This window comes from Taudactylus pleione, unplaced genomic scaffold (genome assembly GCF_031769625.1).
Source record: "Taudactylus pleione unplaced genomic scaffold, aTauple2 ptg000969l, whole genome shotgun sequence".
Taxonomy (NCBI): Eukaryota; Metazoa; Chordata; class Amphibia; order Anura; family Myobatrachidae; genus Taudactylus; species Taudactylus pleione.
The window spans coordinates 1,600,510-1,708,567 of NW_028285370.1; the positions used below are offsets into that span (position 1 = coordinate 1,600,510).

A 108,058-nucleotide genomic window follows, 5' to 3' on the forward strand; every position below is an offset into this window, starting at 1 on the left:
TACATGTTATGGGCACTGAGCTGTTATATAAGAGGCTAAATGTGGTGGGTGTGGGGTTGTTAAATGTTTAAGGGGCTACATTTTATGGGCATGGGGCTGTTATACGATAAGAGGCTATATGTGGTGGACATGGGGCTGTTATATGGGTAAAATGATACATGTGAAGGGCACGGGGCTGTTGTATGGGTAAGAGACTATATGTGGTGGGAATGGAGCAGTTATATGGGTAAGAGGCTATATGTGGTGGACATGGGGCTGTTATATGGGTAAAATGCTACATGTGAAGGGCATGGGGCTGTTGTATGGGTAAGAGACATGTGGTGGGCATGGGGCTGTTACATGGGTAAGAAGCTATATGTGATGGGCTGTTATATGGGTAAGAGGCTATGTGATGGGCATGGAGCCATTATATGGGTAAAAGACTATATGTGGTGGGCATGGGGCTGTTGTATGGGTAAGAGGCTATATGTGATGGGCATGGGACTGTTATATGGGTAAGAGGCTTTATGTGATGGGCATGGAGCCGTTATATGGGTAAGAGGCTATATGTGGTGGGCATGGAGCCATTATATGGGTAAAATGCTGCATGTGAAGGGCATGGGGCTGTTGTATGGGTAAGAGACTATATGTGGTGGGCATGGGGCTGTTATATGGGTAAGAGGCTATATGTGATGGGCTGTTATATGGGTAAGAGGCTATGTGATGGGCATGGAGCCGTTATATGGGTAAGAGGCTATATGTGGTGGGCATGGAGCCGTTATATGGGTAAGAGACTATATGTGATGGGCATGGAGCTGTTATATGGGTAAGAGGCTACATGTGAAGGGCATGGGGCTGTTATAAGGGTAAGAGGCTATATATGGTGGGCATGGGGCTGTTATATGGGTAAATAGCTAATGTGATTGCATAAGACAGGGCTACATGTGATGGGGCTGTAATATGGATAAGAGGCTATGGACCTCATTCAGAGTCGGTCGTTGCGGCCGCTCGGTCGTACGCCACCGATGTTCGCTGAACTGCGCATGCGTAAAATTCTCAATGCGCGTGCGCAAACTAGCAATTACGATCAGAAATTGCTATCTCCTTGAACACAGCCAGGTTGTTAGTTTGAGTGACAGGATGAGGCTTTTGTGGGTGGTAACAGGGGAAGGTGCTTGTGAACGGGGGAGTGGAGATCCGAACGCAGGCGTGCCTGACTATGCAAACGGCGTTTAATGGGAGTGCATAATTAACTAAGTAGTGTCATGGCACATGTGACATGGGAGGTTTTGACACTGACTTGATCGTAGTGCTTAAGAGAGGGTATGGTCAACCGTAAGCTCTACGAACAGCTCCGATGGTTCCCGACGGTCTCGATTAATCCTTATATGCCCGGAGATGACGTGTAATGGGAACGAGAAGGGGGCGTATTTTTAGTCTTACGGCCGCATCCTCCCCTCGCTCGTCCAGCTAACGATCCCATCTTAACGACGCAACTTGCGAGCGCCTCATTTGCATATCCGGCCCCTTTTACCTTACGACCGAGCGGCCGCAACGACCGACTCTGAATGAGGTCCTATATGTGGTGGGCAATGAGCGGTTATATGGGTAAGGAGTCTGTATGTGATAGTCATGGCACTGTTATACAGGATAAAGGGCTGCATGAAATAGTCAAGGCACTGGTATAAAGGGTAAGAGGCTACATGATCGTCTAGGACGGTTAGAAAGGTATGGGGATGTATGTAGTGGGCATGGGGGCAGTTTTATGGTGGACATGGCACTGTTACACAGGGTAAGGAAGCTCTATGTGATGGGCTGGGTGGTTATAAGGGTATGGGACTGTATATAGTGAGCATTGGGACTGATTTATGAGGAAGGGGCTATATGTGGTGGGCATGTGGCAGTTATATGGATATGGTGGTCATGGCACCGCTACACAGGGTAAGGAAGCTCTATGTGATTGGCTGATTGGTTATAAGGGTATGGGGCTGTATGTAGTGGGCATGTTATATGAGGAAGGGGTTATATGTGGTGGGCATGGGGCAGTTATACGGATATGGTGGACATGGCACTGCTATACAGGGTAAGGAAGCTATATGTGATTGGATGGGGGGGTTATAAGGGCATGGAGCTGTATGTAGCAGGCATGGGGACAGTTATATCAGGAAGGGGCTAAATGTGGTGGGCATGGGGCAGTTATATGAATATGGTGGACATGCCGCTGCAACACAGGGTAAGGAAGCTCTGTGATGGGCTGGGGTGGTTATAAGGGTACGGGGCTGTATGTAGTAGGCATGGGAATGCAATGTACTGGTTTTTACTGGTCCTATTCCTTGTCATGATATGTGGCCCAGTGTCTCTTAGGTCTACTAGCCTTTTGCTTTTACAGTTTTTAACCCATTCATGCAGCAGCTTAGTATTGACTGTGCAGCATTTCTGCTTCTTTAAAGGTAAAAGGTAATACTCCATCCCCGTTTCATTCCTATCATAACTGACAAAGCCAAATTCATTGCTTTTATGGCCACATGGCCAGGTGGATGTAAGTGAGGACTGGAATAGAAAAACCCTGTCCTGTAATCCTCTACTGGGACGCTGCACCACATGTAACAAACAGTAACGGTGTCCTTGGTTTCCTATGGTATATGCTTAGCACAACGTACGCTATATGGGATTGGAGGCCACTGCGGGGTTTGTGACCAGAGGCCGCTGTGGAGACATGGAAATGGCCGAGTACTGAGGAGGATGTGTCAGTTTGTTATGCACAAAATTGCTGCTCATTATAGATCAAAGGTCAGAGGAGTTTTGACGTCTGACGCGAGTTATAATTAAGAAAAGGGAAAAAAAATGGAAAAATGAGTTACATGTCCGGTGACCTTTAGCCGGCAGGTCAGTGGGCGCCTCGCACCAGGTGTCAGCTGGTATTGACGAGCGGCTGTTAATGAGCCTCATGAAAAGTATGTTCCTGCATGCAAATGAGCCCTAAGTCATATTTACATCATGAAACTCAATGAACTGAGAATTATATTATTGTATGTTTCAACAGAAATTAAAACATTGGTTCATAATAAAGTGGCAGGTGGCAGTCTAGGCTTTATTTCACAGTATTAAATGTGATAGCATTTATATCACGGGAACGATTGTTTCTCTGGTCTCTTATCCTAATCAGTAAGGAGCTGTACACTAGATTGGGCCCCTTCCCATGATGTTCCTTCGTAGCACTTCAATGAGCTTACAGGATATCCTAGGTGCCATAGGTGCGGGTTTCTTACAGAAAGCGGGCAAGAAAATTCACCCAGGAGACCAGTGAGCCAAGCCCCGGGAGACTGGTAAGCGGAGTCCTCAGGGAGACGGTTAATCACTGGGGAACAAATGTGTCCCCCAAGGATAAAAATATCTGTTTTTTTTATTGTATGTTTGTGCTGAATTAATATATGTACATGACATTTCTCTATCAGGTGAGGTTTTGGAGTCACAGGCAATTTATTTATTACACCCCCATATATTTACATACTGATCAAATGGGCAAAGTTGTAGATGATACAGTGGCTTTATTTTTCTGTGCTGTGCCTCAGGAACGTCTCCCTTGGTCCAGCAGCAGTCAGCCAGCACATTGGGGCTCCACCGGTCTGTGTGTCGCTTTTCAATGTTAGAAGTGTCCTGAGGAAGACATTCACCGTGTCCATCGCTCACTGCACACCATGTTTTCCAAATGTAAGTCCAATAAGTGAACTTTTAATGATATATTGCGCCCCATTGCTCTGTAAGACGTAGAAGGTGACCAACTATTTCAGATTAGTCTTCGGCCTTGTGGCTCCCCAAAATGTTTGTGCAGACGCTCGGCTTTCTCAGATGCATTATACTCGCCTTCAATCCAATCTCGTAAAACAATTCTCTGAACTGAGTGCCTGCAAAAGCACTTTCTTTAAACTTGGAGTCACTGATCCGGGGAACCTTATTTCTCACGTACATATATCCAGTTTGCGTTTTATCCAGCGCTGTAACAAAGTTGATCATAAGTCCAAGCTTGCTGCGCACAGTCGGGAGGTGCACTGTATCAGGGTCATCATGTGATTAATTCACAAAATTATTTCTGCCTTGAACGAGTGAGTTATGTTTTGGTTAATCCTGAGCCTACTGTCCCCCTCACATAAACATCAGCAGTACTAACCTAGCTGCAACCCTACCAGACCAATCCTTCTGAGCCTGTCCCCCTCACATAAACATCAGCAGTACCCGGTGTAACCTAGCTGCAACCCCACCAGACCAATCCTTCTGAGCCTACTGTCCCCATCACATAAACATCAGCAGTACCCGGTGTAACCTAGCTGCAACCCCAGCAGACCAATCCTTCTGAGCCTACTGTCCCCCTCACATAAACATCAGCAGTACCCGGTGTAACCTAGCTGCAACCCCACCAGACCAATCCTTCTGAGCCTACTGTCCCCCTCACATAAACATCAGCAGTACCCGGTGTAACCTAGCTGCAACCCCACCAGACCAATCCTTCTGAGCCTACTGTCCCCCTCACATAAACATCAGCAGTACCTGGTGTAACCTAGCTGTAACCCCACCAGACCAAGCCTTCTGAGCCTACTGTTCCCCTCACATAAACATCAGCAGTACTAACCTAGCTGCAGCCCCAGCAGACCTGGTGTAACCTAGCTGTAACCCCACCAGACCAAGCCTTCTGAGCCTACTGTTCCCCTCACATAAACATCAGAAGTACTAACCTAGCTGCAGCCCCAGCAGACCTGGTGTAACCTAGCTGCAACCCCACCAAACCAATCCTTCTGAGCCTACTGTTCCCCTCACATAAACATCAGCAGTACCTGGTGTATCCTAGCTGCAGCCCCAGCAGTCCTGGTGTAACCTAGCTGCAACCCCACCAGACCAAGCCTTCTGAGCCTACTGTTCCCCTCACATAAACATCAGCAGTACCTGGTGTATCCTAGCTGCAGCCCCAGCAGTCCTGGTGTAACCTAGCTGCAACGCCACCAGACCAAGCCTTCTGAGCCTACTGTTCCCCTCAGATAAACATCAGCAGTACCTGGTGTATCCTAGCTGCAGCCCCAGCAGTCCTGGTGTAACCTAGCTGCAACCCCACCAGACCAATCCTTTTGAGCCTACTGGCCCCCTCACATAACCATCAGCAGTACCCGGTGTAACCTAGCTGCAGCCCCAGCAGACCAATCCTTCTGAGCCTACTGTTCCCCTCACATAAACATCAGCAGTACCCGGTGTAACCTAGCTGCAGCCCCAGCAGACCAATCCTTCTGAGCCTACTGTTCCCCTCACATAAACATCAGCAGTACCTGGTGTAACCTAGTTGCAGCCCCACCAGACCAATCCTTCTGAGCCTACTGTTCCCCTCACATAAACATCAGCAGTACCTGGTGTAACCTAGCTGTAACCCCACCAGACCAAGCCTTCTGAGTCTACTGTTCCCCTCACATAAACATCAGCAGTACCTGGTGTATCCTAGCTGCAGCCCCAGCAGTCCTGGTGTAACCTAGCTGCAACGCCACCAGACCAAGCCTTCTGAGCCTACTGTTCCCCTCAGATAAACATCAGCAGTACCTGGTGTATCCTAGCTGCAGCCCCAGCAGTCCTGGTGTAACCTAGCTGCAACCCCACCAGACCAATCCTTCTGAGCCTACTGTTCCCCTCACATAAACATCAGCAGTACCCGGTGTAACCTAGCTGCAGCCCCAGCAGACCAATCCTTCTGAGCCTACTGTTCCCCTCACATAAACATCAGCAGTACCTGGTGTAACCTAGTTGCAGCCCCACCAGACCAATCCTTCTGAGCCTACTGTTCCCCTCACATAAACAGTGTAACCTAGCTGTAACCCCACCAGACCAAGCCTTCTGAGTCTACTGTTCCCCTCACATAAACATCAGCAGTACCTGGTGTATCCTAGCTGCAGCCCCAGCAGTCCTGGTGTAACCTAGCTGCAACGCCACCAGACCAATCCTTCTGAGCCTACTGTTCCCCTCACATAAACATCAGCAGTACCTGGTGTAACCTAGTTGCAGCCCCTACAGACCTCTAGATCTCCACAGATATTACACTTATATTTCTGATACTGAACCTTTTCTAGTAGCAGCTTCATGTTGTCGTACGGCTCTGTCATGTCTGTAGCATGTGCAATAGGTACAGAGGGTAGTCTAGTTCAGTTATGAAGGACGTCTTTTATGCTGACTTTTGATGAGTCAATGAACAAACACCACTCGCCCATGTTGTGTTCATGACCAAGAGCCCCCATGACCGAATTGGCATCCTATCCTGCCAGCATTATCAGTTCTGCTAATTCTGCTCATTATTAATAAAGTAATAATATATTTCTTTTTTTTTTTTTGCTGTGATTATTGTAAATGAGGAAAATAAACATGGGGCCACAGGAAAACTAAGCCTGATCGTAAAACTGTAATTGCTTATTTGGATTAGAGCACCCATCAAAACCCTTGGGACAAAAGTGTCATTTGACCAGTGTTATTATTGGAACTTTCCTTGCCAGGTTTCATGTGAAAGATACATGCAAACTGCATAAGTGAGCAGGCAGCACTACCGATCATTATCTCCAGGCACGGTACCACTTACTGACACATTCCTATTTACAGACATTAAGCTCCCGCGCAGCACTAACGCCCTGTGTAAGCTGGTTGTACAGGCTGGGAGTTTTGTTAAATGCTCCACAGTTCTCTGCTGACTGATTAGCCATTGGCAATGGTATACTCTCTGGACATTATATTACTTCTTTCACATCTATAATATTCTTGGTGTAATATATATATATATGGATAAATCTTGCTTTTCAGTACTCTCCTTCCACAAGTGATGACAGCAGAAAGACGCGGATAACTCCGGGGTGTCCGGGTGCCAGGGTACCGCAGGCCCATTGCTGCCGCTTACAACTAAACTCAAAAAAACATAATACACAGTAATCAGTCCTATTCTGACTTTGCATTGTCTCTTAGGAAAGGATTAATAAACTGATAATACAGGTCACCTTTATAAATGACAGATGATCAACCTCCAATTTGCTTTAGAATACAATTTTTTTCTATATATATTATATCTGCTTACTAAGTCAGCAAAATATATGCAAGAAGAGGGTCATAGGTTTGGGTTGGATATGGCAGTCGGCATCCCGTCAGGGTTAGGATACCGACCACTGTCGGCAGTCGGGACGTGCAGTCAGGGGAGACTCCCTCTCCTATCATATTCCCTGTGATGATCCAGAGCTTTCATATAAAAACTGTGTTACTCCCCAGCCATTGACCTCACCGCACGTCACTGGTCGGTAGGTATCCTAACTCTTCCCTTCTCCCTACCCCTTCCTCCCCAGTGACTAAACCTAACCTCCCCTCTAGAGCCTAAACATAACCTCTCCCTCCCCGCAACCTAAACCTAACCCTCCTAGTGCCTATCTCCTAACCCTTCGTTCCCATTGTTAAACCTGACCTCCCCCCTAGTTCCTAAACATAACCTCCCCCTCCCTCAGAGGGGAGGGTTAAACCTAACCCTCCTCTTAGTGCCCCTAACCCTTCCTCCCCGGTGCCTAAATCTAACCTCCCCCCAGTACCTAAACATAACCTCTCCCTCCCCACATCCTAAACCTAAACCTCCCCTCTTAGTGCCTAACCCCTAACCCTTCCTCCCCGGTGCCTAAACCTAACCTTCCCCCCCAGTACCTAAACATTACCTCCCCCTCCCCGCAACCTAAACCTCACCCCTTTGTGCTTAACTCTCCCCCTAGTGTCTAACCCCTAACCCTTCCTCCCCGGTGCCTAAACCTAACCTCCCCCCCAAGTACCTAAACACAACCGCCCCTCCCCTGACCCTAAACCTAACCCTCTTCCTAGAGCCGAACCCTAACGCTACCCCCCCCTTCCCCTAACCCCACTACTTACTTTTGGGATGCCGGAGTCGGGATTCTGACAGGTTTTCGGGATTCCGGCACCAGTATTCTAAGCACCGGCATCCCATGTTCCTGGGATATTGACCATATCCCATAGGTCTGTGTGTTATGAAAAAGATTTAAATAAAGGGAACAAACAGTCCATTGAGTGAAAGGACACTATAAAACTCATACAACGTTAGCAAACAAGCATGAATATTACATATATTTGAGTAGGGCTAAAAACATTTACCTCCTTGAGATCGTAGCTTAACCAATCGTATGACACCACGTTGACTTTAGAGAATTGCAGAGATAGACTCTTATTTTAAGACTCCCTTCAGTACATACTATTAGGCTTAGAGTCCATTCCAACAATCAAGTATGACGGTGACTTTATGCTGACTGAAGTGTCGCTGATACGCCCCTGAGCCTCTGTGAAATAAAGCTTCATAAAAGGTAAAGTTTTCTCAGTCCCTATAGTTTCTGTACAGAACTTAGATTGGTAGATCTACATACAGTGCATGACACTGCGGATCTATTGTGTGCTCTGTTATCAGCCATCCCAGGTAAATAGAGGGTGGATGCTGAGCCCTCTAACAGGATTATTGAAAAGAAATAGCTGTGTACAAGGAAAAATATCCCCGACAAAAAATAAAATAAAATTCTGCAGTTCTTTGAAATATAAGCAGTTCATATAAAGCTCCCAAAAGCTTAACATACATTTTTAGAACATCGGCTTTTTTATGGAAGGTTAAAAATATTTTAGGTCTAATTGTGCTTGGTGCAAATAGAAAGGACACATTATATACAACTTGGAGAGTGAGCTGAGTGAAACATAAATCATCTCTTTAAAACTTACTGTGACATTGTGTGTGAATACACCAATATGTGCATTTATGTTACCTAGGAGACTACAAATCCACCTTTTGTTTTAGTACTGCTCTAGTGATGCATAGCTATACGGTATCTTAAGTAGCTTTGTTATTGTTTTAGGTTTTCAGCAAGGGCTGGCACAGGCATCATGCTGGTATTACATTTAGCTGTATTGCTGTACATTAGCACACAGCTGTTTTATGCACAGATAATGAAAAGTGCAGGTTTTTAATGCACCACTTAGGGCCATATTCAATATGGGGCGAAAAGTCAGTTATCGGTGATAATTTACCGGCGATGACGTCATTTTCGCCTGTTTCAATGATCCCTATATTCAATTTCAAAGACTTTTTCGCCGGTGTGAAAAGTCTTTGTTAAAAAACGGGGGAAGTTTTCACCATTTAATACATGGCGAAAAAAAAGGGCAGAATTGGGGTTTTGGGGTGCAGAAAAAAAAAAAAAATAGCCTACAGCCTTTGTAATGTCCCCTTAAAGTATTCTGTGTCAATTTTTTTTTTTAAAGTTTCTTAGGACACCCCAAAAAAGGTACTTTAATTATTTGGGAAAAAAAAATATATTGGGGGATGAACTTCTAAACTAGCTAAATCGATCCTTGGGGGGGTTCCCATGTGTGCGGCAGGTGTTTTCTACAATGCGGCTGGTAGCGGCAGGTGCATTTTTTTTAAGAATTTAAAAATATGTTTGCATCCATTTTCATGTATCCCAAATTTGATGGGCATAGTTATTTCCCCCCCTAAAATTAATAGATAAATGCTTTTCTTCAACACTTCTTCACAGGCGCATTTATGCACCTGCCGCGGTTATTTAAAAACCCTGACTACCTTCAGCAGGCCAAATCGGGGGTACCCAAAGAGATCCCCCACGTCAGGACATCTTTAGGGGGGTGCCAGGATGATTTCCCGAAAATCGCCAGGACTTTTTGATACTTACCTTTCCGCTGGGTCCTGTTGTCGTCGGATCCTAATTTAATATTGGGATAAGCGGACACGCGCCCAATACTTTATCCCAGTACAAAACGGCGATGATGGCGAAAAGTCCGAACTCGGACTTTTCGCCTCTAATTGAATACGGCCCTTAACCGCAAAAGCGGAGACTGAAACTTCAGCTTATAAAAAGGCTGACTCTACTGGGTGAACAGTTCAGTACATTTATAAAGTAACGATTTCAATCAACAACACTTAATAGTTCATCACAAAAACCACTTTCAATATGAATGTGGATCCCATTGATGGGAGTAACCACACTTTATTGAGAAACAAAAAACAGAGAACATCTATCATACAAAAAAAAAAATGTGTCATTGTATCAAGAGTTCAGCAGCTAAAACCAGATTTGTGTGAGGGGAGAAGAATACTTATGTGCAATATTCACCAGGATTACCCACAGCACCAGCAACAAAAAGATCTTCAACAGGAGTTAATACTGTACATTGTATAACATTTACCTGCACATTTATTTTATAAATATCTTTTCATTCATTGTTACTGTGGATTATGAAGAGCTTTAGGCCCCCATTTACCAACAAAGCATAACCCCTTTAACGCTCGCTAAAGGGGTTATGTCCTCGTTTCTGCATTTAACAAACAGCAGTGATCTAAGATTACCGCTGTTTGCCGTAGCATCGCTCTCGCCATCTTTTAGATGGCGAGAGCGATGTGGTCCCCATTGCCGGCAATGGAGACCCGGCGGTGCCTCTCCGGCTTCGGCGAAGCCTTCCAGGCACTGCCGTGTCCTCGTGTCATGCACATGCACAGACGGACCTTCGGACATGCGCATAACACCGGAGCCCCATCGCTGGCAGCGTTAGCCTGCCAGCGGCCCAGCGGAAGACTTTGCCGAGGGATAAGTATTGCTAAATACCAGTGAATTTTTCATAAGTATCATAGTGATACTAAATGAAAAATTCCACTGGTATTTGCCTTCATTGGTAAATGGGGGCCTTAGTCTGTGACTGGTCAATCTTCACAGATAATGTAGATAACAGGAGGAACATGAATAAATAGGATCATATGGAGCAATTTTTCTATTGAAACCAATGACAAATATTAGCTTTTATTTCAAGTAACAGTGAACATCCCTCCTGTATTACCTGTGGTAGTGGTAACACAATTCCTGCTGAGTACACCAAATATAAAATCCTACTCCAAATATGTGGCAAATTAAATATGTTGGGAAACGGTCTCTGACCAAGGATGGAACTAAATTCCTAATTATTACAACAAGCCCCAACCCAACGCTCACCCATCACACATGGTTTCACCAGTTTCATACGCTGTGACTTCCACGCCGCCAAACACAAACCCAATTATTGCGCAACTTCATTGTAAAATGCACAGAATAAAACTCTCTTCCTAAATGCTGAGTTGTGTGTCAATAATGTGTCACATCCTTTAATACAGGTACAGGAACCAGCCCCTACGTGAGTCCGTACAGCAGGCAACATCTGTTATTTGGTGGTATATGAATTCCTAATCACAAACATAAAATGTAGATATAACTAAAAACACGGAGAATGCAGAATGTCAGTGGCTCCCCCTGGCCTTCACCCACCAGATACTGGAGCCGACCCAATGTTTCTCGCTGGCCACTGTGCCAAGGACCTCAAGGCTTCTTCATCTTCTTCACGGACGAACAGCTGGAGGCGGATTCCCTGCGCTTTCGCTGTGTGCAGAATACACAGAAAAATTAATACGGAGATGATTAAAAAGAAATAAAAAAAACACACATGGAAGGCTTCAGTCAGTACATAAATTATTGGACAGGTGTAAATAAAACTCATCTTTCTTCCAATACAAATTTATGTTTTTATACTTAATTAAGACGCTGTTTGCTCTACGGACAACATATACAATACCGCAGTTTGAATTCTTTCCTAAAGCGGAATGGTCACTGTAATCAGCCAGCAAACCTTAGGTTATTTCCTGGATTAATCTGCATTCAATATATATCTGTAGACCCCCTTTATTATTACATGGATATTTTCAGTTGATACCACAGGACTCTTACACTGAACCCTCCCACTCAGTCAGGAACAGCCAATGGGGTGACTGCACACTGCAAAAATCAGTTATATGCCACAGATTGCTCAAGTCCATTCACAGATTAGTCCCTATAAATCACACATCTGCTCAGACACAAGGGGGTGAGTGGATGGGTCTCCCCCGCTATCATACAAGTACAAATGCAGTTGGATCCTGCAGGTATCTGTAAACCGCGCAAAGTGACTGCAGACTGCACATATGCCGCAGAAGGCCTGCGCACACAGACGGAGGTAGAAAGAACGGGTGGCCCTATCGCCCGATGACAGATAGTTCCTTCTGTGAAACTTTTTTGGGGCGGCGACCCTGCGATCGCAAGGAACTGATCCGTCGCATGGAAGTGTCATGGCATGTAGGCTGACTTCCATGCACATTTGGAGAGTGTGGACGGATATGAGCCCAATATTTCTGCCAGATTTTTTGCACCCAGCATGGGGCTGGTGTAAAGCTGGGTACACACTTACCGATGTGTGTACCCAGCAATGTGCTGGGTGACAGGTTGACATATTGGGCGGCCGGTACACATTACACGATCAGGTGCCTGACCACCCGATATGTTGGGCATCAGTACCTTTCCCCTGCCTGGTGTCGGCAGCTGGGTCGTTCTTTCGGCCCTACATGCAGGCCGACGTAACGACCCCGATGGACGACCTGTGGGAGCGCGCATGGTCCCGATACTGCTCGGGACAGTTTTGGCTGCGGATGGAAGAACAGCGGGCGACACGGCCTTCCGCAGGAAGAAGGACAGATCATAAGCAAACAAGGACGGAAGCTCTCATTAGCCTCATATGCATCAGAATCGGGACCATTTTGTGTACAAGCTACGCCCCGTACTTACCCGGTGATCATACACATGTATGCAGTTCGTTTGCAAATAACATAACAATGAGCAAAACATTACTACAATGGCCTCGATCTTTCTTCTCATCCGATATTTTCCATGTCATTCATGCTTGTCACACACAAATGTTAAACTACTGTAACATATACAAACACCAAACTACTGTAACATATACAAACACAAAACTACTGTACCATATACAAATACAAAACTACTGTACCATATACAAACACAAAACTACTGTACCATATACAAACACAAAACTACTGTAAGCTATACAAACACAAAACTACTGTAACCTATACACACACAAAACTACTGTAACCTATACACACACAAAACTACTGTAACCTATACAAACACAAAACTACTGTAACATATACAAACACAAAACTACTGTACCATATACAAACACAAAACTACTGTAACATATACAAACACAAAACTACTGTAACATATACAAACACAAAACTACTGTAACATATACAAACACAAAACTACTGTAACATAAACAAACACAAAACTACTGTAACATATACAAACACAAAACTATTGTAACATATACAAACACAAAACTATTGTAACACATACAAACACAAAACTATTGTAACACATACAAACAACAAGAGATATGGTAAGAACTTACCTTTGTTATCTCTGTTTCTACGAAGTCCATAGGGTCCACAGGGTGACCTTGGGGTATAGCTGGATCCTGGATCCTCGGGCACCACAGAGTTAAAGCTTTCAGCTGCTCCCAGGATGCACTTGGGTCCAACCTCCCCTATACCCCGCCCCCGAGCCACAGGCACCTCAGTTGGTAAGCAGCCCAGGCCGGAGGAGGAGACGAAACAGAGAGAAGGAAGACTGGAACACACAAGAACCATACTCACAGAAATGGGAGACGGAAAACCGGTGACCAGTCACAGAGCCCATATGAAGCCAGGTGCGTCAGGGCGGGTGCCCTGTGGACCCTATGGACTTCGTAGAAACAGAGATAACAAAGGTAAGTTCTTACCATATCTCTTGTTTTCTACTTCAGGGTCCATAGGGGTCCACAGGGTGACCTTGGGGATGTCCCAAAGCAGTCCAACTAAGGGCGGGGACGCTCCTGTGCTGATAGGAGAACCCGGCGCCCAAAGGATGCATCCTGAGAGGCAAAGGTGTCAAACGCATAGAACCTCAAAAAGGTCTGAATGGAAGACCAGGTGGCTGCCTTACAGAGCTGAACAGCAGAGGCGCCACGGCTAGCAGCCCAAGAAGGGCCCACGGACCGAGTGGAATGAGCCTTAACAGAGGCTGGAACAGGTAAACCCTCCTGCATATAAGCCTCAATAATAACAGAACGAAGCCAACGGGCTAGAGTCTGTTTGTTGGCAGGCCAACCCCTCTTGTGAAAACCAAAGAGGATAAACAAAGAATCCGACTTCCTCACAGAACTAGTCCGGTCCACATAAACCTGGAGTGCCCTTACAACGTCTAAGGAAGTCTCCCCAGCCGAAAGATCAGGTGACTGAAAGGCTGGTACAACAATTTCTTGATTAATGTGGAACCTGGAAACCACCTTAGGCAGGAAATCAGGACGAGTGCGAAGCACCGCTCTGTCCTGATGAAAAATCAGAAAAGGGGGACGACAAGAAAGCGCCCCCAAATCTGAAACCCTCCTGGCAGAAGCAATTGCCAAGAGGAAAACAGTTTTAAAAGTTAGCCACTTGAGCTCCACTGACTCCAAGGGCTCAAAAGGAGGACCCTGTAAGGCCCTAAGAACCACCGCCAAATCCCACGGGGCCACAGGTGGCACAAAGGGAGGCTGGATTCTCAAAGCACCCTGGAAAAAGGTGTGTACGTCCGGCATAGCAGCGATCCTGCGCTGGAACCACACCGACAGACCAGACACGTGTACCTTCAGTGAAGAAAGACGTAATCCTAAGTCCAAACCGGACTGAAGGAAAGCCAGAATACGCGAAACTCGGAACACCTGGGGATCATAGTTTCTGGCCTCGCACCACTGAAAGTAAGTGTGCCACACTCTGTGATAGATCCTCGCGGAAGCAGGCTTGCGCGCCCTCAGCATGGTGGTAATAACGGAGCTAGAAAAGCCCCGAGACCTCAGGACGGCTGTCTCAAGAGCCACGCCGTCAAAGATAGTCGACCCAGATCCGGGTGAAGACAGGGCCCGAGACAACAGGTCCCGCCGTTGAGGTAGGAGGTACGGAGCGTCGATGGACAGGCTCCGCAGATCGGAGTACCACGGCCTTCTGGGCCACGCTGGGGCCACCAGGATCAGTGTGCCTCCGTCCTGTTTGAACTTGCGCAGGACCCGAGGCAGCAGAGATATCGGAGGGAACAAGTAAGCCAGTTGAAACAGCCATTTCACCGACAGCGCGTCTATCAGACTTGCGCCTGCGTCCCTTGTCCTTGACCCGTACACAGGCAGCTTGTGATTGTAACGGGACGCCATCAGGTCCAGCTCTGGCAGCCCCCACTTGTCCACGAGTAGTTGGAATACCTCTGGATGAAGCGACCATTCCCAGGGATGCACATCGTAACGGCTGAGGAAGTCTGCCTCCCAATTGAGGACTCCTGGGATGAAAACTGCCGAGAGAGCTGGAAGATAGCGCTCCGCCCAAGCCAGGACGCGGGACACCTCCGACATCGCAGCTCGACTGCGAGTCCCTCCCTGGTGATTGATGTACGCCACCGTGGTGGCGTTGTCCGACTGCACCTGAACGGCCTTTCCGTGAAGAGCGGTGCCGGACGACTGCAGGGCTCTGTATACTGCCCGCAGTTCCAGGATGTTGATGGGAAGAATCGCTTCCTCCGCCGACCAACGACCCTGAAGTGACAAGGAGCCTGTCACCGCCCCCCAACCCCGGAGACTGGCATCTGTCGTGAGCAGAACCCATTCCGGGATCCAAAAGGGGCGCCCCTCCAGGAGATGCGCTGTCTGCAGCCACCAGGCTAGGGACAGACGCACCTCCGAGGACAACACCAGCATCTGAGAGCGGATCCTGTGTGGCAATCCGTTCCATTCTGAAAGAATCAGCCCCTGCAGGGGCCTGGAATGGAACTGGGCAAACTCCACCATGTCGAATGCCGACACCATGGACCCCAAAACTCTCATCGCTGAGTGCACCGACACTCTGCCACTGCTCAGACAACTGTGAATCCGCAGCTGTAAGGAGGAGACCTTCTCTGGAGTCAGAAAAGTCCGTTGCTGACGAGAGTCCAGCAGGGCCCCCAAATGAACCATCCGTTGTGATGGGATGAGGGAGGATTTCTTCCAGTTGATCAACCAGCCGTGCGCCTGTAGACAAGCGACCGTCAGGTGGAGATGCTGGATCAGTACCTCCGGGGAGCTTGCCAGCAAGAGGAGGTCGTCTAGATACGGTAGCAACCGTATCCCCTGGCTCCGAAGGTGAGCCGCCATGACCGCCATCACCTTGGTAAATACCCTTGGTGCCGTGGAGAGACCAAAGGGTAGAGCCCTGAATTGGTAGTGGTTGTGGAGAATAGCAAACCGCAGAAACCGTTGGTGCGATGTTGCTATAGGCACATGGAGGTAGGCGTCCTGGATATCCAGGGAGACCATATAATCCCCCGGTTCCATCGCCAGTATGATGGAACGCAAAGTTTCCATCCTGAATTTGGGAACCCTGAGAAACCTGTTCAGGGACTTCAAATTGAGGATGGGGCGATGAGAGCCATTGGGTTTCTGCACCAGAAACAGCGTAGAGTAATACCCCATCCCACGTTGAGACTGTGGTACGGGTATAATGACCCCCGCCGTCAGCAAGGCCTCTATGGCTTCCTGAACCTGCAAGGCCTTGGTTTTGTCCTGAGAAGGACTTGTGCAAAAAAACTGGCAAGGCGGCCTGTGCCGAAAAGACAGGGCGTACCCCTGGGAGACCACTTCTCGCACCCAGGCATCCGTGGCGGTATTGTGCCAGCACTGGGCGAATTGAAGAAGTCGGCCTCCCACTCTGGGGTCCCCCAGAGGGAGGCCCGTCCCATCACGCAGAAGGCTTATCTTCTGGCTTGGAAGAAGGGCGCCTAGCACTCCAGGCTTGCTTCTTTGGCTTTGAGGCGGTCTTGGGTGCGGACTGCCTCGGGAAGGACTGACCCTTTGCCTTGCCCTGAACCCGAAAGGAACGAAACGCCGAGCTCCGGACCTTAGCAGGTGTAGTAGCTGAAGGGAGGAAGGCTGACTTGGATTTTGCCAGGGTATCTACTATTTTGTCCAGGTCCGGACCAAATAGTAATTCCCCATTAAAAGGTAAGGCCTCCAAGCCTTTCTTTGAATCCGCGTCTGCTCTCCAAGACCGCAACCACAAGGATCTACGAGCAGACACTGCTGCCGCCGAAACCCTAGAGGTCAACAGGCTAGCATCCAAAGATGCTTCTCCAATGTAGGAGGCGGCATCTCTCATCTGTCCTAACAACGCCCTCTGGACGTCCGGAGATTCATGCGTAAACGTGTCCTCCAAGGCGTTGGCCCACCCCTCAATGGCCTTGGCCACCCAGGAGATGGCCATGGACGGCCGGGCTACAGCCCCTGAGAGAGAATAAATAGACTTTAGACAAGTCTCCACCTTCCTGTCCGTAGGATCCTTCAGCGAGGATATAGACGGCAATGGCAAAGTAGCACTCCTGATGAGGCGTGTTACATGGGAATCGACTGCAGGCGGAGATTCCCATTTCTTACAATGCGCTTCCGGGAATGGATAATTGGACGCCAAGCGTTTCTGTGGCAGGAAACGCTTACTGGGCGTCTGCCAGGCCACCGCCATGTGATCAGTCAACTGATCAGACAAAAGGAACGCTGTAGAAGTAACCATAGCTTTTTTAAAACTAGGATACCTTGACTTGGGAGCGGGTGCCTCATCCTCAATCAGAAGAATAGCCCGCACCGCCTTAACCAGAGCCCGCACATTGATGGAAGACTTAGTGTCTACCTCCTGGACTGAGGCATCTGAGGCTGAGTCATCCTGTACCTCACCATCATCCGAGAACCCCTCAGAATCCGAAAGATGCGCAGCCTGTGCCATGACTGAGCGTTTAGACGCCCTGGAGGGCACGTCACTGCGCAACATCGACTGAAAAGCCGAAGATGCTGCCGCCAAATCTTGGACAGTGTGGGAAAGCGCATCCACCCAGGGTGGAGGAGCTGTCACAGGAGCCTGAAACGGCACCACAGCCGGCTGTGCCACAGGGGTGGACTGAATATACATTGGCAACCCCGCATAGGGACCAACAGGCTGAGACCCCGGGGGAGTCTGCAATAATTGTGGGACACCCGGGGAATGGGGGATGGCAGGCTGGGGCAACGCCCTAGTAGGGGCGGCAGTCGGGACCGACAGACGGTCCGCGATGGACACCAGCACCTGGGAAAACATCGCCCATGGTGGCTCCTGCGAAATGGGAGGTTTAGACGTACCAGGGACCGCCTGGCACCGTCCGCACAGGCCGTCCTGTGACAAATCCTCCCTATCCACTCCTGCAGAACAGCGCCTGCAGGAGAATAATGCTGGAGCCCCGGAGTGCTCAATCTCCTCCTCAGACATGACTTAGGAAGAAAACGTGCGCACAACTGTATGTGACGGACCTCACAAATACGTGATCTATATAGGTGAGGTCAGTAGAAACACCCTTCCCCCGCACACCTGTAGGGCTTGTAGGAGAAGGAAAGGGATAGGTACAGGCTGACAGTAAGTAGAAAAAAGACACAGACAGGCAGCACTAGCAAAAGTCACATACCATGCAGGAAGATATACTCACTGCACCTTTCCACTACAATCAACCTGCCCAGATTCAGTGTCTGGGAGGGCTATAGTGCTGTGTACACTGTCCTTCTGCAGGGGAGAGGTGCACAGGGGGACCGGTCCGCGTGCTCCCTGAGAGTATCCACACTGCCACAGAGAAAATGGCCGCTGGAGACCTCAGAGGAGGAGTGGCCGTGTAGCTGCAGCTCAGCGACGCCAGACTACGAGCTGAAAGGCGCGCTGAGCTGAGGGGAGGAGCCGCTAGACAGGGAAGGCTTCCTCCCCTGGCTAGCATATTAACCCCAGGGCTTGCCGGCATCCCGCTTGCCGCTTAATTTACCCTGGTGGTCTAGTTGTCTGGCGGGGTATGCCTCCGCTGGAGGGGGGGGCCCGCCGCCACCGCTAGCGCCCCCGGTCTGTCCCCTAGAACCGGGGGCATGGGACTGCATTTGAAAGGAACCCGCGCACCGCCGCTAATCACCGGTGCGCGGCTTACCTGATCTCCCCGGCGTCTTCCGGCAGCAGTCCCGGGGGAAACCAGAGTCCGGCTAGTACAGACTCTGGCTTCCCCCGCCGCGATCCCCAGTTCAGTGCTGGCGTCGCGGCGCCAGCAGGGAGAAGGAGCGGCAGCGTGGGCGTCTGTACAGACAGCCCAGCGCTGCCGCTCTGTAGAAAAACTGTAGTAAAAAATAAATAAATAAATTTAACTAAGTTAAATAAAAAATTAAAAGCTTTAGGGGGCTGCTCCTGCAGCCCACCCCGCAGGGTGACCCGACTCCGGCCGGGCACCATCTAAAACTGAGGTGCCTGTGGCTCGGGGGCGGGGTATAGGGGAGGTTGGACCCAAGTGCATCCTGGGAGCAGCTGAAAGCTTTAACTCCGTGGTGCCCGAGGATCCAGGATCCAGCTATACCCCAAGGTCACCCTGTGGGCCCCTATGGACCCTGAAGTAGAAACAAAACTATTGTAACTCATACAAACACAAAACTACTGTAACATAAACAAACACAAAACTACTGTAACATATACAAACACAAAACTTTTGTAACAGATACGACCACAAAATTGATAGAAGTACGATTAAATATAGGACAAATGTTTGCTAAAACTTGTAATGGAAACATAATTAAAATATTAGACATTGAGAGGAGGCACCAGTATGTTCAACACCCTCTATCCTAGAGGTAGAAGGGAATAGTATGCAATAAACCAGGAACACACCCTCAATCACTAGTTGAGAGAGAAATCTGGTCACATGACATTATGTAGGTCCTACCATCTCACGGGGTATCACCCAGGCGTGTGCTGGATTAACCACTCCACCCACAGTGATGTCAAAGCAGCTCAAATAACTGCAGTCTCAAACTTTTGATCATTGAGAGATCCAATCACGACACTGTGCTAATGATGTGGGAGTGGTTTAGCTGTCTGTAATGGAGTGTGTGTGTTTAGGTAGGGATCGGGGGTGTTTAGGGGTATCAGGGGTGTATATGGGTAATATGTTACTTTTGTGCAGAAGAATATCCAGGCCACAATGTATTTTCTCTTACCGATTCATACCTGTAAATGTTGGCCAGCTGCATTAACACTGACCTGTTAAAATAAATACTTTCTCCATAGGTGGACTTATATGTTCCGGACAGGGGCGGGAGACATCTTCCCAAATTCCATAAAGTCGCTGGAGAACGATAACCTCATTAGTAGACGTCAGGAAATGGTTTGCACTGGCCCAGGCGCCGGGGCAACTGGCCTAATATAATGTATGTAAATATGATCTTCATCTCCCTCTGCTCATTAACAGCAAAATATGAAGAAATTATGTTCCTCATTCCTACCCGAACACGAGTCTTCCGTCATATTCATAAGACATAAAAGAAAATCACATTCATTTTTCAAATGTGTCATCTGATCAAATTTATCTTGTGTATGAGCCCCCTCGGCTAAATGTTTATATGACGGTTAGCTCCCCCCCACCACCGCTCGTACAGTAGCCCCCAGCAGGGATTTAACCCATTATCGAATACGGAAGCTGTAAACTCAGAACCAATAGACTTCTTAGAACATCTTCATTTATGTATATTCACGAAGGCTCTACTTAAATACAAAGATGACTGTAGTCATCGCTACAGCGCCCCATGCTGGCCGCTTTGGCAAGCAGAGAGGGGCACATTAGTCCATCACGGCTGCAGTGTTTGAACCTGGCATCCATATTACTAATTGGAGGTCTATTCCCTGATCAATACGAAATTAATACTCTCTGTATATCTGCATCCATCAAAGCGATCACAGGGTTGTGTTGTTATCACCGTCTTCATGCCTTGGTAAAGTTATTAATACAGCAGGTTCCTACAAGCCACGAATCATCCTATATATTTATATATTTATTATACAGACAGGTTTTTTTTTTTTTTGTCCCTTTTTTATTCGTACATTCTACCTCCATCTAGAATGAAAGCAGTTCCATTGATCTTAACAATGTAACTTCTAGGTTTCAAATCAGCTCAACAAAACAAGAAGCCGACGTGAGTGCAGCTGGGGAAAGCTTAAAAGTCATCTAATTCTGACTCACAGCCGCAGACTTCACAGAACGGGGGTCTTTTTCTTTTGCCCATTAGTGGGCCGACTTCTAAGAGCGGGAACAAAGGCCTGCGTTGTGAGGCATTCTGGGACAGCCAACTCATTAGGAACGGATGACTGGAGTGAGAGTTTACGGAATCAAACGCTGTTCTAATCTAGAGTAGCTGGCCGAACTTCAGCATGGAACTAATCTGCTCCAAGTTGGGCTTTGTCTGTACAAGACCTTCAGTCTCCCTCAAGGGGTCACTTAGGCTCGGGGGAAGCTAGTGAAAGTGAGGCAGAGCCATGAGGGACAGGATTAATGTATTACCCCCGCTCCCTTTACATGATGTGCTCAACGCAATGCATTGTGGGATGAAACAAACGCCTTAATGTTGTGTCCTGTTCTCTCCTGTAAATTCTGTGCAATCCTTATTATATGCACAGACTTTGACAGGCAGGTAATACCCCGGCAGTCTGCGGATTGTACGGGCAGCGAATGAATCCAATCTTATGAGGCTAATATGTGGATTTGGAGCAGAAAACCCGAAGTTTTTATGGTTTGACGGACCCTAAAAAGCAGAAATGAACATTACTGGGAGATGTACCAGTGGCCTCAGGGGCAATGAGTGTTTTGCCATATTGTGCAGACCAATGTCACAAAGCGCCACCTACAGGTCAGAACACGTTTAACGGTTGGTCCATGTTTCAGAACCTCTCCTCTGGGGGTCAGCGGCCATTGTTTTCACTCTTTGCTGCTTTATGGTGAAAATAATTAGAATGATCATATTAAAGCTGTTTCTACCTATCTTCTTGTGAGTTGGAAATTACAGTCAAGATGTGAAGTCCGAGCTGCTCCCTCATTATAATAGGACTTGGCAGACAGCCAGGACCACGGATTGTTGTTACTGCATTGTGACAATGTTGCTGTGCTCCGCAGAGGCGTTAACCCCTTATGCGGCACAGCAGCCGACGAGCTGAAATGTTCTCTCTCATCCTCCCATAAAAGGTATCCAGAAACGAATACAAAATATTTGTAAATCATCTCATCAACAGAGCGAGGAAACAGAATGAGCGGGTATCCCCTTTATGCTTTCTCCTAGTAAGGTCATATTTTATTATTTGTGTATAGTTAATATATCCTATAGAGATGTTCAATGGATACAGAAAATTGGCCAGTATAATGAATAAGATGTTATAGGAAGAGAGAACTGCAATGAAGGCCATTAAAGGTTGCAGGTGACACCATCAATACATGAATAACAGGGATAAATACATTTTCCTGCATTCAAATAAAATAAAAATCTCTTTGCTAAAGCCTGAGAGGAATGCGTGACGTGATCATCACACAATGCAGGGACGCACTATGGAGGGCCAGGCAGCAGAAAGCCAGACTCTTGGATGAAAGGACAGATGAGAATGGGAGGAGGGGGGGTTGATTCCAGTTCCGGCCCCTATTCTCCCTACGGGCCCCTGTGCGATTTCTGTTCCAAGGTAGTGTAAAATGGCCACAGTGTGAATGCGTCTGACCTTTTGTCTTGGACTAATCTAATTGTGTCGTCTTTGTGTAATCAGCCGGTAAAGGTCAGTGCTGTATTTAACATGGGCCTCCTTTAGGTAATGAATTTGCCTTGCAGTAAATTAACTTGATTATACTTCTCTGAAATATGTCAAAGACCAGGTCATATTAACCATGAACAGACTGCGCTGCGCGGCTCAGACAGGTAACAACGCTCGCTCCTGTCACTTTACATGCAGCATCTCATGCACCCGTTTTAGGAGTTAGTGCACATATATACTGTGTGTCCCTACACAGATAACACCTCTGCTACACATTCAGCAACTCAGTACACTGTATCATGTCATCTGCATGTTCTAGGAGTCAGCCCACAGTAACGTGCCTGCGTGTTCTATGAGCCCACCACAAGCTACTTATACCGTGCTTTCTACAGGCCAGCAACAGGTAACGCGTCTCCTGTGTATTATTAGATACAGTCACAGGTAACACGTCTCCTGTGTATTATTAGATACAGTCACAGGTAACACATCTTCTGTGTATTATTAGATACAGTCACAGGTAACGCGTCTCCTGTGTATTATTAGATACAGTCACAGGTAACACGTCTCCTGTGTATTATTAGATACAGTCACAGGTAACACATCTTCTGTGTATTATTAGATACAGTCACAGGTAACACGTCTCCTGTGCATTATTAGATACAGTCACAGGTAACATCTACTGTGTATTATTAGATACAGTCACAGGTAACGAGTCTCCTGTGTATTATTAGATACAGTCACAGGTAACATCTTCTGTGTATTATTAGATACAGTCACAGGTAACATCTACTGTGTATTATTAGATACAGTCACAGGTAACACGTCTCCTGTGTATTATTAGATACAGTCACAGGTAACATCTCCTGTGTATTATTAGATACAGTCACAGGTAACACATCTCCTGTGTATTATTAGATACAATCACAGGTAACATATTCTGTGTATTATTAGATACAGTCACAGGTAACGTGTCTCCTGTGTATTATTAGATACAGTCACAGGTAACATCTCCTGTGTATTATTAGATACAGTCACAGGTAACACATCTCCTGTGTATTATTAGATACAGTCACAGGTAACAAATCTCCTGTGTATTATTAGATACAATCACAGGTAACATCTCCTGTGTATTATTAGATACAGTCACAGGTAACATATTCTGTGTATTATTAGATACAGTCACCGGTAACATATTCTGTGTATTATTAGATACAATCACAGGTAACATATTCTGTGTATTATTAGATACAGTCACAGGTAACACATCTCCTGTGTATTATTAGATACAGTCACAGGTAACAAATCTCCTGTGTATTATTAGATACAATCACAGGTAACATTTCCTGTGTATTATTAGATACAGTCACAGGTAACATCTCCTGTGTATTATTAGATACAGTCACAGGTAACATCTTCTGTGTATTATTAGATACAATCACAGGTAACATATTCTGTGTATTATTAGATACAGTCACAGGTAACATATTCTGTGTATTATTAGATACAATCACAGGTAACACATCTCCTGTGTATTATTAGATACAGTCACAGGTAACATCTCCTGTGTATTATTAGATACAATCACAGGTAACATCTCCTGTGTATTATTAGATACAGTCACAGGTAACACGTCTCCTGTGTATTATTAGATACAGTCACAGGTAACACATCTTCTGTGTATTATTAGATACAGTCACAGGTAACACGTCTCCTGTGTATTATTAGATACAGTCACAGGTAACATCTCCTGTGTATTATTAGATACAGTCACAGGTAACACATCTCCTGTGTATTATTAGATACAGTCACAGGTGACATCTCCTGTGTATTATTAGATACAGTCACAGGTAACATCTCCTGTGTATTATTAGATACAATCACAGGTAACATCTCCTGTGTATTATTAGATACAGTCACAGGTAACACGTCTCCTGTGTATTATTAGATACAGTCACAGGTAACACATCTTCTGTGTATTATTAGATACAGTCACAGGTAACACATCTTCTGTGTATTATTAGATACAGTCACAGGTAACATCTCCTGTGTATTATTAGATACAGTCACAGGTAACATCTCCTGTGTATTATTAGATACAGTCACAGGTAACATATTCTGTGTATTATTAGATACAATCACCGGTAACATATTCTGTGTATTATTAGATACAGTCACAGGTAACATATTCTGTGTATTATTAGATACAGTCACCGGTAACATATTCTGTGTATTATTAGATACAGTCACAGGTAACATATTCTGTGCATTATTAGATACAATCACAGGTAACATATTCTGTGTATTATTAGATACAGTCACAGGTAACACGTCTCCTGTGTATTATTAGATACAGTCACAGGTAACAAATCTCCTGTGTATTATTAGATACAGTCACAGGTAACATCTCCTGTGTATTATTAGATACAGTCACAGGTAACATCTTCTGTGTATTATTAGATACAATCACAGGTAACACATCTCCTGTGTATTATTAGATACAGTCACAGGTAACGCGTCTCCTGTGTATTATTAGATACAGTCACAGGTAACACATCTCCTGTGTATTATTAGATACAGTCACAGGTAACATCTTCTGTGTATTATTAGATACAGTCACAGGTAACATCTTCTGTGTATTATTAGATACAGTCACAGGTAACATCTTCTGTGTATTATTAGATACAGTCACAGGTAACATCTTCTGTGTATTATTAGATACAGTCACAGGTAACATATTCTGTGTATTATTAGATACAGTCACAGGTAACACATCTCCTGTGTATTATTAGATACAGTCACAGGTAACACATCTCCTGTGTATTATGCGATACAGTCACAGGTAACATATTCTGTGTATTATTAGATACAATCACAGGTAACACATCTCCTGTGTATTATTAGATACAGTCACAGGTAACATATTCTGTGTATTATTAGATACAGTCACCGGTAACATATTCTGTGTATTATTAGATACAGTCACAGGTAACATATTCTGTGTATTATTAGATACAGTCACCGGTAACATATTCTGTGTATTATTAGATACAGTCACAGGTAACAAATCTCCTGTGTATTATTAGATACAGTCACAGGTAACATATTCTGTGTATTATTAGATACAGTCACAGGTAACACGTCTCCTGTGTATTATTAGATACAGTCACAGGTAACATCTCCTGTGTATTATTAGATACAGTCACAGGTAACACATCTCCTGTGTATTATTAGATACAATCACAGGTAACATATTCTGTGTATTATTAGATACAGTCACAGGTAACGTGTCTCCTGTGTATTATTAGATACAGTCACAGGTAACATCTCCTGTGTATTATTAGATACAGTCACAGGTAACACATCTCCTGTGTATTATTAGATACAGTCACAGGTAACAAATCTCCTGTGTATTATTAGATACAATCACAGGTAACATCTCCTGTGTATTATTAGATACAGTCACAGGTAACATATTCTGTGTATTATTAGATACAGTCACCGGTAACATATTCTGTGTATTATTAGATACAATCACAGGTAACATATTCTGTGTATTATTAGATACAGTCACAGGTAACACATCTCCTGTGTATTATTAGATACAGTCACAGGTAACAAATCTCCTGTGTATTATTAGATACAATCACAGGTAACATCTCCTGTGTATTATTAGATACAGTCACAGGTAACATCTCCTGTGTATTATTTGATACAGTCACAGGTAACATCTTCTGTGTATTATTAGATACAATCACAGGTAACATATTCTGTGTATTATTAGATACAGTCACAGGTAACATATTCTGTGTATTATTAGATACAATCACAGGTAACACATCTCCTGTGTATTATTAGATACAGTCACAGGTAACATCTCCTGTGTATTATTAGATACAATCACAGGTAACATCTCCTGTGTATTATTAGATACAGTCACAGGTAACACGTCTCCTGTGTATTATTAGATACAGTCACAGGTAACACATCTTCTGTGTATTATTAGATACAGTCACAGGTAACACGTCTCCTGTGTATTATTAGATACAGTCACAGGTAACATCTCCTGTGTATTATTAGATACAGTCACAGGTAACACATCTCCTGTGTATTATTAGATACAGTCACAGGTGACATCTCCTGTGTATTATTAGATACAGTCACAGGTAACATCTCCTGTGTATTATTAGATACAATCACAGGTAACATCTCCTGTGTATTATTAGATACAGTCACAGGTAACACGTCTCCTGTGTATTATTAGATACAGTCACAGGTAACACATCTTCTGTGTATTATTAGATACAGTCACAGGTAACACATCTTCTGTGTATTATTAGATACAGTCACAGGTAACATCTCCTGTGTATTATTAGATACAGTCACAGGTAACATCTCCTGTGTATTATTAGATACAGTCACAGGTAACATATTCTGTGTATTATTAGATACAATCACCGGTAACATATTCTGTGTATTATTAGATACAGTCACAGGTAACATATTCTGTGTATTATTAGATACAGTCACCGGTAACATATTCTGTGTATTATTAGATACAGTCACAGGTAACATATTCTGTGCATTATTAGATACAATCACAGGTAACATATTCTGTGTATTATTAGATACAGTCACAGGTAACACGTCTCCTGTGTATTATTAGATACAGTCACAGGTAACAAATCTCCTGTGTATTATTAGATACAGTCACAGGTAACATCTCCTGTGTATTATTAGATACAGTCACAGGTAACATCTTCTGTGTATTATTAGATACAATCACAGGTAACACATCTCCTGTGTATTATTAGATACAGTCACAGGTAACGCGTCTCCTGTGTATTATTAGATACAGTCACAGGTAACACATCTCCTGTGTATTATTAGATACAGTCACAGGTAACATCTTCTGTGTATTATTAGATACAGTCACAGGTAACATCTTCTGTGTATTATTAGATACAGTCACAGGTAACATCTTCTGTGTATTATTAGATACAGTCACAGGTAACATCTTCTGTGTATTATTAGATACAGTCACAGGTAACACATCTCCTGTGTATTATTAGATACAGTCACAGGTAACACATCTCCTGTGTATTATGCGATACAGTCACAGGTAACATATTCTGTGTATTATTAGATACAATCACAGGTAACACATCTCCTGTGTATTATTAGATACAGTCACAGGTAACATATTCTGTGTATTATTAGATACAGTCACCGGTAACATATTCTGTGTATTATTAGATACAGTCACAGGTAACATATTCTGTGTATTATTAGATACAGTCACCGGTAACATATTCTGTGTATTATTAGATACAGTCACAGGTAACAAATCTCCTGTGTATTATTAGATACAGTCACAGGTAACATATTCTGTGTATTATTAGATACAGTCACCGGTAACATATTCTGTGTATTATTAGATACAGTCACAGGTAACAAATCTCCTGTGTATTAGATACAGTCACAGGTAACATCTCCTGTGTATTATTAGATACAGTCACAGGTAACATCTTCTGTGTATTATTAGATACAGTCACAGGTAACACATCTCCTGTGTATTATTAGATACAGTCACAGGTAACAAATCTCCTGTGTATTAGATACAGTCACAGGTAACATCTCCTGTGTATTATTAGATACAGTCACAGGTAACATCTTCTGTGTATTATTAGATACAGTCACAGGTAACATCTTCTGTGTATTATTAGATACAGTCACAGGTAACAAATCTCCTGTGTATTAGATACAGTCACAGGTAACATCTCCTGTGTATTATTAGATACAATATGAGATATGGTAAGAACTTACCCTTGTTATCTCTATTTCTACGAAGTCCATAGGGTTCCACAGGATACCTTGGGGTATAGGTGTGACGTCAGTCGCAGGGCACCAAAGAGTTAAGCTTTCAGCCTCCCAGGATGCACTAGGTCCCCCTCCTATACCCCGCCCCCGGGCCAAGGCACCTCAGTTAGTTACCAAGCCATAGGCCGGAGGAGGAGAAGGAAGAGAGAGAAAAAAGATCTGGACACACACAAGAATCACATTCTCACCAGAGGGAGACGGAAAAACCAGTGACCAGAGCAAAGCCCATCTGCAGCACAGGTGCGACAGGGCGGGAGTCCTGTGGAACCCTATGGACTTCGTAGAAATAGAGATAACAAGGGTAAGTTCTTACCATATCTCATATTTTCTACTTCAGGGTCCATAGGGTATCCACAGGATACCTTGGGGATGTCCCAAAGCAGTATCCTTTAAGGGTGGGGACGCTCCTGTGCAGAAAGGAGAATCCGCCGCCCGAAGGAAGCATCCTGAGAGGCGAAGGTGTCAAACCTGTAATACCTCACGAAGGTATGGACAGAAGACCACGTAGCAGCCTTGCAGTTCTGAACTGCCGAGGCACCACGTCGAGCTGCCCACGAAGGACCCACAGACCTAGTGGAATGAGCCTTCAGAGAAGGAGGGACCGGTAGGCCTTCATGAAGATAAGCTTCAGAAATAGCCATACGGATCCAGGCTGCCAAAGTTTGCTTTGAAGCAGGCCAACCCTTTTTACAGAAGCCATAGAGGACAACAAAGCGTCCGACTTCCTAAACAAAGAAGTGCGGTCAACATAAGTCCTTAAGGCCCGCACAACATCCAAAGAGGCCTCACCCACGGAAAGACCCGGTGAGTTAAAGGCCGGAACAACTATTTCCTCGTTAACATGAAACTGGGAAACAACTTTGGGAAGAAACTCGGGCCGAGTGCGGAGCACTGCCCTGTTCCCATGAAAAACTAAGAAAGGGGGTCTACAAGAAAGAGCCCCTAACTCAGAAACACGTCTGGCTGAAACAACGGCCAGAAGGAAAACAGTCTTAGCTGTTAGCCATTTAATATCCACTGAGCCCAGTGGTTCAAACGGCGGTCCTTGGAGAGCCCTCAGGACCACAGCCAAATCCCAAGGCGCCACAGGTGGAACAAAGGGCGGCTGAATACGGAGAACACCTTGCATAAAGGTGCGCACATCCGGGATTGTAGCAATCCTACGGTGAAACCAGACAGATAGGGCCGAAACCTGTACCTTCAAAGAAGCAAGGCGAAGCCCATGATCTAGTCCCGCTTGCAGGAAGGCGAGAATCCGAGACAGACGAAACTCCCGCGGTGCATAACCTCTCGGTCGACACCACTGGAAGAACGTATGCCACACGCGATGGTATATCCTCGCGGAAGACGGTTTCCGAGCTCGTAACATGGTACGCACCACAGAGCTGGAAAACCCCCAGGACCTCAGCATGGCCGTCTCAACAGCCACGCCGCCAAAGACAGCCGAGTCAGGTCCGGGTGAAGACAAGGACCCTGAGACAGAAGGTCCGGTCGTAGCGGCAACCGCAGAGGACTGTCCACGGACAGACCCTGAAGGTCTGAGAACCAGTGCCGTCTGGGCCACGCGGGAGCTATCAACAGGAGCGTCCCTCCTTCCTGTTTGAATTTCCGGATTACCCGTGGAAGAAGGGAGACCGGAGGGAACAGGTATGCGAATCTGAACGTCCACCGGACGGACAGAGCATCCACCAGAGACGCCCCTTGGTCTCTTGTGCGAGACCCGTACACCGGCAACTTGTTGTTGTGCCGGGACGCCATGAGGTCGATTTCTGGAAGACCCCACCTGTCCACCAGTAGTTGAAAAACGTCCGGGTGCAGGGACCATTCCCCTGGATGAACGTCCTGGCGACTTAGAAAGTCCGCCTCCCAATTTAGCACTCCCGGGATGAAGACCGCTGATATGGCCGGAAGATTGCGCTCCGCCCAAACCAGGATCCGAGAGACCTCTACGAGAGCCGCCCGACTGCGAGTTCCTCCTTGCCTGTTTATGTAGGCCACGGTGGTAGCATTGTCCGACTGGACCTGCACCGGGTGACCCTGGAGAAACCGCTGTGCCTGCAGGAGAGCATTGAAGACCGCACGGAGTTCCAAGATATTTATTGGAAGCTCCGCTTCTGTCGGTGTCCACCTGCCCTGGAACAAGTGTGGACCCGAAACTGCTCCCCAGCCCCGAAGACTGGCGTCCGTTGTCAACAGGACCCAATTTGGAACCCAGAACGGACGTCCCTTGTTGAGGTGGGTCGTCTTTAACCACCACGCAAGGGACAGGCGAACCTCCGGGGTGAGCACAATCGTCTGGAACTTCAGAGACTGAGGCAGCCCGTTCCACTTGGACAGGATCAGGTGCTGCAGAGGTCTGGAGTGAAACTGGGCGTATTCCACCATGTCGAACACCGACACCATGGAGCCCAGTAACCTCATCGCCGAGTGTAAGGACACCCGGCGGCTGTGCAGACAACTGCGCACCCTTGACTGTAAAGCAGAGATCTTGTCCTCCGTCACGAAGATCCTTTGCTGTCCCGAGTCCAATAAGGCTCCAAGATGCAGAATCCTCCGAGACGGGATTAGAGTGGACTTCTGCCAGTTGATTAGCCAGCCGTGCCGTTGCAGCAGTGCAATGGTCAGGTCCAAGTGGTGTAACAGGAGCTCTGGAGATCCTGCCACCAATAACAGGTCGTCCAAGTACGGCAACATGCGGACTCCTTGCAGCCGCAGAGAAGCCGCCATGACCGCCATAGCGTCCTGTATGTCCAATGACACCATGTAGTCCCCAGGTTCCAGCGCCAGAATGATGGACCGTAGGGTCTCCATCCGAAACTTCGGGACCCGCAAAGACTTGTTGAGTGCTTTGAGGTTGAGAATCGGACGATATGACCCATTGGGTTTCTGTACCAAAAATAGATTTGAATAGAAACCCTGGCCCCTCTGGGAGAATGGAACAGGCACTATAACTCCAGCCTGGAGCATAGTGTGCAATACCTTCCGCAGCTCCGTAGCCTTGTTCCGGTCTGATGGTAGACCCGTGGTGAAGAATCGAGCCGGGGGTCTGTGCCGGAAGGAGAGGGCGTACCCGTGAGAGACCACCTCCAGAACCCAAGTGTCTGTCGTAGTGAACGACCAACACCGGGAGAACTGCAGCAGGCGGCCTCCCACCCTGGGATCCCCCAAGGGGAGACCCGGACCGTCAGGCCGCAGGCTTGTCATCTGGCTTGGGGGCCGGACGTCTGGTACTCCATGCCTGTTTCCGGGGCTTGACCGATTTCTTAGGGCCAGCCTGTCGAGGAAACGACTGTGGTTTGGGCCTGCCCTGGGCCCTAGATGACCGAAAGGACGATGGTCCAGAACCAGAAGGAGCAGCGGCCGTCGGGAGACAAGCAGATTTGGCTGCCGCCAGCGTGGCCACAATCTTATCCAGATCCGGACCGAAGAGAACTTCTCCGGTAAACGGCAACGCTTCCAGACCTTTCTTGGATCTGCGTCCGCCTTCCAGGATCGCAGCCACAAGGTGCGACGAGCAGCTACCGCTGCTGAAGAAATTCTAGACACCAGAGTACTAATGTCTAGAGCCGCCTCGTTGATGTAGGTGGCCGAATCACGGAGATTGCCAATCAACTCCGCCTGTTCGGCCGGACAGTCGGATTCAAAAGAAGCCTCTAATGAATCCGCCCAGCGCTCCATCGCTCTGGCAACCCAGCAAATGGCCATAGCCGGCCGTGCTGCCCCCCCTGCAAGGGAATAAGCGGACTTCAGGCAGATTTCTACCTTGCGGTCCGTAGCATCCTTAAGGGAGGACATGGATGGCATCGGCAATGTGGCACTACGGACAAGACGGGTCACGTGAGAATCCACCTGTGGAGGGGATTCACACTTAGCAAAATAATTATCCGCGAACGGATAAGCCACCGCCAGGCGTCTCTGCGGCTGGTATCTTTTGCCAGGTTGTTTCCATGCCTCCTCTAAATGGTCCACCAACTGACCCGAAAGAGGAAAGACTGTGGCATCGCCCTTCACATCTTTGAAAAAGGCATACTTAGATTTAGCCGCTGGGGGAACTTCGTCCTCAATCACCAAGGCTGTGCGGACCGTCCGAATAAGTCCAGGAATATATACTTTGGACTTAGCATCAGCGTCCTTAGTATGGAAAGGTTCCTGATCGTAAGGATCCAGAATCTCCCCATCATCAGACGTCCCTTCGTCATCCTCATAAGGAGCGGACAGAGACGCCACCGGCCTTTTATGAGGCCGCATCACAGACTCCCCTTGCAACACATCCGACAAGTGCTGTACAGAACTCGTCAGGGAGTTAACCCACGCTGGCTCCTGAGAACCCGGGAGCGGGGAAATAGGGAGACTGTGGGGTACCACCAATTGTCGTGGGAACCCCTGCATGGGTGACGACACCACAGACTGCTGGGACAAACCCATCGGAGTAAACGCGGGCTGCGGAGCTAACTGGCCCACTAAAGCTGTTAACGCCTGAGCGAAACAAGCCCAGGGCGGCTCCTGTACCGGTGCTGTAACCGTAATAGGCCGCGCCATGGACAAACACTGCCGGCAAAGGCCCTCCGCGCTACCCTCCCCCTCCGCTAACGGTACTTTGCACGTGGTACACTGTAGCCGGAGGGGAAAATCACTTTCAGACATTATGGCACCACGTATGTGACCTCTCTCACCAATTAAGTATTAAATAGGCGAGAGACCACCCTGCAGCACCGCACCGCAAGGGCTTTAGCAGAAAGAACAGGGACAGTAATAAAGCTGACAGTTTAGAGAAGAAAAGTTACAGGCAGCGCTAGCACAGTCACATACAATGCAGAGAAATAACAATTCCTGCACTAACAGCGCTGATCACTCAACTACACAGACACAGGGCCTGGTAGGACACAGCGCTGCATACACAGACCTGAGCCACAGCGGAGGAGAGGTATGCGGGGGGACCCAGACCACGATGCTTCCTTCCAGACTTCCAGCAGCGTTCACCATGCGTTGCAGAGAAGATGGCCGCCGAGGAGCAGAGAGAAGCTGGCCTGGGGGAGGAGCGCTGACACAGGACCAGTCAGCACAGTGCAGAGAGGGCTGTGTGCAGCGGGGGAGGCGCCGGCTGTGAGACAGGGAAGGCGCGCTCCCCTGGCATGCATTTAACCCCTGGGACGCCGCAGCGCTACCGCTCTGCTGCGGTCCGCTGTCCCAGGGGGTAGTGGAAGCGCAGGTTGGTCGCCTGGCTCCACGCTGCAGCCAGTCCCCAGGGAGCCCCCTGCCTGGGGACTTAGGACCATGTGATCAGCGGGGACCCACCGCGGGACCCCGCTGCTTACCTCTGTCCCCCTTGAATCCGGCCATAGTCCGGAGCATCTGGGGTCACCGCTAGCTGTGACCCCAGACGCCCACCAGCATCCCCGGATCAGTACCGGCGTTCTGGTACCGGCGGGGTGTAGGGAAGACAGCATGGACGTCAGGACTGACTGTCCATGCTGTTCATCCAGATGTGCAGCCACAGCTGCATGAAGAAAAAGCTTCAGGGGCTCTTCTAGCCCCCACTCCAACAGGTGCACCCGACTCCGGCCGGGCACCAAACTAAACTGAGGTGCCTTGGCCCGGGGGCGGGGTATAGGAGGGGGACCTAGTGCATCCTGGGAGGCTGAAAGCTTAACTCTTTGGTGCCCTGCGACTGACGTCACACCTATACCCCAAGGTATCCTGTGGATACCCTATGGACCCTGAAGTAGAAAGTCACAGGTAACATCTTCTGTGTATTATTAGATACAGTCACAGGTAACGCGTCTCCTGTGTATTATTAGATACAGTCACCGGTAACACATCTCCTGTGTATTATTAGATACAGTCACAGGTAACATATTCTGTGTATTATTAGATACAGTCACAGGTAACACATCTCCTGTGTATTATTAGATACAGTCACAGGTAACATCTCCTGTGTATTATTAGATACAGTCACAGGTAACATATTCTGTGTATTATTAGATACAGTCACAGGTAACATATTCTGTGTATTATTAGATACAGTCACAGGTAACACATCTCCTGTGTATTATTAGATACAGTCACAGGTAACATCTCCTGTGTATTATTAGATACAGTCACAGGTAACGTCTCCTGTGTATTATTAGATACAGTCACAGGTAACACGTCTCCAGTGCATTATTAGATACAGTCACAGGTAACCTCTCCTGTATATTATTAGATACAGTCACAGGTAACATATTCTGTGCATTATTAGATACAGCCACAGGTAACACGTCTCCTGTGTATCATTACATATAGTCACAGGTAACATCTTCTGTGCATTATTAGATAGTCACAGGTAACACATCTCCTGTGTATTATAAGATACAGCCACAGGTAACACATCATCTGTGCATTGTACGTACAATACAGCCAGTCTCCTGTGCACTGTACGATGCAGCCACAGGTAACACATGTCCTGTACATTCTATGATACAGCCACAGGTAACATTGTATGATAGAGCCATAGGTAACACATCTCCTGTGCGTTGTACGATACAGCCACAGGTAACATATCTCCTGTGTGTTGTACGATAAAGCCACAGGTAACACATGTCCTGTACATTGTATGATATAGCCACAAGTAAAGCTGCATACACACGTAAAGATTTTCTGTTTTTCTGTCCAACCATCCAACTAGTTGATTGGTTGGAATGAAAATCTGGTAATGTATGGGAGTAACTGATGATCAGCAATTTGCTCCTAAATTCCAGAAAACAGATGAAAATGGTCATCAGACAAGTTTGTTAAATGTTTGATCTAAACAATTTGTTCAAACAACAGTTTTTGTCCATTTTCAGGCGTTTGGCAGCAAATTGCTAATTGTCATTTGCTTTCATACCTTACCAAATTTTCATTCCAACCAATCAATTAGTTTGACGGTTGGACAATAAATCTTTGTGTGTGTACCCAGCTTAACAAACCCGATCACCTGCACATTCTAAGAGTCTAACAAAAGGAAACGTGTTCTAGGAGTCAATACACTACTAACATGTATGGAGTTGAATATTTCTCATGTCACAATTTCAAACATTAAAAAATATTATGGAACCCCTCCTTTATTGGTTACTGGCAGGGGCATATCTACCCATTGGCGCCGGCCGGTTGGGGGGGGCGCCGTCCAGCAGTGCCTCCCATGGTTAGGGGGTAGAAATAGACAGGACTGCTGCGGAGTCCCAGGTACGCCCCTATGATGTCCATCCAGGGCCTGGGAGCCGCTGGTGAGTGAGAGGGAGTCACCCACCCCCTACTTCCCGGTACCTCCTCCTCACCCGCCCCAGCACCTCCCCGCCCGTCCTCCCCCAGGCTCCTCCTACCTGTCCCCGGATCCTCCCCCACTTGGCCTCCCTGGCAGCCGCGGCTGAGTCTCCCTCTCACATGCCGCCGGGCACCGGGGAGCGGAGGATGAAGGAGGGTACCTGACGGCTGCTCCTGTGCGCCTGACAGCGCTACACCGGGGCTCGCGGCTGACTCTGTCTCACATGCCGCCGGGGAGCGGAGGATGAAGGAGTGTACCTGCCGGCTGCTCCTGTGCGGGCTGACAGCGGGACACCCGGGCATCCATCTCACATGCTTCTGGGCACCGAGGAGCGGAGAATGTGGGAGGGTACCTTCCGGCTGCTCCTGCTCCTGTGCGGGCTGACAGCAGGACACCCGGGCCGGGACCCCAGAGGTATGTGACAGAGTATAGTGCGACAGGCTGATTGTGAGTATGTGACAGGGTGTAGTGTGACAGGCTGAGTGTGAGTATGTGACAGGGTATAGTGTGAGTATGTGGCAGGGTGTAGTGTTACAGGTGACAGGGTGAGTGTGAGTATGTGACAGGGTGTAGTATTACAGGTGACAGGGTGAGTGTGAGTATATGACAGGATGTAGTGTGAGTGTGTGACAGGGTGTAGTGTTACAGGTGACAGGGTGAGTGTGAGTATGTGACAGGATGAGTGTGAGTATGTGACAGGGTGTAGTGTTACAGGTGACAGGGTGAGTGTGAGTGACAGGGTGTAGTGAGAGTGTGTGACAGGGTGTAGTTACAGGTGACAGGCTGAGTGTGAGTGTGTGATAGGGTGTAGTGTGAGTGTGTGACAGGGTGTAGTGTTACAGGTGACAGGGTGAGTGTGAGTATGTGACAGGATGTAGTGTGAGTGTGTGACAGGGTGTAGTGTGAGTATGTGACAGAGTGTAGAGCTACAGGTGACAGGGTGTAGTGTGAGTATGTGACAGGGTGTAGTGTGAGTGTGTGACAGGGTGTAGTGTGAGTGTGTGACAGGGTGTAGTGTCAGGGTGTGACAGGGTGTAGTGTCAGGGTGTGACAGGGTGTAGTGTTACAGGTGACAGGGTGTAGTGTTACAGGTGACAGGGTGTAGTGTGAGTGTGTGACAGGGTGTAGTGTTACAGGTGACAGGCTGAGTATGTGACGGTGTAGTGTTACAGGTGACAGGGTGTAGTGTCAGGGTGTGACAGGGTGTAGTGTTACAGGTGACAGGGTGTAGTGTGAGTGTGTGACAGGGTGTAGTGTTACAGGTGACAGGCTGAGTATGTGACACGGTGTAGCGTTACAGGTGACAGGTTGTAGTGTGAGTATGTGACAGGGTGTAGTGTTACAGGTGACAGGGTGTAGTGTGAGTATGTGACAGGGTGTAGTGTTACAGGTGACAGGCTGAGTGTGAGTATGTGACAGGGTGTAGTGCTACAGGTGACAGGCAGAGTATGTGCACAGGGTGTAGTGTTACTGTAACTGGCAGGTGAGACATGGGGGCTGGCTAGGGAGAGGTTTGAAGTACAGTGTGTGTATTTATACAGAAAATATGGGGGGAGGGGGCGCCATTCCATTACTTTGCCATGGGCGCTCGGACCCCTAGATACACCCCTGGTTACTGGAACAGTTTTGGCATCAACAAAATCATCTGAACTCATGAAAGTGAAATGTACCTGGTGTTCACTAACTATACAAATACATCTACTGTCTGCATGTACAGATAATGACTGTAACCATGACAATAAGAGCACGCAGAATGTATCCCAGTTCAGTCTGCATCTCTTACTGGTCCATCATACAGCGCTGTGGAGTATAACATTACGCCGCGCGAGGTGACTTGTGTGCGCACCGGTAGCAAAAGCCCCATTACTGAGAACAGACTTTTCCTGCTTTACATGCAAATTAATTCAATTCTGTTCTAGATGAAATATTGATCACATGATGTAAACGCCAAGTTACAGGCGATTGTCCTGGGGCAACGCTGCAGGTATAAACCTTTGCCCCAATCAATAGGGGCAAGCTTTCAGTCAGCCTGCACCACGCGGCGGGGCCGAGAGGTGACAGGCCAAACACTTTACATAAGTATTGCTTTACATTATTCTTATCAGGACAATTTTGAATGAAGGAAAACAATGTATCGGACAGTCGTGGAGAGTTTGCGGCAAGGAAGAGATACCTGGGGGGCTGAATCCCCCATCGGACGCAAGATAAGAGCAGAGAACTCACCCAGATTATTGTGTCACCTCTGCGGCTGACAGATAAGACCACCGTAAATCACAATATATTCTGCATTTCTTAATAAAGTAGGGAGCACATTATCAGCCCCACACATCACGCAGCTCTCTCTGTGTGTATGGTAAGCAGCTTAAGCTGCTGTCAGCGAGATGTGGATTAGACACAAGTATCTGCAGGCATGTCAGCTTACTGGGGTAAAATTATTATTTTCTGTGAGGCCTGGGGCAAAGCCTCCATGTGAAAGAGTCCTGGCTTTATATTACTATATTACACGCTCGTACGGTGCTTATTTATTAGTTATTATTAATATATTAGATACTTTGGTCTTCCAGACCGAACAACAGTTACCCACTCCTCATATACCAACTTATTACACAGTATCGATACCATGGACAATATCATTCTCGGCCTGTGGCTTCCTGCTGCCTCTATTCCCCTCCTCACATGATGACACTGCCCCTGTCACATGCAGTCCCGTCTTCACCAACACATCACTCATCTCCTGATATACTCTGTGCTGCTGGGATACCCTGCTCCTTCCACTATAACCCTCTGCCTGTTGCTCCCTAAGGAGGTTTTCTGATGGGAAAGGACATTGCTGCACTCACCGAGTTGGGCGTCAGGGGGGCTCCTACGACATCGATGATTGGGTCTTTCACTTCCAGCTTGATTTCCTCTGTGCCGACAGCTGCCTGTATATCGGTGCTCGAGACTTCCACCGGCAAAGCCACACTGGTGATTCCGGATTTGGACAAGGCTTCAAAGCGATGGCGAAGCATTTGCAGCTCGTACTCGCAGTTGGAGTAGGCTTGTTTCAGCTCATACAGCAGCACCAGATCACTGCGCAACTCGTTAAACATCTGCACGATCTCCTCCGTCGGCATTGGGTTTAAATCTGCGGAGGAGAGTCAGAGAGGTAACAAATCATCTTCTTCATTACAGACCTCCAGTTACCTAGTTCTCTACTATCTAACTGTGACACCGGAATTCATGTGTTAGACATGTACAACATCTTACATAGAAAGCCCTGCTGTTATTTTTAGCACAGACTAATTCATTCTACAGTCACTGTGAGGAGCTCTGCTACACTATGTGCAGAAACACAGCGGTCATGTTCATAGCAGGGATTAGCGGCCTGAAAGTATGCAACATGGCAGCTTCCACTAAGCTGGTCACAAGTCAGCCTAAAGATGGTCCCCCTCCCCAATATCCTATACAGAACTAACTGTGCCTCTACCCCTACCTATCTACCCTGCAGGCTGCAACGTCAAGCAGGAGATGTACAGATACCTTCTGCCTAGACATCACCGCAAACCAATGTACCGCACAGCAACATGTATAGCACATATATGACTGGTTCACTTTAAATGAGGAATAACTATAAACAAATCCAATCCGCTTAATCTGCATAAACCCCCTCCCCATTTTGTATACTGAATATAGTGCTTTGTTCATATATATCTATATCTATATATATATATATATATATATATATCTGTATTGGTGAGATAATAATAAGAAAACAGTCCATTGGGACTACAAAAGAGCGCTCTCATGGGTTTTATTCCCTCACTCCCGGCACCCTTCTATTTTTTTTTTCCTCTTTTTTTTAAACTCACCTACTCCGAGTTCCGACAGCATCTGATCCAGGGCTTTAATCTTCTTCTGTCCTACTGAGCTGGGGAGCTTCATCTGCAAACACAAAGGTAGAAAGGAGCCACACAGCTCTCGGTTAGGCCTCACTCGCAGATTCCTAGTTCAAAAGGCAGACGGATCTCTTTTTATATAGCACAGAAAAAGCACGACAGAATGAAAAGAGACAGAAAAAGAAAAAAAAGGTAGGAAAGAGAGAGCAGAAGGAAGCAAAGCCTGGGAACGGTGGGCTCTCAGATTTCGGGGAAGGGTCTCCCTGCATCTGATTGTACAGCCTCAGCCGTGGGCCTAGCACAAATCCCATTTTTGTAGCTGTCTGCTGTAACTAAAGCGCTAACAAAAGAGACGGGGGGATAGAGATCACCTTTCTGCCTTCCTGCCGAGGGATGAAGATGAAAAGGTTTCACTTGCAGGATGTCTAATATACAATGGCCCAGTTTGATGCCGTGTTCCTATTTAGCGGAGCTTTATCATTCTTCTAGGGCAAGATGCGCTCTCTCTATCGCTTGCCGGCGGCGCCCCTGAGCAGTGGGGATTCATTTATCAGGTGATATAACAAAGAGGCGAGAAGTTAGACTGAACACAGAAGTGGGGCCGAAAGCCCACAAAAGACGGGAGCAAGGAGTAAGTTCAGCAGAGCAGAAAGCTGCGGGAGCCCGTCGCGCAAAACGAATTACAGGTACTCATTAAAAATAGGAAGTAAAAATAGGATCACTTAACAGACACTTGTTACCTATTGAATTGCATGGCGGAAGATCACAGGTAACTCCGCAGCCTAAATTTCCGCAGCATCACAAGGCCACAGAGGAGGCAGCTGAATCTCAGCTTCAGCACCTATTTAGGACGCCTCACCGGCCCTTTGATTCTAACAATGCTCGGTGGACTAGCTCCGTGTGAATAATTAGACAAGTAGTAAATGGCCACTAACCAAACGACTGTTACTGGGCTATTTAAATGCTTGCGGCTCCTGTTTCAGTGAAGTCGTTCAAATACAGCTTGAATGCAGGAAGTGCCTGGCTGGCTGAGAGTAATTACAGAGAGGTCAGGCTGTAATGGTGAGAGCTATGGCCATCTTTGTCTCTTGCTGCCACCGCTACTCAACAGTGCCATATACCAGGGGTGGGGGACCTTTTTCTGCCGAGGGCCATTTTGATAGATCTAATATTATTTGCGGCCCCGATGCAGGCCACACCCCCTCTGTGATGCCACAATCGCCAGTGATTACAGCAATGCCCGGAGCATCCTGAGGATGCTCCGGGGAACTGTAAGGGCAGCGGTATAACAGTCTGAAGCATCTTAAGGATGCTCCAGGCGGCACTGCTGCATAGATTCTGGCTGCAGGATGCCATTCTAGCCACCCAGCTTGCCAGATGAGTTTAGCAGAATAAAACTCAGAGGGCCAGACCAAATGATTCCGCGGGCCTTATACGCCCCCCGGGCCTGAGGTTCCCCATCCCTGCCATATACAGTGGTGTTTTTTTTGCGTTTATTTTTTTTTAGTCGGGTATATTTTTTATTGTGATCACACTTTAATTTGGTGAAACACGGTACAAGAGTGCAGAGAAAAAACAGAGATACTACAAACATACTAACAACAGTAACAAAATACAATGTGTGTAGTTATCCATACAGGTAGTGCACGTCATACACATAAAGCCCCAGTTAAGATATCTAAAAACAATATAGGAAAAACAAAGTAGAGAATTAAAAAAATATGGTTCTAAATAGCATAAATACAGCTTTCCTCTAAATATTTATAATAATAAAAAAAAGTGAACAAAAAAAACATAATTTACAAATAAGGTGACAAAAACATGGAAACGTTTACTACTACTAAGGACATAGATAAGGGGGTGAGAGATTTTATTGCATAAGATGACATCATACAGATCTAGCTTGTTTACATCCACTTTGATTGGAAGAGAAAACCCTGGTCCCTCCGTACACACGACTCTTTCCTCCGCCCTCTAAATATAATCAATTAATCTTTCCACTAATTTTTCTTTCCGCGAGCTGCTCTCTCTTCCGCGCGGGGAGACTTCATTGGCTCTTGGGAGCCAGAGTATATTTTAATTTTACCATCATTAAGAAAATGTTCTGATTTATGCGGCTGCTGTCAGACTAATATCTTTAAAATTTAGCTGGCTACGGCGATTCATCTTAAAGAGTGATGAAGCTTGATTGCTCCCTATGCAGAATGTATTATAAGTAAATGAGCAGGTCTATTACTCACACAGCACTGATAATCTGTTAGGTAAGCTCCGTTAGCTAAACACATTTAGGAGGTGGGTGCCACACGGGGTGACCGGGCTGCCCAGGCGCCAGCAGAAAATTATTAACCCCAACGTGGCCGGTGTTAAGAGCAATTATTACGCAGAACCTGCGGGACCAAGACCCAGGTGACCATCAGATTTATTCTTTAAAACATTAATACACTTAATGCACAAGTTTAGTTTCCCTGTTTGAGGACAATCTCTGCATCTTTGGGAAACAAACATTACCTGATGTCTGACTACTTTACCTCCACCCAATAGACTGCATTACAGGTATAGGCAAAATGTTGTAGCTCTTTGTGAAGTTGGAGGAAGGTTCAACAGACAAGAGGAAGGGAAACAGCCAGTCAGTAACACAACGGAGCTCAGCTTAGTACTGCACAGGATTTCCCAGCTTGTTTATGTTGTGTTAATTTAACAGTATTAAGTATTCACGAACCTTTAATTTCAAAATCAAATATGTAAACATTTGGGAATATACAAAAGAAGAACTCACATTCTGGGGTAGGTTCCCCACAATCCTCCCAATGGCAAGTCTCTATAGGTTTATTGGTGGACACTAGTGAGGACATCCCCCCCCATACAGTCATAGCTCAGACCCCCACCTCTACACCAGTGTCTGCTCCATGCCGTGGATATGATGGAGTGGACCTTTGTCACAGGAATTGATTAGCTTGCTTTTTTTCCCCCTTATTTGATTTTTTTTTTGTTAAGGTTAATATACTTTGGCTGCTTCCCAGCACTTGACATCTTTTCCCCGCGGTCCTGTAGAGGAGTGTAACTTGCTGCATAATTACACACACGTCACACTTGATTTAGGGACTACAGTTCCCATGGCCGGGGCAATAAACAACGGCTTAAACTGCATGAGCACCGTTCACACAGGAGAAACATAAATACAGGGGGGGGATCTCTGCAACAAAGTGCAACATCATCAGCCTGGAAGACGGGACTTTCACCAGTCTTTGGGAGACCAGCAGCCCCAGTGATGTATAGAAGCGATGATGTTGTCCAATTTATCATGAAAGGGGCAAACACACAAATTATAATGCTGCCTATGTGTAATGAAAAAGGGTGTACCCTCAACATTATAATGCTGCCTATGTATAATGAAAAAGGGTGTACCCCCAACATTATAATGCTGCCTATGTGTAATGAAAAAGGGTGTACCCCCAAAATTATGATGCTGCCTATGTATAATGAGAAAGGGTTTACCCCCAAAATTATGATGCTGCCTATGTATAATGAGGAAGGGTGTACCCCCAAAATTATGATGCTGCCTATGTATAATGAGGAAGGGTGTACCCACAACATTATAATGCTGCCTATGTATAATGAAAAAAGGGTATGTCTCCAAAATTATTAATGCTCCCTATGTATAATGAGGAAGGGTGTACCCCCAAAATTATATTGATGTCTATGTATAATGAGGAAGGGTGTACCCCCAAACTTATAATATGCTTATATAATAATGAAGAAGAGTTTGCATCCAATATTATAATGCCGCCTATGTTTGATGAATAAGGGTGTAAACCCAAAATATGATGATGTCCAAAGTATAATAAATAAAAGCGAATACCCCAAATTCTAATGCTGTACAATGTATATGAAAAAGGACGTATAGCCAAAACGGTAACGCCGTATGAGGTGCAGAGAAGAGGGAGGTGCACCTAGACTGAATGTCTGCATCCATACTTGCCCTGATAAGGATTATATTGTTGTTGCTATCAGCATTTGTTTTCCCTGCCCCCCCCCACCCCCATCACCTGTACTAGTATTTATGGGATTGATAACTTAAGACTCAAACTTTCATCACTTTGATAAATACTAGTAAAATGTCAGAGACTAAACTAAGTACTGTAGACAGTAAGCTTGCTAATAGCCAGTCTTTATCATTACAGCATAGTGTTCTGGCGCTACAGAGATAAAGGTTAGGGATAATAAAGAATGCTATAAATCAATAAAGAAACTACAACCATCATCTGACATCAACAGAGGCAACAGTCAAACAATGGGACAGACAGCTACACTGATATGTATTATACAATAAATATTTCCTCGTCTGTTCAACCTCCCACCATTCTAAAAAAATATTGATAGGAAGATAATGATCTTTGTTGTGTGGTTTCCTCTAGGTGTCAGCATTGTGAGTCAGGAGGTAGTTTGCCATATGTCCAGCAAATGGAGAAAGGTCTCCGATTGGCTGCACCTGTTCCTTGTACTCATGTGTATATATTCCATCCTGAGAGCTCATATTCTGGGCCCCACAAACCCATCTCTAGGAACAGGGAGAGAGACAGAAATGGGAGAGCGAGAAGAGACGAGAGGGCCGAGCAGAAGGGGCGAAAAGACAGGGAAATGGGTCAAAAGAGCTGGGGTGGGGGGTGGGTGTCCGAAAGAGACGGAGGGGTAAAAAGAGGTCCAAAAGAGATGGAGGGGAAGGGATCCGAAAGATACGGGGGAAAGGGTCCAAAAGAGGAGGGGGAAGGTGGGCCGAAAGAGAGAGGGGGTGTGAGGGGGTACAAAAGATGGATGGGGGTGTAATGGGGTCCGAAAGAGACGAACGGTGAGGGGGGGGGGGGGGGGAGGGTCCGCAAGAGATGGAAGGGGGGGGAAGCTAGGGGTCCAAAAAAGATGGAGGGGGGTTTGAAGGGGTACAAAAGATGGATGGGGTGGAATGGGTTCCGAAAGAGATGGAAGGGCGGAAAGGAGCCCGAAAGAGACTGTGGGTGGACAGGGGTCCGAAAGAGACGGAAGGGGGGGGGGGCAAGGGGTCCGAAAGACGGAGGGGGGGAAGGGGTCCGAAAAAGACAAGAGGGGCGAAGGAGGGTTCAACAGAGACGGGAAAGCTAGGTGTCCGAAAAAGATGGAGGGGCGGAGAGGGGCCCGAAAGAGACGGAAGGGGGGGAGAGGGGTCTGAAAGAGATGGAAGGGGGGAAGGGGTCCGAAAAAGACAGGGGAGGAGAAGGGGGCCAAACAGATGGAGGAGAAGGGGGCCAAAGAGACGGGGAGGAAAGAGATGTATAACAGATGGGACAGATGGGAGGGGGCAAGAGAGTCAGACAGGAGGGGGGTGAAGAGGGCAGGGGAGAGAGCCAGGAGACAAGAGAGAGCAAGGGTACATAGAGAGAAAGCCATAGTACTGACAATAATAGGGAGACAGGGGGATGACAGACTGGGGAGGTCAGAGACAAATGGGGGGGGTGAGAGACAGATGGGGGAGAAAGAGATAGACAGGAAGAGGGGATGAGAGAGAAAGGGAGGGTGGAGATGGGCAGGGGAGAAATGCGGACGTGTAAGAGAGAGCCAGGGTACATACAGAGAGAGAGCCAGGGTACATACAGAGAGAAAGCCAGGGTGCGGTTAAAATAGGAAGAAGGGGGTGGGGAGCGGGCGAGGCGGACCCGGCGAGGCGGACCCGGCGAGGCAGACCGAGGGGGAGCGGGCGAGGCCAACTGAGGGGGAGCGGGCGAGGCCAACTGAGGGGGAGCGGGCGAGGCCAACCGAGGGGGAGCGGGCGAGAGTGAGAAGTCATACTGGGAGAATTTCTCAATGCAAATGCTGAGGTAAACCCCTTACTAAACATAAATGGTAAAATTATCAGAAACCTAACCAACACCACTTTGAATGAAAGACTTATACACAGATAATGGATCCTAAGCACAATTTACTGACTTTTCTATGTGATCATTTAACTTTAAGGTGACAATAGGTCGGACTGTGAAGAACAGAAGTACTTGAGAGCAGCTAAGTGCCTGTGAAGAGTCCTAACTCCATCATTATTAGTAGCTCGCATGGATTAGGCAGCAAGCGCCAGTCAGCACAGACTCATCATCCTGCAGAGATCCCGGAGATACTAATTAATCAAACCGCGTCTGTCAAGAGCTGAATATTAATAACTGCCGGCACCACGCCTGCTCCCCTCGCCTTCCCACATTCCCGCAGCCATGTCCGTCTCTCCAGCCAGGCACAAATAACGTTTTGCATTGGTGAATAAAAGTAATTTTAAGCTGGTGAACAAGATCTAACTCTGCCGCTGTTGTCACTACTTCATTATGCCGGGCGACTGCCGCTCTGCTGTTTGTTTGCGGACATATTGCAGGTTTAACCTGCTCAGCGCTCACAGGAACACTTCACATAGTAATAACAATCCGCACCCAAATTGTCATGTATTTTACTATTGGTTGAGGTGTTTTACTAGATTATACAACGGAGGAGATGAATAGCAGTTTATGGAGAGTCGGAATGTAAAGAGTGCATGCTAATATTCCTAAAAGTGGCAACCCATTTTGTTTTTTTTCTTGATCTAATCCAATTAAGGATTACCTTGTACATGTTATTTAACAGCTGATAAGGGGTCAAGACACAAAGCTAGAGACTTCTGTGAATGTCAATAGTGTCCGATATAACAACATACCCTCTGGCTGCGCAGCGTCACCCCTGCCGATTTAAAATCCGGAAATCTGATGCCGGCAGTTTCTGGTACAGCCTGGAACAGAAAAAAAAAAAAAAGGTGTTAAAATAGTAATAAAAGACAAAACACATTTTATGTCACCTGCAGAATAAAACTGAAAAAAAATGGACCATTTGGGTAGTGAGAACAGTAACCTGATAGAAGAAATGAATAAATATCTCACTAGAACACTAATAACTAAAACTTAGAAATTTAGGGAAGAAATAAGATCCCAACACAGAACGTACTAAATAAATATCTTTATTCCCAGATTTTTGCTGCATACCCTGTATAAAATGCCCATTACGGTCACTGTAAGTTATAAGTTGCCTTCTGATACCAACCTATTGTTCCATTAATTCAATTTATTTATGATTTGGCACAATTACAGCTTGTTGGAAACGGTCTGCAGAGAATTTTAGAGATAATCCACATACTATAACCCACATGCTGCCAGCAAATCTATTCTCTAACATGTTCTATTGTTTCCTTCTCCATATTGCAGCCAGTCACAAACTTACATGCGTTGTGTTTGGGTAACTAGAATACTCTCTGTATTATATGGTGGTCACTATAATGCTCTCTGTAACGTATAGCGGTCACTAGAATACTGTATATTTTGTAGAGCAGTCAGTAAAATGCTCTATATCATATATCAATCATTAGAATACTCTATATTGTACAACTGCTACCAGAAAGCCCTCTGACTCGTACAGCCGTCACTAGAAAGCGCTCTGCATTGTATTGCTGTTACAAGAATAATCTCTATCATATTTAGGTCACTAAATACTTTCTGTATTGTACAACAACTACTAGAATTGTCTATATTGTACAATGGTCACTAGAATTATCTGTGTATTGTACAGATGCCACTAGAATACTCTGTATAGTACAGAAATCACTAGACTGATCTCTGTATTGTACAGTGATCACTAGAATGCTATCTGCATTGTACAGCGGCCACTAGAAAGCTCTTTGTATTGTATAGTAGTCACTAGAATACTCAATGTATCGTAGAGCAGTTGCACGCTTATAAAAGAGTACCCCAGTGACAGTTGCGCAGGCCCTCTCCTACCTCCCGATGGTAAAGGAGTAATTGCTAAACTGATTAGTGACAGATTAGTGACAGATTAGAGACAGCCAGCATTGACCAATAATATTACAGTCAAAGTTCCCTTTACCAATCCAGTAGAACAGCAATACAGAGAGAGGCAATGACCTAAGTCAGGAGTAGGCAAAGTGGGAGTTGTCTATTTCATCAGCCACTCAAGGCTTTGACAGTGTCCTTTAAAACACTCGCAAACCAGAAGTCTGATGCGCGTAGGAAAATTCCCTCAGCGGAAACGTATTTCTGACAAGCTGTGAAACTTTTATATAAGAGAGAGCATAGCAGCTCTTTAATATAAAGTAACTTGCGTAAAAGGGCCGCTAAAGCTGAAACTATAATGTCACAATATTAAGCTGGCACAATGACAGTATATTGCATTATGGAGCACTTTATCTGTCAAAAACTAGACCGAGTTGGGAGAACCAGCAGGCATCAATGTAAAAGCGCCATTTATGTTTCAGGGCGCTCAGACAACAAAAGGGATCCGAGATTTCTGCAGCTTTTGTGTTGGGAGAAAGTCCCCTAACATCAAAGGGAAAATATTTAGGATAAATCTAGAACACAAAACTGAATTACGCTGTCTGCATTATAAGAGCACTGTTCTATAACCCCCTACAGACACAGGGGAGCATTTATGAATAGTGGTGCTTTGGAAAAAAATGTGCTGTTGCCCATAGCAACCAATCATTCTAATTTAAAAAAAAATGAGTGCAAAAGTTGACAGAAGTCTGCTTCCCGGACAGATCTTGCCATTCTTAGAACTGCGCATGCTGGGGAGCCGGTCGCAGACATGGGTGGGCGATTCGCACACATCTCCACTTGCAGCGGAACGGGTGTAACTGGGTAGGAAGGAGGCATTAGCGCATAGGCTAAGCTGAGAAGGAGCCAGTTGTGGCGTTTAAGAGAGAGATCTGTCCGATGTCGGTTGGACCGCTTGGACCAGGTATACGGCTGGTGTAAGGGCGTGCTAAGAGTGATGTCGGCTATTTGAACAAAGGTATGTACCGCAAAACGTACAGGCGAATAGCCGCATTTAGCACGGTGCACCGCTCTAACAAGACTCAGCAATACCGGAAGCAATTTTATTTATTTATTGACAGTTAGTCATATGCGCCATGCAACGCTCATACGTGTAGCCATTAGACAGAAAACAAGAGATTGCACCCGGCTACGTTGCAGAGAGAAAGTCAGACGTCCGCCATTGTGTACGCGTGCACCCATTTCTGTAAATAATATTATAAAGTAGCTTTTTCGGGCAACTTATTTATTTTATTTTTTTATTCTTTACTGGTCCTTCAGCGCAGGACAATGGAGGCTCCCGTTTGTGCACCTGACAGGTCCCTTCTGACAGCTTTCCGCTTAAAGGACATGGTTTAACTCCTCGGACGCTGGAACACCGTGGCACACTGGACCTAGAAACGCCCTGCAGCACCACGCTCACTTGGCTCAATAGCTGTTTGATTGCAGCCATTAAACACCCAGAAAAGGAGCTCAGGGGAGCGGCACCGTCCTTGCTATTGATTCAAGGTTTCCTGATTGCCCCCTGAGCGTAAACAGAGGAGCCAGCGAGGGCACTTAGCATGCAGGCAGCACAAGGGCGGGCTGACACTTCTCAATGATTTTACGCCAGCACCCATCAGCAAGAAGTCATCGCCTCCAGACACGCGCGAGGTGTTAATTCCAGTTATTTGCAAAAACAAATACAGGGCAACATGGCACATACAATTAATGCATGGAAGGGCAAAGAATAAACCTACAATATAGCGCACACAGGCAGCTCTGTATAACACTTTTATAGGATTCTATACGCTGCTCATAGACGTCCCAAGTTCCAGGGAACCTCCACACACTCATGTTGTATAAAAATAAATAGAAACCACTCCGCGCCCACCAGCTGTGCATATGCCAGGATCTATGGCCCTTACAAAGCAGATGGGGGGGAGGGGGCGGTTGGTAGAGCACCGCGAGACGCTGCTGCGACACCTCGCTTGGTACCTGATCACATGACCGTTGTAAGAACAAGTCGCATTGCCCACAGTAAAACTTCCTAGCATTGGAGTCATTTCTCTAATCTCTCAGTCACTGTAGCAGAAGATAAAGAGGAACGTGGTCGTAATAAACATTAGATAATGTCATTTAAGAAATGTACCATTCGCAAATGAACCAATGGCCTCTACTTTCGGTAATACCTGGGGGGGGGGGTATTTTAGGTGCTTGGTTACGTAAGACAATAAAAATATCAGCACTGTATAAATGGCTCTGGTCATTACCGGGCACACTTGCTGCAGCAATGAAAAGGTTAATGCGTAATAACTGTGCACAAGTATTGTGATTATATTCTATATTAAATCCCTATGAGAACCGAGGTGGTCCACTCACAACACAATGACGCATTTCAAAAATAGGACTTCACCCTTGCGGACTGAACACTCACTCCCATGTCTCCAATTACGCTCTTCCACTACATAGTCATAGGCTTATATGTTATTATTATTATATTATTATTAACCTTTATCTATGTGGCACCACAAGGGGTCCTTACAAAACATATACACAGAAAACCGTGCACACATACCAAGAAAACAGTGTAAAAGACTTACAGTACAAAACAACGTAGAAGATGGGATGCATGCTATAAAAACATTGCAGCATATGCAGTGAAAATACCCACAAAAGCAGCGCCGGCTGAGCCCAAAGGTTCGGTGCCGTTGTTGGTAATGGGGAGGAAATAATGATAGTATAGGTCAGGGAAGGAAAAGAACAAAAGGGAAGAGGGCCCTGCTTGATAGAGCTTACAATTTAGTGGGAGGAGGGGCAGAAAGACAGGGTGGCACAGAGGGGAGAGACAGGGAGCGAGGAGCATGGAGCGGTGGTTTAGGATGAGAGCAGGAAAGCTTTAGTAAAGAAGTGTGAACCTTTGGAGAGAAATGGACAATCTGATAGGGAGAGGGAGAGGGAGAGAGTTCCAGTGGTGGGAAGCAGCACGGACAAAGTCTTGGAGGCGGAAACGTGAGGAGATAATCAGGTGAGAGGAGGGAGGGCAGTGATTGGCCGATGGAAGCGCTTTGTGTGTGAAACTACTATAAAAGTAACATCTGCGCGGATGAATGAGTGAGAACTGTAGGAAATACATGTGTGCTCTGTTAGAGATCCAGGGACACTTTTTAGTCCACTAGAATGTCTGCTCACTCTTTATCCACCCTCTCATGACGACAGAGGAAAAGCAGAAGTAACTCGGGCAGTATTCTGAGAACAAAGGGCTAAAGTAATAAATGTTTCTGACATTATTAAAGGCGACAACATACAACCACTGTGGAAAGAGAACTCTGAACTGCAGTTAGCATAAATGTTTTGGCAATGCCCCGGGCCTGGGATAACAGGAGTAGGGGAGCATCAATATCAGTATAGATGAGACGGAATCTTACTGGTTTTTCTGTTTCCTTCTTTTGCGGCAATTTCTTCTTAGTGGCCTTCCTCTCTGCGCGCCGCAGCTCGGTGGTGGTGTCGGCGGCGGTGATAAGTTTCTGTAGGTCCTGAGCTTTCTTTTCTCGCTCCTTCTTCCTGCTTTCGATTTTGCGCAGCTCTTGTATGAGATATTCCTCCTCTGACACCTACAGGTAGAAGCCAGACAAGCAAATCAGACTCAGGGTGGGTAACAATATGCAGAGGATGCCACCTAGTGGACAACGTCTGTATCGCATCATAACATGAAACCATATGTCTATATCATGTACTGTAGGATGGGTGTGGTGTTACAGGGGAAGACCTGCCAGTAATTGGTGGGGTGCTGGTCTTTCTGCAGCTGGATACGTTTTTTCTCCCTGGCATTGCATATGGGACTACAGTGAGTTTTAGTTAGGAAGCCATCACCATGGCACAGTTCAGGGGTTCAGCCTGCGGATGTGTCTGGGAGATTGGGAATAAATTCCTATTGTTGTACTGATGCAGACTAAGGCAGGTTGTGACTCTCCAGCTGTTTTGCATGCTGGTACTTCTAGTTACACAGCAGCTGGAGAGCTACAGGCTGCCTACCACAGATGGAGTTAATATCACACCTATAAGAACCAATACAGTTATTATCAGCTGAGACACAGGAATTCAACAATGCAGGATGGTATCACAGTTCTGCGGACAGAAAAAGCAACGTTACAGGGAGATGGCAGAAGACAACCTTACCTTAGGGTTAAATCATATTATAAAATGAAAAAAGAAAAACTTTGGACATACATAAGTCATATAAATCACACAGTGTTGTTGTCACAAGTATTGTGTGTTCATACAGAATAGCAGGGATTCCATCAAGAAGCATTAAAGAAATCTTATAAGCTACATAAAGCAACAAGTGACACCAATGGATGTACCATATCCTCGTCTCTGGGGAGTGGTGATGTCATTGTGATGATGCGGAGAGTAGTGATGTCACGTGTCACATGGCTGATTGTTCTATGTTACGTCTCGGAACACTTTCACAAAGTGGAGATAAAACAATTGGTAACAGGATCACTAATTAGATACTACTTGTCTTCTTGTTTCATTGGGAAACCTGAGTATGGGAGGGCGTAATGTCCCACTAATGTAAAATGCAGAGGATATTAGAACATGACTTCTGGCTCCAGGATAGGACTCCTCAGTGATGTCTGATATCCTTACACTTATGTCTGTGCAATGGCTGTAAGGCCGTGTGATTGGACACTACTCTCCACTAAGTGACCCAGTACCGGTACACCATTTGAAAGGGGCACGGAGTAAGACCGACAGGGAAGAAGCCTCCTCAGTGCGGGAACATCTTCAAAACCGGTTTTTATGGTGTTATAGCTGCTGAGGGCAGAACGCGCAGCTTAAAGGAAATATAGAGATAATATGCGATAACCTTCCTGCTCCGCAACCTCCCTTCAGCTTTGCAGAGCGAGACCAGGAACTGCAGCGAGCTGCCGAACACCAAAAGGATCATCTCCGACCTTCCAGTTCAGGTATCTAAGTGGAATCGCAGACGCAGGGTCAGGAGGAACCGGAGTTCAAGGAAAAGCCTTCTGAAGCCCATAAGCTAACAAGTCAGCACTTTATGGCTGGTTTAACTCTCTGCACAGCATAGTAACCAATATCCAGCCATGTCTACTCCGGCTGGTGAAGGCTCACCCCAATATACCCTAATACTGACTATTATTATATTCTGTATGAGCACGGTGCAGGCAATGTATCGGTGTACATAGTAAGAGACATAAATCCCTGGTATACGTCCCACAACCACAACCATTCAGTAAACCACATAGACCCTCATTTAGCTATCAGTACTACACAGCCCCTTTATAGACACAGGACGCTTTCTTTTATTCAGTATATAATATGCTGTACGTAAGTGATATTTCAGTACATCCAATGCTAATCGCACTAGGGCCAATCCGCCACATTTCAAGTTCGTATTTTACAGGTGAATTCTAATACCCATTTCAGCTTACAATATTTATTATTTCTTATTATACACTACTAGCAAGTTGAAAGCATATATATTGCTTATAAGAGGTAACGCTCCTTATCCAGACTGTCTGCCTTCAGGGACCCTTATTGTGAAGCAGCTCAGCGATGGAATAGGAGTCATGTGACACGTGACCGCACATCTCTGGTCAGCAGGGAGCTCATCATTTTAAATGTTCATATATTATATCATTCATGTCTTTTATGTATTACATATGTGAATGTTCTTCATCCGTTATGTCTCCCCAACAGACAAAAATGCCCCTCCTGAACGTATGTGACCTGTCTATACCTCCCTGAGCACAGTGTAGCTATGTAATGTTTGTAGACCGTACTGTATTAGTCTTTTGTAGAGAAAACATTATATGAAGAATTTATTTTGTATCAAGCTGAAAATAACAGGAATCCTTGACAATTCCGAATGGTTCCAGTATGAAGCGATTTGGGGAACGGCGATCATTTCACACCCGTTTCCTGTAAATAAGACCTCACCTGCTCCGGGGTCCTGTTATACAGCCTCTCCAGCTGCTCCTTCCTCCTCCGCTCATGAGCGGCGTCAAACACCGGGATCTTCGGGTCTGTTCCGGGAGTGGCGCGAACATTTCCCAGCTTGGCGCAGATGCTGTAATAACGGTCTTTCAAATCCTCCCCTGACCTTTTCTGCAACACCAGAGACACCATTATCAGAGAACATGCTGGGAAACGAAATACGTACCGCGTACCAGGCATCATATAAAAGGTTGCTGGGAAATGAAATACATTATGTGACACTATAGTGTTCTGCAACCCCAGATACACCATAATCAGAGAGCATAATGACGGTATATGAAATACGTTATGTGACAGTATCAGACAGCATGCTGGGAAATATCCTGTGTACTTTTATGACTTAACATTAGGTCCATCAGTTAAAGCAGGGATGGGGAACCTCAGGCCCGGGGGCCATATAAGGCCCCTGGAATAATTTGTTCTGGCCCTCAGCGTTTTTTTCTGCTAGCCTCATCTGGATAGCGGGGTGCCTATAATGGCACCCTGCAGCCAGAATCTATGCAGCAGTGCCGCCTGGAGCATCCTTAGAACGCTTCAGAGGGTCACACCGCTGCCCTTACAGCTCCCCGGAGCATCCTCAGGATGCTCCAGGCATTGCAGTATTCACTGGCGATATTGGCCAGTCCCAGTGTGACATCACACGGAGGGGGCGTGGCCTGCACCGGGCCTGCTAATAATGTTATATATATCAAAATGGCCCTCGGCAGAAAAAAAGGTTCCCCACCCCCGAGTTAAAGGATAACTAATCCCAAAAAGTATTTCTCATATCATGTGATAAAAAAAAAAAGTCAAGTTATTTTTAATTCTAAACTTTAGGACCGTTTTCACCCACACAGCTTATTTGATTGACGCACCAAGGCTATACTTCTCGATGAGTTTGAGCACGGAATTGAAAAAGGTAATGCTTGTAATAGCAGAACACCCTGTACTTTGCTATTAAAAGCACCGCCCTTTTTAATTTTGGGTTTTAACAAACCAGGAATCGGCGGCTTAGTTAGTAAATAAACCACTGTGTGTCTTATTTTAAGTGCCTCCTGCTGTGTTTGTTTTTACCCCAACTAAAGGCTCTCTCCAGCCCAGAATGAATCCATTGTAAGAGCGGAAAACACAGACGTTCAGCATTGTGGGAAAACCCCCCGGTTCCTTATTTGAGGTGCACCAATATAGCACAATGAGGAGGTGTACTTATGTCCCTCCAACTCTCACCCTTCCCCGGCGTGGCTCTTACCTTGTACTGTTGGTGGTCGTAGCGGTCATGAATGACAATGAAACGCAGATCGAACCGCCGACAGAGGTCAAAGAGATGGTCTGTCTCAGCCTTCGTCCAGCCATCGTCGTGCAAGTACATCTGGTATTCCTGCTCGGAGTACACCGGGACCTGCACGGTCTGCAAAGCGAGACATGGGGACCATTTACTACACAGATTTTTACATTGTAGAGTGCAAGCTCTTTAGGCAAGCAACATTTTCGGCTACCATCCTTTGTCACTATAACTGCCCCAATCTATGTCTGTAATGCGCCCCAAATAGTCTGCACAGCAGCAAAGGCCAATATATCTCACACACAGTCTGGGCTGGTAATAACAATGAAGGGATAACGCGGCTATTCTACTGGTTATTTTTGCATTTCCTTTTATTTCATTATTTATTTATTAACTAGCATCTGACGAATAAAGATAAATAATCCACACGCAGCAACCTAATCAGTGCAGAAGGTGAAGTGGAAGAGAGTAGATGATTACAGACTTCCTATAAAACAATGTAAATGTGGATCAGGAATGAAAAGTGCATTACAAGTAGACAGCAAGTTCTTGGTCACTGATCGCAAAGTCTGCGATCTGGCCTGGTCCTCCAGGGTCACATCTATTATGGCACGAAAACTGGAATTGATCAAATATAGCTGAAGCCTCCGACCCCCCCTCCCCGCCTGACCCCCCACAACATCCATATTCAGAGCTGGCAGCTGGGATGGTTCCACTTGCAGCAACAATCCACTGAGTGCTGATCTGTCAAATGTGCAGAAGCCGTTTGTTTCATCCCGGGAGGGGGCACAACATTATAGTCCTCTGGAAGAGGGGAGGGGGGGTGCTTAGTGGGGTTTAGCATTGCTGGCAGAATACCGAGACCACCTCATCTGTGTAACAGAACCCAGGGGGTGAGAACACAGCTGGATGGCTGAATACCGCAGAGAAATAAGAATACAGAACGAGATCCCTGCACTACCAAGCATCATGTGGATCAATAAACCAGGCATGTGTGGGAAACGTAACGCAGGTCTACCATCTATGCAAAGAGACCACGTTGTGAGCCCACCACCTGGTGTAACATGGCTTCCCTGCCTGATCTTCCTCCAGTGTATTATAAAGGGTGCAGTCACCTGCAGTTATCACTTACAGCAGGGGTCTTCAACCTTGGCCCTCCAGCTGCTGTGGAACTACACATCCCAGCATGCACTGCCACCTTTTTGATATAACAGCATGCTACAACTATGGCAGTGCATGCTGAGATGTGTAGTTCCACAGCAGCTGGAGAGCCAAGGTTGAAGACCCCTGACTTACAGGACACATGCTGCAATCATCTGGTAAAAAGTAAACAACATAGCAACAAGCAACGTGACATATACAGGAAAAGCAATCACTGCCCACATGACAATAGTCATACATTGTACACATACAGAGGTAAAGACAGTGACATATACAGGAAAAGCAATCGCTGCCCACATGACAATAGTCATACATTGTACACATACAGAGGTAAAGACAGTGACATATACAGGAAAAGCAATCGCTGCCCACATGACAATAGTCATACGAGACCTTTGTACTACATACAACATGTAACTGAGCTTTGATAGGGTGGGGGGTGGCCTTCATGACCATTAATATGACAGCATTTGGGGGTGGGGGGGGGGGGGAGAGAGAGAGATACACATCCTCCGATCACTGGGTAGACGAGGACAAGGTTCGAGAAAATCACTGTAATACAGAGGGGATAATAATCCTCCCAAGTCTGCTAAGTAATCCCGTCAGGCACGGAACATTATTTATTATTTATAGGTCATTATTTCTTACCAAAACAAATAAAAGTTGAGCCGTCACTGAAAATGAGAATTTTCTGTATAAATAATACAAAGTGATAATAAGCTAGAGCGTTAACATTTCATGGACTTGATGTTTGACGCATTCAAGGACAATTCCACATGAAATGTTTATAAACAACATGAATTATCCCCCACATTCATGCGCGGGAGCTGGTAATTCAGATTGTAAATGCGCATTTTAGTAACTGGAAGCGTCCTTTCACAGAGGAGACATCAGTGCGTTCAAGTGTCGCAATGTAGGATCATAGGGGTAGAAAGACAACGGTTACAAATCGGTAAATACAATATACATTGTTCTTCGGATTTGCAAAATGTTTACGGAGGATACGCAAAATCCCAACAGCAAAAGGTTAAAAACGTAGGAAATTGCGGGAATATTGTCAGAATTTATTTCCATAGCGCCTCCATGTTATACGGCGCTCTACAGAGAATATACAAGCCTTGCTTTACATACTTTGTTAAATCTGGCAAAGGGATAATCTTTGCCCTCCTCCGACGCCCGTCTCCAGTGGTAGAAAATGGCGCCGTCCTTTCTTGCTGGGTTAGTAAATGGCATCCACTTCCATGGCCGTACTTTCTTGCAGCCCAGCTTTGCCTTTACCGTGCGGTAACCCTGTGAGGTGTCGCTGGGCAGTAACGGGGGTGCGTCTCTGCAGGGAGACAGACAGGTCAGTACCAGGATTCCGTCAAAGGCAAAGAATACTCTAAATACACAACATTTATCATTCTCAATAAATCGTAATGGTAAGCGAAGAAAACAGAAAGGTCAGAATAATGAACGGTGCGGCCAATGGCTCCCTAGCGACCAGTATAATACTGAATACACCGGTAGCCACACCGCCTCATGCGAAGTATGCTTTAGTCAATCTGGAGCAACTCCCCTAGCACAATGACAGCGCGGGTCACAGCCCCACATGCTGACAGCCCTGTTTTTTAACCCACAAGCTGATGCTCATTTTTATCAAGTGTCCACGCAAATAACATAGTTTAAAAAGCTTTATACTGGCCACACGCTGTGATTTGCCGCACGTGTCTCCAAACTAACCTCAATGCCAGATACTGATCTAATCAAATTCCTTAGGATTGGACAGTTTGAGAAACACATAAATCAGGGATCAGGCTGGAAAGGATCAGGTACTGTATACTTCTCACTGTAACAAGCTAACGGCCGCTAGACCCCTTCCCTTTCAATTCAAGTAACTCCCATTGGGGCAGATGTATAAAGCTCTGGAACGTGATAAATTGGAGAGTGATAAACGACCAACCTATTAGCTCCTAATTGTAATTTTTCAAACACAGCCTGTGACATGACAGTTGGGAGCTGATTGGTTGATCGTTTATCACGCTCCACTTTATGACTTCCCAGAGCTTCCTATCACATCTGCCCCATTGTATTTTAGGGCAGTTGGCAGACACTGTGTAACTTACCAACAGGGAAAACTGGGGCAAAAATTGTATGCCATAAATAATAAAACTGAAACCTTGTTGGCCAACAAAGGCCTCCAAAGCATCGCCTCTCTGAGGAAATAATTTGGTAAAATATCCTTTGATCCAGGGACATTAATAGAACTTTCAAAGACTGTTACAAGAAATGATACAATCTGAGACGCTCCCTCAGGCTCCTGTTGTCATCAGGCATTGCTAGCATGTAGTGTCTTCCCATTATCAGCTCATCTACCAGAGGAGGAGGAAACCACACTGGCCTTTACGTTCCAAAAACCATCCAAGGAACCTGGTGCTGACGGATTCCCCTATGACAAGTGAGTGACAGCCCAGTTGATTCCTCATCTCAGTCAGAGGGTGGACTTTGCACCCTGATACCACTAGGTATAGAACAATGGTTCTTACCAAAGAGCATAAAGCTCGCACTGTCTGCACTAGTCTCTCGCCCATTTCCCACTAGACCACCTCAAGTTGTTTCCCCTGAATTTGACCAAGAAGCTTACTAGCGTTTAACCCACATTAATTGACCAAGACCAAGTGGGTTCCCTAGAGCCGGGGTGCAGATGACACTTGTAGGGTTATCCATCACATAACTAAGTGTAAGATGCCCTCAGTCATTCTGGCGGGTGTGGAGAAGCCATTCTACTGTGCTTCTTGGCCGCTTATGTTTTTGGCTACTGACATTTGGATTTTGGAATATGTTTCTTCATACTATCCAAGGGAGAGATGTACTAAGCCAGTGTTGGCTAACCTTGACACTCCAGCTGTTGTGGAACTATATATCCCAGCATGCCCTGCCACAGTTTTAGCATGCCCTAATAGCAAAACTGTAGCAGTGCATGCTGGGTTATGTAGTTCCATAACAGCTGGAGTGTCAAGGTTAGCCAACACTGTACTAAGCCTTGGAGAGGATGAGATAAAGTACCAAACAATCAGCTGCTGTCGTTTTTCAAACACAGCCTGCAAAGTGACAGTTAGGAGCTGATTGGTTGGTACTTTAACTCCATCCGCTTTATCTCTCTCCAAGATTTTGATAAATCTCCCCCCACCCCGAAGTCCTTTTTTACTATCCATCGTCACATCTAACGGACTATGGCCCTCATTCAGAGCCGTACGCTCTGAGCAGAGCGCACGCTCTGAATGAGGGCCGGGCTCCATTTTCATGGAGCGTCCTCCTGGACGCTCGTATAGCTGTGGGTCACCACCCACAGGCTATACGAGCGTGCATTGTGATGGTCACGATGGTCGAGACCATCGCGACCATCGAATTTGCGAGCCGGAGCCTGCGGTTGAGTTTCTCAACCGCAAGCTCCGGAGTGATTTTGGCTCTATCAGAGCAAAATCACTCCCACTGACATCACTAGTGATGTCAGTGGGCCGGCTTCTGACGGGAGGCGTTCCCATGGGAACGCCCCCGTCAGGGAGGCATGCCCCCGGCACGCCCACCAAAGGGGGCGTGCTGTCAATCAACATTGACAGCACGCCCCCTTTGATCGGACACAACGAGCGAAGGACTTTCCTTCGCTCGTCGCGTCTGGCGCATGCGCACGACGGAGCTCCCTCCGTCGTGCGCATGCTCAGTCCATAACATCGACCCACTTGCGAGCGGACAGCCGCTCGCGAGTGGGTCTGAATCAGGCCCTATTTCAGAGGTGGACGCTAATGCCGCTGCGACTGAGACTTTTTATGTAGTCGCAGCGGAGGTATTATGCAAATGCTAGTTCCAGCCTACCCCGCGCACTAGCGTGTGCCAGACTGTGAAAGCCCTGAGACGCTCTCTTTGAATGCCCGTGGACAGTGCAACTTTGCCGGTGGTTTAAAAACTCCACCATCGATTCCACCGTTGAGAATGCAGCACCGTTCACTGACACGCCGGGACACTCCCATAACAAGCCCCTAACACAGCCTTTTTTTGCATACCTCCCAGTCACCGGCCCAGGAACGCCCATGGTACTGACTAGCTGATTCTAATGCCTGCAAATCCGTATGCAATAGTGTACAGAGCTGTATATTCAGGGTGACGTATGCACCAAATGGGGTATTAGGACTTTTCCTGCATACGCAGTACACACTATGACTTGTAGGTATTATATTGGGAAATGGCGCTAGACAGGGGTGCCCTCTAGCCTCACTTATTTTCATCTTATATACTGAACCCCAGGCTAACGAAATTAGGGCAAATAGAGACATTACAGGCATATCCCTTGGTGAGCAGGAATACATACAGTATTGTCTCTGTTTGCTGACAATGTGCTTCTCACGCTATCAAACACAAATCTCACTATTCTCAATATGAGTCTTGGTCCTCATTTCTCCCCTGTATACTCTTGTTAGCTACGCTGCCCAGGGCTTATGCCCTATTGTGTATTGTTGCTGAATGATGTTTCCTGCTCTAGTCGCCAAACACCCATTCCCTTCCCGTACTGTTGTCCTTGGCGTTGACAGTGTCTGCAATTGCTAATTGCTATTGTGTTAAATAATGAAAAAGTTTTGGGCATCTTTCAATTGCAAAAAGAGGCCCCAATGACAGGACCAGTCACTCAGCCCTATATGGCCGCTCACACTTGGGCCAAGCAGCAGATATGCAGACAAGATTTCATTGCAGGATATATTGGGACAACTGTGGCCCCTCACCAGCTGCTGCAATGGCCTTTTAATATAAACGTACCACGGGCAATAATTTGCCCTAGCTACCAGGCCAAACACTCCCTGCCTTTCCCTGACTTCCATGAAAAGGGGCAGAACATAATAAAACAAGAGGTCTCCTTAAACATTTCACACATTTCATTTGTTTCCTTATTCTTTCATTCAGCTCAGTCTATGTAAATTTACAACTAAGTTTCCGGAGCTCGGCAATGAGCACATTGGGGGGGGGGCCGCAGGATTATGGTACAAGATTGAATGAGATGATAAACTTTTTATTATGAGACACATTAAAAAGTCCACAGCCAAAGCGCACCACCAAACACCTTGGTTTTGGATTGCTGGGTCTGGGCTGGTCCAACACACATCAAGGTAAAGGTCTTTTGTCAGCACTGGGGAGAAGCCCCTGCCTCGATGTGCAGGGCGGCGGGGAAATCTTTAGGCGGTGCACTGTGCAGTTATGTGTCATTAGTGATAAAACCCAGGAATGTAACTGTGTCTTTATCTGGTCTGTTCCAGCAGCCTACAAATAACTCCCTCTAAAATCTAGCACACCTTCCTGCTCCCATAGTCTGCCATGGGGCTCTTCCGCACCCCTTGACCTGTGGGGAGGAAAGGTTAGTTACCAAGTTCACTATTCATAAAATAAAAAAAGAAACTATTTCCTCCTTTATTTAAAATGGTCATGAAAACACCATAGCCAGGAGTAACTGGGACTTACACAGCTCAGCCGCTGCTGGTGAAGGGGATTATTTTGCAGCAGTTGTTACAGGTCTGTGGGATGCTAGCCAGCCAAGATGGCCGTCACTGCATAAACTTTTGTACTGTGGCGATAAAAGGTAAATGCTCCTAATGTGATCTGCAATATATAGCCAATGTCATACAAAGTGTACCTTTCTATGTGCAACTTTATTTACATGGTATATTTACTAGGTGGCGCTGCCGCAATGGAATAATGTCCAGCACTGCAGCAGCAATAGAATTCAGTTGTGGCGCTGTGCGCACTTGTAAAAGTATTTTAATGTATCTGCTTTATAAGGCTTTTCAATGTATACTGATTTGTGGACGTTCTGAGATAGGACATCATCTGTTAATACTGTATCCTGGGATCAAATAGAACTAATATTAAATCAAAAGCCATTTCTTTGCAATGTGTTCCAGCGTCCAGCATTTAGTCTGTAAACAGCAGTTAATTGGGGGATTTCCTGTAGAACAGTGGAAGCATATTTTGGTAATTATATTACAGTTTAATCTAAATAGATAATTTGGTTTAGTGTGATGGGAACCACAGGTGGGGGCATCATTCCTGTTGAGTTCATATTTGGATACCTAATTGGCATGTTCCTGTGACGTAACTTTAGAACGCATAGTTCCGGATGCTAATTTTAAATACAAGATTTGTGAACTAGTCTTAATCGGCTTGAAGTGGCAGAGGGGCTGATTTTACCCCCTGGCAACACGTGTGGCAGAATTGTATATAAAGGGGCTCTGTTCTAAAAAATATGCATCCTCTGAACAAGGTGGAGGTGTGCATCATCTGTACTTCTATACCATCTTGTATGCGGTGTGTCTTCCCAATACCTTCAATTGAAAATATGGTCCTTTTCAGGACATTTGGAGCTAATAAACAACATCTGCTTGCATCACCCTTTATTCTGTAGTTGTGGGTTATGCCCTGAATGTTTAATCATTCTCCGGCAGTCCTGCAGATGAGCACAGCATCTCCAAACTGAAGCCCTCTGCCTGCTAGTAAGCGCAGCACTGGTCTATAGCGAGTGACCAGTGGGGACTTAGCGACACCAACCAGGAGGTGTTGCAGCAGTGTGTCCACACATAGCCAGAAGTAAGCTGATCCAGGTGCCAGTGGTAGGAGCCTGGGAAAAGCGGTTCCAGGTGTCAGTGTTAGGTGCCTGGTGTTGCAGCTAGTAGACAGCCATGATGAAGTGGAAGTAGTCAGTAACAAGCAGTTACTGACAGTAACATGAATCCCTATATCCTAGGAGTGGTGAAGTAAGCTCAAACAGGTAGGTTCAAGGAAGAGTAACATATTACACAAATCTGGAGCACCAGGGGGAGAAAGGTCATCCGACCATAGGGAATTTTCTGCTTATTGTATTTTTCCCTCTCTGTAAACTATTGGGTTACAACTGATCAAGACAGAAAAAAATATTATATATTTTTAAAATGCATTCAAATGTTGAAAAATATGTATCCGTACCAAAAAGGGCATGTCCTGTATACCAAAAGCAAGAACCACCTGGCAGTTCTGGCTGATTATTCAACGTTGTCCTCTTTGAACATGTTCCACAGGAGAATACATTATAAAAATAAAGATGGGGGAATACAGCTAAAATCACACAGTGGCTATTTGGCTATTTAGATATTTGCATTAAAAAAACCTATCAAGTGGCAGCAACTTACTGCATAAAAGCATCAACGCATGGTCAAAAGGTTCAGTTGTTGAACCTCTTGACCATGTCTACATGCTTTTATGCACTAGAATGGGGATGGAAGGAATAGTCTTAGTGCTTTTCAATACAGGGCTGGTAATCTGAGGGGAACACAAGCCCTGCACAGACTAGCCTTGTATACTTATTATAGATGGTAACCTCACCTTTCTGGTATCAGTATTATAATGAAAATCAGTTCAGGTCATCTAGCACTGATGCTAGTTGAAGATCTAGCAGGGGTATAACGGGGGAGTGGTATGACTTGTCAACATTCAGACAGTTAGAAGGTCGACATGGTCATTAGGTCGACAAACAATATGAAGACATGTATTTAGGTCAACATGGCTAAAATTTTGACACAAATTTTTTTTTATATATTTTAGCTCAACTATAAACATCAATAAAAAAAACAAAACATGTCGATATTTTGGTATCTAAATGTTAAATGTCGACATTCTAAATGTGTCTCAGTTTTAACCACGTCGACCTGAATGCATGTCTGCATATTGTCAACCAAATGACCATATCAACATTCTGACTGTCGACATTCAGAATCTGTCGACCTTCTGAATGACGACAAGTCAACAGTGGGAGGCATGGGACAAGAGCATTGCGCTGGACATATAATTATAATAAAAGGCTACGCCAGCCTTATGGTAAAGCAATTGGGTGCCCCCAATTCTACCCCAGTTTTAGCCCAACTACCAACTACCACGGGGTGCCTGCTGACAATCCGAGAACATGAGGGAGGTTCAGTAGCCTAAGTGTAATCTAGGTCCAGCCCCGCTGAAGCCACCATAAGAATACCAACAATTTAAAAGAAGGAGCCAGCCACTTGGTCCTCATTCTACCTACGCTTTTCCGCAGGCTGGTTGGAAGTCAACAGACGTGTTGGACTGGTTCAAGATTGGGCCAGTGTAGATATGGAAGCCTCCGATGACTTTGTCATTTGTGGACCTTCCAAGAGCAGGAGGACATTGAGCTTGGCGACTGCTCGGAGACCAGGAGACTCCAGAGGACAGGTGACTATAGCACCTTTAGGTTGGGTTGAGCAGTACGCTCCTTGTGCATTGCACCCCGACTATGGCTAACTGTGCGGTATACCTGTATGCTCTGTAAATACAAATATATTTATTTTTATATAAAATAGAGGTACTGGTTTATCGCCCTAGTTGTCTGCCTTAGAGATTCTGAACTAAAGAAGGTATCGGGTACCCTAAGGAGGCACATAAGGCATCTTCGTGTGACCAGCCAGTGTAGTCTGGGAACACTAACCATTTATTATTCATTTACTTCTACACTGTCTACTGTACTTGGGGAAAGGTTTTGTGTCATAATAAGTATCAGACAAGACATGAGTTAGGGCAGAGTGCAAGTCCACTTGTGGAGGGTTAATTGTCACGTTTTGCAAGGAACTCACCCATGGACCCTTTCACCAAGGCTAATAAAACAGATAGGCCACTCTTTAAAAGTCCTAGCTCTCCCTGCAATTTGTATAACCAGCCAGGTCTTATTGTGACTAGAACAAGGAGTTTATTTATGAGTTGCCTGGTATAGAAGCTACATCCTGGGACCTGTCTTTCACTATAAATGGGGAGGGGGCACAAACACCAAAATCAATGGTGTACCTTCTGCACACGGCTACTAGCCTCACACTGAAATGTGCAGGGGGGCTCCTCCGGCCCCCTATGTGAGGTAAGGGTTTGGGTAACATGGAAGTGGGATACTTGAGTAAAAATAAACGCACAAACTTTGTTCCACAAATAAGTTTAAAATATACCAACACCCCCCCACCCCGCACACACACTGACCACCTTGTCACAAAAAAGTTTTAGATAGAAAATAACTCCTGTAAACCCCTACACCCCACAATCACAGCGTCGTCAAGCTAAGAATAGACCCAGAGACCCCTGTATAAATCCATGTACCTGCAGCCAGCCTATCAGAAGCATGGAGATCCCACCCCCCCTAATCTGGCACTCTTCCAATTAGATTCCTGAGAAAGGGATTTATTTTTATTTTTATTTGTTTAACTTCCCCTTGGCTTACACTGGTTAAAAACAGAAATAACAGCTTCACTGGGGGAAAAGCAGTCAGGGCCTGGACGATGTTGCATGGAAGAAAGGTGATTTTTGTATTTTTCAAAACGAGGGAATGCTGTGTATCTTGCTCTATTAAACCTTATATTTGCAGCAAGTGATTATTTTTGCTTTACAATTTAGGTATAATGGACAGTGGGCCTGATTCAGCAAGGATCGCTGATGTGATCGCGGCAGCAAGAGCGTACGCAGTTCTGCTGCGAAATGATGCAAATGACTGCGATCACAATGCCGCCGCACAACATAGAAATGCCCTCTTCCTTTACTCACATCCATAATACCTTGCAAGTCTGCGAAAACATTGGTACCATCGGAGCCTCACGCACAATTAAGGCAGGTCAGACCTTACCCAGAAATTGCTGAACTTCCTGTACGCAGTGAGAGCTCAGGCTGCGTATATCAGGGATGGGGAACCTCTTTTCTGCAGATGGCCTTTTTGATGTATATTTCTCATTATTCGCAGCCCAGTCTAGGCCACGCCCCCTCCATGTGATGTCACATAAGGGCGGGGCCACAATCAACGGTAATTACAGCAAGGCCCGGAGCATCCTGAGGATGCTCTGGGGAGCTGTAAGGGCAGCGGTGTGACTATCTGAAGTGCCCTAAGGACGCTCCATGCGGCACTGCTGCATAGATTCTGGCTGCAGGGTGCCATTCTAGGCACCAGGCTAGCCAGATGACGCTAGCAGAAAAAAGTTCTGAGGGCCAGACCAAATGATTCCGATGGCCTGGCAAGGCCCCCCGGCCTGAGGTTCCCCATTCCTGGCGTATGGCATCGCAGTGGGTAATTTATGCACGCCTGTAACGGCGTAGATACGCACTGGCACGCCTGCGTTTCTCTGACCGTCCCCCCCCCCTAACCCTTCAAGACCCCCAAATGGTACTTCCTGTTACTCTGCGATGGGTCTGCGTAGTCACTGCGATCGCAGCGGCTGGTTCACGCACTGCATACGCAGAACGCAACAATCGACCGGGATTGTGCGTTTTTGCACTTGCGTACCTTGCTGAATCAGGCCCAGTGTGTTGAAATTAATTAATTTATTTATTACCAGTTATTGATGTAGAGCATACATATTTCGCAGAATATTTGGCCATCCACATCAGCCCCTGCCCCACTGGAGCTTACAATTTAGATTCCCTACCACGCTAGGGTTAATTTTTGGCAGGAGCCAAATAACCTACCAGTATATTTTTGGAGTGTGAAAGGAAACCCACGCAAGCACAGAGAGAATATACAAACTCCACACAGTTAGGGCCATAGTGGGAATTGAACACAAGACCTCAGTAATGTGTAGCAGTAATACTAACCATTACACCAACCGTGCTGCCCAAGCCCAAGCTCTGTGCTGGTGATGCCATTTGCTGCCCCTGCCCTCACTAATAGAGGCACAAGCCCTGTGCTGACTATTAGATTATACTCTGCAAGTGCATAGTTACCATTACAGCGAGATTCAGTTGTGGGAATGGCAACACAATGTTCTTTAAATTCTAGATTTTCATATAGGCCCTCTATGGACGACTCATATACTTGTCTTCATTAGACATTTGTTTGTTTTTTACTTTTTATCATGCCCTCCGACTGCCTCACATGGACCTGCATCCACCCGTATTATTAAATTACAGTCCCCACACTTAATGTAATCCCACTTTTCCACCCTGGAGAGTGGGTAACTGAAGACTTCACTCATCTAATCTAACCTCTCGCACAACAAGGAGACTGTCAAAGTGTAAACATGAAACGGTACAAACCATGATGCAGAAAGCAGATTACATCCATTTAACTGCATCCACTTCTTTATTTATTAGTGTAAACACACTTCAGACTTCTTATAAATATAATCTATGGAAACTGTACTAAGAGGATCCAGTTGGTTATTAGGAGTTATAGCGCATTTTCCTTTTTACCCCCTGCGTTCACAGATGTCTCTCACTTTCTATGTGTCTTGGATGTTTGTTTTTGCCTGAATTGTGTGTGGGGCTTTTTTTTTTCCACATACAAAAACAAACAAAACTAATGATGCTTTTAAGTGTTACTCAACATACCATAAAAACTCTATATAAATTGGTGTTTATCTTGAAATAGAGGAAGGTGTCAGGGAACAGGCTCCCGGGATAAACTGTATAACCCCATTGCCGATGTAATGTAATGGGTGCACCTTTATATTAATGATGATCCTATCGATATGGGCCCCCCCCTCCTGAGTTTCCATCCCTCCCTGTCCCGTACACATGACGCATTTCTCCATTAAAGTAGCCCCACATCCACTTAGTGTTTCAACATCACTGATAATTACATAGCTGCTTTATTACTGGAGCACAGAAAGCCTGGAAATACCCTAAGTATCCCTAATCATACAATGTCAACAACCCTAATTAGGTTGGGCAATGTTTCAATTACTTTATAACTTGCAACACTAGAGACGTCTGCAATTATAATACTTATAAATGCATTAAACAAAAAAGAAAGAAAAAGGTTACTAAAGCTGTATCTGTGGAGAGAACTTTTCTGGACACACAAAAAACAACAACAATTCAATCTGTGCAAAAGTCTTTGGACATCTGAACGTCATCCCACACCTGAGTATTCCGAGTACTTTCTACACAGCCCAGATAACTCTTCCAAACGCCCAGTAGTTGTTTCTGAAAGGCAATTTCCATCCAGAGCTGAGTTCAGTTGTGGGTGACGGTCTCTAACTTTAAACAACAATCCAGTATACCAAGTTGTCTGGGTTCTGGCCTCTTGGAGCAGCCACGACAGACATCGGGTGAACCATCGGTTTGGGTTGCAAGTTGGTTTCATTTCTAGCACACAAAAAATTGTGGCCCACCAGATTTAAACCACAAATGTGTAAAAGACTCTAGGCCCAATTCAGTGGTGGACGCAGTGTCTATTTTGGTCGCAAGCGGACAATGCTTTCAGTCTGTGCATGTGTCCGAGACGAACAGCGCACGCGTCCCAACAGTTACTTGCCAGGGGAGGCAATACTAATTTGGACCCAGAGAGAGACCATTTTAATTGGCGTTCCGGGAAGGTAACGGGCAGGTTGCTTTTGCGGGGCGCCGCCAATAGGGCAAGGCTAAAACAGCCTAGTGGGAATGCTAGTTTGCATACAACACAGATGGTGCGAGATGTGCGCATGCGCAGGATCAGTACGTGCAGGCCTCATTCTGCAATATCACACGCAGACCCCCCAAGTAGCAGCCCCGTTTAGGGGCGTGACAGGGGCAGCAACTGTGAGCGTTTTACAAACAAGAGGACACACCGTCCCCATTTCTAAGCGTGCCGAGGGCATGGTCTGTGTTTTCCGATGCAGATTTCTTAGCCCCAGCAGAGTGAAAATATCGGCCTAGCCTGCATAACTGGAGGATTACTCAGATGGCCGATGTTTTCGCTAACGCTGCCGCAGTTCACAGAAGCTTGTAGGAGGAGTCTATTTACACAAGACTCCTCCCTCAGCATTAGCATATTTACACACAATAGCTCCATCCAAAGGGTCAGCTGCTGTGTACGCTGTGTACAACTCTGAATCAGGTCACCACTGGCTGCGGTATTAGCATAAAGGCGCATGTTGCGCTGCTTAAGACAACGCACTCACGGCTCTCATTATATGTCCACCTGCGATATAGGGCCTCTGTTCTGAGATTCCTGAAGCCACCAATAAAAGATGGATGCTAGTCCTCTTAAAAAAACAAAACAATACCCAAGTATGGTGTAGCGCAGGTACACAGATGACAGAGACTGAATATATTTCCAAAAAAACCCATTTAATAGATGTAAACTAGAAAACTCCCGGAAGGGGGAAAAGAACAATACTATAAAAATACAATTAATGCTATATAAACATGAACAACCTCCACTAGCTGCAGAAAAATAAGGAATACTTGAGCCCCAAAAGTCCATCCGATAAGGAGAGGACTTTACATAGCATATTGTAAATAAAAGGGTCCAATCTTAAGGGGAATAGTAGTAGCGAATCGTAGTTGGAAATATGGCCGGTAAAGATATGTAGCTGGTTGGTGTAGAAGGGGGACCTCCTAGAGCTAGCTGGACGCAATAGGACCAGGGTGGCACAGTCACTGTCTGTGATATGGCCTCTGTGTTTGGCTCCTGGCATGGAGTGTGCCTTTAGCAGAGTGCACCCGCTGACAGTGTGGAGCAGGAGACTCTGGCCAAAGTCACGGTCAGATGCCGCCGTTAGCAGCGGTCATGTGTATGTAAAAGTCCACAGGCTGAGAGTAATCCGGAACTCCGACTGATAAAGTAGGAAACAAGTAACTGCAACACGGGCACAATAAGAGAAGGTTTGTCAGGCTGTCGAGATGAAGAAATCCCTAAATTCAACGTGTTTCTCCGCACTCCGACTGCTTTGTCAAGCTGTTTACATCTATTAAATGTCTTTGTAAATGTATTCAGTCTCTGTCATCTGCCTACCAGTGCTACAACATACTTTGCTATTTCTACTTCTAGAAAATAAAACAGTTGTTTTAAAAACTTTTTTCTTTTGCTTTTTTTCTAACTTTGGGATTAATTAGCCTCTGAGGTTTTAATTAATAGTTTGGTTCTAGCTCTGCCCACAGACCTATGTAAAATGTATCATGTATGTACACATAGTACAGACATAGTCCCTAGATTGTAAGCTCCTAGGAGCAGGGTCCTCCTCCCCACTGTCACAGCCTTCTTCTCTAGCACTTCTATGACAGCCTTCACCTTCCCAGCTGTATTGTGTATGGAGAATTGTGTTGCTAATTGTTACTTGTGTTCTGTTTATATTTTGGTTGCTGTACTGTAATGTTCTGTGTACCCTTTACTGTATGTACGGCGCTGCGGACCACTTGTGGCGCCCTATAAGTAAAATGCAATAATAATAAGCTCCCAAGTAATATGTGCTAATATAAACTCCCCGTGGAATTTAGTAAGAATTGCCCCAGATTTTGAAGACACACAACCTACTTTTTGTCGGAGTAGAGGAGCGCGTACACCTCGCGGTGCATTCCCTCTGGCCTCTTAAACGTGAGGGTCTCAGACGATTTCTTGGACTTTTTCTGCAAGCAGAAGTAACAGTGTTAGAGGGGGTGACAGGTCCAACATAGTTGTGCCGATTAAACATTTCTTACACGGAAACACAACTATGGGGTTGATGTACCAAACATTGATAAGAGTGGAGAAGTGGACAAGGGGAGAAGTTGCCCATAGCAACCAACCAGCATTGAGGTAACAGCCTATAAAAATAATAGGTAGAAGCTAATTAGTTGCTATGAGCAACTTCTCCACTGCTTAATAAATCAACCCGTATGCTAAGGGGGAAAAAAAAAATATATCTATGTTTAATTTCAGCTTTTCTGTCTGTGTGATTCTAATATAGTACTGAACATCTGAAGACATAACCAACCAGTTACCTAAAAAAAACTACAAATGAAATGCACAAAACAAAACTGTAAACTTCAACAACAAAGCCCCTGGCACCCCCCCCCCCCCCTCACCCTTAAGACTAATTAGTCCAATAGTTACATGTCATTATTGGTGTGAAAAAAAATATCCTCTAATTATCCCACAATAAACTTTGTTAGTTTATGCACCCCAAATTTAATTACAATATTTATTTACTGAAAAATGATTGTCTTTTTTAAAACAAAAAAAGTTTACTACTTTTTTACTGTTTGTAATTAAATGAAATAAGTTAGATTTTTATTATTTATTACGTTACATTTTTAAAGATAAAAAAAAACGTTTTTGTTTTTTTTGGGGGGGCAGTAGTTAGATTACCCAATATTTTTTAGGGTACAGGCTGTTGCCCCCAAAAAAATGTTTTTAATTTATTTCACACGGTTTTTGCTGGAAAATTTGCCGCAAACATTTTTTTTTTTTTTTTTCAATTGTATAGGGCGGGTAAGCGGAGTGAACATGGTAATGAAAAAAATTATTGCGATGGCCGTGATAATTTTCCCCGCAAAAAGCTTGCAACCAATTGAAGATGACCCACAACCACAACTTTTAATTTCCCGGAATAAATTGTACTACAATAAAGTGGTTCTCTCTCTTACACACAGAAGAAGCAGCTATGTTGTAAGAGGAACAAATAATTACATTAAAAAGTTATAAAGGGGGAGAGAGAGGACATAGGGTGGAGAGGAAGGAGAGAGAGCAAGAAGAGAGAGTAAGCGTGAGAAGACCAAAGAGTGGCAGATAGTTAGTGATAGCATGGAAGACAAGGAAAGACATTGGGGGAGGTCAGCAGCGCATTAGAGGAGGAAAGACGGGAAAAGACCACACACGAGAGGAGAAAAGATGGAGAGACAGCACACAAGAGGGTGAAAGAAGAAGAGAGACATCATGCGAGGGGATGATGAGAGTGAGACTACGTGTGTGAGGAAGAGCGACCAGGAGATACAGTGTGTGAAAGTTGGAAAGACGAAGAGACACTGTGCATGTGAGGATGAAGAGGGTGAGAGTAGGTGGAGAGTATTAGCAGACTGTCCGCATAAATGCCTTGAGACCTATAAGAGAAAAGCACAATATACACATAATTATTACTATTTTCCATCACGAGCATGCACAGTAAAGCAGAGTGGAATTTTAGGCTCATGGGACTTTCATTAGCTAGAGAGGTGGACCAGGGCCTTGCATAGCTTTTTAGGGGTATTATTTTGATTTAAGATACATAATGATGACAATCAGTGCTGTAACCTGTGCTGGTCACCACTAATGCACAGGAATGAAGAAAGAGTGTGTGGTCACACTGCACAAGCACCACCAGGCTAGCTGGGTATACAGATAACATGGTGACCCAAAGTATGGGTTCGTTCCCCTTTGTGAGAATACTGGAGTCATTTTTAGTTATTTTGCCGTTGCCAGCTGATTGGTCTATATCCATAAGTCAGACCTTACCCGTGGCCTTGGCATTCCCAGTAACACGATAAATGTTAAATAATTTATGCAAATAAAGGGTGAAAGATGTATCCTTTCAATGTATAAAGACACACAAAGTACAAAGCAATAGCATAACTGTGACAATAGTAATAGCATAACTGTGACAATAGCAGGAGGGTTACCACACTGCAAATTCCACCCCCCCATCTCATGGGCGTCTTATTACAGTCCCTTCAAGCCATGCTCTTCACTCCTCTATTACATGATTGGGAACACGCTCAATGCCTTCCAGCTTTCCGACGGAGCACAAAGTAGCAAGGACCGTTGAGGCTTCTTTATCCATCTATGGCCGACCCTCGCCACCCTGCATCTAGTCCAACCCCAGCCATAACGTAACCCCACGTTGGCACTGACCAGGTAACTTACAAAATGAATAGTACTGCGTTGCTGCACCTTTATAAACAGTTATAATAGCAACAATAGTACACATATTAATACTCATGCTCACAAGAAGGAGGATGTCTAGTGGGCTGATGTCACCACATACCTCCCCCACCTTAAATCTGGCGTATATGGTTATCATGCCACAGGCAATTGGTACAGACAGGGCAGGTGGGAACGCATCTAGTCTATCACAAAGTTACCAGCCAGTCCATGGTCCAAGTCATTTCCCAACAAAACATCCTCAGGGACTTCTTACAAGACTCCTACCTCCACCCTCCCAGGGTTACCGCCAATTTCCAGGGGCACTCCCGCCACTGGGTTGTCTCTTGTCTGTCCACCCTCCCAAGTAATTTGCACTCTGAAACTCAACATCTGGGCCCTGGAGATCACCAAAAGTGAGGTACCAGAGTCCTTAAGCTCTCTTCATTTCCCACACACAACTGCTGCACATGCAGACTCAAATTTACGTACTTACCCTTTCTTATGCTTATGACCTAATAAACATCTGATGCTGGCACCTCTGGCACATCAGGGTCACACCTTTCCTCCTGTTGCTCAGGTGGGACTATGTGGCAGGTGGTCACCGTGGACACCCTGGCCGTGATCCCATCTTTGCATCTTTAGGGATCCCTCTGCATGTGTCCTGGCCGGTCACATCAGAAGCAGTTTTGTGGGTCTGGCTGTTCTAAACATCTCTGCAGCAACAGGGACCCTGGTGAGCAATGTGGCTGGCAATACTTAAAGGACCTGTAGACGGCATCATGTGACCTCAAACAATAGGTCAAGTGCAGTCCATTCTCACGGTCAATAGACTCTCTCCCCAGTGACCTATATACCACATGCTCATTGGGCAATTTAGCCACGTCCTCTGGGAAATGCTGGCTGCACTGACTCACCCACTCTGTGACCTCAGGAGCCAACTTCAGCAACAACTGCTCCAACACAGGGAGGTCCTAAATTTCATCCGCAGTAATCTCCTCCTTCCCTCTATCCAGCTGTTGCCAATGCCATTTGCAAGTGGCTGGTGATTTCCTGTCACACCTGGCCAATGTCTGAAACGTCAATCTGAAGCTCTCTGAAGTGACTGCAAATTGGGCTAAGAGTACCGTGTACATCTGCATAAGCGCTGCATGTGGTGAAGCTCAAACAGCTGAACAGGCATCCCCAGAATGTAATGCATGGCATTTACCAACCCCAGTCCTCATGAACCTCTAACAGTGCACGTTTTCCAGATCTAGTAGTTGTTCATTACTGGCTGACACGTTTCAAAAGATCAACAGGTGGTGCTAATAATTTCACTTGTGATACAGAGGAGATCTGTAAAACATGACCTTTTAGAGGTCCCTGAGACTTGAGTTGGGAGACTCTGCTCTGTAGGATTCTTCCATCTCTGAACTCCTCTGTCCTCATTTCCTGTGACATTTTACCAGTTAACTCAATGTTATGATCTAGTTGCAACAAAATCCAGGACTAAGGTTAGTGTTCATTCTAGCACCATGCACCTCTCACAATCCGTCCAGTTCCTCTTTCCTGCTTGGGGTGTTGGTCTCTGCTCCGTTGCTTCTAGCACACTTTGGTCTGTATCTCAGCAGTGTGTTGCATTAGCTGAGTGTGCTAGAAGCCCCAGAGCAGGCAGCAACACCCCAGGCAGGAAAGAGGAACTGCACAGGTCGTGACAGGTGCAGGGTGCTAGAATGAACACTGTAAGTCAGTGATGTCAGACACGGGCCCTCCAGTTGCTCTGGGACTACATATCCCAGCATCCTCTGCCACCGTTTTAGCATGTCCTAATAGCAAAACTCTGTCAGTGCATGCTGGGATGTGTAGTTCCACTGCAGCCAAAGGGCCAGAGTTTGACACCACTGCTGTAAGTGAACCCACAGCTACCACCAAATGTGAGAATAACAATCAATGTTTAGCTCTTTTGCCGTTGCTACCCGACTGGTTTGCCAAAGAGTCCGACTATGGGATATATTTACTAAGGTGCGGGTTTTTAGAAGTGGAGATGTTGCCCATAGCAACCAGATTCTAGCTATTATCTTCTAGAAGGGGCTAGACAAATGTTAAGTTGAATCTGATTGGTTGCTATGGGCAACAACTAAATTTCTAAAAACCTACACTTTAGTAAATATACCCCTATATGTGTTGCTGTTGGCATTCTGGGTACCTCAAAACTGGATTAATAAATCACATAGGCAGTGGACGAAAGACATCCTACACTTTTTTTATATATATAAATGAGCACGACACAAAACAATAGCATAAATGCAACAATACATTGGGTGTACCACTCTGCAGGCAATAATGGTCTCTGAGCCGTAGTTTCTACATATGTAGTAATGTCCTACTACTTTTGGCAGGTACACAAAGTAGCAAAGTCCACAGAGTTTTTTTTGCTCCACTTGTGACTAATTATCCCACTCTGACAATTCCCCGGATGGCCTTTGTATTTCTCCTGGAGGTGTAAGCCTCAGGGCCTGATTCAGAGCCGGACGCTATTTGCGGACGCTCGTTCAGAAAAAGGGGCTGGCTATTTAAATTGAGCGCTCGCTCTTTGCGGTCTGTTGACGCCTCTATGTCTGAGCGAGCGTCCGAAACATGCGTTCGCTATTTTGTAAAGACGCCCCTTGGCCGCTCGCATCATACGTCAGCTCCGCTATTTATTGGATTAATCGAGCACATCGAAAGGCGTATGAACTGCTCGCTATTCTTGTGGTAGCATTTTCCTACCGCAATCATGCGAACAGTTCAGTCTAAAAGACAACCAACTGACGTGGTCAATGACGCTGCTTTGTTAATTATGCACACCCTTAAAACGCCCGTTTTGACCATTTGGCACGCCAGCGTTTGGATCTCCACTCCCCGTTTTCAAGCACCTTCCCCTGTTACCACCCACAAACGCCTCATCCTGTCTCTCAAATTAGCAGTCATTCGTTATTTTGCGAGCACACGATTTCCGACCGCACTGACTGGTTGGCGCATGCGCATTACAACCCATACGCATGCGCAGATGTGTGAACATCGCTCGGAGAGCACGAGCGGCAGCTTACGAGCGGCTCTGAATCAGGCCCTCAGTCAGCACTGACCAGGTTACATCCAAGAATGAACAATAACCATCCTGCTCTCCCGGGGAGTCATTTCACCTTGCTTCCATTATGGTCACCCCGTGTGACCTGGTGGCAGCTAGATGAAACCAATAGGATGTCTGATATATACAGACACATTTTATGCTGGCACCTGGCAACATTTACCAATGCACACAACTGTTATTCAACATCTTAGGTATTGTTTGATGGGACAGAGATATATACTGATATCTTCCTGGATGAAAGCTACAGTTGGTACCAGGGTAATGGGTTAAAGTGAACATTAAGCAAGTTTGTAGAACTACAAGTCCCCTACTTTAACAAATTCAGATACATTATTAATACAATAAATATACAATTCCTGAGCAACAGCTGCACTCACAAGAATAGCTATTCAACTGCAATCACTTCAGTACTCTGCATTGGGTCTATAAAGGTACACTGACCCTATCTTTTACCTGTAGCCTGCCTTACATCCCTGATGCAAGACTTTACCTAGCATCTAAGAAGGACAGATATTTTATTCTTTCACATAGATACACTAATAACTCACCTTGTCTGCATTTATAATGTCCTTTTTGCTGATTATTCCAGTGCTCTCTGGCTCCCCACCCCCCAACTCCAAAATATCCCGAACATCTGCTCCGGTGGTCATGATTCAGCCTGGATATGGAGGACAGAAACAATCAGGACACAGTGTGAATACAGAGATACACTGAGTATATACACAGACAGTACTGCAGGATAATACAGGGGTGTAGGACACAATGTCAGGGATCACTACGCTGGACTGTCACGTTGGAAGAGGTGCAGGACTGTCACACGGGGGAGAGGCGGAGAGCATCATGGGAGGGAACACACACTGGACAGCGAGGGCGGGAATAAACACTGGACAGCGGACAGAACACACACTGGACAGCGGGGGCGGGAACACACACTGGACAGCGGGAACACACACTGGACAGCGGGAACACACACTGGACAGCGGGGGTGGGAACACACACTGGACAGCGGGGGCGGGAACACACACAGAAGGCAGCAGGCAACACCTGTGTTCCCGCTGTCCTGTGTGTGTGTGTTCCTGCCCCTGCTGCCCTGTGTTCCCGCCCCCACTGCCCTGTGTGTGTTCCCTCCCCCGCTGCCCTGTGTGTGTTCCCTCCCCCGCTGTCCTGTGGACAGCGAAGGAGGGTATGCACACAGGGCAGCGGGAGAGGGAACACACAGGGCAGCGGGGGCGGGAACACACACTGGACAGCGGGGGCGGGAACACACACTGGACAGCGGGGGCGGGAACACACACTGGACAGCGGGGGCGGGAACACACACTGGACAGCGGGGGCGGGAACACACACAGAAGGCAGCAGGCAACACCTGTGTGTTCCCGCTGTCCTGTGTGTTCCTGCCCCCGCTGCCCTGTGTTCCCGCCCCCGCTGCCCTGTGTGTGCTCCCTCCCCCGCTGCCCTGTGTGTGCTCCCTCCCCCGCTGCCCTGTGGACAGCGGAGGAGGGTACACACACAGGGCAGCGGGAGAGGGAACACACAGGGCAGTGGGGGCGGGAACACACACAGGGCAGCGGGGGCGGGAACACACACAGGGCAGCGGGGGCGGGAACACACACAGGTGTTGCCTGCTGCCTTCTGTGTGTGTTCCCACCCCTGCTGTCCTGTGTGTGTACCCGCCCCCACTGCCCTGTGTGTTCCCTCCCCCGCTGCCCTGTGTGCGTACCCTCCCCCGCTGTCCTGTGGACAGCGAAGGAGGGTATGCACACTGGACAGCGGGGGCGGGAACACACACTGGACAGCGGGGGCGGGAACACACACTGGACAGCGGGGGCGGGAACACACACTGGACAGCGGGGGCGGGAACACACACTGGACAGCGGGGGCACGAACACACACTGGACAGCGGGGGCGGGAACACACAGAGGGCAGCAGGGTAGACACACACAGGACAGCGGAGGGAACACAAAGGGCAGCGGGGGAGGGAACACAAAGGGCAGCGGGGGAGGGAACATACACACAGGGCAGCGGGGGAGGGAACACACAGAGGGCAGCTGGGGAGGGAACACACACGACAGCGGGGGCGGGAACACACAAAGGACAGCGGGGGCGGGAACACACAGGACAGCGGGGCGGGAACACACACAGGACAGCGGGGGCGGGAACACACACAGAGGGCAGCAGGGTAGACACACACAGGACAGCGGAGGAGGGAACACAGAGGGCAGAGGGGGCGGGAACACAAAGGGCAGCGGGGGAGGGAACACACACACAGGGCAGCGGGGGAGGGAACACACAGAGGGCAGCAGGGGAGGGAACACACAGAGGGCAGCGGGGGAGGGAACACACACAGGGCAGTGGGGAGGGAACATACACAGGGCAGTGGGGAGGGAACACACACAGGACAGCAGGTGCGGGAACACACACAGGACAGCAGGTGCGGGAACATACACAGGGCAGTGGGGAGGGAACATGCAGAGTGGGCGAGAACACACATAGGGCAGTGGGGAGGGAAAACACGGAGGGCTGCGGGGGCGGGAACACACACAGGGCAGAAAGGGGGGTTGGGGGACATACAGGACAGCGTGGGAGATACAGGGAACATTACGGTAATATAATGGATACCAAGACACACGCGGAGGGGTAAGGAACATTACGGTAAAAGAGAATGGGAGACATACAGAACGCTCCGTGACCGGTGCACCGACCTCTTCCCTAATGTCCGTGACCGGAGCGCCGTTACCTCGGATCAGTCCGTACTACACTGTAATAACACAGTTCTCAGAAGGCGCGGACTAATGACGGAGCACTCTCTCCTCGTCCCACAGTGATGACAGAACCAAATTGCAAACCCGCTCCATCTAGCGGCGCAAGAGAGAATGTCAAAGACTGCATATACTGTACAGTCTGGCCCTGTCTGTGATAACAGTTATTGTATAATATAGTAATACTGTAATGGTGACATCATTCAGCACAAGCTCCTGATAGCAGGTATTATGATAAAAAGAAAAATCATGCCCACAATATCTAAATAGTACAATTGAAAACATCAGCTAATTAATGCTATGTTGCTCCCAAAACAGGTGTCATGTACATCCCCACAGCAAATACGTTTAAGAAGCACAATGAGAAATTACTGATATCAACTTTAAGCCAGCAGATGTACATATATTAAAAATATATAATTTATTAATAGCGACAAAGCATAAAAACCAGGGGTCCGATCTGAGTTGCACACAAGTCGCAACGGATCTCACAAATTTCAGCAAATTACACACACACACACCAAAGCACACCAAAGGAACAAATCGGCTTCTGTGCAAGAATCGGATCTGGGGCCTGATTCAGACGCAATGTTGATGTTGGACGCAGAGAAGTAATTCTTGTCTATTGCGCACATGTATCGATGAACTAACGATGGCGGTTGCAGTGAAGACTTTTTCCCAAAGTGAGGGAGAGGTAGTCAGAGTTTGGAGGAGGTAACGGGGGATGCTTGGAAACACGCAGACGTGTAGGGACCGTTATCTGGGTGTGCTCTAGTGAGCCTAATTAGTACACAGCTGCAGTGGCCCGGTGTCCTAAGGGACTCAGGGGCCCATTTATCAAAGGGAATTTGATGTAAATTCCCTGAAAACACCAGTTTTCGGGGGTTTACCTCAAATACTAAATATCCCCCGGATGTATGAAGGAGGGACCGCAGCAGCTATCTCCGATACCTGCTGCGATCCCTCCATTGCCGCTGGCAGCTGCCTCCCCCAAAGGTTTCTATGGGGGATGCGATGCTGCCAAATTTACCAATATCGGGAATGCTTCGCATTCCCGATATTGGCACCAGCAGCTAACGCCATCTGAAGATAGCGTTAGCCGCTGTAGCCTATGGGGACTTACCGCATTTCAGCCGGCGGAGGGATCTCCCAGATCCTTCCGCCGGCAATGGGTGCCGCTCATGTGCAGTCTGCGGGACTGCGCATGCGCAGCAGCCTCCGGCCACATCGCAGGAACAGGCTCCTTTCGGAGCCCTTCACCCTGCATGTGCCGGATCGTACATTCAGCCGCTATGATCGCATTTTGAAATGCGATCATGGGCGATACTGCATGCCCTGATTGCATTGCAAAATGCGATCATTAATAAATGGGCCCCTCACTCTCTGAGACAGTATAGGCTTGCTCAGAGATTCGATGTGCGATCTATGAGCGACCGTTGTTTCCAATGTTTTTGCATTTGTACATAAGAGGCGGATGTAAGACACTGGAGGTGGCCGTCTCTGTGCACAAGAAGGCGACTGAGTCATTAGCATATTTTTGCAAGTGCACTGCGTCCGGGATCACAGCACCGATGGGAACTGCGTGCATCACTGAATAAGGCCCTAGGATTGCTGAGCATAGCCCCTCTAATACACTCATATTTAAGTCTCAGTAGTGTGTGTGCCTATTATCCTTGCTGCTAAATGGCCGTAAATGGGAAAATCCACAACAATATTATGTAATACAGTTTCACTTATGTGTTACATTAATTACAATTGTGCATATGTACCTCTTGGGAGTACATGTTTTATTTTACTAGTATTGTTCCAGTCCAGGGCAATAAATCATGTCTTTCTTAAGGCCGGCACACACTAGACAATGTCTAGTGTGTAACGCCCTCGTTAGGGATGCGTCCCAGCGGGGTGCTGGCAAGTGCATACACACTTGCCGATGCCGGGAGCGATGGCGCGAGATCCGAATGCAGCATAGCCCCCGCTAACGATGTTGCCGACGATGTAGCTTACGATATGCGGGAGCACGCATCGTCAGTGACACTGAGCGTACACACTAGACAATGTGCCCGATACGGATCGGACAACATTTCGTCTAGTGTGTGCCCAGCACTACACTTGAAATTGTAACATAAATGTAAAAAGTATTTTCATTCACAGATTGCTCCCTTATTAGAGCTCAGACAAGCAGTTGCTCTCACCTTGCTTTGTTATACACAGTCTCATATTACATTAGCAGCGGAAATAATGAATGGTGGTTAAGCGTAAATGCGATCAAAATATGTATCAACATAACCGCGAACACTTAGTTCCGGAGCAAGTGCAGTTTAAAACCACTCAAGATACACTCCAGCAAACTGGCAGACATTGAATTCTGTATCAGCACTGCGACTCTATAAATTTCCCAATCTCATAGTTTGCGTAGGTTTGATGAGAGGGTAAAGGTTGGTGAGATATGATGTCACTACAAATAACTTCCATTTTTAAGAGCTGCTGTGTGAATACCGGGTATGGAGGTGGTGCATATAAGGGAACAGCAGTTGGAGAAGGAGAGGAAACCTTCAGTTTATAGGATGCAATAAAGGCAGAAGGTTGCCTAGCGCTATAAAATATAGGGGTGGGATCTGTGTGTTCAGAGATGGTAGCCATTAACATATGGACACAAGCAGCCACAATGCAAAGATGGTTCTATACCTCCCTGTGATCTGTTACTGAAAGAAGTGTCCGGTCGTGTAAACCATAATTAGATAGGAACAGTGGGCTCAGCTAAGGGAGAAAATAATCCCCTCTCATTGATTTGTGGCATTAAATAGTCATTATTGATGAAGGTTACTCTACTTCAACCACTAGGGGGCATCGAGGATATCTGCAAACGGGATGTAGTTTGGAAGCCGATGGTCTAAATCCCGACCGCCGGCTTCCAGACGTTCTAATCCCGGCATGGCACTAATGACAGGCGTCTAAATCTAGACGCCTGTCATTAACCAGATGCTTGAAGACTGACGCCCGGCATCCCGATCGAAGTGATGCCGGGCGCGGATAGCCGCGGGGGGGGGGGGGGGAGGGTTAGGTTTAGGGCTCCCGGGGGGGACTTAGGGTTAGGCACCCCCCCAGGAGGTTAGGGTTAGGCTAGGGGAAAGGAGGGTTAGGGTTAGGCACCCCCGGGGGGAGGTTAGGGTTAGGCACCCCCCCCCCGGGGGACTTAGGTTTAGGCAGCGGGGAAGTGGAGATTAGGTTTAGGTACTTAGAGAGGGGGATTAGGGTTAGGCACTTGGGGGGAGGTTAGGGTTGGGGTATTAGGTTAGCGATACTTACCTTAGGGACGGTCGGGATTTTCACCCTTGCCGGGCTGCCGCTGTCGGGAATTGAGCCGCCGGACATGCGTCCGACGGTAATACCTACTACACCCCTGCAAACTGCGCATGCACAGTATACAGCAATTGCAGACTTTGCATGCTCCGTGCCATGCATACGCACACGGACGGAGATTAAAAGTGCGGATGGAGTGATCCGTCTGTTGAAGCCCCACACATCACAGTCTGCACCCTGGAGAAATTCGCCAACATGTGGTAAGTATAGCACAAAGAAGGATCCCTGTTCCTTTCAAGCACTGTTGAAGCAAGAGCCAGGAACTCCCTCAGCTGTGTCTATCTTCTGCTCTGAGCTTCTGTAGTCACCCCCCCCTATACTTTCTCTGGCTGCATTGCCATTTTTCCGGCAATCATAACTGGAATGATAGCATAGCCACAGCAGAGGGCGCAGACACTGGCACTGTTTTATATTCTGCGCAGGTGCCATCTTCCCAATTGCATCATCGCTGAATAGATGGCTTCGCAGCCGGGGTTAGTATAGAAGGGGCACTCAGATTTTAAGTTACCTCCGGCACAGGTATGTGGGGGCCCCACTGCACACGGGCTCCTTCATCTCATGAAGCACCCTGGGATGAGATGCCTGATTTTAATGGATCTTTTGCATCCATCATGGGGTGGGCGTATGTCCCAAAACTAATGATGTTGGCTGCGACTGTGTACAGAAAAACAGCAGACGAGCCGGCATCTACATGCAGATGGACGGATAGTTGGTATAGACAGGCAGATACTGGTATTAGTATAAAGTAGTGAGCAGGCCGCTGCAGCTAGGTGGCATAATGCCCGCAGATGTGCCCAACACAGAATCAGGCCTGTAATAAGTATATATAATAGGTTATAACACCATGCCTTCTCTTTGTGACTGAGGGCCGGGAAAGGTGACGTTTATACAGCACTATGTTCTACGTTATATTCATCTAATCCTTTGGGACTGTCACTTTCATGAACTTGGCTTTGAAGGTTTGCACTGATACCAATAATCCATAACTATCTATTTATACTGAGATAATTACAGGCTTTTCGGGGCATTAAGGAGGCTTTATCTAGTAGTTTTTATTTTGGAGTGGCCACTGAGACTGCCCAGACCCCATGTGTAATTAGCCATTATAGGAATCAACTGTTACATCATTAGGGATATCATGTCTATGTTGCAGCTAAGGTGATGCCCTTCTCTGTTTGATGAATTGCACAGTCCACTATATGGTGTTGATGCCTCCTAGCATTCTCAGCGCTCATACACTTCATCCAACCATAGAGTACAGAGGAAGGCTGAGATTAGCATGTGCGTATTCCCTCAACCCCTATTGAGAGAGCGGCTGAGACCGGGGCTGCATTACCAAACTTCTCGAACATATGATGTCATGCTAAGGAGGCGGGGCTGCTGCCACTTTTGGACACCCCAGGCGACTCTACTTGCTGCAGGATGCCGTTCCAAAGGGATCGGTATTACCGGCAACAGAAGATCCCGACAGGTGAATATTTTTACTATTACTAACCCTACCCCCCTAACCCTCCCTTAGGGGTGCCTAACCCTAACCTCCCCCCTGTAAGTGCCTAAACCTAACCCCCCCTTCCCCGCAGCCTAAACCTAACCCTCCTGGGGGGGGTGCCTAACTCTAAGTCCCCAGGGGGAGCCCCTAACCCTCCCCCCCCCGCTGTCCGCGCCCGCCGCCTGGCTTACCTTCAGTCGGTATGCCGGGCGTTGCGCTCGCTACGTAGAGATAATGATAGGCATCGGGATTTCGACGCCTATCATTAGACCCCTGCTGGGATTAGACAGTCAGAAAGCCGGCGGTCGGCATTTCGACCGTCGGCTTCCTGACTGCATCCCGTTCCAAACACCCTGGAAGCCAAATGCAGGTACCGTAGCGGAACGTCTCAGCCGCCCCCAGGGCCCTGTGAACTCCTTACGCAATCCCCTAGTTTCTGCACTGGGTAGGAGTGAGGGCCTTATAAAGGCTGTACACAGGTGAAGTGAAAAAGTATGTGCAGTTGTCAGTGTTGATGGTGCTGCCACCTGTCATCTGCAACTGGTATTTCAGTGGATCCTCACACTGCCGCAGAGGAAAGCCAGGCAACAAGCGAGGAACCAAGCCATTCTCAGTCATGGGGACTTCTTCAGGGGGTGTATTGCTCAGAGTGAGTAACATGCAGTGAATTAACCTCCTTATTATCACTGTAGTGTTCGGATTTGTCTATGGGTCAGGACTTGAGTCTCTGACAAGAGTTGGTTCTGGAGTGGATATCTGGAAACTGGCTGGTCTGATGCAGCTTCTGCTCATAGGACCCGGTTGGAACTGGTTGGAGTATAACCGGAAGGTGAATTACGGCTGCTGATGAGTAAGGATGCTGGAAGTACAGCCGGGGATAGCTCTGGACTACTGTATTGGATGCTGAAGCACCAGAATGTGACCAGATAACTGGATCACTGGGATGGAATCGAAGCAGGTATCTATAATGGGTACAGGGTGTGCAGGACACACGGGCCCCTAGGTCCAGGGGGGCCCCGCACCGCACACCCTGCACCCATAGCATAATTACCTCTCTGGAGTCCCACGTCGGAATGAGGGTCTGGTGCTCTAAAAACGACTGGAAAATGGCCGCTACGGCCATTTTCCCGTCGTTTGCGCATGTGCAGTACAGGGAAAATGGCTCCTGCTGCCATTTTCCCGGTAACCTGTGCATACTCTATAGACTCTAGGCGCACTCTAGTGCCCAGAGTCTATAACTCCGGCCAGCTGGTCGGCCGCCGGACAGAGAGGAGGGGGCCCGTGTCGGAGACTGCACACGGGCCCCCTCCTCTCTAGGAACGCCCCTGCATCGAAGGTACTGGTTATTAAACTGGAACTGATGAAACAGGATATTGGAATGTAACCGATGGTACTGATTATCGGACTAGAACCGATGGTACAGGATAACGGACTGGAACCGATGGTACAGGATCTCCAGGATGGAACCAGATACTGGAGCCAGGGATGCAGCGAGATGGAAATCTGCACAGGAGTCGCTGAGTAGGATAGTATATGTCACACCCTAACCACTAGGATTGAATTGTGTAGTAAGGTGTGGATTTCTTACCAAATACAATTCCTGGTTCATCTGTCTTCCAAATTATTCAAATATCAACAATAAATTGAATTTATTCGCACATAACCATTTCACAAAAGAGCAAAGTGGTACAAGACACAGTTGAAACAACAATTCACATTACAATAATGTATACAAGCATAAGACTACAGGAAAGACACTCGGATCCTTGGGTAATTTTATTTAACAGGAACACTTTGTTCTTGTGCTGCAAGGTAGAGGGGTTAGCAATACACTATTTTACCCACACCGCATATGATAATACCATTAACCGTTTGTATAAAACAATATTTGCAACCAAGTGAACATTTAGGGGGTCATTCAGACCCGGTCGTTAGCGCCGATGCGCTCGGACCGGGTCGATGGCCCCCCACAGAGCATGCGCGCGCCAGCGCCGTCGTGCGCATGCGTGAGACCCGCTAAGACCAACAGCGCCGGTCGTAGCGGGTCTCGATCCAAAGGGGGCGAGCTGTCAATGTTGATTGACAGCTCGCCCCGTTTGGAAGGCGGGCCGGGGGGTTGGCAGCCCAAACGGGGGCGTTCCTATGGGAACGCCTGCCGTTTGGGGGAGGCCCCACTGACATCACTAGTGATGTCAGTGGAGAGCTTCCGGCTCAGACTGAGCCAGAAGCTCTCTGGGGCTTACGACAAGGGAGACCCTACCCTAGGGTCTCGTCGTAAGCCCCGATGGTCGCGATGGTCTCTGACCATCGCGACCATCACCGGAGCGGTCGTTAGAGCTGTGGGTGTTAACCCACAGCCTAACGACCGCAACAGAGGCGGGCGGTCAGGATGCAAGTGGCCGCCCAGTTTCTGAGCGACCGATTGCATCCTCCGACCGCCTCTGAATGAGGCCCTTAGTCCCTGAATGTCTGGCCAGAACCCCTTGCGTTGGTGCACTTTTCAATAACCAAGGCCTTAAGGCTATGTTGCTAGGATATCTGAAGTTATCTGTGGATGCTACACTGCCACTGATGGTAATACTGTCGCTGACCCTTGAATGCTGCAAGCCCGGGCTTGGAACCTCTTTAAGATAGCCTGTAGCTCTCCCTGAAGAAGGCTTACTTTGCCTAAAATGAGTATACTCCGGTGGTTCTAGTCACGGGTGTTAGCAGAGAAAATTTAACTCCGTATAATACAACATAAGTTAAGGTTAGTTGGTCTGGACGAAACAACACAGGGCCTGATTCAGAGCCGGACGCTCTGATCAGAGCGCTTGCTCTGAATCAGGGCCCTCCTACCTAAACTTGGAGCGGCCTCTTGGACGCTCGCATAGCTGTGGGTTACCACCCACAGCTTATGCGAGCGTCCATGATGATGGTCGCGATGGTCTTGAGTTTGCCCATTCACTTTATAACATTGTGCGTTTTTATTATATGTATTTATGTTAGTATGTCTATATGTATTTTTGATTAAATTTCTTTATATTTATTGCACTGTGCACTTTTTAAGTGACGCCTGTCGCTGTATCATTCGCCATATTCACATTTATTGTTTGGGATCTGCCCCAATCCTCTTCACTTGATTTCAGCTGACACCTCCTGGTAGCGCGTCCTTTTATGCATTTGTTTCACCACAACTGATCACTACAGTATCAATATCATAGTTTTATATCTATATTATTTATTTATTTACTGTTGTTGGTCGGCGCCATAGTCATCACACTTATTCTATATATACAGGGCTGCCATCAGAAATTGTGGGGCCCAGGACTGCCAAAATAGGCAGGGCCCCAGGCCCCCCTCCCTACCTTATTCATACCCCCCCCAAGTTATTAAATCCAGTCTCCGCACAGTTTTTTGTTTTTTTTCTAACACCTCAATCCCCCTCCATCCTGTTATTGAGTCCAGTCTCTGCCCAGTCTTTTTTTTATTTTACCGCCTCACTACTGGTTATCTGGCCAGCTTATTTTTTAACACCCTACTCCTGATCAGCCCTCTTCCCCCAAATTTTTTCCCACTTACCTTACTTTTGGGAAGAAGGAAGAATCAGGCTTCTTCCACCAGCACTGCAGAAGCTGCTCCTCTTGATCCTCGGCTCCACCGACATTGACGATCTCTCCAGTGGCAGAACTAGAGCGTGGTGGGCCCAGGTGCAAGAATATGCTTTGGGCCCTCCCCCTCCCCCATGCGTGTGTCCTGATGAAGGGGATGTAACCCCCGAAATGTTGAAAATGTGCCACCTATATATACACAATTACATTATGTCCATATAAAATACGTTGGAAAAGCCGGATGTAAATTAAATACATTAAAATAGTATAATTTACATAAAATACATTGAAATAGCCACTTCCACCATTACACATGTGCAGTTCAGATTGGTAAGACTTCCCCTGCATTTCTCAGTCCCAAACCCAGCCCCTGCATCTCTCAGTCCCAAACCCAGCCCCTGCATCTCTCAGTCCCTAATGCAGTCCCTGTGTCTCTCGGCCCCAAACCCTGCCCTGCGTCTCTCTGCCCCAAACCCAGCCCTGCGTCTCTCAGCCTCAAACCCTGACCTGCGTCTCTCAGCACCAAACCCTGCCCCTGCGTCTCTCAGTTCCAAACCCAGCCCCTGCGTCTCCCAGCCCCAAACCCTGCCCCTGCGTCTCTCAGTCCCAAACCCTGCCCCTGCGTCTCCCAGCCCCCAAACCCTGCCCCTGCGTCTCTCAGCCCCAAACCCTGCCCCTGCGTCTCTCAGCCCCAAACCCAGCCCCTGCGTCTCTCAGTCCCAAACCCAGCCTCTGCGTCTCTCAGCCCTAAACCCAGCCCCTGCATCTCGGCCCCAAACCCAGCCCCTGCGTCTCTCGGCCCCAAACCCAGCCCCTGCATCTCTCGGCCCCAAACCCTGACCTGCGTCTCTCAGCACCAAACCCTGCTCCTGCGGCTCTCAGCCCCAAACCCAGCCCCTGCGTCTCTCAGTGCCAAACCAAGCCCTTGCGTCTCTCAGCCCCAAACCAAGCCCTTGCGTCTCTCAGCCCAAAACCCTGCCCCTGTGTCTCTCAGCCCCAAACCCAGCCCCTGCGTCTTTCGGCCCCAAACCCTGCCCCTGCGTCTCTCGGCCCCAAACCCAGCCCCTGCGTCTCTCGGTCCCTAACCCAGCCCCTGCGTCTCTCAGCCCCAAACCCAGCGTCTCTCAGCCCCAAACCCTGCCCCTGCGTCTCTCAGCCCCAGATGTGCCTCACAACCCTTATCCTTTGTGCCTCACAACCCTCAGCATTTGTGCCTCACAACCCTCAGCCTTTGTGCCTCACCACCCAACTCTGTGTCTCACAGCCCCCAGACTCTACGTCTCACAGCCCCCAGCCCGTGCCTCTGAGCCCCCAGCCTCTGAGTCTCACAGCGTCTTCATCTCCAGCCCCCCAGCATCTTTATCTCCAGCTCCCCCCCCTCCGCAACCACCGCCCATACCGTGGCTCTCCTCATCAGCCAACACTTACCTGCTACCTCCTGTGCTGTTCCTCTTCTATGACGGCTCGGTCCTGACTCCTCTCTGCATCCAGCAGCGGGACATCACGCGCGGCACTGCATCAATAAAAACTTTATTGCTCCAGGCCTCCTAGGCTCCGCCTCCTTCTGTGCGCAGCCGCAGGCCAATCATAGCTTGCGGACCAGCAGCCAATCAGGAGTGGCTGTCGGTCCGCGAGCTGTAATTGGCCCGCGTCGGCATGTGATCTGCTGCCGGGCACCCCTCTCTCTGCCTGTAAGGGCCTGGATGGCGGCCCTGCCGGGGGTCTCTCCCTCCAGAGGCACGCGCCGACTGTCATGGAAACTGGTGGAGGAGCGGCCAGAGCAGCTTCTTCCTCCAGCTCCATCCATGGGGACCGGTTCGCCGGGCGATAGCAGCGGCGGTCAGGCCCCCTTCTTCTTTTCAAGGGGGTAGTTCGGGCTGCAGGCTCTGCAGTGGCCGTAGAAGTGGCCGATGCCCCCTCCGTTCAGCCAGGGTCCAGGTCTGGGACTCCAGTCCCGGCAGTCCCCCCCTGATGGCGGCCCTGTATATATATATATATATATATATATCCAATCCAAATCCTGCATTTACTCCTGGCAGTGTACTAGATCATATCTGCTATGTTGCCAGGAGACGGTTCCCAGCAGTGTCGCGGACATGATGTAGTATGCTGCCACCTTCCCATCAGTGGAGGGTCCAGAGACAAGGTAAGGGGCATAGTAGTTGCTGCGTGAGGCTGTGGCAATTTTATTGATGGGCCCCCACAACTTAGGTGCCCTGGGGCCCCCACAAGCCTTAATCCGGCCCTGGTAAGTACGGTATTCCCTCTTGTGTCACTTAGTGTAAGCACAGTATTCTCCCCTCCTGTCTCACTTAGCGTAAGCACAGTATTCTCCCCTCCTGTGTCACTTAGTGTAAGCACGGTATTCTCCCCTCCTGTGTCACTTAGTGTAAGCACAGTATTCTACCCTCTTGTGTCACTTAGCGAAAGCACGGTATTCTCCCTTCCTGTGTCACTTAGTGTAAGTATGGTATTCTCCCCTCCTGTGTCACTTAGTGTAAGTACGGTATTCTCTCCTCCTGTGTCACTTAGTGTAAGTACGGTATTCTCCCCTCCTGTGTCACTTAGTGTAAGTACGGTATTCTCCCCTCCTGTGTCACTTAGCGTAAGTACGGTATTCTCCCCTCCTGTGTCACTTACCGTAAGTACGGTATTCTCCCCTCCTGTGTCACTTAGCGTAAGCACGGTATTTTCCCCTCCTGTGTCACTTAGCGAAAGCACGGTATTCTCCCTTCCTGTGTCACTTAGTGTAAGTATGGTATTCTCCCCTCCTGTGTCACTTAGTGTAAGTACGGTATTCTCTCCTCCTGTGTCACTTAGTGTAAGTACGGTATTCTCCCCTCCTGTGTCACTTAGTGTAAGCACGGTATTCTCCCCTCCTGTGTCACTTAGTGGAAGCACGGTATTCTCCCCTCCTGTGTCACTTAGTGTAAGCACGATATTCTCCCCTCCTGTGTCACTTAGTGTAAGCACGGTATTCTCCCCTCCTGTGTCACTTAGTGTAAGCACGGTATTCTCCCCTCCTGTGTCACTTAGTGTAAGCACGGTATTCTCCCCTCCTGTGTCACTTAGTGTAAGCACGGTATTCTCCCCTCCTGTGTCACTTAGTGTAAGCACGGTATTCTCCCCTCCTGTGTCACTTAGTGTAAGTACGGTATTCTCTCCTCCTGTGTCACTTAGTGTAAGCACGGTATTCTCCCCTCCTGTGTCACTTAGTGTAAGCACGGTATTCTCCCCTCCTGTGTCACTTAGTGTAAGCACGGTATTCTCCCCTCCTGTGTCACTTAGTGTAAGTACGGTATTCTCTCCTCCTGTGTCACTTAGTGGAAGTACAGCATTCTCCCCTCCTGTGTCACTTAGTGTAAGCACGGTATTCTCCCCTCCTGTGTCACTTAGTGGAAGCACGGTATTCTCCCCTCCTGTGTCACTTTGTTTAAGCACGATATTCTCCCCTCCTGTGTCACTTAGTGTAAGCACGGTATTCTCCCCTCCTGTGTCACTTAGTGTAAGCACGGTATTCTCCCCTTGTCACGTCTGAAACTGGAGAAGAGGACGTGGTGGGCCTCAGTTGGGGAAAGAAACGGAGACGAGGGGCCTGGATGTACGTTCTCCTCATCCACAGGTCTTGAGTGTTGGCGAGAGCTGGGCAAAGGTGCAGAGTCTAACCCACAGGATGGTGTTCGCCAGTGACCTCCCCCAATTGGGATATGGGCTTAGCTGCACCCCGTGAGCAGGTCGTGGTCCTTTGACCAGGTACCCAAGCCCCGCAGGGATAGAGACACTACACCCATGGCCCAGCGAGGATATGCCTGTTACGCACAACACAGTCCCTGAAAATACTGTATAGACTTGACACGAGGATCAAAAATGTCAATAAGGCTTTCAAAGTGGGAAGCGACTCACGGTTACTTGAGATGTCACCAGAGATAGAAGGCACACGGGTAGAGGTGGTAAATGTTGTAGCACGGATGTCTACGGGAGACGTGAGGCACACAGGTGGGGATGATCACACTGCTGCACGGGTATACACCAGAGACGTAAAGGCACACAGGTGAAGGTGGTAACACTGCTGCACGGGTATTCACCAGAGATGTTAAGGCACACAGGTAAAGGTGGTATCACTGCTGCACGGGTATTCACCAGAGACGTAAAGGCACACAGGTAAAGGTAGTAACACTGCTGCACGGGTATTCACCAGAGATGTTAAGGCACACAGGTAAAGGTAGTAACACTGCTGCACGGGTATTCACCAGAGATGTTAAGGCACACAGGTAAAGGTGGTATCACTGCTGCTGTACGATGAATAGGAACCTGGACCGGGAACTCACTAAGGCACGCTAGGAGACAACCGTTGTTCAGGCAATTTCCCATAACCTGTGGGACAGTTTTATACCCAGGGGAACCCTTAGACAGGTGCACAGCATCAGCTGGAAACGAGCCAATCAGGAGGAAGGATCCAGTCACATGGGCCGACTGTCATGGCGGCGCCCATGTCCGGATTTCAGATGCCGGACACCAGCCCTCCAGGAAGCCACAGCAAGCGGGGAGAATCCTCAGCTTCTCCCCCGCCGTCGCGCAGGCCGACCGACCATCCAGGAAGAAAGGGGAAGCCGGCGGTGCGGTAAGCGGGTGCCGATCCCCGGTTGAGCCCTGACAGTACCCCCTCCTTTAAGGGTGGGCACTGAACACCCACCAGGCTTATCTGGGAATCACCTATGAAAACTCTGGATTAGTCGCGGAGCGTGTACATCAGAGACTCTGATCCAGGCCCTTTCCTCGGGGCTGTAGCCCTTCCAATCGATGAGATATTGAAGGGTGTGGAATCTGTGCCGGGAATCCAAGATCTTTTCCACCTCAAATTCAGTGCATTGTAATGTCTTGACTTGAGGCAATTTAGGGGAACACTTCTGAAAACGATTGAGCACCAGGGGCCGTAAGAGAGAGACGTGAAAAGTATTTGAAATCTTCATTTGAGGAGGAAGTTCCAATTTATAAGTTACTGGACTGATTATCTTAATGATACGATATGGACCGATAAAACGCGGAGCAAGTTTCATGGACGGGACTCTTAAGCGGATATTTTTGGAAGATAACCAGACCCTGTCCCCGACTCTCAACAGGGGAACCGCCAAACGTTTCCTGTCCGCACATTTTTTGTAATTCCTAGAAGATTGCTTTAGGGATAAGTGAATTTTATTCCATAGAACTGAGAAGGATTGAATCTCTTGATTCACAGCTGGAACATCTATAGATGGAAGCTTCTGGAAATCTGGAACTCGTGGATGTCTACCAAAAACCGTAAAAAAAGGAGTGGATTTAGAGGAAGAATGAAATTTAAAGTTATGAGAAAACTCTGCCCATGGCAGGAGGTCCACCCAATCATCCTGGGAAGAAGACATAAAGAGCCTAATGAAGGTCTCCAGCTCTTGATTGACCCTTTCCGTTTGGCCATTCGACTGTGGGTGGTAGGCTGAGGAAAAGTTCAGTTTGATTCCACAGGTACTACACAGGGCTCTCCAGAATTTGGCTGTAAATTGAACACCTCGATCAGAGACTATTTCCCTGGGGAGACCGTGTAATCTGAAGATGTCTCGAATAAAAAATTTTGCCAATTGAGGAGCAGGAGGAAGGCCAACGAGCGGGTTAAAATGTGCCATTTTAGAAAAGCGATCCACGACCACCCATACCGTGTTATGTCCCTTGCACTGAGGTAATTCGGAAATAAAATCCATTGAGATGTGGGTCCAAGGAGCAGTTGGGATAGACAAGGGACGAAGAGGACCAACCATCTGTCTACGCAGAGTTTTATGTTGGGCGCATTTGATACAGGAGCGGACAAACTCCGTGACATCCTTCTTCATGGTCGGCCACCAGTACGATCGAAGTAAAAACTGGTAGGTCTTGGTGATTCCAGTGTGACCTGCGAACAAGGATGCATGAGCCCAAACCAGCAATTTTTTACGTAACTTAGGAGGTACAAAAATTTTCCCAGGTGGCAAGGACACTACTTGAGTAGGAGCAAATACAATTGGGTCAAAAATGGAACGAACTTGAGAACACTCCTCCTCCTCCAAATTAGTCATGAAGGAGCGAGATAATGCATCGGCCTTCTTGTTCAACACACCAGGACGAAACTGGAGTTTTAAATCAAACCTAGAAAAAAAAGTGACCATCGCGCCTGCCTGGCATTTAACCGGTGTGCAGTTTGTAGATAGATCAGATTCTTATGGTCTGTAATAATCGTGACAGGAAATTTGGCCCCTTCCAGAAGATACCGCCATTCCTCTAAGGCTAGGCGCATGGCTAGAAGTTCTTGGTCGCCAATAATATAATTTCTCTCGGCAGGGGAAAATTTACGGGAGAAAAATCCACAAGGATGCATCTTCCCATCTTCAGCAGACTGAGATAATACCGCGCCTACTCCAACGGAGGATGCGTCCACCTCCACAATGAATGGTTTGTCTATTTGAGGCTGACAGAGAATGGGAGCTCGAGAAAAGGCACCTTTTAGGTTTTGAAAGGCTTGTACTGCTGGAACAGACCATTTAGAAGGATTGGCTCCTTTCCTTGTGAGGGAGGTAATGGGTGCTACCAGTGTAGAAAAGTGTGGAATAAACCTCCTGTAATAGTTTGCGAATCCTAGAAAACGCTGAGTATCTTTTAATGACGTAGGCAGGGGCCATTCAGAGATTGCCTTTAGTTTATCAGGATCCATCTGGAGAGTCCCCCCGGAGATAATATGGCCTAAAAAAGGTACTGAAGTTTGGTGAAACATACATTTGGAAAGTTTCCCGAAGAGGTGATGAGTGCGAAGGCGGAACAATACCTCCCGTACATGAAGACGATGACTCTGTAAATCTCTGGAAAATATTAAAATATCATCGAGATAAATCACAACAAATTTATGAAGAATATCCCGGAAGACCTCGTTTACGTAACCTTGAAAAATAGCTGGTGCATTACAAAGACCGAAGGGCATTACGAGGTACTCAAAGTGTCCGTCTCTGGTATTGAACGCGGTCTTCCACTCGTCCCCGGTCTTAATTCGAATCAGATTATACGCACCACGTAGATCCAGCTTTGTGAAAACATGAGCCCCTTGAACCTTGTCAAACAGTTCTGAAATTAAAGGTAGCGGGTACCGATTTTTTATGGTGATTTGATTCAACCCTCGATAATCTATACAGGGCCGGAGTCCACCATCCTTCTTCCCTACAAAAAAGAAACCTGCCCCTGCAGGAGAAGAAGAAGGCCGAATGAATCCTTTAGCAAGGTTTTCCTTAATGTATTCCTCCATGGCCGCGGTCTCAGGTACGGACAAAGGGTAAACACGGCCACGTGGAGGACTTTTCCCAGGAAGCAAATCAATGGCACAATCCCAAGGTCGATGCGGAGGCAGATTATCTGCGGCTTGTTCACAAAATACGTCAGCAAAGTCTTGATAAGCCTCGGGCAAGCCCGGCTGGGGGGGTGTTTAGAAGACTCTGGTCGAAGGGACTTCTTAGCCGAGTTGGCAATCAACGCTTGGTTACATACTGGAACGACCTTGGTCAAACAATCTTGGAAACACTGTGAACCCCAGGATCGGATTTGCATAGCATCACAGTTGAACACAGGATTGTGTATTCTCAACCAGGGCAGCCCTAATACCAGCTCATAGGAGGATTCGGGTAACACAAAAAATTCCAGCATTTCATGATGTAGGCACCCAATTTGGACAGACACTGGATGAGAGAGTGAAGAAATGGGTAACCCCACCAGAGTTTTACCATCTAGACCAGACAGTAACAATTTATTAGGTAGGGAAACGACTGGAATACCCAAGGTGTGAATCAGTCTCTATGCAATAAAATTACCAGCAGCACCAGAATCAATTAAAGCGTGAACCTTTTTTGTCCTGGACTTATGGGAAAGCGACACTACTAAAAGACTTTTGGATAATTGGGATGGCTTGAGAATAACCCCCAACTGAATGCTCCCTACTTCAGTCAGGGTTTCGCATTTCCCGCAAGTAAAGGGCAATTCCTCAGAATGTGGTTAGGTGCAGCGCAATAGATACACAATTTATTTTGGAAGTGTCTATTGCGCTCTGCCGGGGTGAGTTTGGCTTTGTTGACCTACATTGGTTCATCTTCACTAGCTAGGGTGGGTATAGGCGGACTAACAGCTGAAGAGCGGACTGGTAGACGTTCACCTCTCCCCCTACTAGCCCATCTTTCCCGATGGCAAAGGTCAATTTTGATACAGAGAGAGATAACATCAGCGAAGGATTCTGGCAAATCTCTGGAGGCAAGCTCATCCTTCATCCTCTCAGTGAGTCCATGAAGAAATTGGACTACATACTGCCCCACGGACCGTGTGCCCTGTCGCACTCGGAGGAGGTCAGAGGATGCAGAACCAGACCGGCCTGGCTCGTCAAAAATTCTCTTAAATGCGGAAACAAATTCCTCGTAGGTAGATACGATGGGGTCGGCCCGTTCTCATAAAGGGGAGACCCAGTCTAATGCTGCTCCTGTTAATAATGAAATCACATATGCTACTTTGGCCCGAGACGTGGGAAAGTTCTGGGGAAGGCATTCGAATTGGATTTCACATTGGTTGATGAACCCGCGGCACCGCCTGGGGTCGCCATCAAACCTTTCTGGAGTGGCAAGCTGTAGTCGGGGTTTGGGAGTAGGAACCACCGGTGGAGGACCTGATGGAGAAGGTACAGGAACCGCAGGCGGGGGAACCGGGAGAATAGAAGCCAACGTGGTTTGGATCAAAACCAGTTGCCTCGAGAGCTCCTGTAAGTACTGAGTCACTTGTTGTTGCGCCTCCTGGTTGTCCATTCGAGAGGTCAACTCTTGCAGAGACCCAGTACCTTGGGATCCTGCAGCCTCCATTGGGCCTGAACAAACTGTCACGTCTGAAACTGGAGAAGAGGACGTGGTGGGCCTCAGTTGGGGAAAGAAACGGAGACGAGGGGCCTGGATGTACGTTCTCCTCATCCACAGGTCTTGAGTGTTGGCGAGACCTTGGCAAAGGTGCGGAGTCTAACCCACAGGATGGTGTTCGCCAGTGACCCCCCCAATTGGGATATGGGCTTAGCTGCACCCCGTGAGCAGGTCGTGGTCCTTTGACCAGGTACCCAAGCCCCGCAGGGATAGAGACACTACACCCGTGGCCCAGCGAGGATATGCCTGTTAGGCACAACACAGTCCCTGAAAATAAAAAACAGCTTGACACGAGGATCAAAAACGTCAATAAGGCTTTCAAAGTGGGAAGCGACTCACGGTTACTTGAGACGTCACCAGAGATAGAAGGCACACGGGGTAGAGGTGGTAAATGTTGTAGCACGGATGTCCACGGGAGACGTGAGGCACACAGGTGGGGATGATCACACTGCTGCACGGGTATATACCAGAGACGTAAAGGCACACAGGTGAAGGTGGTAACACTGCTGCACGGGTATTCACCAGAGACGTAAAGGCACACAGGTAAAGGTAGTAACACTGCTACACGGGTATTCACCAGAGATGTTAAGGCACACAGGTAAAGGTAGTAACACTGCTGCACGGGTATTCACCAGAGATGTTAAGGCACACAGGTAAAGGTGGTATCACTGCTGCTGTACGATGAATAGGAACCTGGACCGGGAACTCACTAAGGCACGCTAGGAGACAACCGTTGTTCAGGCAATTTCCCATAACCTGTGGGACAGTTTTATACCCAGGGGAACATTTAGACAGGAGCACAGCATCAGCTGGAAACGAGCCAATCAGGAGGAAGGATCCAGTCACATGGGCCGACTGTCATGGCGGCGCCCATGTCCGGATTTGAGATGCCGGACACCAGCCCTCCAGGAAGCCACAGCAAGCGGGGAGAATCCTCAGCTTCTCCCCCGCCGTCGCGCAGGCCGACCGACCACCCAGGAAGAAAGGGGAAGCCGGCGGTGCGGTAATCGGGCGCCGATCCCCGGCTGAGCCCTGACACCCCTCCTGTGCCCCTTAGTGTAAGTAACAGGGCCGGATTATAGGAGGGGCGAACAGGGCGGTCGTCCAGGGGCCCCCACACCTTGGGGGCCCCCACACTGCTGCAGATACTAACCCGAATCTGGCCAGATCCCAGCAGCAAAAAAAAAGCACACACTCACTGACTCCAATGGGCAACGGACCCGACCATGGCTGACAGTGACTGTGGATGGAGGCGGGTACCTCACGGCATTAGGCCCCGCCCCCTACCCATGCACCCGTGAATCGCGGCATTATGACAGTAAGGGGGAGGGTCTACTGTGGTGAGGTGCCCGCCTCCATTCATCAGAATGCTGTTGGTGATGCTGCAGCTGAAAAGGTAGTGCATGTGTGCACGCTTCTTTCTCTCCCCCTCTGTCCCTTCCTCTCTCCATCTCTGTCTCTCTCCCCCTCTCTTTTCCTCTATCTTGACCTCTATCTCCCTCCCCATCCCTCTATCCCACTCCCTCCCCCTCTTTTTCCCCTTACTCCCAGTCCTTCCCTCCCTCTGTCTCCTCTCTCTTTTCTCCCATCATTACCACTCTACCTGTATCAGGACTATGTGACTGTACACTGCTGTCATTCTCTGTTGTAAGATGCATGCCATGACAGTACAATAGTACATAGTATGGCATATACAGTACTTGTATGTATGTTAGTAAGGGAGTATAATTGTACTGTGCCAACACTCATTCCTATATTAACAATACGTGGTTTAAATAAAGTTGGGATTTTTCTCCATCTCTGCTGCTGAGATGATTGAGATACTATTTTCTGTGTGATGGGCTGGCAGATCAGGTTGGATATTGTAGTTCAGTAGTAGCAGCTGTAGTGCTAAATCTTGCCTACACCGGATTGAGAAGAACGTGTACACATCTGCCAGCCAATACCATGGTATGCTGGGGCTTGTATTATCTAAAAAATAAAATGATAGCAACACCCTTGCTGAGCCTAGCCCATCACTTGTAGATATAGTTATCCTAGTCCCTCTCTCCTTCTCTCTCCCCAACTCCCTTCCCACTCTCTCCCTCTCTCTGTCTCCCTCTCCTCCTCTCTCTGGCTATACTGTATGTATATGTATATAATATATATATATATATATATATATATATATATATATATATATATATATCTATATCTCTCTTTATCTACATATATATATATATATATAAAATATATATATATATATATATATATATATATATATATATATCCAATCCAAATCCTGCATTTGCTCCTGGCAGTGTACTAGATCATGTCTGCTATGTTGCCAGGAGACGGTGCCCAGCAGTGTCGCGGACATGATGTAGTATGCTGCCACCTTCCAATCAGTGGAGGGTCCAGAGACAAGGTAAGGGGCATAGTAGTTGCTGCGTGAGGCCGTGGCAATTTTATTGATGGGCCCCAACAACTTAGGTGCCCTGGGGCCCCCACAAGCCTTAATCCGGCCCTGGTAAGTATGGTATTCTTCCCTCTTGTGTCATTTAGTGTAAGCGCAGTATTCTCCCCTCATGTGTCACTTAGTGTAAGCACAGTATTCTTCCCTCCTGTGTCACTTAGCGTAAGCACAGTATTCTCCCCCCCTGTGTCACTTAGAGTAATTACAGTATTCTCCCCTCCTGTGTCACTTAGAGTAATCACGGTATTCTCCCATCCTGTGTCACTTAGCGTAATCATGGTATTCTCCCCTCCTGTGTCACTTAGCGTAAGCACGGTATTCTCCCCTCCTGTGTCACTTAGCGTCAGCACGGTATTCTCCCCTCCTGTATCACTTAGCGTAAGCACGGTATTCTCCCCTCCTGTGTCACTTAGCGTAAGCACGGTATTCTCCCCTCCTGTGTCACTTAGCGTAAGCACGGTATTCTCCCCTCCTGTGTCACTTAGCGTAAGCACGGTATTCTCCCCTCCTGTGTCACTTATCGTAAGCACGGTATTCTACCCTCCTGGGTCACTTAGCGTAAGCACGGTATTCTCCCCTCCTGTGTCACTTAGCGTAAGCACGGTATTCTCTCCTCCTGTGTCACTTAGCGTAAGCACGGTATTCTCCCCTCCTGTGTCACTTAGGGTAAGCACTGTATTCTCCCCTCCTGTGTCACTTAGCGTAAGCACGGTATTCTCCCCTCCTGTGTCACTTAGCGTAAGCACGGTATTCTCTCCTCCTGTGTCACTTAGCGTAAGCACGGTATTCTCCCCTCCTGTGTCACTTAGGGTAAGCACTGTATTCTCCCCTCCTGTGTCACTTAGCGTAAGCACGGTATTCTCCCCTCCTGTGACACTTAGCGTAAGCACGGTATTCTCCCCTCCTGTGTCACTTAGCGTAAGCACGGTATTTTCCCCTCCTGTGTCACTTAGCGTAAGCACGGTATTCTCCCCTCCTGTGTCACTTAGCGTAAGCACGGTATTCTACCCTCCTGTGTCACTTAGTGTAAGCACGGTATTCTCCCCTCTTGTGTCACTTAGCGTAAGCACGGTATTCTTCCCTCCTTTGTCACTTAGCGTAAGCACGGTATTCTTCCCTCCTGTGTCACTTAGCGTAAGCACGGTATTCTCCCCTCCTGTGTCACTTAGCGTAAGCACGGTATTCTCCCCTCCTGTGTCACTTAGTGTAAGCACGGTATTCTCCCCTCCTGTGTCACTTAGTGGAAGCACGGTATTCTCCCCTCCTGTGTCACTTAGCGGAAGCACGGTATTCCCCCTCCTGTGTCACTTAGCGTAAGCACGGTATTCTCCCCTCCTGTGTCACTTAGCGTAAGCACGGTATTCTCCCCTCCTGTGTCACTTATCGTAAGCACGGTATTCTACCCTCCTGGGTCACTTAGCGTAAGCACGGTATTCTCCCCTCCTGTGTCACTTAGCGTAAGCACGGTATTCTCACCTGTGTCACTTAGCGTAAGCACGGTATTCTCCCCTCCTGTGTCACTTAGGGTAAGCACTGTATTCTCCCCTCCTGTGTCACTTAGCGTAAGCACGGTATTCTCCCCTCCTGTGACACTTAGCGTAAGCACGGTATTCTCCCCTCCTGTGTCACTTAGCGTAAGCACGGTATTTTCCCCTCCTGTGTCACTTAGCGTAAGCACGGTATTCTCCCCTCCTGTGTCACTTAGCGTAAGCACGGTATTCTACCCTCCTGTGTCACTTAGCGTAAGCACGGTATTCTCCCCTCTTGTGTCACTTAGCGTAAGCACGGTATTCTTCCCTCCTGTGTCACTTAGCGTAAGCACGGTATTCTTCCCTCCTGTGTCACTTAGCGTAAGCACGGTATTCTCCCCTCCTGTGTCACTTAGCGTAAGCACGGTATTCTCCCCTCCTGTGTCACTTAGTGTAAGCACGGTATTCTCCCCTCCTGTGTCACTTAGTGGAAGCACGGTATTCTCCCCTCCTGTGTCACTTAGTGGAAGCACGGTATTCCCCCTCCTGTGTCACTTAGTGGAAGTACGGTATTCTCCCCTCCTGTGTCACTTAGTGGAAGCACGGTATTCTCCCCTCCTGTGTCACTTAGTGTAAGCACGGTATTCTCCCCTCCTGTGTCACTTAGTGGAAGCACGGTATTCTCCCCTCCTGTGTCACTTAGTGGAAGTACGGTATTCTCCCCTCCTGTGTCACTTAGTGGAAGCACGGTATTCTCCCCTCCTGTGTCACTTAGTGTAAGCACGGTATTCTCCCCTCCTGTGTCACTTAGTGTAAGCACGATATTCTCCCCTCCTGTGTCACTTAGTGTAAGCACGGTATTCTCCCCTCCTGTGTCACTTAGTGTAAGCACGGTATTCTCCCCTCCTGTGTCACTTAGTGTAAGCACGGTATTCTCCCCTCCTGTGTCACTTAGTGGAAGTACGGTATTCTCCCCTCCTGTGTCACTTAGTGGAAGTACGGTATTCTCCCCTCCTGTGTCACTTAGTGTAAGCACGGTATTCTCCCCTCCTGTGTCACTTAGTGAAAGCACGGTATTCTCCCCTCCTGTGTCACTTAGTGGAAGCACGGTATTCTCCCCTTCTGTGTCACTTAGTGGAAGTATGGTATTCTCCCCTCCTGTGTCACTTATTGTAAGCACGGTATTCTCCCCTCCTGTGTCACTTAGTGTAAGCACGGTATTCTCCCCTCCTGTGTCACTTAGTGTAAGCACGGTATTCACCCTCCTGTGTCACTTACTGTAAGCACGGTATTCTCCCCTCCTGTGTCACTTAGTGTAAGCACGGTATTCTCCCCTCCTGTGTCACTGAGTGTAAGCACGGTATTCTCTCCTCCTGTGTCACTTAGTGTAAGCACGGTATTCTCCCCTCCTGTGTCACTTAGTGTAAGCACGGTATTCTCCCCTCCTGTGTCACTTAGTGTAAGTACGGTATTCTTCCCTCCTGTGTCACTTAGTGTAAGCACGGTATTCTCCCCTCATGTGTCACTTAGTGTAAGCACGGTATTCTCCCCTCCTGTGTCACTTAGTGTAAGTATGGTATTCTCCCCTCCTGTGTCACTTAGTGTAAGTACGGTATTCTCTCCTCCTGTGTCACTTAGTGTAAGTACGGTATTCTCCCCTCCTGTGTCACTTAGTGTAAGCACGGTATTCTCCCCTCCTGTGTCACTTAGTGTAAGCACGGTATTCTCCCCTCCTGTGTCACTTAGTGTAAGTACGGTATTCTCCCCTCCTGTGTCACTTAGTGTAAGTACGGTATTCTCCCCTCCTGTGTCACTTAGTGTAAGTACGGTATTCTCTCCTCCTGTGTCACTTAGTGTAAGCACGGTATTCTCTCCTCCTGTGTCACTTAGCATAAGTACCAGGGCGGGATTATAGTAGGGCGAACGGGGCGGTCGTCCAGGGGCAACCACACCTTGGGGGCCTCCACACTGCTGCAGATACTAACCCGAACCTGGCCAGATCCCAGCAGCAAAAAAAAAGCACACACTCACTGACTCCAATGGGCAACGGACCCGACCATGGCTGACAGTGACTGTGGATGGAGGCGGGTATCTCACGGCATTAGGCCCCGCCCCCTACCCATGCACCCGTGAATCGCGGCATTATGACAGTAAGGGGGAGGGTCTACTGTGGTGAGGTGCCCGCCTCCATTCATCAGAAAGCTGTTGGTGATGCTGCAGCTGAAAAGGTAGTGCATGTGTGCACGCTTCTTTCTCTCCCCCTCTGTCCCTTCCTCTCTCCATCTCTGTCTCTCTCCCCCTCTCTTTTCCTCTATCTTGACCTCTATCTCCCTCCCCATCCCTCTATCCCACTCCCTCCCCCTCTTTTTCCCCTTACTCCCTGTCCTTCCCTCCCTCTGTCTCCTCTCTCTTTTCTCCCATCACTACCACTCTACCTGTATCAGGACTATGTGACTGTACACTGCTGTCATTCTCTGTTGTAAGATGCATGCCATGACAGTATAATAGTACATAGTATGGCATATACAGTACTTGTATGTATGTTAGTAAGGGAGTATAATTGTACTGTGCCAACACTCATTCCTATATTAACAATACGTGGTTTAAATAAAGTTGGGATTTTTCTCCATCTCTGCTGCTGAGATGATTGAGATACTATTTCCTGTGTGAGGGGCTGGCAGATCAGGTTGGATATTGTAGTTCAGTAGTAGCAGCTGTAGTGCTAAATCTTGCCTACACCGGATTGAGAAGAACGTGTACACATCTGCCAGCCAATACCATGGTATGCTGGGGCTTGTATTATCTAAAAAATAAAATGATAGCAACACCCTTGCTGAGCCTAGCCCATCACTTGTAGATATAGTTATCCTAGTCCCTCTCTCCTTCTCTCTCCCCAACTCCCTTCCCACTCTCTCCCTCTCTCTGTCTCCCTCTCCTCCTCTCTCTGCCTATACTGTATGTATAATAACAACAAAACACAGTTTATTTGAATTATGTTGTTATAATGTTAAAGTTATTTCTCAGTCTGTGTTTATTGTAGGACTTGCAATAAAGTTAAATTGTGCATTTATACAGCCTTTATTATAATAGCGACGGGAAATACATAAAAGTACAATAAATTGTAAAAGAGAACTTAGTGACCAGGGACACGTGTTTAGTAATTAAGATGCAATGTATGGGGCAGAGGTGCAGACCCTGGGGCGCTTATGAGCTGTTATTGTGCTCCCCGAATCTATTGAGTTCCTTGAACCATGACAGATGACACTTAGGGGTATATTGACTAAAGGTCAATTTTAATGAATCGATATTGTGCTTCTGGGGCTAAAGCACATATTTACTAATACTTAAATAAACAAATCCAAAATTGTCTGTTACTAAATGTGTGATTTAGCCCTAGAAAAACTACATCGATGTTGATAGATGTTCATCGATTTTTAATTTATCGACCTTTGGTAAATAGCTTCAGTAAAGGGTGTGCATCACTGACAGAGAGCAAAGTGTAGCCCAGCTAGCTGTTTTGGGTAATAAACAGAGAATGGACAGTGGCCCTGATTCAGAGATGGTTAGCGCACATCTACGATGGCGGGAGGACTGCACATGCGCAGGATGTGTACTGTGCACGTGCAGCCCTCCATCTGCGAGTTCACTCGCAGAGCCTCCCAGCCACAGCCTGATTGTCAGGTTGCGGTGTTTGGGGGCATTCCTGGGCAGCGTTCCCAGGACAAGGCCGGGGTCAGCGTCGGTGGATGTCGACTTCCTGGCCTCGCAAGCTGCCAGGTCCCGGACAGGCTACAGCAAGCTTCAGCTGCCGCAGCCTGGCCGAAGGGACAACAATCGTGACCGATGGTCACGATTGTTCCGATAGTGATTCCAGGCTGCGACCTGGGTCGCAGTGGTGGCATCACGCAGATGCAGCAAGGAGGTGTCTGACACCTCCTTCTGCATTTGTATTTTAAAAGGACAGAATTGCACAGCCAATCAGTGTGCGGCTGTGCTATTCCGTCCTTCTCTGAATCAGGCCCTGTGTAAAGAAATGTGCTCATGGTCCACTAGGGGGCAGTATTGTCCTGCTTGATGGGTGCAGTATTACTGGTTCATGGGTAGATGCTGTGACATGTATGAGCAGACCATGCATAGACTGTGCTGTAATTAGCAGAGCTACAATGCAAGGAAACTAAAGAACAAACAGTGGGAGTGAGAGCAGGCAGATAACAATGGCAGATTGTACACTATAGTAATAGCACTCAGGGAAGTGCACTGTAAATATAGAAACAATGACGTAGTTTTATCCTACTCAGAGTACTTGGATTAATGTTATGCACAAGGATTTATCTATCTTTACCTTCTGTTTCATGTCATTGTATGCAATTTATTTCTTCCATGATCCCCTCAAAGTACAGTGCTGCGTAATATGTTGGAGGATTATAAATAAAGGATAAAAATAAGAATAGTATTAAGCCTGGCCATCAAGTGGCACAACATTGCCTTCCTATACACAGTATCATATATATCACTGCCTGCCCAGTATATGACACATACAGTATATATCATTACCTGCCCTATATGCAGCATCATATACTATATATCACTGCCTGCCTCATGTACAATCCCATATACCACTTCCTTCCCCATATATAATACATATTTATCATTACCTGCCCTATATGCTGCATCATATACTACATATCACTGCCTGCCTCATGTACCATCCCATATACCACTTCCTTCCCCATATATAACACCAGAGGTGTATCTAGGGATCTGAGCGCCCCTGGCAAGGTAATGGACTGACGCCCCCATCCCCCATAATTTCAGGAAGTGTCCCCAGTATTAGTCCCCTCTATGCAGTGCCCCCAGCAGTAGTCCTCTATATGCAGTAACCCCAGCAGTAGTCCCCTCTATGCAGTGCCCCCAGTAGTAGTCCACCTTATGCATTGCTCCCAGTAGTAGTCCCCCCTATACATTGCCCCCAGTAGTAGTCCCCCCTATGCAGTGCCCCCAATAACAGCCATCCCCCCCATACAGTGCCCCCTAGTAGTCACACTCCTCCCCCTGTGCTGTGCCAGAAAAAAAAACATGCAGAAAAAAAAAATAGCAACTTACCTGATCCCCGCTCCAGCCGACGTCTGCAACTGTCCACTCCTCTGGGCCCGCTCTCGCTCTGCACTATGGGATGGGAAAGACATCATGACATCTCTCCCATTACCTGCTGCAGGGGGAGCCGGAAGGCGGAGCTCATGAGTGAGCTCCAAACGGCTCCCTCTATGGACGCAGCAGCCAATGAGAGCCTGCCTGACTCTCATTGGCTGGCTGCTATAACAAATACTCAGCCGCCGCTGGCAGCTGTGTGTGTTTATTACTGTGTAGGGCAGACCGCTCTCACTGCGCTCTGCCCTACACTTGTGGGGCTCCGGGGACTAGCGGGGCTAGTTCAAGCCCCTGAGGTAGTCCACCCATTGGCTGCTAGTGGCACTGCCGGACGGCACCCCCCCTTTGGCCGGCGCCCCTGTCGAGTGCCATCCTGGCCAATGGGTAGATACGCCCCTGTATAACACATATTTATCATTACCTGCCCCATGTACAGCATCATATACTATATATCACTGTCTGCCTCATGTACAATACAATATACTGCTTCCTTCCCCATATATAACACATATTTATCATTACCTGCCCCATATACAGCATCATATACTTAATATCACTGCCTTCTCATGTACAATCCCATATACCACTACCTTCCTAAGTGAATGGCCAAATATTCCTTGTAAAAGCGCTGCGGAATATGTGTGCGCTATATAAAAAACTGATAATAATAATAATAATATGCTTGTTTTAAGCCAAAATGCATTGAAACCAATGGAAACAGCAAAAACGCATACTTATTTAAATGTATGTGATATCTTAAATTTTTGCAATAGTCATTTCCTATTTTTGTGATGTTGCTAGTGAAGCATAGTTTATGATGGCAAACTGGGCTGTTGTTTACATAGTCAAACACAAGGCAATTTAACACCTTAGGTCAGCTGGACATGTCTCAGATGTAGCCTATGTTAATCAGCCACAGTATATCTTACTAGTCAGATCTAGAGAGCTGGGCTCGATCAAGCTGGGCATCCCATGCATGAAGTATCCTATGCATAAAGTATCAAAATGAACAGTTAAAAAACAGTTGAACAAACATTGAACAACATCAAAAAGCAGGTAATATCTAAATGCAAACTATAAGTTCTCTTTTTATTCTAAATCATCATGTACCAAATATTATTAATTCTTATTTCACTCCATGGTATGTTCTCTAAGGCTATTGCATCCTTTACTCTCCCTGCAGCTCACCCCTCTGTACACATTGCAGCCTCAATAATCTGCTCCCCTCTTGTGAACACACATGAGCTATTTACTTATCTTTCTAAATTGACCATAACATCCACAACCTGTCGCCATTAAAAACTTTCATACAAAACCCAGAACTATATTTATATCTCTCTCCTTCTACTTCTATTAGCTGGTGACATATCACCAAATCCAGGCTCGACACACATGCCCTACTCCCAACGGAATATAAATCCAGCAAACCTCAGACACATCACATGCCTCCCATCACCCTCCAAAACACTGAAATGTGCCTTATGGAATGCACGCTCTGTCTGCAACAAACTAACATCCATCCATGACCTCTTTATTTCAAATAACCTCAATCTTCTGGCATTAACAGAAACATGGCTCACACAATCAGACACTTCCTCCCCTACAGCGCTCTCACATGGTGGCCTACACTTCACACACACCTCCAGGCCTGGTAATAGTAAAGGAGGTGGAGTAGGAATACTACTGTCCCAATCTTTTACATACAGTTATTCAACAGGTACCATCCCTTACATTTACATAATTTGAGGTACATTCTATTAGGACTTTCACTCCTTTTTCTCTGCGCATTGCTGCTATCTATCGTCCACCTGGACCACCCAATCAATTTCTGGAACATTTTTCTGCCTGGCTCCCTCACTTCCTATCCTCTGACATCTCCACCATTATTATGGGTGATTTTAATATCCCCATTGACAGGCCACAATCCCCTCATGCCTCCAAACTACTCTCTTTAACATCCTCTCTTGGTCTCTCCCAATGGACTGACTCCTCTACTCATCAAGATGGCCACTGCCTTGATCTTGTATTTACCAGACTATGCTCAGTCCCTGATGTCACTAGTTCTCCTTTCCCTCTCTCAGATCATAACCTTATCATCTGCACACTCTCCTCCATTACTTCAACTTCAATGCCAAGCAGATCAACCAAACCTCCTCTAACCCGCAGAGATATTAATGCTATTAATTTTGAACAACTATCCACCTCTCTGCAACAATCACTCTTGCCTATTTCTAATTTCACTTCTCCTGAGACTGCTGTATCACACCTGAACCAGACCCTAGAACTAGCCCTTGATGAAGTAGCTCCAGCTACCCATCACATTCCGCATAGACTTAGACGTCAACCGTGGCATTCCAAATTCACAAGACACCTACAAAAACTCTCACGTAATGTAGAACGTCAGTGGCGAAAGTCTCATACTCCATGTGACTTCCTCACATATAAGAGGATCTACCACTCTTATCGTAATGCACTTGATAATGCCAAACAGACATTTTTCCAATCTGTTATCTCTGCCCAAGCCTCTAACCCCAAGCGACTTTTTAATACATTTAAATCACTTCTTAGCCCTCTGTCACCCAACCCACCTGCAACTATCAGTGCACAAGATCTCGCTTCCTATTTCAAGAACAAGATTGATAATATCCAAAATGAAATGGTATGCACTTCCTCAGCCAGGGTCTTGTTCAATCCCCTACCTGAACCCAGCGGCACATTCTCATCATTTGACCCCACTAATGAAGATGAAGTAGCTACACTCTTCTCATCCTCCTACTCTACTACCTCTCCTCTTGATCCTATACCTTCACAAATCAGTAAAGCTCTGTCTCCTGTGCTCATTCCACACTTAACTAAAATCTGTAATCTCTCTTTCTCTACTGGTATATTTCCATCACTGTTCAAGCATGCAGTGATCACTCCCATCATGAAAAAACTAAATTCTGACCCTAACTCTCTCTCAAATTACCATCCTATCTCCCAGCTCCCTTGTCCCTCCAAGCTGCTGGAGAAACTTGCCTACACTCGCCTCACACACTTTCTTAACACCCACAACTTATTGGATCCACTTCAGTCAGGCTTTCGTTCCCAACACTCCACTGAGACAGCACTGGCTAAGGTAGTAAATGATCTTGTCACTGCCAAGGCTAAAGGCCATTACTCACTCCTAATTCTTCTAGATCTCTCTGCTGCCTTTGACACTGTTGACCACTCTCTTCTCATACAAACACTACCAAAGGGCTGTGTCTTCAAGACACAGCCCTTTCTTGGTTCTCATCCTACCTA

General features: G+C 47.1%; 1 protein-coding gene across 3 annotated transcripts; it reads right to left on the reverse strand.

The window, feature by feature from the left end:
• Positions 1 to 10,844: 10,844 nt before the first annotated feature.
• Positions 10,845 to 78,421, reverse strand: DMAP1 (DNA methyltransferase 1 associated protein 1). Of its 3 annotated transcripts, none has more exons than XM_088460656.1 (11): positions 78,305 to 78,421; positions 76,116 to 76,225; positions 70,116 to 70,207; positions 56,984 to 57,179; positions 54,659 to 54,817; positions 53,374 to 53,541; positions 50,835 to 51,020; positions 46,266 to 46,337; positions 39,542 to 39,614; positions 38,531 to 38,817; positions 10,845 to 11,438 (listed from the first exon to the last, which is right to left on the reverse strand). In XM_088460656.1, the coding sequence occupies exons 2-11, from the start codon at positions 76,215 to 76,217 to the stop codon at positions 11,379 to 11,381; spliced, it is 1,395 nt and encodes a 464-aa protein (XP_088316782.1). In that variant the 5' UTR covers positions 76,218 to 76,225; positions 78,305 to 78,421; the 3' UTR covers positions 10,845 to 11,378. The 3 variants fall into 3 exon arrangements, with proteins under 3 accessions (XP_088316782.1, XP_088316780.1, XP_088316781.1); XM_088460654.1 differs by having other exon boundaries at positions 78,270 to 78,421; XM_088460655.1 differs by having other exon boundaries at positions 78,243 to 78,421.
• Positions 78,422 to 108,058: the final 29,637 nt, after the last annotated feature.

What these genes read in the sequence shown, in the direction of transcription:
- DMAP1 (XM_088460656.1), bottom strand. Translation starts at nt 76,217, where the DNA reads ATGACCACCGGAGCAGATGTTCGGGATATTTTGGAGTTGGGGGGTGGG. An exon ending in CTCCTCTACTCCGACAAAAA is followed by an intron (nt 57,180 to 70,115) that starts GTAGGTTGTGTG and finishes GTCTCCCTGCAG; the next exon opens with AGACGCACCCCCGTTACTGC. An exon ending in CCTTTGCCAGATTTAACAAA is followed by an intron (nt 54,818 to 56,983) that starts GTATGTAAAGCA and finishes CTCGCTTTGCAG; the next exon opens with ACCGTGCAGGTCCCGGTGTA.